We start from the raw sequence: 144179 nt of genomic DNA, 5'->3' as shown, positions 1-144179 counted from the left end.
CTTGTGCATCAAGGGACAATCATTTACTGTGTGACACTCCTGTGGGTTGATTTAAAGTCATGATTTATCATGCTTTCTATGGACCCTTACATTTAGGGCCTGTGTTGTGTGTAGGTTACATATGCTACATTAACACTGTACCCTGAGCCACCATAATGGCAGGGATCCTGGGGGTTAATTGGTGACAATTTGAGGCAAGACATGGATTGACCAGTTTTAATATTTTAATACAACAAGGAGATATATGCTGACAGTGTATACTGTGGTCATCCATGACAGACTGCATGGGCACAGGTGTAGTCATTGCACCTGAACTATGTCACTCATTGCCCTGTGTACCCATAATGGGTTTTGGAAATCAGTTAGCCACATTCATCATCTTACATTTGCCAAGTTGGGAGATAAGCGGGTATACAGCAAACTGACACTGTCATATTAGTAACACATGGTTTAGCAGATGTACCACTGTGTCAATCATGATGATGTAGGTTTCAATTTGTATGTACCTTCGGAATGGCAGCAGTCACAGGAATGCTGGTCTTCTGATCTTAGCATACACCCATGTCTGTGATAGCCTCCATACTGGGAAGTTAGTTATTGTACATATGCTGCACTAGATCAGCAGGGGTGTACCAGACAAAACTAGCAAAGTATTAGGGAACTTTATATGTATGATGGAATTGGTCAGGGGTCCCTTGCACAAAATCATGCATGTAATACATTGTGACCATGCATTCCCCAACGTCAGGTATCCCATGATGATCCCATAACTTATGAGGAGTGCATGGCTATAGAGTAACACAGATGGGAAATGCATTAGCTCTTATCCAGCTATTGTGCCCAAGACCAATTTAAAACACACAGGTACAATGAACAGAGGGCCATGGATAGTCATTATCCCTCAATTTGTATCATTTGCTTCATTTTATATGCTACAGCTATGGAAAGTAGCACCAAACATTCCTAATTTAATTGTGGCACAACCAAGTCAAACTATTAGCCTAAGATATTACCTGAGGTTAGAAATAAATTGGTACGTATGGGCCAGAATACAGTTCAGACATGTATTCAAAATAATTGGGGAACACATTAATTCTTGGAATTGTCTGGTGAAAAACATCTCTTTCCTGGTACACTCACAGACCATGGCTAAAATATATGTTAGAGCCACATTTGCATCATCTATTGACGTGAAGGCAGCACTAATTTACAGGCTCCAGTTGTGTTTTGTAACATAGTGCAACTGTTGCATCAACAAATGACGGTAATGTGTAGCAATTATTGTATAACTCATGGCCACTGCGTGTTTAACTTACATTCCACATGTCCAAAAACATTGCCTGCAGCATATCCACAAATCTGCTACTGTCACTACAGAGCATTTAAATGCGCACATTACTCTGAAATGCACTCACCAATAGGGCCAACAATCACAATACCCAGGTGGTCCAGCAGGTCTTACTCTCTGGCAACAAGGTCAGCCCAGCGGTGCTTTAGTTGGTGGTCATTGCGCGGTGTGTTGTAGACGCATCGCAGATGGTACAAGACCTTTGACCACCAAAGCCTCCTCGCCTCTGTGTGATACCCCTGTATCACGCTGCCACCTGCTTCGATCATCAAGGGGAGGAAGTGGCACACCAGCCAAATGAATTCCCCCAGCTCCTCATCAACAATTCTCCCCACACGTGGCCTACCCAATATGACTGAAATAATAAGAAAATTAAGGGGTACAGAGGATAATAAATGGAAAGGAGAGAGGAAAATTAAATAAAAGTAACCCTAAAACAGCCCAACTATCCCCAAAATAACAATACCCACAACATATTCCCCACAATACAAAGACAAAATAAGACACCAAAAATGACAAAAATACACTTACACAGGATACCACAGACACTTACAAAACACCAAAAGACAATATAAAGAGCACACAGGAGACAAATTCACAATATTCACAGAGACAACCAAACACAGCCACATAGTCAAGAAAAATCACAGACTGCAAAGTGAAAGTACACCCACTGTACCAATTCTGTAAACAGGATACCTATTACATCACTTCCTGCCTCAAATGCGGTGCGTTTTTATTATGATGCATAGTCTGTGCGTCATTTTTTTTTTTTTTTACGCACATGCTTAAAAATTACCCTGCATCCATAGTTGCAAATATTTTGCATTGGTAACCAATTTCATGGGGTACAGTGTGGGAATTACCGCTCAGGGCCAATGGATGTATCATGGCTGTGAGCGTCATTTTTCTATGCATATGCGTCTTTTTTTTACGTATATGCGTATTTTTTACGCATATGCGTCAAAATTTGTGTCTTTTACTGGGTTTGGGTCATTTTTCATATTTTTATAGTACTTGACAGCGGTAACTATACAGAGATAGGCTGTTTACACCTACATTGTGCATTCCAGTGTTTGGGCACATGTGGCAGATCACACTACTGCGGACCATGATCCCCTAGGTGTTGTACTGGATTTGCACTCTTGACTGACGAAATAGATACCCAAACTTTTGGAATACAAATTGGTATTACCCAGTTTGAACAGGTTGTGCGTCAATAGAGGATAGCAAGGCTATGCAACTTAATACAGTAACTCATTGCCTGTGTGTCAATGTCTGTGAATTGGCTATTTCAATTTTAGTTGGCCCTCTGTGTGAACATCACAAGACGTGTTTTCATAAATGTGCTTGTATGCATGTGTTGTAAATGTGGATAACCATCAGATGCTATTCAGTGTGGAAATAAGTCAGGAAATGTGTTTGTCATACACATAGCAACAAATGCTGTGTGAACTTCCCTGAATTTTAGGACAAAAGCATCTCCCATGACAAACCATGCACAGGATAGATAGAGGATGGTTTATTATGGCAATGTTACAAGTCTAAGCCATCACATGTACTGGAATGTTGGATAACACTTTCTGGTCAATTGTTTGTATACTACCCATGAGTCAGGCATTTGAAAATGCTATGTATGTACAGTGTTTGTGACACAGAGCCCCAAAACCAATCCAAAAATGTAATGTCACTCCACAGTTTGACTCATATTAATGACTTATATTTCTCTTGTGGCAGTGGAGGACCAGCAGACCAAGCAGCATGTGTTCACATATTTCCAGTGGTTAATTGCACAAAGGTGTCCAGTTCACGTGTGTGGCCATGTGTACCCTGTGTCATTATTGGGGTTCATGTTGTCACAACTAAGTGCAGGTCTAGTCATGAATCCGTGGAGCCATTCCCTGTATTAACAAAGTATCCTTCACAGCAGAATTGAACGAAAGCCAAAGAGGAATTGAGAACACACATAGGGATAGTCCAGCTATGGCACTGCAAAAGTTTTATGAGACTGACAACAGGGCAACCTTGGTGTGCTCACAAAGTTGATGAATCAGTAATTGTAAACCGGCAGGTTTCCTCACATTTGTACACAGGGTGGCCTCTAAAACTCCCACTGCAACCGGGAACATCAGTGCCTCTGTGCTGATTAATCTCACAGCTATTCACCTTGCAAGCCCCATCAATAGGTTGGGGCCGATGTGAATCAGTGTGCGGACCGTCAGGGTACAAACATGTTTTGACATTTCATGCACATTAGCAAACGGTTGTTTGTTGTGCTGGAGGCACCATACCCAATCCATGCATACAGACATGGTACTCTGTCACTATTTGTCACTCATGCAAACATGAAACCCAGACAAGGGATGGGCCGTGATTAGGCTATTTGAAGAGATGTCCCACCCCATGATACGATAAGTAAACTGATTACGCTATACAATGCATTTGAGTATTCATTGTAGACCTACCAGACACAATACTTCAGGAGGAAAGTGAGGGCAAGGAAAGCAACTATGAGACAAAAGTAGCCACATGGAACCTTTATGGTAACGGAAAGGCAGGGACCAGTCAGGCTAACAGGTTGGAGGCTCTGTCAGGAACTAACATGAACAAGGCAAATACACAGTGAGCAGACTGAGACTGGTCAAAGCTGGAACAACACTGTGGAAAATGAAAACTGTATTTGTCCTGTGTGCTGCAACGTTACACAATAACCCGTGTTACACAAGTGATTTATACGGCAATGCATAACAGGGATATACATATAATGGAAGCCTCTAAGCCATTCCAGGCAGCAGCAAGGGCAAAGCAGGTTCAAACGGCTGGTCTGCATGGAATTGGTCACAGGTGTCTGTAGCTTCAGTCTCTCACAAGTCCTGTAGGTGAGAATCAAGTTCAAAGGGCCAACAGGACCTTTCACATGGGAAGCAATAGACAGGTGATTACAGGTCCTACAGACTACCAGGCAGTACATTATCTGACCAGAAGTCCATGCAGACAGATGAACTATGACTATGGCATGCCATACTAAAGAGGGAAGCACACTGGAGTCAGAATGCGAGTCTGGGTGTGTGTGGATGAAGGATTATCTGGGTACAAACAGTCCATTTCCAGGGCCCCCTAGAGAAGGGTGGGGAGAGACTGAAAACATGGCAGTGGCAGGACTTATGACCTGGTATGGCATGTGCAGGGCATGTCTTGTGAGCAATGCTAGCCATACCTGGGGCACTCGTGCTATCCATTTGCAGCTTACATGGACTTCTTGTCACACATACTCCTTGCAGAGATAGCTGATGTCACACTTACTGCTGTAAAGGGTCTGGTCATACATTCCTGTTACCAATGCAATAGCACATCCACTGCCTCATGTATGAGGCAGTTTCTTACCTTATGAATGATGGTGTCTTAGTTGTGTGCCATATGCTGCAATGAACCATGTTGCCAACATGTATGTGTGCCATAGCTGTGGTCCTCTGATATTGACCTTCAAATGTGAAATGGACAGGATATATGTAATTTACAGTGTGTGTGAAGTTGGGTGTACATTCATACCCATCAAATGTGATGTGGATTTTTCAGTATCCTAATCTGTATATCTGCAATGCTTCATGATGCTAAACTATGATTATGAATCCTAGGGATAATGTGATGCATAAATGATTACCCATACCATGATATAGTGATTAGAATAGGTGTTTAATGACATATGGTAAGACAGTGGTGATGGTGACTGTAGGAGGCTGGACTGGCTTGTAGTGAGTACCAAGGGGTACTTGCACCTTGCACCAGGCCCAGTTATCCCTTATTAGTGTATAGGGTGTCTAGCAGCTTAGGCTGATAGATAATGGTAGCTTAGCAAAGCAGCTCAGGCTGAACTAGGAGACGTGTGAAGCTACTACAGTACCACTTAGTGTCATATGCACAATATCATAAGAAAACACAATACACAGTTATACTAAAAATAAAGGTACTTTATTTTTATGACAATATGCCAAAGTATCTTAGAGTGTACCCTCAGTGAGAGGATAGGAAATATACACAAGATATATATACACAATAGCAAAAATATGCAGTATAGTCTTAGAAAACAGTGCAAACAATGTATAGTTACAATAGGATGCAATGGGGAAACATAGGGATAGGGGCAACACAAACCATATACTCCAGAAGTGGAATGCGAACCACGAATGGACCCCAAACCTATGTGACCTTGTAGAGGGTCGCTGGGACTATTAGAAAATAGTGAGAGTTAGCAGAATAACCCTCCCCAAGACCCTGAAAAGTGAGTGCAAAGTGCACTAAAGTTCCCCTAAGGACAAAATAGTCGTGTTAGAGGGAAAATGCAAGGAAAACACAAATCAGCAATGCAACAACGATGGATTCCTGACTGAGGGTACCTGTGGAACAAGGGGACCAAGTCCAAAAGTCACAAGCAGCTCGGAGATGGGCAGATGCCCAAGAAATGCCAGCGGTTGGTGCAAAGAAGCTCTTACTAGGCTGAAGAACTGTGAATACTGCAGGAACGACAAGGGCTAGAGACTTCCCCTTTGGAGGATGGATCCCCCACGCCTTGGAGAGTCGTGCAGAAGTGTTTTCCCGCCGGATGGACGCCAACAAGCCTTGCTACACGCAAATCGTGCGTTTGGCGTTTTTGGACGCTGCTGGGGCCCAGGAGGGACCAGGAGGTCGCAGATTGGACCTGCAGAGAGAGGGGACGTCGAGCAAGACAAAGAGCCCTCACTGAAGCAGGTAGCACCCGGAGAAGTGCCAGAAACAGGCACTACGAGGATGCGTGAAACGGTGCTCGCCGAAGTTGCACAAAGGAGTCCCACGTCGCCGGAGACCAACTTAGAAAGTCGTGCAATGCAGGTTAGAGTGCCGTGGACCCAGGCTTGGCTGTGCACGAAGGATTTCCGCCGGAAGTGCACAGGGGCCGGAGTAGCTTGCAAAGTCGCGGTTCCCAGCAATGCAGCCCAGCGAGGTGAGGCAAGGACTTACCTCCACCAAACTTGGGCTGAAGAGTCACTGGACTGTGGGGGTCACTTGGACGGTGTCGCTGGATTCGAGGGACCTCGCTCGTCGTGCTGAGAGGAGACCCAAGGGACCGGTAATGCAGCTTTTTGGTGCCTGCGGTTGCAGGGGGAAGATTCCGTCGACCCACGGGAGATTTCTTCGGAGCTTCTGGTGCAGAGAGGAGGCAGACTACCCCCACAGCATGCACAAGCAGGAAAACAGTCGAGAAGGCGGCAGGATCAGCGTTACAGAGTTGCAGTAGTCGTCTTTGCTACTATGTTGCAGGTTTGCAGGCTTCCAGCGCGGTCAGCGGTCGATTCCTTATCAGAAGGTGAAGAGGGAGATGCAGAGGAACTCGGCTGAGCTCATGCATTCGTTATCTAAAGTTTCCCCAGAGACAGAGACCCTAAATAGCCAGAAAAGAGGGTTTGGCTACCTAGGAGAGAGGAAAGGCTACTAACACCTGAAGGAGCCTATCACAAGGAGTCTCTGACGTCACCTGGTGGCACTGGCCACTCAGAGCAGTCCAGTGTGCCAGCAGCACCTCTGTTTCCAAGATGGCAGAGGTCTGGAGCACACTGGAGGAGCTCTGGACACCTCCCAGGGGAGGTGCAGGTCAGGGGAGTGGTCACTCCCCTTTCCTTTGTCCAGTTTCGCACCAGAGCAGGGGCTAAGGGGTCCCTGAACCGGTGTAGACTGGCTTATGCAGAATTGGGCACATCTGTGCCCAACAAAGCATTTCCAGAGGCTGGGGGAGGCTACTCCTCCCCTGCCTTCACACCATTTTCCAAAGGGAGAGGGTGTCACACCCTCTCTCAGAGGAAGTTCTTTGTTCTGCCATCCTGGGCCAGGCCTGGCTGGACCCCAGGAGGGCAGCTGCCTGTCTGAGGGGTTGGCAGCAGCAGCAGCTGCAGAGAAACCCCAGGAAGGGCAGTCTGGCAGTACCAGGGTCTGTGCTACAGACCACTGGGATCATGGAATTGTACCAACAATGCCAGGATGGCATAGAGGGGGCAATTCCATGATCATAGACATGTTACATGGCCATATTCGGAGTTACCATGGTGAAGCTACATATAGGTAGTGACCTATATGTAGTGCACGCGTGTAATGGTGTCCCCGCACTCACAAAGTTCAGTGAATTGGCTCTGAACAATGTGGGGGCACCTTGGCTAGTGCCAGGGTGCCCTCACACTAAGTAACTTTGCACCTAACCTTTACCAGGTAAAGGTTAGACATATAGGTGACTTATAAGTTACTTAAGTGCAGTGTAAAATGGCTGTGAAATAACGTGGACGTTATTTCACTCAGGCTGCAGTGGCAGGCCTGTGTAAGAATTGTCAGAGCTCCCTATGGGTGGCAAAAGAAATGCTGCAGCCCATAGGGATCTCCTGGAACCCCAATACCCTGGGTACCTCAGTACCATATACTAGGGAATTATAAGGGTGTTCCAGTAAGCCAATGTAAATTGGTAAAAATGGTCACTAGCCTGTCAGTGACAATTTGGAAAGAAATGAGAGAGCATAACCACTGAGGTTCTGATTAGCAGAGCCTCAGTGAGACAGTTAGTCACTACACAGGTAACACATTCAGGCACACTTATGAGCACTGGGGCCCTGGGTTACCAGGGTCCCAGTGACACATACAACTAAAACAACATATATACAGTGAAAAATGGGGGTAACATGCCAGGCAAGATGGTACTTTCCTACAGTGACTATAGTTAAAAGAAGTTTTGTACAATGTGTTGTCTCTGACGCAATCCTGCTGCAGTGTTTGGATGGTCCCCCTTATGTTGATGGACAACATCCTCCTCTTCAGGCATTTGTGGGTCTGGTTCATAGAGGGGAATGTTCCTCCTTACACAAATGTTGTGCAGGATGGCACAGGTCAAAATTATCTTGCAGACCACTTCAGGTGACTATGGGAGGCTGCCGACGGTGATGTTGAGGCACCTGAATCTTGACATCTGATAGAGACTTCTAGCTGCAGCTTCCTTACCTTAGAATTCCCTGGCGTCAGCTTCAAATCCGGAGTTTTTTCTGAGCAGTACCCTGCGCGCGTGCCGTCGGGCAGAGTCGTTTGGATCCGCGTGCGTCGACCAGCTCTGCGTGCGTCGTCAGCGTCATTTAAGCCGTCTATGACGTCACGGTTGTCTATACAGACGCCGTCTCGGCGCGCGTACGTCAGTTCTTTTCCTTCAGCGCCGGTTAAGCGCAGTTCCGGAAAGAGCTACCCTGCTTCGACCGTTTGTAGACGCTTTTTTGACAGTTTGAAGTCATGTCTTCGAGGAAGGACATATGGACAGCATTCATCACATGGATTTCCAATTTAGCTGCTGTCAAATTTCAGACAGACTTGTCATGTGTGTTGCTATGTAAAATGTATGATCAACTGGTAATGCATACATTACTTCCGCACGTTCCTTAATCAGTGCATTATGAGTAGTTATTTGGCCTTCCTGAGTAAGGGACCACTTGATTTTTAACTGTTGTGTCCTAGTCTTGCTTTCTGAGATATGGGTCAGTTCTTGTTGTATTTGAATGTGACAAATACTCCAAGACAAAAGTGTGATCAAGTGATTTATTTACAAATTAGTGCACAGTAAAGAATCAATTACAATGTTTATGCAAAAAAGTTTTGCAGATTATGTGCCTGTCTGCGTCTCCCAGCAGCAATATTTTGTGTTTCCCCATCCTGTGGTGGGTCATCATTGTCCTCATCCTCCTCCCTGGGGACCTCCACCTGTTCGTCCCAGGGGACATTAGTCTGAACACAAATGTTGTGCAATATTTCACACTACTAGGGTTATTTTGCACAAAATGGGTGATGAATATAGAAGTCTCCCCCCTGCTGCATCAAGACATCGGAAACTGGACTTCACGATGCCGAATGTCCTCAACAACAATTCTGGTCCTTATGTGTGCCTCATTGTATGCCTTCTCTGCATCACTCTGTGGGGTCGCATATAGTGTCATCACCAACAGCTGGATGCTGTAATCCTTGGTCCACTGCAATGGAAGAGGAGAGAACAGTATTTGTCTATAAAGTGAAGATAACGACTTACATCTGGCGTTGTGTGGGTTCTTGTTTGCATGAATGACTGTATTGGTGTGTTATGCACCTTCCAGTCAAGAGTACAGCCTCAAGATCATGGTGATTGCGTGATTTTTGTGGCATGACAGTTCATCTATGTCTGATGTTGCAGGTTATCATACATTTGCTCTGTAACATATGACCTGCCAATAAGCCACGTTGTGTGAGTTCGAACCTAGTTTGTGTGGTGTATGCCATGAGATGGGTGTTGTACCCTGTGTGTTGCATGTGAACCGCCCCCCCCTCCTCCCCAGCCCCGGTGGACATGATAAAAATTCTAGCCAGACTGAAAAAATTGGAGGAGGAATCAGCAGAGAACCGGAGGATGTTGCGATACATTAAGAAGAAGATTAAGAAAAGCAGAAAGTGCACACAGCTGTTATCCATATTTTCTGGTTCGCATACGTGTGTGTAGACATGCAAAGTGTGGCTTGGGATGTGTTGCCATGTATGTGGCTAATTCACATGCCCCTGTGGCACAAGATAGGGCAGGAAGTGTCTTGCTGCACTGCCCGCACCATCAGGAATGTCCAGCAACGTGCCATGACTATTAGGTTAGGTGCATTTCTGTCCTCACCCACTGTGCCGGCACTAAGGCAGCTGCCAAGCTCCAATGTAGCCACCCTTGCACCATGATGCAAATATGCCTGCATTGCTTATGTGCAGGAAGGTGTTCTTTCCTGCACATATTCAAAGATGGTGACTTCATCTTTCTATGTCTGCTGCAGACTGCAGCACACATAGGATTAGTACACACCATGAGAGATTCAAGTCTTTCTCCTGGTTACACCATGCTAATACCACCCCTAGTGTGGCATTATATTTTGGAGCTGCCGCACCTTTACAGATTGTCATAGATGTGGTGCAGCATCAATATGTAATGTGTGTTGTGGTAACATGCCCACAATAACACCCATTGCACGCCCCTTCCACACTAAGTGATGCATGTGAAGAGGCTGTAATAAGAATGCAGGGTTGAGATACAAAATGTGTCTTAACGCGGTCTTGTGAATGAAGAGTGGGCATTGCTCCTCTGGTGCATCAGTAAAAGTGACACTCCAGTAATGCTAGAGGCTTGTACATGGGGCCCTATGTGATGGTGATGTGCATTGGATGTGTGGAGTGTTGTATGTTACATATGTGTTGCTCAGCAGTCATCCATGGGTTCCTGTCCATGAGTGTGGTGTGTGTGTATTGTTTGCCTCATGTGTCTGGTTTGTTGTATGTGTTTTGTTGTTGCTGCTTGCATACCTACGAGTAGGCCATTGCCATATTGTCCATCCTGGAAGCATTTGTTGATAATGGAGTGCCAGAAAATATACAAATAATGTGCGCTACCAGGATATTTCGCCAGCATATTTGAACATAGCCCCCAGTGGTCCACAATGGCCTGCACATCAATGGAATGGGAGTGCTTCCTGTTGCGATTAAGATGTTCTGTTGCAGCAGGAGGGACAAGTTGCATATTTGTGCAATCCATGGCACCCACGTGGAACCCAGCAATTTTATAAAATCCTTGTTTTGGCTCCTGCTGAAGTTGCTGGGTGTTGGGGGAACAGGATGTGTAGGGGAGTGAGGCGGATGAGGGCACCAAGGACAGTAGGCAGGAAGACAGAGAAGGATGCTGGGATATTTCACCCCCTCTCGTGCTGCAGTTGTCTGAAAGGAGCCAGAGGCCAGCATGTGCAGCACAGCCAGGAGCTTTGTCATGGGTGGTATATTTGTTGGCCTGTCAACTCTGTGCTTGATTGTGGGTGTGATCTGGTGTTGCAGCTGGACAATTGACTCCCTTTTTAGAGGATAGTATCCGATGACCTCTTCTTCTCTTTGCCAAGGATGGATGTCAGTTGACAATAGATTTGCTCTATCCTCCTGTGCTGCCTATGTGGTTGCTGTTGTGGTGATGGAGGGTGCTGTGGTGGTCCTGGCAGTGCTTGGCGGCGGCACTACCATCATCATGTGCCTAGGTGGAGCAGCAGCAGGTCCATTTTGCCCTGTAGGATGCCAGTGTGCCTTGTGTGTGTTTTCCTAGATACATGTGCCTGAGTGCCATTTTGACGCCATTTAGAGTAAGTGTCATTTTTCCTAGGCATGCATCTTTTCGGGAGGGTTGTAAATATCATGCCAGCGGGCTAGCATCCTTTTTTTTTTTTTTTTTTAAAGGAAGAACTGCCTACGTTGCATATCATTATCGGTAGACGGCACAGGTTAAATCAGTGCTCCTAAAAAAATTACTCAAGCCTGGGAAAAGTGGCATTAGACAGGTCTCGATCACTTTGTAAATATGGCGCTGCGTTATAGCCGCCGTAGCACCCAAAAAAAAAAAAATCTGCAATAGCGGCACTAACTCCTTGTAAATATGCCACTGGATGTATCATTTCATGTAGATAGCTCAGATGTTCAAGCTATCTGTAATTCTGCCCAGTACACCTACAGGAGGAGAGAGTAATTGAAGGATTGTTGCATGTCTTCGCTAACTTGACATGAAAGTACAAAAACGCGACAGCCTTGAGTGGATGCGTTTACACACTTAGGCCCATATTTATACTTTTTGACGCAAAACTGCGCCAACACAGTTTTGCATAAAAAAATTTACCGCCGGCTGACACCATTTCTTTGCGCCGCTCGGGCGTCAAATTTATACTTTGACGCACGGCAGCGCAAACCACTGGTGTGAGTCATTTTTTTTTACTCAAACCAATGCGTCACGTCGTAAAGAAAAACTACAACGCGGCGAAAACGACTGTGAGTCGGTTTACACTGCAGGTTTATAAGTGCATTTTATTGACGCAATAGCGTCACAAAGCGGCACAAACACTGCAAAATGTGCAAAGGAGAGCCAAAATGGATCCCAGATGCTTGGACAGACCCCAGGAAGATGACAACAGACCAGGAACCAGCCAGGAGGACCCACACAAGATCCAGGAGAGGGAGAAGAAGAAGAAAAGAAAGTGTCGGTTCAGTGCAGAGGAGCATTAATTACTGGTGAAAGAGGTGACGGAACACCAGCACCAACTTTTTGTCACCTCAAAAATGCCATTTAGTAGGAAAGAGGCAATATGACAACAAATTGTTGACAAGATAAACAGTGTGGCAGAAGTACGAAGATCAGTCATCGAGTGCAAGAAACGCTGGCATGACTGCAAGCGCAGGACAAAGGAAAAGATGGCCAGGAACAGGAAGGCAGCACTGCAGACTGAAGGTGGGAGTCCTGCACTGCAGGAGGCCCTGGACCACATGGAGGAGATGGTGGCAGCCGTCATCCCTGAGGAGATCGTCACAGGGATTCAAGGACAGGACAGCGCAGACTTCAAGGAGACAGCACAGATGCAGGGTAAGTGGCATGGGGAATTAAAATGCACAAATGTTAACTGTAAGCAAGGGGGGGTGGACATACCTACTACACAATGCATGTAAGTCATGATATTCGGGGAGTGGAATGGATAAAGGGGCACGGCACGGGGGCATGGGCTGTTCAGAGGAAACCTGGGGCACAGTACTACACTACACTACACCAACAACCTTCGCATGTGGGTATGCTGCCATGCCAAGGATGTTGGAAAGGTAAAGCCAGTCCAGGAGGATACGGTACAACATAAAACTGGCCTGCTGTCACACGACAGCTGGTATTCTCCCTACATGAACTAGGGCTTAATTAACAGTCTCCGGCCATATCCGCAAGTGGAATGTAATATTAACAACAGTTGCCACTACCACTCCTGCTGTGTGTGCAGGTCAAGTAGCTAATGGCAGTTACGTGCCCATGGATCAAACACACCCAAATTAGAGGGTTCAGGATGACAACTTTATCAATCCCCTTTAATCAATACAGTTGAGCTAATCCTTTCAAATGTGAATGTCCATAGTTGCTACAAACATCAGCCATTGTTATAAACATTATGAGGTACACAGCACTAATGTCATACCCATGCTGAATATGTCAGGGTCCACCCTGTGCCTGGGTCACAATAGCTCCAATGCCACCATGCAACATCCCAACTGTTATACTGCTCAGACAACAGCATTGAGTGGGAGGACATATGTCACCGGCTAGTGAAATACAACCACACAGTCAGAAGAGGAAATGGAACACTGCTAGGACCATCAGTGCAATCCTATGTAGCGCACATTCCTCAACATCAACATTTCACACTACCAATGCTGACATATGTAGTATGCCATGCCAATGCTATATGTAAATGTAAATTAGCACTTGTATAGCGCACTACTCACCCGTTAGGGTCTCAAGGCGCTGTACTCATACCGCTATGGAACCCCTCCTGGCTTTTCCCTGTGAGGCGCCCACTCCTGAGCACCCCCAGGGTGAAGCCAGGCATCCAAGCGCTGTTGGGGCCGTTGTGGAGATTAAGCAAGCTATTGCCCAGAGTTGCAGAGTGGGACCCATGAATTAGATTAGGCACCGAGGCGAGAATTATCTGGTCAAGGGGAATTGAGCCCAAGACCTGCCGAAGCGGGACTTGAACCCTGGTCTTGAGCCAGATCTCTGCTTCAGGGTCTGCCGCTCTAACCATTGAGCCACACTTCTCCACTATATATGTTAGGTCTCAGCAACATATAGCTGGATGTGAAATATCAGAGACTGGGGAAGTTCAAGATTGAGGGGGTCATTCTGACTCCCGCCGGGCGCGGTCACCGCGCGCCCGGCGGGATCCGCCAAAATACCGTACCGCGGTCGGAAGACCGCGGCGGGTATTTTGAGTTTTCCCCTGGGCTGGCGGGCGGCCTTCAAAAGGCCGCCCGCCAGCCCAGGGGAAAACGACCTTCCCACCATGATTACGAGCCGGCGGAGTGGGAAGGTGCGACGGGTGCTACTGCACCCGTCGCGTATTTCACTGTCTGCAATGCAGACAGTGAAATACAAGCGGGGCCCTCTTACGGGGGCCCCTGCAGTGCCCATGCCATTGGCATGGGCACTGCAGGGGCCCCCAGGGGCCCCGTGACACCCCCTACCGCCATCCTGTTCCTGGTGGGCGAACCGCCAGGAACAGGATGGCGGTAGGGGGTGTCAGAATCCCCAAGGCGGCGCAGCGAGCTGCGCCGCCTTGGAGGATTCTTAGGGGCAGCAGAAAACCGGCGGGAGACCGCCGGTTTTCCTGCACTGACCGCGGCCAAAGCGCCGCGGTCAGAATGCCCTGCGGGGCACCGCCGGCCTGTCGGCGGTGCTCCCGCCGACCCTGGCCCCGGCGGTCTAAGACCGCCGGGGTCAGAATCACCCCCTAAGTGTGGTGCAAGTGCCATCAGAAAACCCACAGCCAGTGCAAGACCTCACCATGAGAATGGAAGTAGACGGAGGGTTGAGTAGGACAAGAAGGTGGCAATATACAATTTGGGCAGAACCTACACCTAGAGGATGTGATGCTGACAAGTCCCCAAACTGACCACAATACATGTGACATGCAGGTGGGGCAAAGGCCTGGGAGAATGCTAATATTAAAGACAGGAACAATGAACAGGAACCAATATCACAATGTGCAACTAATAGGAAGGCAGGCACGTCACATTACAAATGCCACAACAGAGACACACTAATTGTACAAAATCTCATTGCAGAGGACGATGGCTCTCCTGGGGATATGCCTGTCTTGGACTTCCCTGGTGACATGGATGACAAGCTGACAAACATCAGCCAACAGACTCTCCAAGATGTCCTTGAACCCTCCAGACCCAACCTTCAGTCGCTAGGAGGAGCACAGATAGAGCAGCCATCACAGAGGAGCCACCCACCACCCCAATTGTACGACCTGCCAGCTCCAACCCAGCTGAGGACTCTGATGACACTGGCACCAGCTTTTAGAGAACTGTAGTTGGAGTACAGCGTGAGCTGGCCAAGGAGGTGCCGGTGGAGATGGAAATATAACAGCCAGCCTAGAGGGGGTGCGTTCGTGCATGATGTCAACTGCAGAACAGGCAGCAGCCATGCAAGGGCGAACATCAATCTTGCAAGAACTTGAAAAAAGTGTGAAGGAAATCAGCACAGCTGTAAGACAGTTGACACAACACCTCCAACAACAAATCTTTCAACGCGTGCACTAATGCAATATTGACCCCCTCAGGGCTGACCTGGCTGCCTACCACTGTAATGTGGCTGCTATTCGTAAGAATCAGCAGCTCCTCCTTGCTGCAGTACTGCCCTTAATAGCCCCACAGTTGGCAGCTACCGGGATTTCTGAATCCACATCTTCAAACACTGAGGTGTGTGTTGCCCCTTTACACCCACCACCACCAAGGGCAGAGGAGACAACACACACATCAGAAGATGAAGACGTGGAACAGATCACCTTCACCCGTAAGAGTACCCGGTAGCACTAGTCCCTGCAGCCTGGCCACTTATAACCAAGGTCCTGTGCTTTGTAACCTGCCATTCTTGCAACAGCTGCTCTCAAGCACTGTTCTCCAGCCCACTGTTTACCTTGTCACAGTGTCCTGTGATTGTCTCTCAATACCTCATTGGCAATTCATGTCCCTCTGCACTGTATGACACTTCACCCCAGCATGTCCAATGACATGTCCTTTTGCACTTGTGTAGGATCACAATGGAAGGTGTCACACTAATGGACACACAATCACAGACAATGTAAATATAGCACTACAGCACTTTAAAATAAATAGCACTTACACAACCACTTTGTCTTTGTGTAATGTGACACATCAACCGTGAGGGAGATTAGTGGTTTGCCTCATGTCAATGCCCATAGAATGTCAATACAACTGCCCTGAAAGAATGTGGGCTGATAACAATGCACTGTGGTCTGGATTGAACCATCATCTAGCCTTCCTGAAGGTTAATTCTGAGGTAACTTAAAACTATGCAGTAAAATGCTGTGTTGGACAGAATAATTCTTCAAGGGATGTCGAAGACGAAAAATATTGGCTACAAATTATTGTTCCAGACAATCTTTACGTATGTGACATTTGTCACAATTTTTTCCACACACACCATGCAGCAGGAATGGATGTGTATGAGTGTACGTACAAATAAGTAACCTGGCTGTACAATGTAACAAATGATAGGTGTGAGTTATGTATACTATACTACATGAGATTATACCATCACTCACCTTATCAGGGTTCACTTGAACATGAGGTTGCAGGCAGACGTAACACGGTGTCCTCAATACCAAATCTGGTCCCAAAGTATGTCAGGTTGAAAACATACATCACAAATTAACAACACATTGGGATCCGTAGTAACCTTGAGTGGTGGGTGCAATGGATGGCAGATTCCTAGCAAAGTAGCTCTGGAGTAGCTGCCAATGTGACAGCTCAATTGGGATTTGGTTGCAGGATGGGACACAAATGCAAATACTAAATAGACACTGTTCACCCATGCCAACGCCCTGATCCCCAAGCATATGACACATACTGTAAAGGAGTACCTAAATATTTATTTAACTGTAAAAAAGGATACTAAAACCAGGGGAAACACCTTAACTAACCTAACCTATCCTACACATTACCCACAACTGGCCCTAAGTAATCTATGCTAAACTTACTTATCACATTTAACTAAACACTCTAAACATCAATCCCCCACCCTCTTATAAGACGGGACACATGGAGGACAACATATACTAACCTAAACACATACTATCTTATACTAAACAAATATATATTTTTTTGTATTTTTATATTTTTTTAAACACCAAAACCCCAACATCATCCCCCGTCACCCACCCACCCACACCCACACACATAACAAATACCATGTAAAAATACCATACCCCCACCCCCCAACCCACTACTACTAGCTAAACTAACAGCCTATTCTAACCTAACACTAAGCCCCTAAACCCACTAATTAAAAGAACCAGGAAAGAGGAGGGAGGGGAAGGAATCATGGCAGAGGGTATAATAGTCACAGGTTCGCCCTCCACAGGGTCTTCTGTATGGCACGCACCCTCTTATTGATTTGTGACACCTCCTGCTGCAGCTTGTCCAGTCTCTGCAACATACGTTGCATGTCACGTTGCATTGCTCTAAAATCATCAGGGTCAATGACTGCAGCAGGGGTGGTCAGAGTGTCAGTTGGTGACGTGTGTCCGGTTGGTGGTGCCATGCTTGGAGGGGGAGGTGCAGGTGCTGCTGTCAGTGGTCCTGGAGCAGTGGAAGTTGATGGTCCTGCAGTGGTGGCTGTCATCCTTGGTGCCACCTGGGTTGTAGTGGTGGTGCTGGTGGTGGCAGCTGTTGTGGACACCGAAGGGCTCACTTGGGCAAATGCCCTCCACACTCCTGAGGCTCTTTCATGGCGATAACGCCGTGCCATGTGGCGGAACCCAGACTCCACATCCAGAATGTGGCGGTAATGCATCGCCCGCCGCTGAAACTCACGGATCTGGCTGCCATCCATATTGGCTGCTGTTAAAAAAGATAAAGCCAAACATTAGGTACTTCATTGTGTGATATAGCTACTGATGAGAATCAGACAATACATCTAATGTAGCTGAAACAGGCCATATCACCATACAGATCACAGATTCTCCCTGAGGAAGTACATGCCAACACAGCCTACACATGTCCTATCTAACAGCACAGCAAAGCTGTGTACCAACTTAAATGACCTATACATCATTGTTCAGCCATTAGTCACGTGAAAAATGCTGCAAGTCCTACACACGTGACAGGCCAACTAATGACTATCTTGTGGATGACAATCAAGGGCCACAAGATCTGTGATTTGTAAATGGAATTGCCAGGATGGCATGCAGTTGCTAATCATGAGTGGGTACCCTAGATTTGGACAAGTGATTTACAGATTTACATGTCTGTGTACTAAACTTGGATCATCACACCTAGGTACACATTTCATAAACCTAAGCCTGTGCCTCGGGGGGATGGACAAGCAACACATACTTTCAAACATCAAGGACACCCTGTAAGCTTTGGGCAGCTGTACATGGGTTTAGGCAGTCCACCACAGGTAAGGAGGATGTCCAACTAGGATAGACCCAAACCTTGGACAATCCCATCCACATTTATGTTTGTAAATGTAGACAATGGTCAACATCATTTGATACCACTAATGCCTGTCTTACAACAAGCAGATAGATGCAAGCACACATCTGGCCATGAGCTGCATGCACACCTATGACATTGTACTCAAGTACCACATACACGTAGCAAAACATGTGGAGCTACATGATGCTAGGAAGTCAAACATACAGTCGAACATGTTCATTAGTGAACAGGGAGGCTCAAGTCTGTGGTTAAGACTTTGGCATTCCTATTCTGTGAGATTCAGGGTCTGACTTGATGACTAAATCATGAATATGGGCCTCTGCTAACTTTTCTTTATAAAAATTTCAAAAACAAATGTCACCCTCTTCACATGGCCACGCCTAAAGGGCTGCACTACAATCCCAAAATATGACTATACGCTACTGATTGTCCAACTCAAAGATGGAAAAAAAAAGTGAAACTTCAGTCAAGTTACATATCAGATCATGTACCAGCACATAATACCTTGCTATGTGTCCATCACACAGGAGTCAATCACACAACAGCTGCAAACACAACACAGAACTGAAATATCAACACTTACTGGATATGTCTGGGTCTGCAAATCGAGCCACTTCTCCGATTGTGTAAGGGGCAGGTCCACCAGTAAAGCATGGAAGAGTGAAATGTGCTCAATGTCTGTGCACTGTACAGCACTTTCAAATAAAATTACTATGTGTAACATTAAATCTGAAAGTCCAGCCTCTCAGGCATCATGATACTCCAACATACATACCACTGCAAACATGTATAGACCCTGTCACTCTAGTGAGTGATACACACATATCTGCACAAATGCACTGGCCCTATCATGTGGTGACAAACATTCGCTATCAATTGGTTGCAGACTCATTTATGGAGTGTACTCCTCTCATCATTTGTAGTAATGAGAGACATGCAAAGCCACATTCCTGGAGCACTGCAATACCAGTCACTCAGGTATCGTGGCTTGTGCATCAAGGGACAATCATTTACTGTGTGACACTCCTGTGGGTTGATTTAAAGTCATGATTTATCATGCTTTCTATGGACCCTTACATTTAGGGCCTGTGTTGTGTGTAGGTTACATATGCTACATTAACACTGTACCCTGAGCCACCATAATGGCAGGGATCCTGGGGGTTAATTGGTGACAATTTGAGGCAAGACATGGATTGACCAGTTTTAATATTTTAATACAACAAGGAGATATATGCTGACAGTGTATACTGTGGTCATCCATGACAGACTGCATGGGCACAGGTGTAGTCATTGCACCTGAACTATGTCACTCATTGCCCTGTGTACCCATAATGGGTTTTGGAAATCAGTTAGCCACATTCATCATCTTACATTTGCCAAGTTGGGAGATAAGCGGGTATACAGCAAACTGACACTGTCATATTAGTAACACATGGTTTAGCAGATGTACCACTGTGTCAATCATGATGATGTAGGTTTCAATTTGTATGTACCTTCGGAATGGCAGCAGTCACAGGAATGCTGGTCTTCTGATCTTAGCATACACCCATGTCTGTGATAGCCTCCATACTGGGAAGTTAGTTATTGTACATATGCTGCACTAGATCAGCAGGGGTGTACCAGACAAAACTAGCAAAGTATTAGGGAACTTTATATGTATGATGGAATTGGTCAGGGGTCCCTTGCACAACATCATGCATGTAATACATTGTGACCATGCATTCCCCAACGTCAGGTATCCCATGATGATCCCATAACTTATGAGGAGTGCATGGCTATAGAGTAACACAGATGGGAAATGCATTAGCTCTTATCCAGCTATTGTGCCCAAGACCAATTTAAAACACACAGGTACAATGAACAGAGGGCCATGGATAGTCATTATCCCTCAATTTGTATCATTTGCTTCATTTTATATGCTACAGCTATGGAAAGTAGCACCAAACATTCCTAATTTAATTGTGGCACAACCAAGTCAAACTATTAGCCTAAGATATTACCTGAGGTTAGAAATAAATTGGTACGTATGGGCCAGAATACAGTTCAGACATGTATTCAAAATAATTGGGGAACACATTAATTCTTGGAATTGTCTGGTGAAAAACATCTCTTTCCTGGTACACTCACAGACCATGGCTAAAATATATGTTAGAGCCACATTTGCATCATCTATTGACGTGAAGGCAGCACTAATTTACAGGCTCCAGTTGTGTTTTGTAACATAGTGCAACTGTTGCATCAACAAATGACGGTAATGTGTAGCAATTATTGTATAACTCATGGCCACTGCGTGTTTAACTTACATTCCACATGTCCAAAAACATTGCCTGCAGCATATCAACAAATCTGCTACTGTCACTACAGAGCATTTAAATGCGCACATTACTCTGAAATGCACTCACCAATAGGGCCAACAATCACAATACCCAGGTGGTCCAGCAGGTCTTACTCTCTGGCAACAAGGTCAGCCCAGCGGTGCTTTAGTTGGTGGTCATTGCGCGGTGTGTTGAAGACGCATCGCAGATGGTACAAGACCTTTGACCACCAAAGCCTCCTCGCCTCTGTGTGATACCCCTGTATCACGCTGCCACCTGCTTCGATCATCAAGGGGAGGAAGTGGCACACCAGCCAAATGAATTCCCCCAGCTCCTCATCAACCATTCTCCCCACACGTGGCCTACCCAATATGACTGAAATAATAAGAAAATTAAGGGGTACAGAGGATAATAAATGGAAAGGAGAGAGGAAAATTAAAGAAAAGTAACCCTAAAACAGCCCAACTATCCCCAAAATAACAATACCCACAACATATTCCCCACAATACAAAGACAAAATAAGACACCAAAAATGACAAAAATACACTTACACAGGATACCACAGACACTTACAAAACACCAAAAGACAATATAAAGAGCACACAGGAGACAAATTCACAATATTCACAGAGACAACCAAACACAGCCACATAGTCAAGAAAAATCACAGACTGCAAAGTGAAAGTACACCCACTGTACCAATTCTGTAAACAGGATACCTATTACATCACTTCCTGCCTCAAATGCGGTGCGTTTTTATTATGATGCATAGTCTGTGCGTCATTTTTTTTTTTTTTACGCACATGCTTAAAAATTACCCTGCATCCATAGTTGCAAATATTTTGCATTGGTAACCAATTTCATGGGGTACAGTGTGGGAATTACCGCTCAGGGCCAATGGATGTATCATGGCTGTGAGCGTCATTTTTCTATGCATATGCGTCTTTTTTTTACGTATATGCGTATTTTTTACGCATATGCGTCAAAATTTGTGTCTTTTACTGGGTTTGGGTAATTTTTCATATTTTTATAGTACTTGACAGCGGTAACTATACAGAGATAGGCTGTTTACACCTACATTGTGCATTCCAGTGTTTGGGCACATGTGGCAGATCACACTACTGCGGACCATGATCCCCTAGGTGTTGTACTGGATTTGCACTCTTGACTGACGAAATAGATACCCAAACTTTTGGAATACAAATTGGTATTACCCAGTTTGAACAGGTTGTGCGTCAATAGAGGATAGCAAGGCTATGCAACTTAATACAGTAACTCATTGCCTGTGTGTCAATGTCTGTGAATTGGCTATTTCAATTTTAGTTGGCCCTCTGTGTGAACATCACAAGACGTGTTTTCATAAATGTGCTTGTATGCATGTGTTGTAAATGTGGATAACCATCAGATGCTATTCAGTGTGGAAATAAGTCAGGAAATGTGTTTGTCATACACATAGCAACAAATGCTGTGTGAACTTCCCTGAATTTTAGGACAAAAGCATCTCCCATGACAAACCATGCACAGGATAGATAGAGGATGGTTTATTATGGCAATGTTACAAGTCTAAGCCATCACATGTACTGGAATGTTGGATAACACTTTCTGGTCAATTGTTTGTATACTACCCATGAGTCAGGCATTTGAAAATGCTATGTATGTACAGTGTTTGTGACACAGAGCCCCAAAAACAATCCAAAAATGTAATGTCACTCCACAGTTTGACTCATATTAATGACTTATATTTCTCTTGTGGCAGTGGAGGACCAGCAGACCAAGCAGCATGTGTTCACATATTTCCAGTGGTTAATTGCACAAAGGTGTCCAGTTCACGTGTGTGGCCATGTGTACCCTGTGTCATTATTGGGGTTCATGTTGTCACAACTAAGTGCAGGTCTAGTCATGAATCCGTGGAGCCATTCCCTGTATTAACAAAGTATCCTTCACAGCAGAATTGAACGAAAGCCAAAGAGGAATTGAGAACACACATAGGGATAGTCCAGCTATGGCACTGCAAAAGTTTTATGAGACTGACAACAGGGCAACCTTGGTGTGCTCACAAAGTTGATGAATCAGTAATTGTAAACCGGCAGGTTTCCTCACATTTGTACACAGGGTGGCCTCTAAAACTCCCACTGCAACCGGGAACATCAGTGCCTCTGTGCTGATTAATCTCACAGCTATTCACCTTGCAAGCCCCATCAATAGGTTGGGGCCGATGTGAATCAGTGTGTGGACCGTCAGGGTACAAACATGTTTTGACATTTCATGCACATTAGCAAACGGTTGTTTGTTGTGCTGGAGGCACCATACCCAATCCATGCATACAGCCATGGTACTCTGTCACTATTTGTCACTCATGCAAACATGAAACCCAGACAAGGGATGGGCCGTGATTAGGCTATTTGAAGAGATGTCCCACCCCATGATACGATAAGTAAACTGATTACGCTATACAATGCATTTGAGTATTCATTGTAGACCTACCAGACACAATACTTCAGGAGGAAAGTGAGGGCAAGGAAAGCAACTATGAGACAAAAGTAGCCACATGGAACCTTTATGGTAACGGAAAGGCAGGGACCAGTCAGGCTAACAGGTTGGAGGCTCTGTCAGGAACTAACATGAACAAGGCAAATACACAGTGAGCAGACTGAGACTGGTCAAAGCTGGAACAACACTGTGGAAAATGAAAACTGTATTTGTCCTGTGTGCTGCAACGTTACACAATACCCCGTGTTACACAAGTGATTTATACGGCAATGCATAACAGGGATATACATATAATGGAAGCCTCTAAGCCATTCCAGGCAGCAGCAAGGGCAAAGCAGGTTCAAACGGCTGGTCTGCATGGAATTGGTCACAGGTGTCTGTAGCTTCAGTCTCTCACAAGTCCTGTAGGTGAGAATCAAGTTCAAAGGGCCAACAGGACCTTTCACATGGGAAGCAATAGACAGGTGATTACAGGTCCTACAGACTACCAGGCAGTACATTATCTGACCAGAAGTCCATGCAGACAGATGAACTATGACTATGGCATGCCATACTAAAGAGGGAAGCACACTGGAGTCAGAATGCGAGTCTGGGTGTGTGTGGATGAAGGATTATCTGGGTACAAACAGTCCATTTCCAGGGCCCCCTAGAGAAGGGTGGGGAGAGACTGAAAACATGGCAGTGGCAGGACTTATGACCTGGTATGGCATGTGCAGGGCATGTCTTGTGAGCAATGCTAGCCATACCTGGGGCACTCGTGCTATCCATTTGCAGCTTACATGGACTTCTTGTCACACATACTCCTTGCAGAGATAGCTGATGTCACACTTACTGCTGTAAAGGGTCTGGTCATACATTCCTGTTACCAATGCAATAGCACATCCACTGCCTCATGTATGAGGCAGTTTCTTACCTTATGAATGATGGTGTCTTAGTTGTGTGCCATATGCTGCAATGAACCATGTTGCCAACATGTATGTGTGCCATAGCTGTGGTCCTCTGATATTGACCTTCAAATGTGAAATGGACAGGATATATGTCATTTACAGTGTGTGTGAAGTTGGGTGTACATTCATACCCATCAAATGTGATGTGGATTTTTCAGTATCCTAATCTGTATATCTGCAATGCTTCATGATGCTAAACTATGATTATGAATCCTAGGGATAATGTGATGCATAAATGATTACCCATACCATGATATAGTGATTAGAATAGGTGTTTAATGACATATGGTAAGACAGTGGTGATGGTGACTATAGTTAAAAGAAGTTTTGTACAATGTGTTGTCTCTGACGCAATCCTGCTGCAGTGTTTGGATGGTCCCCCTCATGTTGATGGACAACATCCTCCTCTTCAGGCATTTGTGGGTCTGGTTCATAGAGGGGAATGTTCCTCCTTACACAAATGTTGTGCAGGATGGCACAGGTCAAAATTATCTTGCAGACCACTTCAGGTGACTATGGGAGGCTGCCGACGGTGATGTTGAGGCACCTGAATCTTGACATCTGATAGAGACTTCTAGCTGCAGCTTCCTTACCTTAGAATTCCCTGGCGTCAGCTTCAAATCCGGAGTTTTTTCTGAGCAGTACCCTGCGCGCGTGCCGTCGGGCAGAGTCATTTGGATCCGCGTGCGTCGACCAGCTCTGCGTGCGTCGTCAGCGTCATTTAAGCCGTCTATGACGTCACGGTTGTCTATACAGACGCCGTCTCGGCGCGCGTACGTCAGTTCTTTTCCTTCAGCGCCGGTTAAGCGCAGTTCCGGAAAGAGCTACCCTGCTTCGACCGTTTGTAGACGCTTTTTTGACAGTTTGAAGTCATGTCTTCGAGGAAGACAGGATTCAAGCCGTGTGGTACGTGTCATTGCACCATGTCAGTGACGGATCCGCACTGTTTGTCTTTGGTGCCTGGAGAAGGACCACGATTCCACCTCGTACTCCGACTGTCAGGCCATGGTGCCCAAGGCCTTGAGGAAGAGATCCCTTAAGCTTCTTGCGGCCCGACATTCGTCTTCGGTCGGCGCGACTCCGCGGAGGTCACGGTCCCGCAGCAGGAGGAGGTTGCAGCACCGCTCCCGGAGCCCCAAGTCCTCTTCCTTGCATTCGAGGTCATCCGAAGGTAAGAGGCACAAGAAGAAGAAGTCCAAGCGGACTTCGTCTTTGCCATGCCCGTCGGCCGATGAGGCGTCTAGGGAACGTCGACGTTCCGAGCGCAGTTCTGCGGAGCCGTCGCCAAGGTCGACTCCGCGTCTTTCCCCCTTTCCGGGGACCGGATCAACCCCCGCTCAAATAAAAGAGTTTTATGAGGCCATGCGTCTCGCTTTTGAGCAGGCTGCACTCTCGGGTGGGTCTTCAGGCCCCGCAGGGGCCCCTTCGGATTCGATGCTGGCGGCTTCGGCCTCTGCGCCGTTGGGGACCCCAGGATCCGATACTGGATCCGGACCAGTGCCGGTCTCTCACAGTCAACCTCCTTCGGCGCCGGGTCCGACGTCGACGATTCCACCACCGGCACCCACCAGTGGCAGCCCCAACCTTATTCTGGATGATCCGGAGCCGGAGCGACATCGTACGAGTTTGACGGAGCCAATTCTGCCCAGATTATTGTCTGAGCATTATTTAGATCTGCCAGATGCAAGAGAGGAATGGGAGGGGTCTGAGGACCCTTTAGAATGTGGATTACAACAGGACTGATATGAGGATCTAGGGGAGGCCAGTGGACTGGACACTTCTCCAGATACTGGTATGCTCTCTCCTCCTAATGTGGCTACGGAGGAGGGTGCTTCTTTGGCTATGGTGGTGCGTAGGGCAGCTGAGGTCTTGGACCTAGATTTGCCTACGATGCCAGTCAGGACGAATATCCTGACAGAAGTGCTTCAGCAGGGGCTGACAACATCAGAGCCGATGTTGCCCTTCAATGAGGCTCTTAAAGATGTCCTTCTGGGTACAACACCCCACTCCTGAGAGCTTGTTTGTCCAAGCCTCTACTTCCCGTGGTGCCTTCCCTTCTGGTCCCCCGGATAGGGAATCCAAGAGGCTGGATCAGCTTGGGAAGAAGATGTTTTCTTCCACCAGCCTGGCATTGAGGTCTGTAAACACCTCTTGCCTATTGGGCCGTTATTCCCATACTTTATGGGATACAGTGGCACAGGTGCTGCCCCAGGTCCCGGAGGGCGTACGGGACACTCTCACCCAGGCTGTCAAGATTACTATCCTGCCAGCCCACAGGCGTTACCTGCGGTTCAAGGTAGGCCACGAGCACTTTCAGTTTACCGTGCTTCCTTTCGGTCTCACCAGTGCCCCTCGGGTGTTCACAAAGGTGATGGCGGTGGTGGCAGCTCATCTGTGCAGGTCAGGGATTTCAGTCTTCCCCTACCTGGACGATTGGCTGTTGAAGGCTTCTACGCCCCAGGCTCTCGTCACCCACCTCCAGATGACGGCGGACCTCCTGCATTCGCTGCGGTTCACTATAAATGTGCCGAAGTCACACCGGACTCCCTCTCAGAAGCTCACTTTCATCAAAGCTGTTCTGGACACAGTGCAGTGTCGGGCTTATCCTCCAGAACAGCGGGTCCAGGATATTCAGGTTATGATACTAATGTTTCGGCCTCTATCCTGGATTTCGGTGAGACAGACTCTGAGGCTGTTGGGACTCATCGCATCCTGCATCCTATTGGTCAAGCATGCCAGATGGCGCATGAGGGCTCTGCAGTGGGACCTGAAGTTCCAATGGGCACAGCATCAGGGAAATCTTACCGACGTGGTTCAGATCTCGGAGGGGACTGCAAAAGATCTGCAGTGGTGGTTAGTGAACTGCGATTGGGTCAAAGGCAGACTCCTCTCCCTTCCCCAACCAGATCTAACGGTAGTGACAGATGCGTCACTTCTGGGATGGGGCGGCCATCTGGGGGAGGTGGAGATCAGAGGTCACTGGTCTCCGGCGGAATCCGGGCTCCACATCAACTTGCTGGAGCTTCGGGCGATCCGGCTAGCAACATCTTCCTGTTGTGAAAGGGAAGGTGGTGCAGGTGTTCACGGACAACACTACCGTAATGTGGTACTGCAACAAGCAGGGCGGTGTGGGGTCGTGGACCCTTTGTCAAGAGGCTTTACGTCTCTGGACATGGCTGGAACAGCAGGGCATGACCCTGGTGGTTCAACACCTGGCAGGTTCTCTGAACGCCAGGGCAGATGAGATCAGCCGTAAATGCTTAGAGGATCACGAATGGTGTCTCCATCCGGAGGTGGCGCAAGGACTCTTTTAGCAGTGCAGAGAGCCTCGGTTAGATCTGTTCGCCTCCGTAGAGAACGCGCAATGTCAGCAGTTTTGCGCGTTGGAGTTTCCAAGGGGGCTATCGCTAGGCAACGCTTTTCGTTGCGAGTGGAGTTCAGGCCTCCTGTATGCCTTTCTACCTATACCACTTCTGCCCAGAGTTCTCAAGAAAATCAAGAACGACCAGGCCCAAGTAATCCTAGTGGCTCCAGATTGGGCACGGAGAGTTTGGTATCCAGAGCTTCTCAAAATGAGCATTGGTCCTCCAATCAGGCTGCCTCTTCGGGAGGATCTTCTGTCGCAGCAGCAGGGGAAGGTTCTCCACCCGAACCTGTCAAATCTGCGCCTTCATGCTTGGAGATTGAGCGGCGACAGTTGATGATTTATGACCTCCCTGCCGAGGTCTGTGACGTCATTCTGGCAGCCAGACGTCCGTCTACTAAGTCGATCTACGCCTGCCGTTGGAAACGCTTTGTTTCATATTGTACAGAGAGGTCTATTGATCCTCTTTCTTCTTCTCTGTCTAACATCCTTTTGTTTATATTGTCTCTTGCCCAGCAGGGTTCCTCCTTGGGGACTGTCAAGGGCTATCTTGCAGCCTTATCGGCTTTTCTTCAGTTGCCCGATCAACCATCTCTGTTTAAATCACCTATAGTATAGAGGATTTTGAAAGGGCTTGTGCATCTGTTCCCGCCTGTGCCTTTCGTTATGCCCCAGTGGGATCTTAATTTGGTTCTTACCTTCCTTATGTGTGCTCCCTTCGAGCCCTTGCATAACTGTCCTCTCCGGCTGCTCACTATTAAAACAGCCTTTTTGGTGGCAATTACATCTGCCAGGAGAGTGAATGAGCTGCAGGCTTTATCTTCAAAGCCACCTTATCTCATGATATATCCTGAAAAGGTAGTGTTAAGACGTCATGCCTCTTTCCTCCCCAAGGTGGCGACCCCTTTCCATGTGGGTCAAAATATCACCCTGCCCACCTTCTTCGCACCACCACATCCCTCTAAGGAAGAGGAGTGTCTCCATCGGCTGGACCCAAAAAGAGCGTTATCGTTCTACCTTGACCGCACTAAAGAGTTCTGGGTGGACAACCAACTCTTTGTTGGGTACGTTGGTGCAAAGAAGGGTCGGGCGGTGCAGAAACAATCCATTTCGCGCTAGGTCGTTCTCTGTATAAAGATCTGCTATGCTTTGGCAAAGAAGCAGCCTCCCGAGGGCTTGAGAGCTCATTCTACTAGGGGGAAAGCTGCTACCACTGCGTTAGCACGTGGCGTACCGGTGGTGGACATCTGTCAGGCTGCAACGTGGGCTTCTTTGCACACGTTTGCAAAACACTACTGCCTGGATAGCCAGGTCAGAAGAGAGGGTCATTTTGCCCGGTCTGTTTTACAGGACTTCCTAGTGTAAAAATCTCCTTCAGGCCCACCGCCAGGGGTTATAGCTTGGGTATCTATTCTAAGGTAAGGAAGCTGCAGCTAGAAGTCTCTATCAGAGACAAGTTACTTACCTTCGGTAACGAGGTATCTGGTAGAGACTCTATCTAGCTGCAGATTCCTTACACCCACCCAAGCCTCCCTGCTCTGCGGATATTTTTTTATACAGATATATATGGAAAATGTCACTTACCCAGTATACATCTGTTCGTGGCATTAGTCGCTGCAGATTCACATGCTGTGCACATCCCGCCATCTGGTGTTGGGCTCGGAGTGTTACAAGTTGTTTTTCTTCGAAGAAGTCTTTTTTCGAGTCACGAGACCGAGGGACTCCTCCCATTTCGACTCCATTGCGCATGGGCGTCGACTCCATCTTAGATTGTTTTCCCCGCAGAAGGTGAGGTAGGAGTTGTGTATGCTAGTAATAGTGCCCATGCAATGGAGTGAATACGTATGTACATAATGAAGTTTAAAGTAATATATTTACAAATTTACAAATGTTCAAGATCAACTTCTAAACGGCTACAGGCTCCTGGGGAGGCGGGTGGGCGCATGTGAATCTGCAGCGACTAATGCCACGAACAGATGTACACTGGGTAAGTGACATTTTCCGTTCAATGGCATGTGTAGCTGCAGATACACATGCTGTGCATAGACTAGTAAGCAGTTATCTCCCCAAAAGCGGTGGTTCAGCCTGTAGAAGTTGAAGTTGTTTGAAATAATGTTCGTAGTACAGCTTGACCTACTGTGGCCTGTTGTGCCGTTAACACATCTACACAGTAGTGTTTGGTAAATGTATGAGGCGTAGACCATGTTGCTGCCTTACATATTTCGTTCATTGGAATATTTCCTAGAAAGGCCATGGTAGCACCTTTTTTTCTGGTTGAGTGTGCCTTTGGTGTAATAGGCAGCTCTCTCTTTGCTTTAAGATAGCAGGTTTGAATACACTTAACTATCCATCTAGCAATGCCTTGTTTAGAAATTGGATTCCCTGTATGAGGTTTTTGGAAAGCAATAAATAGTTGTTTTGTTTTTCGAATTAGTTTTGTTCTGTCAATGTAGTACATTAGTGCTCTTTTGATGTCTAATGTATGCAGTGCCCTTTCAGCTACAGAATCTGGCTGTGGGAAGAACACTGGTAATTCTACTGTTTGATTCAAGTGGAACGGTGAGATCACTTTTGGTAAAAATTTTGGATTTGTCCGTAGAACTACTTTATGCTTGTGTATTTGAATAAATGGTTCTTGTATGGTAAATGCTTGAATTTCACTCACTCTTCTTAGAGATGTGATGGCAATCAAAAATGCAACTTTCCATGTTAAGTATTGCATTTCACAAGAGTGCATGGGCTCAAAAGGTGGACCCATGAGTCGTGTTAAGACAATGTGGAGGTTCCATGAAGGAACTGGTGGTGTTCGTGGTGGTATAATTCTTTTTAGGCCTTCCATAAATGCTTTTATGACTGGTATCCTAAATAATGAAGTTGAGTGCGTAATTTGCAGGTAGGCTGAAATTGCGGTAAGATGTATCTTTATTGAAGGGAAAGCTAGCTTTGACTTTTGCAATTGTAGTAAGTATCCTACTATATCTTTGACAGATGCGTGTAAGGGTTGAATTTGATTATTATGGCAGTAATAAACAAATCTTTTCCACTTATTTGCATAGCAGTGTCTAGTGGTAGGTTTCCTAGCTTGTCTTATGAACTCCATACATTCTTGTGTGAGGTCTAAGGGGGTCATTCTGACCCTGGCGGGCCAACGACCGCGGGAGCACCGCCAACAGGCTGGCGGTGCTCCCATGGGCATTCTGACCGCGGCGGTACAGCCGCGGTCAGAAACGGGAAACCGGCGGTGCCCCGCCGGTTTCCCGCTGCCCTGGGGAATCCTCCATGGCGGCGCTGCAGACAGCGCCGCCATGGGGATTCCGACCCCGTTACCGCCAGCCTGGTTCTGGCGGTTTTAACGGGTGTCGTGGGGCCCCTGGGGGCCCCTGCAGTGCCCATGACAATGGCATGGGCACTGCAGGGGCCCCCTAACAGGGCCCCACCAAGATTTTCAGTGTCTGCCAAGCAGACACTGAAAATCGCGACGGGTCCATTCGGAGCCGGCATCCTCATGGAAGGGGGTTTCCCGCTGGGCTGGCGGGCGGCCTTCTGGCGGTCGCCCGCCAGCCCAGCGGGAAACAAAGAATGGCTGCTGCGGTCATTTGACCGCGGTGCGGTCATTCGGCGGCTCCCGCCGGCCCTGCGGTTACCGCGGCCGGCGGGAGTCAGAATGACCCCCTAAGTGTCCAAATTCTAGGATTTCAGGAGCCAAATTGCTAGATTCAGCGATGCTGGATTTGGATGTCTGGTCTGTTGTTTGTGTTGTGTTAACAGATCTGGTCTGTTTGGTAGTTTGACATGAGGTACTACTGAGAGGTCTAGTAGTGTTGTGTACCAAGGTTGTCTTGCCCATGTCGGTGTTATTAGTATGAGTTTGAGTTTGTTTTGACTCAATTTGTTTACTAGATATGGAAGGAGTGGGAGAGGGGGAAAAGCGTAAGCAAATATCCCTGACCAGCTCATCCATAACGCATTTCCCTGAGACTGATCTTGTGGGTACCTGGATGCAAAGTTTTGGCATTTTGAGTTTTCCTTTGTTGCAAATAGGTCTATTTGTGGTGTTCCCCACATTTGGAAGTAAGTGTTTAGTATTTGGGGGTGAATCTCCCATTCGTGGATCTGTTGGTGATCCTGAGAGAGATTGTCTGCTAACTGGTTCTGAATTCCTGGAATAAATTGTGCTATTAGGCGAATGTGGTTGTGAATCGCCCAATGCCATATTTTCTGTGTTAGGAGACACAACTCTGTCGAGTGTGTGCCTCCCTGTTTGTTTAGGTAATACATTGTTGTCATGTTGTCTGTTTTGACAAGAATGTGTTTGTGGCTTATTATGGGTTGAAATGCTTTGAGCGCTAGAAATACAGCTAACAGTTCTAAGTGATTTATGTGAAACTGTTTTTGCTGTATGTCCCATTGTCCTTGGATGCTGTGTTGATTGAGGTGTGCTCCCCACCCTATCATGGAAGCATCTGTTGTTATTACGTATTGTGGCACTGGGTCTTGGAAAGGCCGCCCTTGGTTTAAATTTATACTGTTCCACCATTGAAGCGAGATGTATGTTTGGCGGTCTATCAACACCAGATCTAGAAGCTGACCCTGTGCTTGTGACCATTGTGATGCTAGGCACTGTTGTAAGGGCCGCATGTGCAACCTTGCGTTTGGGACAATGGCTATTCATGAAGACATCATGCCTAGTAGTTTCATCACCAGTTTGACTTGTATCTTTTGATTTGGATACATGGTCTGTATTACATTGTGAAATGTGTGAACTCTTTGTGGACTTGGAGTGGCAATCCCTTTTGCTGTGTTGATTGTTGCTCCTAAGTATTGCTGTGTTTGACATGGCAGAAGGTGTGACTTTGTGTAGTTGATTGAGAAACCTAGTTTGTGGAGGATTTCTATGACATATTTTGTGTGTTGTAAACACCGTCTTAGCGTGTTGGTTTTGATTAACCAATCGCCTAGGTACGGGAACACATGTATTTGCTGCCTTCTGATATGTGCAGCTACTACTGCTAGGCATTTTGTAAAAACTCTTGGTGCAGTTGTTATTCCGAATGGCAACACTTTGAATTTGTAATGTATCCCTTGGAATACAAACCTTAGGTACTTTCTGTGTGAAGGATGTATTGGTATATGGAAATATGCATCCTTTAGGTCTAGTGTTGTCATGTAGTCTTGTTGTTTGAGCAGTGGGATTACGTCTTGTAATGTAACCATGTGAAAGTGATCTGATTTGATGCAGGTATTTAATGTTCTGAGATCTAGTATAGGTCTCAGACTCTTGTCTTTTTTGGGTATCAGAAAGTACAGGGAGTAAACTCCTGTGTTTATTTGTTGTGTTGGTACTAACTCTATTGCTTCTTTCTGTAGCAATGCCTGAACTTCTAGTCCTAGAAGATCTATATGTTGTTTTGACATATTGTGTGTTTTCGGTGGGATGTTTGGAGGGAATTTGAGAAATTCTATGCAATAACCATGCTGGATAATTGCTAAGACCCAAGTGTCTGTTGTTATTTCCTCCCAATGTTTGTAAAACTTGGTTAGTCTCCCCCCCACAGGTGTTATGTGTTGGGGATTTGTGACCTTGAAGTCACTGCTTGTTTGGAGGAGTTTTGGGACTTTGGAACTTTCCTCTATTCCTTTGAAATTGTCCCCCTCTATATTGTCCCCGAAAACCTCCCCGCTGATACTGGCTCTGGTAAGTGGGCTTTGTTTGTGAGGTTGTGGCTTCTGTGGTTTGTCCTCGAAACCCCCCTCGAAATTGTGTCTTTCGAAATGTGCCTCTGCTCTGTGGGGAGTAGAGTGCGCCCATGGCTTTGGCCGTGTCAGTGTCTTTCTTAAGTTTTTCGATCGCAGTGTCCACCTCCGGCCCAAACAACTGCTGTCCGTTGAATGGCATATTTAGCACAGCTTGCTGTATCTCTGGTTTAAATCCTGATGTACGCAGACATGCATGTCTCCTTATTGTTACTGTTGTGTTGACAGTTCTAGCAGCTGTGTCTGCAGCATCCATTGCTGACCGTATCTGATTATTGGAGATACTCTGTCCTTCTTCTACTACTTGCTGCGCTCTTTTTTAGAACTCCTTGGGTAAATGTTCAATAAGGTGTTGCATCTCATCCCAATGGGCCCTATCATATCTGGCTAGCAAAGCTTGCGAATTTGCAATACGCCACTGGTTTGCTGCCTGTGCCGCCACCCTTTTGCCTGCAGCATCGAATTTTAGACTTTCTTTATCTGGAGGTGGTGCATCTCCTGAAGTATGAGAGTTGGCTCTTTTGCGCACTGCTCCCACTACAACAGAGTCTGGTGTTAGCTGTTGTGTAATGTACACTGGGTCTGTTGGTGGCGGTTTATATTTTTTATCTACTCTTGGAGTAATGGCTCTCCCTTTAACAGGCTCCTCAAACACTTGTTTGGAGTGTTTTAGCATTCCGGGTAGCATAGGAAGACTTTGATATTGGCTGTGTGTGGACGACAGTGTATTAAAAAGAAAGTCGTCTTCAATGGGCTCTGAATGAAGGCTGACATTATGAAATGCCGCTGCTCTTGACACCACCTGTGCGTAGCCTGTACTATCCTCTGGTGGCGATGGTTTAGCTGGATAGCATTCTGGACTATTATCTGACACTGGTCCCATGCGTCAGGGTCATCTTGACTCATTCCTGTATGAGTTGGGGATTGCATCATTGGTGGAGTGGCTACCGGTGATGGTTGCAGAGAGTGATGTGGGGATGGTGGCGGTGTTACTTGTTTAGCCACCTTTGCGTGTGGCTGTTTGTCCTTGTCTTGGAAGGCAAGCTTGCATTTCATTTTGACTGGAGGAAGAGTGCTGATCTTCCCTGTATCTTTTTGAATAAAGAGCCGTCTTTGTGTGTGATCTGGCTCTATTGTCTGTAATTCCTGTCCAAATCTATGTGTCTTCATTTGTGTGGACAGTCCTTGTTCCTCAGTGTAGGAACTTGTTTTCGGTTCCGAGGCCGGATATTTCGGCACCGAAACCTTTTCGGCTGCTTTTTTCGGCTCCGACGAAACCTTTACTTTCGGCGTCGTGCTGTCTCGGTGCCGACCCGTTTCGGTGCCGCTGTCTCGTGCCGAATCTTCTCTGAGCCACTATCTCGGGCCTGAGATTGCTGTGTGCCGGTATCTCGACCGGAGTCGGATGACTTCGACACCAGCTCGCCCTTTTTCGGTGACGATGAACGGTCACCTATTTTTCGGGTTAAGCCATGGCCTGTTGGCGGTGGCGTCCCCTGGGCTTTAGCGCTTTGATCGTGAGTTCTTGGTTTCGACGTCTTACTCACGGTTTTCAGCGTTTCCTCGGGATCAATCTCCTCAGAGTCTGAATCCTGGGTGGAGAATGTTTCTTCCTCCTCCTCGAAACGCTCTTGTCCTGTCGGCGCCGACGCCATTTGCAGTCTTCTTGCTCTTCGGTCCCTGAGTGTCTTCCTGGACCGAAACGCTCGACAGGCCTCACAAGTATCCTCCTTGTGTTCTGGTGACAAACACAAGTTACAGACCAGATGTTGATCTGTATATGGATACTTGTTATGGCATTTTGGACAGAAGCGGAATGGGGTCCGTTCCATCAGCCTTGAAGAGACACGTGGCCGGGCCGACCAGGCCCCGACGGGGATGGAAAAAAAACCCGAAGGGCCACTGGAGCTCTTCTTAATTCGGTGTCGATCTGTTGTAACTAACCCGATACCGAACGCAAACAATACCGACGATTTTTCCGAGATTCTAACTAACTTTCCGACCCGAAACACGGAGCGAAAAGGAACACGTCCGAACCCGATGGCGGAAAAAAAACAATCTAAGATGGAGTCGACGCCCATGCGCAATGGAGTCGAAATGGGAGGAGTCCCTCGGTCTCGTGACTCGAAAAAAGACTTCTTCGAAGAAAAACAGCTTGTAACACTCCGAGCCCAACACCAGATGGCGGGATGTGCACAGCATGTGTATCTGCAGCTACACATGCCATCGAACATATATATATATATATATATATACATACATACATATGTATATATATAATTTTGGCATTTTTGCCTTTCTTAAAGGCATGAAAGAATTTTTACTTCAAACAGTCAAAGAGGTAAAATCCATAATTGTTGGTTCTTCCATGACTCTGCGCTTCTGGCGTGGGAAGTTGTGGAAAAGAACTGACGTACGCGCGCCGAGACGGCATCTATATAGACAACCGTGACGTCATAGACGGCTCCAACGACGCTGACGACTCACGCGGAGCTGGTCGACGCACGCGGATCCGAACGACGCAGCCCAACGGCGCGCGCGCAGGGTACTGCTCAGAAAAAACTCCGGATTCGAAGCTGATGCCAGGAAATTCTAAGGTAAGGAATCTGCAGCTAGATAGAGTCTCTACCAGATACCTCGTTACCGAAGGTAAGTAACTTGTTCTTCAAGATGCCAAAGGTCCTCTCTACTATGGTGCATGTCCTCCGATGTGCCTCATTATAGGCACGCTCTGATGCTGTGCTTGGGTTTGCAAATGGGGTCATGATCCATGGCTGGATCCCATACCCCTGATTAGCTGAAAGAGAAAATGAGTGAAAATTTTTGAGGGAGCTTGCACCATGATTATCATTTTGCATGGCAGTTGTTCTCTTGTGTTGTCTGTGACTCATCTGTGTTTGTGTTATTGTGTGGAATCCTAGGCTTCTAGGATGTACCATCTGCATTGGGATGTTTCATTATCTGAACTGGAGTTTGGCTGATTGACCGGATGTCAGCGGTATTTTTGTAGACTTGAAGTACATTGTGTACTCCCATGCATTATGTCATGTGAAAGAGGTGTCCATATGTCTTAACTGGGGGTGACATGATACTTCCATACACAGAATCAATTCCACAGTGGTGGTAACACGGTTGCATCTATATGGCCTGGACATCCCATTCAATTTAACATATGCAATAGAATTAGTTAAACATCAGTGAGGCCCTTCGATTTGGCTAGGTGACATTGTACAACACATCTCCATAAGTCGGCAGCACTGACTTGTTGACAATTGACAATGCACAAATATCCCATGTGTGACAAGTTCTCTGCAGACCTATTTATCTGCCCTTACCAAGTTGACTCATGTTCAAACATGTACCTACACTACTGAACCTGGTCCAGTTCAGCTGGCTAACTTGGTTGTGAGAGTTGACAGTTTAAGTGTCAGAAGGTCCATATGCCTGTACATCTGTTATATATATGTGTAATTGTCTCAAACCGTATGTGTAGGAATGTGCACTTTGCAATATTGTCACATCAATATGTGTTGTTAGCACAGTCAACTTGCTTATTGGTAGTAGGCAATATCAGACCAGGAGTGATGTGAGATATTGGTACAGCCTCAATGATTCCATGTCCCCTTCATTAGAGGCATCATCATCATGTTATGTGTGTCATGGTATTATGCCTGCAGCGAAACACATTGCATACCCCTTACACTGTACATATTGTTTGGAAGTGTGTGTGATTGAGTGTTATTGATGTCATATTGTAAGATTCATCTTCCGAGTTGTACTGGCAGGTAAGGCCATGTCATTGTCACTGTGTGGTTTTAGATTGTTCCCTTGTGTCTGGGGCCTGGCATCTGATGTTATTTGCATCTGTCATTTGTCCCTAGGTGTGTATCCAATTAGGTAAGGATATCAAACATGCCTAGCAGTGTCACACCTCAGTGTCTTCCTGGCCACGTGTCAATGTAGTGGTGTATGTGTTGTGTGTCCTACAGGGTTGCTGTGGTGTGTGTGTGTATATAAGTAGGTTTCTGTACTTACCAACAAGTAGGCCATTGCCATATCGTCCATCCTGGAAGTTTTGATTGATGGTGCAGTGGCGGAAGATGAATGAATCATGTACACTCTCAGGATACTTTGCCGCAATGTTGGTGATCAATCCCCAGTGATCGACAAAGGCCTGCACGTTGATGGAGTGTGTGTGCTTCCTGTTGTGGTTTAGATGCTCGATTGCAGCAGGTGGCACAATGCGTACATGTGTGCAATCAATGGCACCAAGCATGTGTGGGGAGCCACTGATTTGGTAGAAGCCCTGTTTGGTCTCCTCCTGCTGCTTCTGCTGTGTGTTGGGGAAGCTGATGTGGTGGGGTGCGAGGGAGATGATGGCATCCAATACCTTTGGTAGGAAGGCAGAGAATGCGGGCTGTGAGATCCCGATAACCAGGGCACCAGTGGTTTGAAACAAACCACTTGCCAACATGTGGAGGACAGCTAGCAGCTTGGTGTCTGGTGGAATGATGTGGGGTGTCTGCAAGCTGGGTGCCAACTGCGGCTCAATGTTGCGCAGCAGCTGCTAAATGGCTTGCCAGTTTAGTCTGTACCTCTGGATGATGTCTTGTTGCCTGAGTCCCAGAAGGGTTGTCCTGGTCCTGAATATCCTCTTCTGCCTTCTGCGTTGCCTTTGGGGTCCCTGCTGGTGTGGTGGAAGCTGCTGGTGATGGGCCTGTGCTCTGCGTCTTCGTGCATGCTGGGTGAATAGCACCTCCATGTATTCCTTTTGATGCTCTGCTGTTGCTTCTGTGTGTTTTCCTTAAGTAGTGGTGTGTTTGCCCCATTTTAACACCTGCCCTGACCCAGGCGTTATTTTTTTACACAAATCGGGCTGTATGTCATTTTCCGACTCCCGGCCGTGCGGGATTTTTGCGCAGTAGGATAAATACGGCGCACGGGTGTTTAAGTAATTTTTTGGACGGGAACACCTACCTTGCATGCCATTAACGCAAGCCGGTTTCACACATCCAGAAAATGATGCACACAGCGGAATTTTGGCATTTGTGGGGTCGGCGTCAAAGTATAAATATGGTGTAGGGTTTGCGCCAAATTTGCGTCAAAATTTGACACAAATTCGGCGCAGGCAGAGTATAAATATGCCCCTAATAACCAGTGAGGGCATCCTAGCAGTCTGTAGCAGGTAAGTGAGGCGAGCCCTGGGGCTTAATCGATAATCCAGGTCTTCACCTTCTTGCAAAAGTCAAGAAAGGAAGAGGCTCTGATGTGTTGTGGGAGCTCGTTGCAGGTTTTAGAGGCCAGTTACAAAAAGGCATGACTCTGCCTTCTGTGTATGCATGGTGATGTGTGCTCATGAGAGACTGGCAGAGCAGAGGTGTCTAGAAGGTTGGTAGAAGTGAATGTGGCTGTTTAGGAAGGCAGTGCAGCTTTTGTGGAGAGCTTTGTAAATTTCAAATATATTTACAGAGTGTGATCTAATCACTTTGGATGATGAACCTTCACCCACCTAATGTGGGCTCTTTCATCACTGGGATACCCCATTTAGCAGGAGGCAGCATTCCTGTGAGTGGCTGTCTTGTAACGGTGTCTTGATTAAGATTCCACTAAGCTGAAGTGAGAATATGTTCTGTGAATGGATTCAACGGCCCCTAAATGAAAATGGTGGTCTAATCAGGATTTAACTGGTGCCCTACAGAAAACACAGACGGGCCAAGAAATGAACCCTTCATTTAGTCAACATGTCTGTGTTCATTAAATGCCCATGTAGGGTCTGGTTCCCCCCACAGGACAGAAAGCCCTGCCACCTCGCACTAAATATGTAGTGTGTTAGGTCATCCTGTAAGGATTCTTGAAATGCTCGTTTTCTTGCATTTCTTAAGCATCTGTAGCCTGCGTCCCCAGATGCCAGTGCCTACAGGAATGGTTCAAAACACTGCACAACGTATACATCAATGGCAACAATTCCATACATACGGCCACTCCACTTATTGTGCTTATAAGTGCGTGCACATTCTGTTTACCTACTGGCAAACATTATTTGTTTATTCTAGAATCTCTGCCATGCATACTTGCCATGTTATTACAACAGAAAACACGTGAAAGCATTTCTCCAGTCCATCTTTTTGGCCTTGTGTGCACAGGTACAAAGGCAGTCGCGTATTAAGCCTCGGAAATGATGACACTATGTAAGTAAACACAACAGTCCATCGTACTTTGTTAATATCAATGTGTGCTTGCTGTGTACCTTCAACAACAGGGCAGCGTGCGCTGTTGGGCCTCCCACCTTTGCAGATATGATGGGAACGGCAGCAATCCTCGAGCAACTCCGAATTAGGGGGGAAATATGGTAGGGTAAACGTACAATTAATTAATGACTGGCACCCTTTTATCTTGGGACATATGAGGGGAATACACATCAACAAACTGCACAGAAACACCCACGTTTGTTGAAATGGGCACTCAGCTACTTTATCGGGGTACTTGGGCTAGAGTGCCCAGCATGCTTCGTTGCACATTCTGCGTGTTATTGTAGGAGGGTGTTAGCCAGAGGTACAAATACTGAGCACAATGCCAGGGCCTGCGGACCACCAACAGGTTTAATATTCTGTAAGCATAAGTACGTGTAGCGACCCAAAGAGGCCTGTACAATGGATGTCTTACTGGTGACGGGCCACAGGCAGCGGTTATGGAGGTTTGCCACGTATACTGCTGCTTTGTACAGGAGGTGAATGTGGCAAAGTGCAGGAGGATATTGTCCTGAGTTAAACCATAAGAGGATTTTAATAAATAATGAAAATGCTGTTTTCATGCTTGTGCAATCCTTTTGTAGGCATATTCTCTTTAGAGACCAGAGTGGCAGAGGGGCCTCCAATACTGGATGCCTCTACGCTTGTACAGTACATGAATAAAAGTTACTCAGTTTTTGGAGTGATTTCCCTTCGGTTGATAAATGTCACTATGCAGGGGACGACTGTCATTACGATGAGAGGGCAGATGGCATTTCTTAAGAAGTTTAGGCCGTAGAACAGCGGGCTAAAGTCTGCGGGCAGAGGGATGACGTCCAAGGCATGCAGTATCCCTAAAGCCAGCACCACACCACAAAGACGTTCTCTGCCTTTAAAGACCTGCTGATTTGTGTTGCTGAAGAGGAGTGAATGCACGGTAAGCCCCAGCCCTAAGGCACTGCCAGCGCTGCGGGTCACCGAGGCGAAGGGCCGGGTATCCAAGCGGACCCACTTGGGATTTGAACACCACTTACTTGCAAGCTGTATGGACCTGGAAATGTAAACAGAAAACATATATTAACTAAGTATGGTGCCAATCGTATGAAAATTTATTTTTAAGAATATTTAGCAATGGCTAGATGTAGAACACTATAAGGATCTAGCGTGGCCTTAATTACGCCAAAAGTAGCACACAATAAGAATCCATCCTGGATTTATGCCAAAAGTAAACATATTACTTTGTTGAAAAGATTATTTATTTATTTTTGGCACACTTGCTCTTGTGTTTTTCTTTACGTACTGCCATCGTCATTGATGGTTTACTACTCTTCTCCCAAACCGGACATATTTTATTTGCACCAAAATTGACATTATAGAGGGCGTGGCCATGACGCAAATGGAGGCAGCCACGAACGCAGACGTCGGCAACCCACTGCCGCTATTCTCTTTGACCCTCTGATGGGATGGGAATTGGAAGAAGAGGAGGGGCATGACACAAGCCCGATTCCGGCTGGATTCGGGGACAAGGCTGGTCTGGAGACCCTAAGAAGCCTTGGCATATTTTCTCGGACCAGCCCCCATAAGGTTCATAGCGAGCGAGTCTGACCACCAACTACAGTGAGGCTTGGCAGGGAAGTTGGCCCCGCCCCCAAGAAAATAGGGGGGAGGGCAAAAACGGTGCATTCTACAGCTCATTTTTCATTATATATTCAATTATTTTCGTTTATAAAGCTGTGATGCTATTAATTGTGTTTGACCAATGACTCTGTTGACACTGCCATATTAGTTGCGCAATGTTCAAAGTAGCACATTCAGTTTAGCTGCCTATTGGCTTTAACATGGCATTAGACATTACATTTGGTATTTAGGTTAGCTGCCTTTTGGCTTTAACGTGGAGTTAGACATTGCAGTTGAGAAATTGCAGATGAGCTGTGTTTTTCCAAGCTGTGTTTTTCCACATGATAGACCAAGCTGTGTTTTTCACACCAGACCCTAGCTGATAAGAGCGCGTAGATTTTGTGTTTACCTCTCAATCCAGTCTGAGAACGAGGAAAGTTTGGAGAATTGGCCACTCTCCAGGTTTATTCGGTTCTTACACTGAGTTTGCTTTTAACGATGGCTCTGGGCGACAGCGAGGGAGAATTATCTTGACTTCAGACAGGAACGGACGTCAGTTGCCTCTCCCCGTTTGGGTAGAAAATCTCTTTCTCGCAGTTGAACCGGAGTCATCAACTTGAAGCCCCAGAAAGATGAAGCAGAGGGATAGGCCCTACAGCCCTACGGTGATGCAATTTTGACTTTTATGCTTTGCTTTGAAGTTATGCTATAATATAATCACAGGTATTTGCTGTGTACATTGCAACTGAGAAGTACTTTGATATAGTTTGCTTTCATTGCTGCGACTACTTTTGAACGTGTGCTTCCAACCTACTAATTTTGTCTCTCAGGAACCTCGATGTGAAGTAATAATGTATGTATGTATGTATTGAGTATTTATAAAGCGCATTCTGGCCCAAGGGCATCGAAGCGATAACTGGGTGAGGCAGGGTCTACTAACAAGGAGACTCCAAACCTTATTGCGGGAAGAGCCAAGTCTTGACCAGTCTCCTAAATGTTCGATGATTGTGTTCTTGCCTTAGATCCAATGGGAGTGAGTTCCAAATTTTAGCAGCCGCAATGGTGAACACTTTATCTCCCCACTTCGCCTTCTTGATGCAGGAAGTTTGGATTCGATAGGCAGAGGCAGATCGCAACAGCCTATTAGGTCTATACCATTGCAGCTTGGTGGTTAGTGCCTTAGGCCCAATCCCATGGACGGCCTTGTGAGTAATGCAGAGAGCCTTAAAAGAGATCCGCTGGGCTAACGGAAGCCAGTGTAAATTTCTGAGGCACCTCTTAGCAGAGGCCCCGCGGGGCAGTTTCAGTAAAAGCCTAGCAGCAGTGTTCTGCATCAACTGTAGCTTATTCAGTGATCCTTTATCCAAGTTGAGCAGAAGCGCATTCCCGTAATCCAATCTGGAAATGACTAGAGCTAGAGTAGCAGTAGTTCTGCAAGATTGTGGAATAAAAGGAAATACTTTCTTTAATTTCTTCAGAGTCCACATGCAGGTCTTGATTATCTGATTGACCTGAGGTTTGAATGACAATTGATCGTCAAACAGTAATCCTAAATTCCTCGAGGTAGATCCTGGCACAGGGAGAGTGCCACACTCTTTAGGCCACCAGATGGAAGACCAGTGTTCCCTCTTGATCCCAAAGCACAGAATCTCAGTTTTTTCGCAGTTAAGTTTTAGCCAATTGGCCTTCATTCAGTTGTTCACTGCTGTCATGCAGGCGTTGAAGCGGGTGGCCACTTCCTCCATATCTTTGTTAATCGGGATGATAATCTGAGTGTAGTCTGCATAAGAAGTTGGGATAAAGCCGAAAGAGCGGATTAGCTCTGCCAGCGGTGCCACGTACACATTGAATAGCGTAGGGCTGAGGGAGGAGCCCTGAGGAACCCCACACGGCAAGAGGTAGGCCGGGGATCTAAAATCACCGCTGCTGACTGTGGCCCACCTATCTGATAGAAAGGATTCAATCAGCTTGAGAGCCTGATCTCTAATGCCTACCTGATGTAGACGGTCTAGCAGAATGTGAGGGGCAATGGTGTCAAATGCTGCCGACAGGTCCAGTAGAACCAGAAAGACCCCCTGCCCCTCATCAACCAACCTGCGTATGGTATCGGATGATGCAATGAGAGCTGATTCAGTGCTATGGGATTTCCGAAAACCATGTTGCGAGCCGTCTAGGCCCTTTGAGGCTGACAGGAAATCAACCAATTCTTTATTAAGGTGTTTTTCCAGAATTTTGGCCGCATAGGGAAGAAGGGCTATTGGGCGTAGATTAGTCAAAAAAGAAGGAAACAGGCAAACCCGATGATCTAAGGGAATAATAGTGGTTTCTTTCCATACCTTAGGATACAAACCGGTTATAAGGACTTCCTGAACAATAGGGGCCAGCATAGATGCCGCTAGCTCTGGTACTAATTGAAGGATGGCAGGGATCCATAGGGGAACCCGATTTACATTCCAGAAGCAGCTTGCACATGACCTCTTGAGATGGCATTTTAAACCTAGAGAGTAAAAATGGCTTATCTGGCAACCCATTGGGTGTCAGCACAGGGCGCAGTGGCACAGCTATCCAGGGAGGGGAGGTTACTTGTTCCTTGTCTGACATAAAGCTCGAGTAGATGTCAAGAATTTTACATTTGAAGAATTTGGCTATTTTGTTGCAAAAGTCTTGGGAGTTTTCTACTTTAGAAGTACCTAAGGGAGTGGTAAGAACATTGATAGTTCTAAATAGCTCTCTAGAAGAGTTGGCTGCCTCGCTAATTTTAAGTGTGAAATAGTCCGATTTGGCTACCAGACAGGCTTCTTTGTAAGTGTTTAGGGCAAGTTTTAGCTCCGCTCTCTCATCTTCCCAGGGGCTGTTTCCAGCAGCGCTCCTTCTGCCGGTATTTCCTCTGTAAAATTTTGAGGTCTTGAGAGAACCATGGTTGGTTGGGTTTTTTCCTGATGCGAGGGACAGAGACCCTCGCCGGTGCTAGTAAGTCCATTGCCTGCGTAATGCCCTGATTGAACCTGGCAAGCGGTGACAGAGTGGACGCCTTCAGATCATTCCAGTTATGTATTAATGCCATTTCCAACGGTTCTGCTTTAATGTTTTTCCAGGGTCTTAGCAGTTTTTTCGGGGGAATGAGTGTCAAAGGCTGCTGCTTGACCATAAATTTAAATGTCAGGAGCGCGTGGTCCGTCCACTCTAACGGGGTCGTTAAAAGATTAAGTTCTTCCTCGGAGTGGGTAAAAATCTCATCAAGGGTATGGCCTGCTCTATGAGTGGCCAGCCCATCCTTTAGGACCCAGTCCAGAGCCGCCATGAGATTGAAAAATTCCATGACCAACGAATCACTCGTATCATCGAAGTGAATGTTAAAATCTCCTAAGATAATTGCTTTAGGGGCCATGATTAAGGGTTCCAATAGCGAGGTCCATATCGAAAGGAATTTAGAGAGGGGGCCGGTAAATTAGCAAGCCTTCAAAGACCAGGGATTTGCCAAGGAAAAGTTTAAAGGCCATAGTTTCACAGACCTCTGGCATGTGGCTAGCGCAATTCCAAATGCAGGTGAACTCAGACCTGCAGATAATAGCCAGGCCTCCTCCTCTCCCTGTATTCCGGTCTACCCTATAAAAAGAGAAGCCGGTGGGGGCTGCCTCAATAAAATCAGGGTCCGAATCTGGCCTCGCCCAAGTTTCTGTTAGGAAGAGACAATCTATAATAACAATAAATGTCTTCTCTAAACTAAGAAGTGCATTCCAGAGAGGTTTTGCAAGATCCGTCATCAGATAAGAGAAGGAAAGCAGAACATTTTGTCGTTAATCGGCAGTCGGAGTTGGAGATTGGAAGTGCACTATTTAAAAGTGTAATTGTTTTTTGTTGTTTAGAGAGTTAAAGAAGCATGGCAGACCATGTTTGAAAGTGCATGTGAAGTTAAACTGCCTTATGGTGCTGTGAGAAACATGTTTTCTTGTTTATCAGGACTGTGTGAGTCTTGGGATGAGTAATGTGATAAAGCAGATTTAGAAAATGTGCCTTTTGAAAGAAATGATGTTCCTTTTGTTCTTGACAGAAGGGTTTGGATACTTTTATCTGCTTACAGAAAAATGCAGGAGAGATGTAGGCAGTTAGAACATGAAAATAAGAATTTACGTGAGCAAATTAGCCAGAACACATTATTGCAAGATAATGCTGAAATCTATGAAACTGCTGTTTTAGAATAATCTGGCTTTTCCCATTCCAGTAATGAGGAGGTTAAAACAGCTGTGGGCCAGTCTGAGCCTCAGTGTGAGCAGAGCGTAGCGCAGAGAAGCCCACAGTTTTTGGCAGTTGAAGTGCATTCCTTAACAGATAACACTAAGAACAGAGCTAAGAATGTGATTTACAGACCGCTTTTGCAAAGTACGATGTTTAAAATTAATTCAGACAAGGCAGAAGTACTGTCGCAAAATGTGCAGTTACTGGGAATTCAGTGGAATCCAGAAAATAGACAGATGCGGTCACAAGTAAAACAAAAGATTTTCTTACTATTTGCACTAAGCAAGAGACACCGAGTTTCACGAGCTTGTTTGATTTTTGGCCCTCATCTGAGTGAAATCTTAACACTCTGGTACAAAGTAACTAGGAAAAAACATGAGCAGCTGCGCGCTTTTGGTTTGGCAAATGAAATAATTCAGACTTTAGGTTTCTGCGCAGTGCAAGAGGGAAACACTGATTTACATGTAAATCAGGAACAGGGGAGGACAAGAGTGCCCCTGGAACTTTGGAGTAAGCTTTTGACTTGTTATTGGGCTCTAGCGAATACTGAGCAAATGACATTAAATGATAATGTAATTCTGAAACCTGAAATATCAAGCATGCAGTGGGTGATGAGTTCACCTAACTCTCACAGTTTAGGACAGGCACAGGAGGCTAGTATCATACACTGGATCTGGTACATGCAAGACAGGGCTAGAGTCACTGCAGCCCTACATGAACAGGTGTCACAAGCCCCTTTTCAGGATGAGAAGAGGGTGCAGGGAGTACCACAGGTAAAAGAGTCAACAATGAAATTGGGAGCACCATTTGAATTCGTGTCCCCTGAGGATAAAAAGTAAGTTTGTTTGACTATTGATTCAGAATTGTACAATGTGTGTCAGACTTTAAAGCAAGAGCTGCTTGAGATGTGTCATTTTTACACTGATTCTTGGTTCACTGCCAATGGTTTCGCCGTTTGGTTTTCCACATGGCTTGCACATAACTGGTTCAATTCCCTTTCAGATGTTAAAGAGAAAAATTCAGAGTCTGAAGTGTCCTTCCAGAATTCTGACTTAGTGGGGATGGCTAAGTGGGTGCACCAAAATGTGGACATCTGGGAGAAAAAGCCACTTACAGGTGGGCAGAGATTAGAGAGATGCACATTCCCCTAGATTTGATAAAAACTGTGATTTTGCAATGTCCTATTTGTCAGCACGCACAACAGAGATCTGTCCCACAAACAGTCAAAGATCAGTTGGGGAGAGTAAAGTTACCAGGACAGATAAGGCAAATTGATCAGGTTTTAGGGGGATTGATTGCTGCAGATTACCAAGGAGAAATCAAAATGATGCTGATAACTAGAAGAGTATCTGATTTATTCATACAGATTGGAGACAGAATTGCCCAACTTGTCACAAGTGCAGTGAATGGAGGTTTGGTAAAGGAGTCTGCCCCAGCCCTTCTGACAGTGCATGGAAAGGGAAGCTGTGTTGCAGCAGATAAAAACCTCAGTGCTAAGGTTTGGGTTGAATCCCCAAATGACCCTCCAGAACCTGCAGAAATTATAACAAAGGGCCCCAAAAACATCCAGCTGATTATAAAACAGGGAAAGGAAGAAGAAGGGCACATTTCAGATGACAAATGTTATTTGCAAGAAAAGTCATACTTTTTTCTTTTGCAGATCCTACCACGCCTCGCCACTGACCATGAGTGTGCTGTGTGGTCTCCCTTCGGGTGTGTGCGTGTGGGGTTGGGGGAGGGACCGAACCCCCAACCTGAACCTGATTGATTAAAGTACAAACCCCATGGATCCATTTTGAGCAACTGGCGCCTTCAGTTAAAGTTCAACTTGTTTGATTACATTCTTCCACTGGAACTAAGCAATCTTACCAGTTAACTGTCTATGGTTTTTCGTACGGAACTCTGACTTTCACTTACATTCCAACAAACGTTTCAGGTGGACCGTGTACCTTTACATGAGTAGTACTCATGCTACATCAACTATGAGATCAATCCACGTCCATTGCTTTACATTGATTGCTTTTATCATTCAAATCTGATTTGCTTATAATGTTTTTTTGTTGTTGATGTTTTGTTTTTTGTTTTTGTTTGAAATAAGAGTTATGTAAACAAATATTCATTGGTCATAGGGTGGAGTGTGATGCTATTAATTGTGTTTGACCAATGACTTTGTGTTTCACCACTGCGCATATTAGTTGCGCAATGTTCACCAGTAGCACATTCAGTTTAGCTGCCTATTGGCTTTAACATGGCAACAGACATTACATTTGTTATTTAGGTTAGCTGCCTATTGGCTTTAACATGGAGTTAGACATTGCAGATGAGCTGTGTTTTTCCACATGATAGACCAAGCTGTGTTTTTGACACCAGACCCTAGCTGATAAGAGCACGTAGATTTTGTGTTTACCTCTCAATCCAGTCTGAGAACGAGTGAAGTTTGGAGAATTGGCACTCTCCAGGTTTATTTGGTTCCCACACTGAGTTTGCTTTTAACGATGGCTCTGGGCGACAGCAAGGGAGAAATATTTTGACTTCAGACAGGAACGGACGTCAGTTGCCTGTCCCCGTTTGGGTAGAAAATCTCTTTCTTGCAGTTGAACCACAGTCATCAACTTGAAGCCCCAGAAAGATGAAGCAGAGGGATAGGCCCTGCAGCCCTACGGTGATGCAATTTTGACTTTTATGCTTTGCTTTGAAGTTATGCTATAATATAATCACATGTATTTGCTATGTACATTGCAACTGAGAAGTACTTTGATATATTTTGCTTTCATTGCTGCGACTACTTTTGAACGTGTTCTTCCAACCTACTAATTTCGTCTCTCAGGAACCTCGTCGTGAAGTAATAATAACAATAAATGTCTTCTCTAAACTAAGAGGTGCATTCCAGCGAGGTTTTGTAAGCTTGGTCATAAGATAAGAGAAGGAAAGCAGAACAAAAGCATAGTAAATGATTACCTTGCAGTGCACCAGGATACAGCAATCTTAATTGGGGCTCTTCAGTGATTCCTTTACCATCACCCTCTAACAATGCCTCTCGTCTCTCTAGAGCATCGTCTCAAACATGTATTTAATTTGTTTTATAGAGCTTCTTTTACCAATGTAAGATGTTGGAGCACTTTACATCTCACAAGCACATAAAGAGACAATGAATCATACATGTGTAAATCAATGCACAAGAAACGTGACATAAGACAAAGAGGACTAAAAGGTGTAGGATTCACATGTCACCCATTCTGGTAGGCATTTTTTAAGAGTCTTTGGTCTGGGGAAGCATTAACTCAGGATTCAGACAGTAGGAGTGGTTAGGGTTGACTTTACTAATAATTTATTTCTACCCAAACAAACCCTGCTTGCTTCAAGCCATGCCCACACCTCTGAAGGCATGAAAAACAATGAGACAGTCCTTGGACAACTGTCCTGAGTTTCACCAGGAAGAAGAGTACGTATTTGATGTTTAGATGTTGTTTAACTTCAAGGAAGGATCCCCACTGTCTTTGTACTGCTGTGATGTAATCAGGGTAAATGTGTACATTCTTGCCGGCTAATCACCAGGGCCTGCAAGTCAGTGCCTTCTGTAGGATATTATCCATGTCCCGGAAGTTTAGTAATCAGGCACTATCACCCACGGTGGCGCCCCATTGCCAATGGGGACTCTATGGACCTGTTCACCCCCGCATCTCCCAACACCACCTACAAAACAAAACTCCAGGATGCAATTTGGGGGATGGAAATGTAAGTGAGTGCCTTATTGCAACAGCGTTATAATTGTAATATGTTCAAAATCTATTGAAGAGATTTTTTTTATATTTGGTTTTTGAAGCCGAATGACTGCAGCTTTTGCATCAGCGCTCTAAGAACAACTATTTACATATACATTTTATTTTCAGACATGTCACTGTTTTCTAAATTTTGACTGGATATGGTGTCAATACACAGTAACAAAGCAGACGGGGTGGGACGGTAAGAGATATATGTTTAAGTGAGGTTTTCCTTTAAAGGTAAGGGATATAGGGCCAGACGTACCAAAGGATTTTACCCATTCTGTGTCTATGGGAAAATGCATTAGTACATATGGCCCTAAAACCCTTATTATACGATACTGTCATAGTGAGAAAACAGAGTATGTGCCCAATTCCCATATTCAGGATTGTGCAGAATTTATGTTCATCCAAGAATTTCCTCTGTGCAGGATTCTGCACGTTATTCGTGCCTCATTAACTGAAAATAGGGTGTTAATTTTATTCTGGAATAGAACCACAAGATGCTGTATAGGATATTGTGAGGATGAAAGTGAAGGCCAGTAAAGACAAATAATAAGGGTCTTACTGCCCAATTACATTAGGACAAAGCTCAGATGAGAGTTATAGTAGTTCATAGCACAAGCTGCATCAAAAATAGCATTGTGCTCTGGGCAAAGAAGTGTGGCTTTATCATAGAAAAAAACAATATAATAAGGAGCAGGAAACTGAGGGCATCTGTGCCATCTTTTGCTAAAACGCAAAGAAACTATTTAAAACTTTACTGATTCTGAGACTCTGGAGAGATCTGATGGGGTGGTTCTTGCAACAACAAGCCATGCAAAATGGTTTGGATATATATTTTCCATTGGAGAGCTACTGGGCCCGCTGTAAACAAGAGAGGCATGTATTGGAAGACTGTTGCAATAGGCTTGAAGTTGGAACTCCCTAACTTTAGCTTCCTGGATAATTGATAATTAGCGAGAGGGGTAGGGAGAAAGAACCCTAATTGAATGGAGTCATGAGTAGTGTGAAATGTGATTGGGGAGAGAGATTACACCTGTCCACCAAACTCCCGACAGGGTGGCTGCCGCCGCAGTGGCTACTAAGCCGCCAGACCTATTACAAGATTCCCGCTAGGCTGACCAGCGGAAACAGAGGTTTCTGCCCGTCAGCCTAGCAGGAAACTGGTGGCAGCATTGTCTCCGGCTCGAAATTGAGCCGACTTTTCCTGGTGGTAATACCGTCATGAAGTGGCTGGTGGAGAACAAGGTCTTAATCAGCAGGGCGGCGCAGCATGCCGCACAGCAGTGGCTGATTGCGACCTCCATCTGCCGTCAACACCGATCCCAGCAGAGCCGGCAGTACACTGGCGGTCTGACCGCCATCGCGAGGCTGGCGGTCTCAAGACCACAAACATCGTAATGAGTCCCTAGGTGTTGAGTATGAAATCTCACCAGGAGGGATCTATTCCCAACCCAATCATACTCCAGTACAAAAGGGTGGCTCCCAGAAGCAGAGCAAGAGAGGTAATCATGTAAAATCGAAACTCCTTCTCATCTGGGATGTTTTTGCTCAACAAATGGCCGAGAACACCACCTAGAATACAATGAGAAAAAAATAATCACATAACATCTTTAGGCACAAAGCAGCATCTAATGAGTAACCATACCAGAGAAGGAGGTATGCTCAGGTGTACTCACCAGTCACAATCCCAGCCAGGACCTGATGTGGAAAATGAGCCAAGATGAAGATACGAGAGACTCCCACTGCTAACATTAGACTGCCGTAAACAGCACACGGAAGAAATCTGACCAGGCGGCTGCAGAGAGCAAAGAAAGGGTGAACATCTTCAATACAAAAGAAGCTATGCACAGAAGTGCAAAGATATTATCTGCCATTGATGATTTAAATCCTGGGAGACAGATGGATACATCATTCCTCAAACTTTTAATAATTTAGAAACTATATAAATTCTGTAAGGGTATTGCACTGTGTGGTTTGCGCACAGAGCATATTTATCACTGTAAACAAACCATCAACGTGTGGTATACTGTGTCATCTTACACAATGTATAGAAAAATGTCAACATTATTAGTGAGATAATTTGTAACCACTTGTCAGCTTCAAGATTAATTAATACATTTTTAAGACATTAACAGAAAAAAACAGGTCCCTCTCTCACTGTGAATCACTACTGAATGACATCTGTGATTTGTCATGCAGTTCTCACAGCACTAGCTTCGCTAACAATACCTGAATTCTTCCAGCTCACGAGCATCCATGTTCATCCTCATGGCACCGACTACACACATTCACCCTAACTGTATTAACAATTAAAAGTGGTCCTTTTGGGTCCTCTGCAACCAAGTCCTCATTTATCATAGATGTTTTTCTCAGGTCCTGCTTGCTAATTTTCCACAACTATTGAGAATAATTATGTTTACATTTTGTGTAGTAGTAAAAACAAGTTTATTAGTTAATTAAAACCATAAAACTTTTCCTTCCACGTAAACATTTAACAGAACAATTTTAGTGCAAAAAGACCATTACAGTTCTTTGGCTTAGGGTGAAATGGTAACTAAAATTTCCTTCCACATAATTTTTTTTAGAAAAAAACATACTAGTGCTATAAGGCATTAATAATAGGGCAACAGAACAAACTTATTGAAGGTAAGAAAAATACAACGCAAAACAAAATCTTGTGTTTAAAATGAAATGGTATATAAAGTTTCCTTCCACAAAGAAATATAAAGAAAACAGTGACAGCCCAAGTAGGTATTGGTAAAAATGGGACAAAGTGGGAGGAGGCCTTCTATCGATTTTATTTACCCCTACTTAAGTCTGGTTGTTGGTACCAGACTTTATTATGACACAAGCTAAACAACCCAATGGACTACCTAGGAGCCTTCCCTTCTTTAAGATGTTCAAAGTGGGTTATAGGGATTTCGCTATCGTTTACGCCCTCCCTTTGAGTTGGTTATTTCGAGAGGCTGTGGTTTTTAGAGTGAAAATTTCCAAAAATTGAACCAGCCTAATGTTCAATATTGTATTTCGAGGGTTAAAGGCTGCAATTAATGCTTGTCTGCATGATCTAATTGTTAAACCGTTAAATTCTTTTTTTAGTAGGAGTCTCCTTTCGGCCGCCAGGGCTGGGCAAATGCAGACCACATGCATCAAGTTTTTATCTGCTAGATGACTGAGACGGCACTCCCGGGAGCCTACTTGCCGCTCCTTCTTCCATTTTGGCATGAGGTCTAAAGTTTTTGTGTAGATTCTGGTGTTTTCCGCTGCTTTTCTAACTTTGAAAATCAATGTTAATAAGTTTTATACAATTGCTTCACTAAAAACCACATACAAATTGAGATTTTCTTCTATTTACAAAAAAATGCTTTTTATTAGAGCCCCTAAATAATTAAACAAAAGATGAAGAAACAAAAAATGAATACATAGTTTAATGACATTTCTGAACATCAAGCAAGCAGGCTAATATTAGACTATTCTTCCTTGCTGCTGACTTCAATACCAAAGCCATATTTTATTGGCCCCTTCAGTGAAAAATTGGCTCATTCTTTCTCACTTCAATTTCTGTAGCATTTTATTTTGTGGGAATCCTTTTATGAGCGTTTATATTTTTATACAATGATTAAGTTAATTCTCCTCTAGCTGGGGTTTTAGCAGTGATGTTCTATATAAGAGGCAAACATATTACACTAATTTCCTCACTTGATTACTCTGGCCCGCATATCCCACCCCTAGCAGCTCGGCACAGTACACAGACAGGGAAAGGGACAACAGATCCAAAAAAAGGTCACATTGCTTCCCAACTCCATCCTCTGGTCAGCCAGCTCCCGGCAATGGCCACAGCCAAAACGCTGCTTGGAGCACTTGTCCACTGACCGGTAAAAATGTCAGATTTGCACTCAGAAATTTGTCCTCATTTGAATATGTCCAAACTCCTGTGCGGCTCAATGACTGTAAAGCAGAACGTTAGCCGTACAAAACAAACCCACATCAAATCAAACACCCAATGAAATTAAAACCATCAGCAAAGCGGTGGGTCTAATGGCTGGTGTCAATGGAAGGACAAAACACGGTTTAAAGATAGTAATTAAGTCACAAAAATGTAAAGGTTAGTGGAAGTGACCCCCCACTTACCCTAACCTATGCTGACATTGCAGGTTTCACCCGTTGAACTACTTTAATCCTTCAACAGTCAGAGGTGTAGCTTCAGGGATGTTACACGCCCCCAATAAACATTTTCTGCAAAATAGTTGGGTACAGGTGTTGTCAGTCAGGTATGGTGGTGGTGTCGGATTTCAACAGGATTATTATTTTTTTTTTTTACAAACATTAGGACAGAAACGTGTACACGCTTTCTTTCTGTCTCTGTTTTGAAAGTCTTCAACAATGTTGGTTATTTTACAAAATACTGTGCTTTCTCCTACTTAGTACCCCCATACCAATCTGCATTCATCTCACACTGCCCCGCTCATGCACCCTACTTGTCATATAATGTATTTTAACATTATACCACCAGTGCATTGTTGGAAAATCTGACACACCCCCAATCTTTTTTTTGTTTGCTTGTTTCAATTTTTTTATTAACATTTTCAAAAGCAAAACAAAACCAATATCATACATGAAAATAGCATACGAGCTCCATAAATCAAAAGTGTACAGATCAGAAATGACAATAATCCTTTCGGAATAAGAAAATAATGATAATAAGAAATAAACAGGTAAGAGAAATATAGAAAAATAATTTCCACAAAAATATAACATAACCAGAATAGACTTTTAATCAGTCATCAAATTTGTTTACGTTCTCAATTGAAACAAGTAGTCGTCAAAATATTAAATTTGAATTCCAAAAGATTTGTATAATAGGATATGTAGAAAATAAATTTTACACTTCCCCCAAAAATAAAAAAAATAGCATCAAATTGATATAAAATTATCATTCAGTTTATATATCATCTTCTCAAAGTGCGCTACTTCGAACATATATTTCAGCCAAGATTGAATCACTGGTGTATTATTGGACTTCAAGTAACGTAAAATATTAATTTTAGCCAGACCAAATGCTGTGGACAACCATCTATATACATGAGTAGAGATATTTTCCAGAGTAGTGATATCATGCAATAGAGATAAGTGGGGTGTAAAAGAAACAAATACAGATGAAAACTTTGTTAAATCATTTTCAATTTGTAACCAGAACAGACGAATTTTGGAACATTCCCATAAAATATTAACAATATCACAATCTGATTCATGACATCTACAACAGTCAGAATTAGGGCTTAAACTAGCAGAACTAAGTTTTGAGGGTGACCAATGTCACTGATGTAGTATTTTAAAGTCATTTCATTTTAAACAAGAGTCGCAATGGCCTTTATTATAATTTTCTAGAAGCGCAATCCATTCTTTATCTGGAAAGGTAATATTAAGTCACGAAGACCTCCACACCCTTAAATTATTGGATGTATCAATAGAAAAGGATCTATGAATTAGTTTAGAATATATACCACAGACTGTTTCTTTAAAGTTCTTCGATATATGAATACAATGAACAAGAGGTGAGTGTGTAATTAAGTCTTGTGAAGCATCTATTAAGGAGTTTAAAATAGAGGATAACAGAATAACATTTTCGATGTGTGAGTTTAGGAGGTTTTACTCTTCTCATACTTGTAAAAATGAATTTAAAGTATTATGTCATGTAAACAAATCCGATAGAATATTTATTTTATGATTACTCCATACAGCCCAGTTACGTTCTTTAATTGCAGTATTATTCCAAATTACAGCCTAAAAGTGTAAATATGTATGAGATTTTGTAGTTCTATGAGCTTTACGCCAGGCTAATTGAAAGGAGAATATAACTGGATTAAAAGATTTTGCATATTTTTGATTTTTGGTATAGTAAATGGCCAAGGGAGTAGTCGTGTTTAATAGAAATTGCTAAATATTAACCCACAATGTGGTGTTTCGATATATAGGAAGTATATATATATATATATATATATATATATATATATATAACTATTTGTTGCGCAATCCAATAATTTTCCAAATGGGCAAGGTGTAAGTCTCCTTTTAAATAGGACAAATGCAATTTTGAACTACTTATACATAGTCTACTTTCTCCCCATATAAAGCGAGATATCATGGCAGATGTATTTTATTATTAAAAGAGGTTGCTGCAGGTAACAAAAACATACTAAATACATAGTTGAATTTAGGGATTGTGTTAATTTTGATAATCCAAACTCCACCCCATTATGACAAAATTAACTGGGACCAAAAATGAACATCCAATTTTAGTTTTTCAATAAGGTTCAAGTTGTCCATCATCATATTCTTTAATCCTGGATTAAGTAAAATCCCAAGATATCAAAGGTGAGAAGATTTCCATGTAAACAGTAAATTGCCCAGAGAAGCTATAGTGGTGTTAACGTTTGTTGGTAAAGCTTTGCATTTAGAGCAATTCATTTTATATCCCAAAATAGTTGAAAAAGTATTCAAAAGAAAAATTAAAGATGTAGTCGAAGATTCAGGGTGAGAAAGAGTCAATAAAATATTGTCAGCATAATAAAATGCTTTCACTTCACCAATAGGACATACTACACCCGTAATGCTAGCATTTTTTCTAACGGCAATAGCCAATGGTTCCAAAGCAAAGAGAAACAACAAGGGAGAAAGGGGGCATACTTTTCTTGTGCCACAATGAACCTTAAAATAAGAAGAGGGAAATCCATTACACGTAATTACTGCTGTTGGAAAATGATACATTTCTCTGGTTAGAGTAATAACATTTTTCCCAAATCCCATTCTGCCCATTGTTCTAAACAAATATCGCCATTCCACTCTATCAAAAGCTTTTTTTTTTTGCATCTAAGGATAACAAAACACTTTCTTCTTTTTTTATTCTGTTGATGCTACAATAAATGTAAAATTGTACGAAGATGATTTGAAGAAGAACGGGATGGGACAAAACCAACTTGAGACGGATGAATAAGCGACATAATAAGTGAAGTCAGTTGACTAATACTTTAGCCAGGATTTTAACATCAGAGTTTATTAATGAAATGGGTCTGTAACTGGAACATTCAAGTGGACCTTTACCCCGTTTAGGAATAACAGTAACACAGGCACGTAGAAAATCATTGGGAAGATTACCTAATTTCAGAGCTTTGTTAAAGAAAGAATGCAACAGGGGGAGTGTGTGAGTCTTGGTAATTTTATAAACTTCAATAGGAAAACCATCTTCCCTGGGGCTTTACCAGTAGCGGAACAATCAATAGCTTTCATAATTTCAGCTGTTGTAATTTTCCCTTCCAAGCTCTCTCTCTCTTCTCAAGATTATTTTAGAACAGCTATATTCCAAAGAAAGCATTGTCCTCTTTAGTATCTAAACTTTAGTGAGGAGTAGAGTGTCTCATAATGATTTTGAAATTGTGGCAATATCTCAGAAGGGAGAGTAAGTAAAATACCATTGGAGTTTCTAATGGCAGGAATAGTTCTGGAGGACTCATGCTGATGTAACTGATATGCGAAAAGTCATCCGGTGGGCGGCGGAGCTTGCTGGATGAAGAAAATGGCTGAATAGACCAAGTGCTCCTCCTCGAGGAACTGATCCTACATAATCCTGGTGTCCCAGACGCTATGCATACTAGCAACAGCTCCCAGAATATCTCCTAGCACCATGGGCCCTGCGGGTGGAGCGGACGGCAAGACCGGAGCTGTACGGCGGGTCCTGGAAGAGACGCAGCTGCTGCGTAGAGAGGAGGGCCAGCTGGGCACCGTCAGCCCCCAGAGCTACCGGGGCCCGGGCCGCTGGTGCTGTGCCGGTCGCAGACTTGATCTGCCGTGGTGGATACCCGGGCTGGCACCCGCATGTATTGGGGTAACATACTCCCCATCGGTCTGGAAGTGGCGAGCAGTTGATCGAGGCCTGCAGGTGGGGCTCGGCTAAGCCAGAGGAGCGCCTGACAGGCGCCGTGGAGGGCCTGTTTGTAATGTTGGAGAGTAACGGAGAAGAGGGATGTGCCTGCTCAAACAACGAACGGCCAATGGGAGCTGGAGAGAGCACGGTGCGGCCTGCTCCTTCTATGGCCTCACAGCACTTTTGAAGCTGGATATGAGGAAGCCCCCCATTCTGGGATAGTGGGAACTGTGAAAACGCACACATGATGCTGCCATGAACTGAAGCAGGGACCAGTACTGCGCTATTGGGGGGCACCAATGCATAACCTTTGTGAGGCGCACAGTCGTGACGGGACTGGTGACTATGAGCGCTGGGATAGTCGCAAATATGGGGAAAGCGGACAGGGTCTAGACCAAACTGCAGTTTAACTAGCCAAATACACCAAATGCCCACGTTGAAGGATTGCTGGCCCCAGAGGAGACACTGGTGGGAGCTGCTGAGGGGTCAGAGATAGACTTAAGCTGTGCTGCATTGCGACCAATATTTGCTTTAATAAAAATAGACGTGAAGATAGACGCAAAGATAGACGCTCTCACGTACAGGATGGACCGCATATCTGAGAGGATGGACAAGAAGGGGGAAAGACTCAATATAGTACAACGAAGGGAGTCGGAGGCCAAAGGTGAGCTGAATACGCTGGCGGCAGCACAGAAAAAGGCAGACACATTACTTGCGCTACAGTCTAAAACAGAGGATTTGGAAGTGTGCTCCGGTAGGAACAATGTGAGAATCGTAGGGGTGGCAGAGTCTACCTGCATCGACAACATGGAGTGATTTGTGGAACAATTGCTGACTGACTTGTTGGTCAGAAACACCTTTTCAACGATAGTTGTGGTGAAACGTGCACATCTTTCCCAGGTGCAGCTCCCAGTCCCTGTGCCCCCTCTGCGTCCCTTAGTTGCAAGATTGCTTAATTACAGGGACAGAGATGCAGCCCTTCGGAGGGCACAAGAGCTGGAGACTCTGAGGCATGAGGGAGCAAAGATCCCACTATTCCCACACTTTACCCAACAGGTACAGGAGGCACCAGTTTTTGCACGGCAAACAACTCAGGGACTTACATATTGAATATATAATAATATGCTGTGACCAGCTCACCTAAAGGTACCGATAGACTGTAAAGCTTTGATATTTGTGGACCCGAAGAGACTGCAGCAAATCCTCGGGGAAAAAAAATAGGGGTGCAGGGGCGGTGTGGCAGCCGGGGAGGGAGGAGATGAACAGGATACAGCCATGGATGGTATGGAATAAGGCTGCTGATGCACACTGGAGGGGGCGCTGTCTTCTTCTACACCCAGTGGTGGGAGGAAGTTAACAGATCCATCTCAATGTTGTTGGACTTTGGTGGAGGGGACTAGTTCCCTAATCCATGACTCGGCTATGTTTAGACTCCGATAGTCGTGGGGTCCGAACGGCCCTTTAGCAGACAGCGGCGCTTATGGAATTTCCAGTGGAACCATCTCAGTGTACAACAACAGGATAGTACTGAAGGAATCGTATTGGCCTAAGAGCCATTGCATAATTTTGAACTGTTCTAGAAGCTGGTTAGGATGCAATAAAAGTGTATATATGTTCTTCAGGCCATTGTAACACCTTTGAAAGGTATGGAACGCTTGGCATCTTGGCCCCAACGTGTGAACCATTTGTTTGCATATGAGGTTATTGTGGGTGTTCAGGGTAGGCTGGGAGGGGGTTCTAAGCAGCGCAAGTTGTGGGTAGCTTGGTGTGGGTGAAGGGGAAGGCTGTCTGGGCTTCGGGATTTCAGCAGCATGTCCAACTGCAATATTTGCATAGAGTGAACTGGCCTCTGTTTGTTATGCGATGCACATCACATGACTCACAATATAACCCAGGATAGGTACACATGAGTGGGCTGGGTAAGGCCACGAAGGTACATCTGATTATGTGGAATGTCAGGGGGCTTACCAATGGCTGGAGGCTAAGAGGAGTGATGGCCTATATGTGAAGGCATATGTTAGATGTGGCCATATAAGAGGAGGCCCACCTTGCTCCTGACCACAAGGAACGGCTGCAACGTAGAGTGCAGGGGCAAATATGTATGGCAGGGTTCATCTTGCATGCCAGGGGGTGCTTACCTGGGCAAGAAAGGGGGTGGGAATCTGTTTGCAGGAGTTATGTGTGGATTCCAATGGACGCTATGTTGTTGCTGAGCGCTACATCGACGGACAGGCGATACTATTAGTGGGAATATATGGCCCTAATTATGACTATCCAAGTTTTTACTTTGCACTAAATGCTAAACTTTGTTAATGGAGCAATTTGATTGTGTTCTTAATCCTGAACGGGACAGATCAAAAGGCCTTCCAAAACAGCTTTCAGCAGCGGCTCGTGCTGTTACTGATATTATACAGTGCAAGGGTATGATAGATGTTTGGCATCACAGGTCGCCATAGAAATCAGGCTATACACATAATTCAACCGTTCACGGTGTACACACCTGCATTGACTACTGGCTAACATCTCTAGGGTTGCCCTGCACAACAGGGAATGTGAGGTGCTTCCCTGTACATACACAGACCACTCCCCTATTCTTATGGGACTGGATTGCGCCGTTTTCCCTCCTCCTGCCTTCTCTTGGTGGTTCCCTCCGAATTCACTTCTATATGAGAACTTCCGGGTTGAGCTGGGCCGGGACACTGAGGAAGTCTTCACACTAAATGTGGGTACAGTAGCAAAACTTGCCACAGTCTGGGAAGTCTTTAAAGTCTATATACAGGGTCTCACAATGGCAAAACATGCTGGAGTGTTACGGTCACTGCTTGCCCGGTTTAGCAATTGGAGGCCGAAATAGCAGATTTAGAGTCTAGACTGGAGGGAGGGAAGACACTGTATTAAGCTCTCTCCAAAGCAAGTTAGTAGAATTCCAGGAGACAGCTCAGAATGAGGTAACACATATGAGAAAATATGTGGTGGCACAGGTTTATAGAGAGGGGGCACAGCCAGAGGCTACACTTGTGGCATTGTTGCGTCCCAAAAGGGAGGACGATGTAATTTTGCAGGTACAAGACGATACTGGTCAGGTTCTGAGAGGCACAGATGAGGTGGTGGAGCGATTTTGCAGCTATTATGTAGACCTATATGTCACGATTACAGTTTGATGAAGCAGCGGTTACAGATGACCTTGTGCACATAGTGATGCCTTGGCTCTCTAAAGACGAAAGGGAGCGTTTATTGGCCCCTTTTAATCCCCTTGAGATCATACATGTGCTAAAAGACATGCCATCCAGGCAGGGTTATTCCCTGTCCCCGGTCCTTTATGCTCTGGTTGCCGAGCCCCTGGCCTGCGCACTGCGTGAATATCACTCACATTGCAGCTTGCACTTTCCTTTATATACACTTATGGTGTCAGCCTATACAGACGACATGCTGCTGTATATGAAAGACGGGAGCACAATTTGGCTCCGGGTCATTTGGAGTAAATCGATAACGTTCCCCCTCATTCCCGCTACTAAGCCAATGCAAATGGACTATGCACTAAAGAGGACTGACGCCATTCCTTATCTGGGCATACTAATTCATATGAACCCAGAAATAGTATTGCAGGATAATTATGGAAAAGCGATACAGCGCCTCACCAAAGTCATGGAACATTGGAATTAAATTGCCTCTTTCTCTCACGGGGCCAGTAGCTATCATGAAGGTGGTTGTGCTGCCTCGTTTTTTTTTTTCTCATTTCAGAACATCCCGATAATTCTCCCACAGCAGTATTTGACAGTCTGCGTACTCTTGTGTAGGTTGGCATGGGCGGGTGGACAACAGAGAAGGAAGTGGCAGACCTGAACTCTCCCACATGACTTGGGAGGCTTTAGTGCACCTGATCTGGAACTATATTATTTGGTGGCACAAGCAAGAGCTTCCACATGTCAGGATGGAAGGCGGCGCCGTGCAAGCTGCTGACACTCCTCTTTGAGCAACCGATCCGGAAATATGGGCGCTGGACTTCCTGAATGTGACACTGTGCGCATGGAACAGACTTTGAGAGAGGCAGGCAGGTTCTTCGCTATATTCTCCAGAGATGCCCCTGGCCTGGTGTGCATGGCTCTCATTGTCTAAAGAGCAGGGAGCCATACTGGCGCTGAGAGAACTGGGAATCCATGTATTAGAGGATATGTTTATGGATGAACATATGTGCAGTTGGGAGGAAATACAGATACAGGCGCTTAATACTACTCCGCTGATGCAATTCTACTACCACAGGGTATGGGCTGGGATGCGCGCCCTTCTGGATAAAGATTTGCTAGAGCCCCCTGCTATGCTATGCTATGCTATGCTTCACTTCACTTCACAACATTATGGGCACGAGCAGACGGATGGGGGGCAGGGAGTGCCACGCGCTAGACTGGCATGGCAGAGCAAGCTGCAAGGGCTAAGATATGATAGCAAATGGATGTACTGCTGTTCAGTGACCAGGACTATTTCTTTAAATAGCAGACACAGGTTAATCCATTTTAAGTATATTAAACGGGTGTATTACACCCCAGTCTGCTTGCACAGGTTTGGACTTAGAGCACGACGTGCAGTAGATACTCGGTGGAGGGAGCGGACTTCCTTCATTTGTACAAAGCTTTTGGCAAAGAATATTCAGGGAGCTAAGCACTATCGTAGGTGAATCACTGGAACCCGATCCACAGGTGGCGCTGCAAGGCTATGATAGAGACGCCTGCTGGTGAAGCGTAGGGTAGTGATGCAATGGGGTTGGGGCCCCCTGCCAACACTTAAAGATTGGGTAAGAGATATGACATACTGCAATGTACAATCTGATACTTTTGGCAAACTCCTCCCCAGTTGCAGCCACCCCATGATCTTTGGGTTCCATTCCAAGCTTATCTCCTAAAGAGGGGGGTGGACATGCAGGAGAGTAAAGTGAATGACCTGGAGGCTGGGGTAATGAGGGATTAAGGTTTAGGGAAATACCAGCAGGGACGTGTCTTACAGGGATTTATGGCCATTAGTCAAAACGAAACCACCTGTACTCCTGTAACGGATTGTCTGTTGACCCTAGCATGGCTCTATTGGTGATGTGAACACTGTGGATACTGCAACGCTGTCTAAATGATTGGTTATCTGATTATCTGCTGTCTGATTAAGTTTGTATAACTTGTTTATGCTGAAAACCAAGTAATTAAATACATTAAAAAAAAAAAAAAGTCATCCGCTTTCTCCCCTCTTTCATAATGATGCTGGCAAATAATAAAAAGACATTTTCAGCATAAGAGGTATAGAGGTTATTAAGTTTGAATTTGACAGAGTAACTTCTTTGATACCTCTGGAGACTGTTCGACTATAACGTTCAGTAAGGAGCGAGACTTCCTTTTCCAAGGCTATCTTATCGATATAGACTACTGGTGGCCCACCGCCCTAGGCCCCGCACCCAACCCCACAAACCTTGCACGCAACCTCGGCATCATCCTCGACCACTCCCTCGCCATGACACAGCAAATCAATGCTCTAACCTCCTCCTGCTTCCACACACTCCGCACTCTAAAAAAATCCTTCAAATGGATTCCCCCAGAAACCAGAAAGACAGTCACCCACGCACTCATCAGCAGCAGACTGGACTATGGTAAGGCCCTCTACGCCGGCACCACACTCAAACTCAAACGCAAACTCCAGATAATCCAGAACACAACCGCACGCCTCGTCTTGGCCTCCCCCGTCTCGAACGAATCTCACCACACCTCAAATCCCTTCACTGGCTCCCCTTAGACAAGAGAATCATATTCAAGATCCTCATCCACGCACACAAATCCCTCCACAACACCAGCCCAACCTACCTCAATGAAAGAGTTAACTTCCACACTCCCACACGCAACCTCCGATCAGCCGACCTCGCCCTAGCCACAGTCCCCCGCATCCAATGCACCACCACAGGAGGCAGGTCTTTCTCCTACCTCGCCCCCAAAACCTGGAACTCCCTCCCCACCGACCTTCGCAAAACCAAAGACCTACTGGTCTTCAGAAAGAACCTCAAGACATGGTTGTTCAATCAGTGACCCTCCCTGCCCCCGCCAGTTTCCCCTCCCCCAGCGCCTTGAGACCCTCACGGGTGAGTAGCTCGCTCTACAAATTTTTTGACTGATTGATTGATCGATGTTTACTTATTTATTTAGAAGAAACTTTCATAATCATACCCCTAATGACAGCTTTGCCAGCACCCCATAACGTAATAGCTGCAGTTACTGAATTCTCATTTTCTTTAAGAAATTGTTCAACATGATGGCATAGATTATGTTCTCTTGAGGAGTTTTGTATAAAGAGATATTAAATCTCCAAATGGGTTTTGGGGTATGCTATAGACCTACATTTACGTGAATATCTAATAAATGATGATCAGAAAGTCTACAAGGAGCAATTCCAGTTTCTGATACTATTTGTAAAGGTGAAGGAGAGGGCAAAAAGTAATTATTCTTGAGAGAATTAAATGTGAGCATGATATAATGGTGTATTCCCTTTTGTCTGGCTGTAATAATCTCCACAGCTCTTGTAATGGAATGTCTTTAATGAGATCTTTTAAAATATGTCTATCACTGGTATGATGACTGTCTGGTTTACCTGATCTGTCTATGTGTGGCTCAATAGTCACATTCTAGTCTCCCCCTATTATCAATTGAGTAGGACCTAAAGAAGACAACAATCTACTAATGTGAGAGAGAAATTTAGTTTTGGAGTCAGTGGGTGCATAAATAGAACCAACAATCAAAACAGAATTTTGTATACGAATTTTGGCAAAGATATATTTACCATTGGTGTCCACCCATGTCTGAATAATTTTATATGGTAAATTCTAATGAAAAAGTATAGCAACACCACATTTAAGGGTAGGTTTAGTATCAATAGATGGTTTGTTGGAAGTAACAATCACATGTATAACATGACCAATCCAATCTCTTTTCAGTTTTTCACTTTCTAGTGCAGCAAGAGGAGTTTCCTGCAACAGTGCAATATCAGGCTTATGCTGTCCAAGAAAATTAAGTATTTTCATTCTCTTGATAAAATGTGTTAAACCATTAACATTCAATGAAATAATCTTCAGAGGTTTCATCATAGAGTGTTGCATAAGGAAGAGAGTAAGAAGAAGAAAAACCCAGTAAGAAATTAAAAAAGCTGAATAAAAAAATTAAAAAAATCAAAAGGAGAAAGAAAAGAAGAAATAAAGTACCAGAAGGAAAAATCACAGCACACCAAGACACAAGAAAAGAAAAAAGAAAGAAAACAAGAAAAGTAAATGTCATAAGCTAAAGAAAAAAGGTAAGTAGGAAGGGGGTAGATGAAATTAGAAAAACAAACAAAAAAGAATAAACGTATTATAAAGAAAATGCTGAATATGAGGACATTAGAAACTCAAGTTGGGGTAAAAACTAAAGAACAGTATAAAAAGGACATGAAATTTAGTCCCCTCCTCCCTCTATCCACCCTCCTCTCTAGTGTACATGGGTAGAAGGAAGGTTAACATGTATTAGAAAAAAAAAAAAAAGTGGAGTAGAAAAAAGACCAATTGAAAAAAGTAGAGATCAATGAGAGAAGTAAATAAGAAATGATTTTAAATGACAAACGATACCATGTAAGTTGTCCAACACAAAGCGATAAGACAGCGATGTACATTTAACAAATTCAATCTTTAGACTGAGGGAGTAGACAATAGGCAACACAGAGTGAGAGGCAGATGAAGACAGCGGCGCCAATTATAAACCAAAAAAATCTTAAATAGAATATCCGACATCTCACAAGAATAAAAGCATGAGGTATTAAAAAATGTTATACAGGAATAATTATAAATATGAAACAGTGAGGCAGAGTGTAAGAAAAAAAGGGATACATAAAAGAAAGAAAAAGGGGGCAAGGAGAGACGAAGATAACCAAATTGTCCCCCCCAACACAAGATATTTATTAAATCGCACGTTTTCACAAGAGGATAAAAAGTTGTCAATGAGATTTTTTTTTTTAAAACAGTTATCAATCATAATCAAGATTTCAAGGGTGATCTAGATTTGTCCCTAGGTTGATATTTCTTCCATGCTTTTAATTTACCACCATGATACCAGGTTTGTTGAACTGTCTCCCATTCTCCACGATCATCAGCATCAGAAGGAGAATTAGTTGAACGACCCGGTATTGGTGGGAGGGAAGAATATTTATGTTCCAGCTCAGAGTCATTTTTGTCTACGTCGTTCAAAAATTATTCCAAGTCATAAGAACAGAAGTACTCTTTGGTTTTCCCTTGAAAAGTCACCATCATGGTTGCCGGTTCCGGAAGACCATTTTTAATGTCTATCTTCTTCAGCCTAAGTCGGAGGGCAAGAAATGGTTTCCTTTTAAGACTGGGGTGTGTTGAAAAGCCAGCAGTAATAATAACTTGTGATTTGTCATTCGTATATGGATCATGTTTCCTTACATACTTAATGATTTGATGAGCATGTTGATGTTGTAAGCAACAGGCTAAGGTATGACGAGGTTGTGAAGAACTGGCTGAGGTCCAAGAGCGAACACGATCGGCACGGTGTAATTCAAGCGGTGGAGTGAAGATGATGATCAAAAAGGTAAGAATTAAAATGGTCAGGAAAGTTAACATATCGTCTTTTTCTAATTGTTCTTGAATACCTAGAAGTCTTATGTTATTCCTCCTAATACAGTCCACCAAATCACTCATTTTTTGTTGTAGATACCAGATATCATGACTTGTACCAGGAGCCTTATCAAGATGAGTTTCAATTTCAGTAATATTCATTGTATGCATACGAGACTGGAATTCATTAACTTCACTTCTTAAACCTTGAACTTCCATAAAGGCAGAAACTGTGTTATTTACAGATGTAAGTGAAAATGTAATATCCAACAGTTCTTTTAATAAGATATCCAAAGCGGAGGAGGGTAGTTCTGGAGACACTGCCATCGTACACTTTGAATTGTCAAAGAGGAGTTGTAGGAAGTTGGCTCTGTATGTACTATTTCAAAGTAGGAAATAGCATGCACAGAGTCCAAGGGTTCCCCTTAGAGGTAAGATAGTGGCAAAAAGAGATAATTCTAATGCTCTATTTTGTGGTAGTGTGGTCGAGCAGTAGGCTTATCAGAGGGTAGTGTTAAGCATTTGTTGTACACACACAGGCAATACATGAGGAACACACACTCAGAGACAATTCCAGGCCAATAGGTTTTTGTATAGAAAAATATATTTTCTTAGTTTATTTTAAGAACCACAGGTTCAAGATTTACAATCAATACTTCAAATGAAAGGTACTTCACTTAGGTATCAAGGGAACTTTGAATCAGTAAAATAGCATGTACAGTTTTGGCAAAAATGGCAATAAGCTATTTTAAAACTAGACCGTGCAATTTTCAACAGTTCCTGGGGGAGGTAAGTTTGTTAGTTTTGCAGGTAAGTAAACCACCTACAGGGTTCAAAGTTGGGTCCAAGGTAGCCCACCGTTGGGGGTTCAGGGTAACCCCAAAGTTACCACACCAGCAGCTCAGGGCCGGTCAGGTGCAGAGGTCAAATTGGTGCCCAAAACACATAGGCTTCAATGGAGAAGGGGGTGCCCCGGTTCCAGTCTGCCAGCAGGTAGGTACCCGCGTCTTCGGAGGGCAGACCAGGGGGGTTTTGTAGGGCACCGGGGGGACACAAGTCAGCACAAAAAGTACACCCTCAGCAGCACGGGGGCGGCCGGGTGCAGAGTGCAAACAGGCGTCAGGTTTTCAATGGGAGACCCAGGGGTCTCTTCAGCGAAGCAGGCAGGCAAGGGGGGGCTCCTCGGGGTAGCCACCACCTGGGCAAGGGAGAGGGCCACCTGGGGGTCGCTTCTGCACTGGAGGTCGGATCCTTCAGGTCCTGCGGGCTGCGGGTACAGTGTCTTTACCAGGTGTCGGGTTCTTAGAAGCAGGCAGTCGCGGTCAGGGGGAGCCTCTGGATTAACTCTGCAGGCGTCGCTGCGGGGGCTCAGGGGGGTCAACTCTGGCTACTCACAGGGTCGCAGTCGCCAGGGAGTCCTCCCTGTAGTGTTGGTTCTCCGCAGGTCGAGCCGGGGGCGTCAGGTGCAGAGTGGAAATTCTCACGCTTCCGGCGGGAAACGTGCAGTCCTTTAAAGTTTGTTTCTTTGTTGCAAAGTTGTTTTTTCTTTGGAGCAGAGCCGCTGTCCTCTGGAGTTCTTGGTCCTTTTAGATGCAGGGTAGTCTTCTGAGGCTTCAGAGGTCGCTGGACACTGGGGGACGCGTCGCTGTTGCAGTTTTTCTTGAAGTGGGGAGACAGGCCGGTAGGGCTGGGGCCAAAGCAGTTGGTGTCTCTGTCTTCTCTGCAGGGCTTTCAGGTCAGCAGTCCTTCTTCGTCTTCAGGTTGCAGGAATCTATCTTGCTTGGTTCTGGGGGCCCCTAGATACTGAATTTAGGGGTGTGTTTAGGTCTGGGGGGTTAGTAGCCAATGGCTACTAGCCCCGAGGGTGGCTACACCCTCTTTGTGCCTTCTACCTGAGGGAAGGGGGGCACATCCCTAATCCTATCGGGGGAATCCTCCATCTGCAAGATGGAGGATTTTTAAAAGTCAGAGTCACCTCAGCTCAGGACACCTTAGGGGCTGTCCCGACTGGCCAGTGACTCCTCCTTGTTTTTCTCATTATCTCCTCTGGCCTTGCCGCCAAAAGTGGGGCCGTGGCCGGAGGGGGCGGGCATCTCCACTAGCTGGAGTGCCCTGGGGCGCTGTAACAAAGGGGGTGAGCCTTTGAGGCTCACCGCCAGGTGTTACAGTTCCTGCAGGGGGAGGTGAGAAGCACCTCCACCCAGTACAGGCTTTGTTACTAGCCACAGAGTGACAAAGGCACTCTACCCATGTGGCCAGCAACATGTCTGGTGTGTGGCAGGCTGGCAAAACTAGTCAGCCCACACTGGAAGTCGGGTATGTTTTCAGGGGGCATCTCTAAGATGCCCTCTGGGGTGTATTTCACAATAAAATGCACACTGGCATCAGTGTGCATTTATTGTGCTGAGAAGTTTAGGATATCCTGCCACTTGTAACGATTCCTTTGTGCTGCAAAACGTGCTGGAATTCATACATTCAACTTAAACTTAACAAGTGTGCTTAGCGGTCATCTTTATCTGTTTGGAAATCTCCATGGAAACCACGGATTACTAGCTGCATTTGGACTTTTCCTCATAATATTATTTTTTTATTTTTTTGGTTTTCAATTTAAGATTGAAAGTAGTTATTTATAATGGCAACGCAGAATTTCAGCATTTCTCCACCACAAGCATTTTGGCCAACAGGTTCTGAACCATCTATTAAGTGGTTAGAGTGGAAGGAGTACTTTATAAATTACATTGATGCAGTGGGTGATTCTGGCAACATGTCAGCAGACCAAAATAAACGTATTTTGTTACATTCTTTGGGTCCTTATGGGTTAAGAGTGTACAACCAAATGTTAAAAGCTCCAGTAGTTGGGGATCAGAACGTTTTTGAGGCAGCATTGAAAGATCTTGACACTTATTGTGCACCGAAGGTTTGTATAGGTATTACTAGATATAAATTTTTCCAACGTAAGCAAAATGAGAATGAGTCAGTAGATAATTATGTCGCTGAACTTAAAAAATTAGCTATTGATTGCAAATTTGGAGCATTACAAACTGAGTTAATTAGGGACCAATTAGTTATGCATGTTCATAATCAGAGTATTCAAGAACGTTTGTGGGTGAATGGTGATTCATCACTTGAGGAGGTTCTGAACATTGTGCGTAAAGCAGAGATGTCTGGTAGATGTGCCAAGGAATTATTGTCAAAAGTTAAGGAGTCTGAGTTTGTCTGTAAAATAAACTCCAAACCTGCCAGTAAGTCTTACAAAGCCACCCAAACTTCCAGTAAGTCTTTCAATGCCCAATCAAAATAGTTTTCTAAAGAGAAAAATAGATGCTATAGGTGTGGTAGTAAGGATCACCTAGCATATAGCAAGACATGTCCAGCTATCCAAAGAAAGTGTGGAAAATGTGGTTTAATTGGTCATTTTGCGAAGGTTTGCAGGAAAAAAGATAACGTCAAGTGTGTGTTGGAAAATTCTGAACAGGATGATGAAGAGGATGGAAAGGGTCATGGGTTTGGTAACGATAGTGTCATATGCTCTACAACGAATTTGATTCTGAATGTCAATGGGGAGCCAGGGAAAAACAAGCCTGAGTGTCAAATAAGCATTGGTGGAGTTATAATGAAAATTTTTGCTGATTCTGGATCACCTTATACCATTGTGAATGAAGAGGTATGGAGAGATAAATTCATAGGGAAATTTTGTATGGAGTTATGTGAACCTGATATACAACCACAAGGGTACAGTGGTGATAAAATTGATATGTTAGCTTATAGATGGTTAACCTTTAGATTTAAAAACAGATCCACTCGAGCTAAGCTGTATATAAGTAAGAAAGGACCACCAGTTCTTGGCTGGATTGATCAGGGTAAATTGCACATTGTCCTGGATCCAAACAGTGAAGAACAAGTGAAGGTGGTGGATGAAGAGTTGGACTTTGCAAGGGATCTGTTACGAAAATTTCCTTCAGTGTTTGACACAAACCTGGAAATTTTAAGGGGTTTTGAACACCGCATAATTTTTAAAGCTAATGCAGTCCCGAAGGTACACAAGGTTAGGAATGTTCCTATATTGATTAGAGACGAAGTTTCAAAGGAACTGGAAAGATTGGTGACCTTAGGAGTAATACAACCTATCGAAGCGTCAGAATGGATTTCTCCATTGGTGGCTACCAGACGCAGAAATGGAAAGATTCGGTTATGTGTGGACCTACGCCATTTGAACGATAATATTGTTATTGATCGTTCTCCTTTACCTAGGATTAATGAAATGGTTCTCTCTTTAAAGGATGCAAAAATATTCTCCACTATAGATTTATCTGCTGCGTATCATCAGATTTCCCTTACGACTGATTCCAGAAAGTACACAGCATTTATTACACCTTTTTGCTGTTTCCAATTTAACAGGATGCCTTTTGGCTTAGCGTCTGCTGCTGCAGTGTTCCAAAGACTTATGTTTCAGTTATTTGGAAATAAATCTGGTGTAAAATTCTTCCAGGATGACATTCTAATCTATGGGAAGAACAACATTGAACATGATTCAAGACTGAAGGAGGTAATGAACATATTGGAGAAAAGTGGTTTAACTGTGGAACTTTCAAAATGTAAATTTGCAAGGGACAGCGTCACTTATTTGGGTCATGACATTGGAGCCCAAGGTGTCAGACCAAAAGAGTCTCTTGTGAATGCTATCAAAGATGCTTCGCTTCCAAGTTCTAAGGATGATGTTAGATCTTTTTTAGGTCTAGTTGAATACTGTGCTAAATTTATTCCACGATTTGCTGACAAAAGTTTCCATTTGAGACAGCTATTGAAAAACAAAGTCAAATTTGAATGGTCTAAGGAATGCCAGGAAGAATTCAATCGCATCACTTCTGAAATTGATAAAGTCCAAAGCTTACACTGTTTTGATCCTAACCTGGATAACTGTATCACAACGGATGCCAGTGGTAAAGGTTTGGGTGCGGTATTAAGCCAGAAGGACAAGAATGGGAAGGAATTTATAATATCCTTTGCCTCTAGAGCCATGTCGCCAACATGAGGAAAAGTATCCCACAATTGAGAGGGAAGCTTTGGCATGTGCGTGGGCTCTGGATCACTTCAGGGTTTTTGTGTGGGGAAAACCTGTAACAATTTTATGTGATCACAAGCCGTTGGTGAAATTATTGACAACGGGGGGAACTGTTAATGCTTCTGCGAGGATTGCAAGATTGTCAATAAGAATGCAGGATTATGTTTATAAATTTATATATTTACCGGGCAAGGATAATCTAGTAGCGGACTTCTTATCAAGAATGCCTACTAAATTGGAAGAGTGTGTGGATGAATGTTGGCATAATTTCCAAGTAGCTTTTGTTCATGCAGATGGTAGTCATGCTGTGTGCAGGGAAGAGTGGATATCTGAATATGATAAGGATACAGTACTAGTTGATGTAAATACATTTTTGCAAGGAAATTGGCCTGATAAAAACAAATTGCAGGAAGAGGTTAGGCCTTTTTGGGAAGTGAGATCGCAGTTGTCCATGGAGAATGGTACAATCATGAGGGGTGAGCGGATTATTCCTCCCAAGAGCTTGAGGGAAGTAATTGTGGATCTATGTCACGAAGGACATTTTGGCATTGTAAAAACAAAGGGTGTGGTAAGAAGTTTATTTTGGTGGCCTAATGTGGATGTTGAGGTTGAAAGATTTGTGAGGAATTGTTCCAAGTGTTCAAATGCCGACAAGACGTTACAAACATTCAGTCCGCCAATGAATGAACATTTTTTGCCGAAACAACCATGGGAATGTGTGGCGATTGACTTTGCGGGACCGTTTGGTGATGAACAAAAATACGTAATAGTGTTGATGGATCTGTTTTCTAGGTGGCCTGTTGTAGAAATTGTTGAGAGGGTAGACACGAGATGTATTTTGTAATTTTTAGTAAAGTTTTTGTGTCTGAAGGTTTACCTACGGTGGTGCTAAGCGACAATGGTGTTCAGTTCTTGTCCAAGGCATCGAAAGATTACTTCAAAAGAATTGGCGTACAACATAAAACTACTTCTCTTTATAATCCTAGTTGCAATGGCATGGTGGAAAGGTTCAACAGGGTGGTTAAGGGAGTTATTCAATCAGCCTGTGCTTGTGGTACGGATTGGGAGGTACAGTTACACAAGGCTGTTTGGGCATACAGAGTGATGAAGAATGAGGTAACAGAATTATCGCCTTTTGTAATAATGAGAGGGCGGGAGCCTAGGACCAAATACAGTTTAAACTGGTTGCATCAGCGTAATGTGGTACAATGGTCTTTAGAATCAGTTCAGAATAGGATGAAGGAAAAACATGCGGTTATGAAAAAACGTTACGATGAGCAGCATGGTACAAAACCAGTTGACATTGTGGTTGGCGATTGGGTTCGTGTTAAGAAACCGGTTAAGGTCAGGAAAGGACATAGTCAGTTTTATGAACCAGAAGAAGTTGTAGAGGTTTTGAACAATGCAGTCAGGTTGAGCAATGGAAAGGTATGGAATCTTAAACGGGTGGCCAAGGTGCGTAGGGAAGTTAGGAGTCACAATTCCTCTACGTCTAATTTTAGATGGTTGGAAGGGGAAGAAGGTGATACTGTAAGTAGTGAAGGACTATGTATGGAGAGTGTTGAATGTGAGAATAATGCAGAGGTTTGTACGGGTGAAAGTGAGAATAGTGCTGAGGTGAATGAGGAGATTGGTGGATATGAAGTTAGTGCTGAAGCGAACAAGGATGTAGAAGGCGTGGTTAGTGAGGCTTTGGATGGAGGGAAAGGAAGAGTGAGGAAACCACCCGATTGGCTTAAGGACTTTGTGTGGGGGGAGAAGGTTGTTGAGTTCATTAAGTAACTTATAGGAATTGTATGTACTCATAGGAGTTGTATGTATATAGTATATTTTTAGTACAGCTGCTAGAACTTCTTTAGCACTTCTGTTAAATTTCAATGTTTGGTTTATGTTCATTTCAATCATTTATTTTCTTATTTGTATTCATTATTTAATTTTTTCTCTGTATTGAAAGGAAGGGGATGTGTTATGCTTATTATTGAACGAGTTCCACAGTTGCTATGCGCTGTGTGGAACGCGTGGGTGAAAAATGAACGGGAAAACAGTTGAAGGAGAGGCTTTCCCCAGTGGCTCCAGGCAATAAAGTGCTTTACACCAAATACCTTGTGGTGTTTTCACTACAGAAAGGAAGACTCCTAAAACTAATGGTTATGTAGTGGGAGCTTTGAGCCCTTGCACTTAGTATTTTATTTACTTAATTTATAAATTAAGCACTGCAGTGACTCCAGAGCCACTGCATCTGCTGCAGTACTGAAATGAGCGCCCCAAGGCATTTCATTGGTTCACTCCACTGTCTGTGAAAAATCTTAAGTGCTCAGGAACCATGATGGGGCTCTACAGTTTCTTGTAATTAGGCCCGTACAGTGTTTCAGAATATTTCTGTAATACTGCCTCAAGGACTTCTGAAAACACATCAGCATGGGTAGGGCAGATATTTTGACTAACTAAAGCACTGAGGCCCCTCATAACGTGGTCGCTATTTAATGTCAGTGACCAAGATTGTTGGGGAACACCAGGGTGATACTGGGGCATTTTAAACTAAAGTGTAGACAATGTTAAAGCTCCAGGGCAGTTCCAGGGTCTTCTCTTCTTTTGAATGTGGACCCTAGATTAAAGGTTATTGCTTCAAGTAGTTTTCCAGAACTGCACAACTACTAACACAGAAGTAGCTAGACAGGGTTACCATAAGTCACAGGCCTCAGATATAACACAATAGGCTTCCTGCTGATATGAATACCAGCTGGTCACAGCCTCTGCATGGGCTAATTCAGAATTTCGTCCAGGCGAGGTTGATAAAAAGGTGGCCCACTGGGTAGGTAGTAGTAGTGTTCGGCTTGAACATTGTGCCATATAAACTGTTATTATTTTTGTAATTGTTAGCGATATTACCTATATTTTTTATGGTTCAAACCTTTTTATTGCAATTTAAGATTTAACAAAGGTGTTCACATATATCCCAGAGGCCAGTGAGCAGGGAAGAATAGGGGAGACAGGGAATGGGCTGGGAGGGCAGTAGAGAAGAGAAAGACAGGGGAGAGGGGAAGAGCTGAAGAAGATGGGCAGTGCCTTGAGTCACAGGTTACTTTATTTGGTCGCAGCTCAACTCGATGTGGAAGTCATAAGCCGCGTTACCCATAAATATAAGGGACATGTGAGTTCTATGAATTAATTCACTAGCCAGCGAATGCAGGGCTCCCAGTTCTTATTGAACTGTGGGAGTTTGTTCTCTAGAGATGCTGTTAACTTCTCTATTGCCACTAAGTCCCACAATTTATGGAGCCACTCTGGGTAGGTGAGTATTCTATCCAAGCCCCTGGCAGACTTGTCTGGCCACACTTTTCACCACCCTGGGGGTATAGTACCAATAGTAAGTGATCCTAAGGAGGATCTACTGGCTAGCTGCAATACAGGTGGAGATCCATCTCTGATCCCCAACTTTTGTGTCATTGACTTAGTCAGGGTCAGGACCAAGTTCAGGAAGCTGTAGATGTCAGATAAGAACTGCTTATCGTCCGAGCGGGTTATAATCATTTGTCACAGGGGTTCAGCTGCCTACTGCCATGGAGGCAGACGCCATGGTCGGTGTCCCAGTGCACAATGGTGGAGTAACACCACACCTCACAGTCTGGGAGACCATACGAAGTTTGCTCCATACAAAGCTACTGAAGACCATCATGGTCTAATAGGTCACCTAGTCTTTTGCAGTGCGCCTCCTGCTATGCCTGGTATTCTCTGCCCATGCAGGCTGGAGGGAAGGCAGATTTGCCCACGATCGGCATGGAGGAGACAGCTGCAAGGATAGGTGTTTGTTTAAGACTGTGTCCAAGGCATCCACTGTCACTCTCACCTCTGGGGATCTCTTCACTCCTGGGGAGGAATAAGAGGAGGGGGCTGTGTTTAAGAAGCCACAGAAATTTGCTAGGTCAATGAAGCACCAATGCTTCTCCGAGAGGGTTCTCAATCACTCCACCATATAACGTAGCTGCACCACTATGTATAAGTTGTTGAGATGAGGAAAGCCCAGACCACCCTCTGCTATGGATAGGTAGGCTCTGTCCTTCCCATTCTGTAGCCTCCAGCAGCTGTTTCAATTTGGCCAAGGCATTAGGGGGCAGCCATAGTGGCAATGTTTGCATTATATTTAACATTTGAGGGAAGAGTGTCATTTTGACGGCCGCTATTTTCCCCAGCCAGAAGAGGCCATAGGTTCACCAGGATTGTAATTCTGCCTACACCGTGGCAAGGAGGTCTTCATAGTGGCGTTCAACCATTCTTTTTAAAGAGGGTCAGATCTTGAGTTTGAGGTAGAACACCATCGAAAGGGAAAATGATTGCTTCAGGTGCACCTTTCGTCTGATGGCGTGGAAAGATTCAGGACCTGGGACTTTTGGATGCTGTCCCTGAAACCAGAGACCAGTCTGAATGCGCCCAACTCCTTAAGGAGAGCAGGGACTGATCTTCAGGGCATCGTAACCATAACATCATCTGCATACAGAGAAAGCTTATGTTGTCGTCCACCTATCTGGATGGCAGTGATATGTTGGTGTTTCCGAAACCTTTCTGCCAGAGATTTCATATAGAGGTTGCAAAGGAGCGGGGACAAGGGACAAACCCGTTTCATTCCCCTAAGGATTGCAAATGGGCTAGAGGTGGTGTTGTTGACCCACACGTGGGCATTTGGCTGGCGATGGTTGCTTTCTATCCACTTCTTGTAGCAGGGACCAAAGCCCACTCTATCCAGGACTCGAAAGAGGAAAGGCCAGTGGACCTGATCAAAGGCTTTCTTCGCATCTATCGAACCCAAATGGCAGGTGTGCACATGCGTGAGTATTTATTGATAACGTGGTGTTCCTTTTAATATCTGCAAGTCCGCCCAGGTGTGAATCCTGTTTGATCCGGGTTGTAAAGGTCCAGAGCATAGGGGTGGAGTCAAGCAGCCAGTATACCAGTAAAAAGCTTGCTGTCCACGTTGAGCAGGGAGGTTTGGGCAGTATGAAGCGTTCTGGGTCAGGACCTTGCCTGGTTGAGGGACAACAATGATGACAGCCTACAATATCATGATAGGCAGCGTTCCGGAGTCCCCAATATCGTTGTACACTCAGGTTGGGGGCTAGTTGGGTGCCAAAGGTTTTCTAAAATAGTGGGGCTAAAACCTTCTAGGCCTGGGGCTTTGCCAGAGAGAAGGCATGCCATGGCGGCCAGCACCACAGTCTGTTATGTTAGAATCCAGAGTATAAACTGCCAGGGTCGGTAGAGTGCCTGATAGGTAGTCAGCAGCCCATAAAGGGTCCGTCTTTTCTGCCATATAAGGGGTCCTACTTGAATCCTAGGAACCGTATAACAGCAGTAGTTCGGTGTGTTCCTGATGACTTTCGCTGATGAGAGTATTTGGATTTCAACTTTTCAAGACCTGGCTGTTCAAGCAGTAGCAGCACCCCTCTCTATCCCCCTCCTCCCCACTTCTCCACCCTTCCCCTCCTCAGCGCCTTGAGACCCTCACGGGTGAGTAGTGAGCTTTACAAATTCCTGATTGATTAATTGGTGCCTCAGTGAGAATGCAATTTAGGAACCCTATGTATGGAAGATGCGGAGGGAGGTGGGCCACCCTCATTACCGGGGAGGAGCAATCCCAATTTGGAACGGACTTCCTCCACCTTACAGGTAATGTGTATTTATTTGCTCCACACAAAGGCAAGGCACAAGGGGTGACCCTTCTATACTTGACCTCTTTTCTTTTAGGAAGGTGGTAACATTTCGAAAGGCGTGTCGTCTTTGAAGCATGATGGGGGAAGGTCTTGAAAAAGCCCCACTTTGACAACTTTGAACAATATGGGACTTTGGTTGGGTGCAGCCGCCACAGGGCCTCCTTCTGTTTATAGTAATGAAGGCAGGTCAGTATATCTTGGGGCATACCTGGGGTGCTGGTAGGGGGGCCCGCTCTACATGTTCAGTTCAGAATATTGGGGCATCTGCCAGGCTGGGGAGTACATGCCTAAAGAGGCAGGTAAGATGGCCCTCCAAGTGTCCATATTCAGCATCGAGAGGAACGCCCTTGATCCGAATATTGGATCGACATGATCTGTTGTCCAGGTCTTCCAGCTACATGCTGAGGTCAGAGTTTTGTTCCTGGAGGTCCAGGAGGGCCTGCCAGTGATTGCCCAGTTCCTCTTCTCTGGCATCGGTCCTGTCTTCCAGCACCGCCACTCGTTGCCTCAGGTCTGTCAGCTCTCACATGACTTTCTTAAATTCAACTACCGCTTCTGCCCTCAGGAAAGCAAAATCATTCTGCAGTGTATGGGAAAGTCCCCCCATGAAGGAACTTTATGTTTTGAGTCGTGTGAGGTGGTCAAGGATGGCGGGGTATCCCCTATCCCAGAGTAAGTCCACCTTTTTGGTAGTGGCCTTGGAGAGCATATCTTTCAGTGTAGAGTCCTTTCTCCCTCTATGCACCACCATGAGCAGAAGATTACTGCGTTGTGGCCTCTCTCAGCGGACACCCTGGGTGATGCAGCAGAACGATAGGAGAGTCCAACGGGGGAGGGCCGACGCAAGTGTGCAACTGCTGTTGCTCCCCTCTTAGGGTCTGTGTAGCACTCGTAGCCCCTTAGTGCCTACCTTTAGTAGGGTCAGCAACCTGCTGACTTGCCCTGATATGCACACGTATTTAATACTTGTGAGTTTTCAATCTTTCGCCAGTTAGTAAACTGAAAATACAGATATTTGCAATTCATATTTGCCCATATCCTGGGTGAGGCCTCCGTCTGCTGAGGGGCAGCGAGAACGCACACTTTTCTAAAATAAGCCCCACCCCCCTTTGTTTAAACACGCAGATACGGTTTCTGTATTTATGAAAGACAATTTATGTCAAGGGGGTGTTATTAATCAATTATTAAACACCGTAAACAAAGTGTTTATAACAACGCATTGAGACACGCCATTAATCAGAACAAATCAGAGCTAGTTTCAGCGTGAGGGTTTTTTAAATGTGATTTAAGTTTGATAACTTTTATTTGGTATGAATAAAATTCATCCATTACAATAAATAATCTCCAATACATTTGTTAAAATTACCAATAAAACCATAAATAATAAGAACACCCATCAGGAATAAAAACATATATACCCACATGCATAGAAACAATAAAATAGAAAGATTCATTCTAAAAACTCTACATTGTTACGCCAAGTAATAGCTCCCTTCAGGAATGATCCCAGCCCCTTCCACACCAATACATCTGAGGCCATCTGCAGCCACATAAAAGCAGGACGATATTGCACAAAACCCTTGGGCCTTAGGAGAGGTAATAAAAAACAAGTTCTGAATGGTGCATAAAAAACACAAAACAAAGTAAAATGGGGCAAAGTCTGTTGGGACGCCCCATCACAGGGGCAGGGTCTAATACATTTGTCCCCATACTGACCTAACGGGAAACACAGATTACTTCTGATGATCCCCAAACGGAAACGGGCTATGAGAGACCTTTCCCTCACATCCTTTATCTCTAAGAGATAGTGCTCAGGACCTACCGACATCTTTAACATAATGAAATCCCTGATCGATTTTTTCCCTAAAGCCTCCCCCTCCCTCCTGTTCTTCTGGATTCTTAAAAAATTCTCCTTAACCCATTTCTTATCACACCTGGTCAGGCCTTCAGGATAATCAACCAAATCAGGCCGCCCCAAATCACGAGCCATCTTCCTTATGTGCATCAACCAGGGAATGTTCTTTACATTGTCACAAGCCAGACAATCCTTTAAGATATCCCTATTCAAAGTAGCATGTTCGTTAGTCCAAATTGAGATCCATAGCAGAAGGGGAGCCAACTGAATAGTGTCCTGGACAAACTCAAGCTCCAGCTCCAAATGAAGGCTAAAACCAGGGATATTTTGTCCAACTCCCAATAGCCTTCTACAGAACCGATTTTCTTCCACCGTAAGGGCTCGGGAGTCCCCATACCCCCAAAGTGCAGCACCATACAGCAGGACGGGGAGGCATTTCCGCCTATAAATGTAAAGCAAAGGCTTGATGGGTTTACTACCTACCCTTACAGCAAAGTCAAAAGTTGCGCCAACTGCTGCATGAAAAAGCGCACCCCTTCTGGCAATACAAGGTTTCCAAGATCCTTTCTCATAAAAAATAATCCCTAGGTATGGAAACTCATGGATCCTACTAATAATTTGATCCTCCACCCTTAGCTCCCCCACCCTACTCAGCGGTCTTCCACACACCATAAAATGAGATTTCTTAAAATTGACCTCTAAACCCAAAGCCGACATAAAGGAGGCATAAGCTCTAACTATTTCCCGGAGACCATTCATAGTATGGGCCATGAGGACTGCGTCATCCGCGTATGTTAGCACAGGGATATCAGTACCATTCACCTTTGGAACATCCCTACAATGTTTCATCAGAAAATCAGACAATCCATTTGTATATAGAAGGAACAAAGTAGGAGCCAGAACACACCCCTGGCGCACACCCCTTGAAAACTTAAAGGCCTCTGAGCATTCCCCATTCGACCCCACCTTCACATTTGCAACCGTCCCAGAATGTAGATATCGGAGCAACTCTACAATATTAGGGTCCAGCCCTGATTTAATCTTTCCCATAATATAGACCAGTTCACCTTATCAAAGGCACAGCTAAGATCCATAAAAGCAAGATAAAGCGTACCTTTCCTGGCCTGCGTGTATTTGCCGATCAGCATCAGTAGGTTGAGACATTGATCTCGCGTGCCAAGGCCTTCCCTAAAACCATACTGGTCCCGGCTTAAGATATCATTCCCTATCATCCAGGACTCCAGATGCCTTAAAATAATCCGTCCCAGAATCTTCACCGAAGAGTCCAGTAGAGAAATAGGGCGGTAGGACTTAGGATCATTTCGGTCGCCCTTTTTAAACACTGGGACAATACATGCCAGTCTCCAAGAGGCAGGGGTGATTTAAGTTCTCCGAGTTAAGGTTTGGGAATTCTGCATGTAAGGTGGTCTTGGCGTGAGGTAGCCTTTGAGTTCATTTGAAGTATTTTCTCTGAAGTGCACGTGTCACTCTGTAGAGGAGGTGTCTCTTGTGATACTTGGTCTTTCAGTAATAACCACTTTTGCAAAATAGTTTGTTGATAAGTAGCGTGCACAAAACACTGCACATCAGAATAGCTTATGGGGAAATCATGAGCACAGGCCACTGCTTGGAGGAAGTGGACTATCCTTTGTGCACGATTTAGAAAAGCTATTTTATGTACACTTCGACTAGTCACTGGTCCGTGAAGGGACATATTGCTATGAAATGGCTTTCTGTGTACGCCATTGTTCAACCCACTATTTTGTTACATTTTGCTTACTCTCTTGCATTGTGTACGATATTGTTGCTGCCAACCAAATTGCCTTGCAGACACTCGATACCCTCAATTAAGTTCCCCGAAAGGCTTCCATTTGCAGATAAGAGAGTTTACTGCAAGATAATCTGTGTAATCATCGTTCATCTGTTGAATTCGGTATCTGAATTTGATCGACGGTGACGTGAAGGCAGCAATAAAACACTGAGCGCTCTTGTGCCCAAAAGGAAGGAGCCGTCTCGTATATAATGCCACAGTTTTCGCCGCCAGAGTGCAGTGTTGTTTGGCCACTTGAAAGTGACACTTGCAGGGCATGCAAAGATGATGGGAATTGCATTTTCCGTTTTTAGTGTAAAAGGCAACAGCGTCAAAAGCGATAGCTACATGTGCGCTTACAAAAGGACACTTCTTTTATCTATCAATAAAAATAGCCCCAATGAGCCGTTTTAAAATGGAGAGCAAAAGCGCGTAAAAAAAGATAAAAATAATGGATGCGTGTGTTGAGAAGGCGCCGGGGCGAATCGACCAGGGAGACTGGTGTAGGGAAGAAGGTACAAGAAGGAGAGAAAATGGAAAGGGAAACCGCTGGTGGGGTCCAGAAGCACTGGCGAGAAAGAGCAATATGAGGGGGTGAGGGGGAGTGAAGTACGCAAGGGAGACAGCTGGAAAACATGTGCACTATCATGAAGCGTGTAAACAAAAAGAAAGAAGTAAAAACATGCCAGAGTAGGCATCGAAGCCAGCCAGTGGAAAAGATAGGTAAAGAGGCGATGCTTCTTGGGACGGAAAAACACAAGGCTGACAAAAACGTATCACATTAGAAGCATCCGAACAAGAGTGACAGAAAACCCAAACAGTGGTCAGCAATGGACAGGCTCCAAGCCTCTGAGTGTTCTTGGTAAACCCACAATATATCTAGGGCCACTGGGATTATATGATTCTGCAGCACTGTTTGCATATTTAAGGATTTGGGGCACTTGTCACATAATCCACAATCTGCTATATTTGATTCTAGCTCAAACTGATCAAAAGTTATTAAAAATGTGGTGATATGTGTTCGAACACGTTGGACTACCCATCGAAAATGTTAACTGTTCCTCTTTCAGCTGCTTATTTATGTATTTGGTTGTCAAACAGGTATTAACAAGATGAAATCTTTGTCTGAACAGTGTTAAGATGTATAAAGATTTCAAAATAATGAAGTAATGCTATCAAAAATTATGCTACATTATGCCGCATAATTTGGTCAACCTTGTCACACAAATTGGTGCTCACCTACAGCATAATTCCAGAGATCTATTGTTTTTGTCAGTTCTTTCTATTTTTTGTTCCTCCCACTACTTTCTTGACTACTGGAACAAGAGGTAGCAAGGGCAGAGCAAGTCAACTAACTGCAACCTCTGAATACCCTCTAATTTATGTTGAGGCCTCTAAACCGGGGGTGTCCAACTTTAGTACAGAATCCATGACATATTTTCATGATAGCAACATAAAATATATGTTAACACAATGGACCTAAACAGAACACAATTGCGTAATTAGTGGTTATCCTGGAACCATGTACCTGGTCATCCCGATTCTACATTTAACATCTCTGCAAAGTTTAAACAGTCTGCCAAACATGGTTGCTAGGGGCGAAACAGTGTCAACTTGCCCCACCTTCATTGAAGTTCACTTTGATAATGTGCGCCCCACACACAATGACCTCAGAAGTGGTGGGTCTGGGTTTCACATTCGGACAAGGCACGATCATCTAAACACTGACAAACCTTTATAGGGCTTATACTACATTTTCAGTTCAAGGAGTAAAGACAAATGCTCATGATGTTCGGCCAAGCAGAGCTTTTGTTAAAAGTTATAAATAACAAAATATTTTTTACACCAAAAACAATATAGCAAAGAGAAGGTGTCAACTGTTGGTATTATGGTTAGATCAGTATATTTTATGAGTCATGACAGGAATGGTATCTTTATCTGTTTTGCATGGAAAGGAAACATAAATTGGAAAATATTATTTCTCTCAATAGTCAAGGTGTATAGATACTGCTTTAAATAACTACGCACCTGAGAAGGTGTATTGGCACAGCTTGAGAAACACAAACACATGCTAAGGAGGTTCAGGCCGACGAAGCCTCAGATATGACTTTTTTGAGAGTGAGATTTCCATCTCCTATTAGTTACCAGAGAGCGCCAAAATTATATAACCAAGCATTGGCAAAGCCAACAGGACTGAACTTTGGGACCTATTGGTTTTGCAAATGGTTTGGCCACTTGGCACAACGTCCCTGATGCTGTGAAGCATGGCAAATCTTTTGATGCGGCTGGCTGTAACATTATATAGGTGCCCACACCACGCATGCATGCATGTACCTACAAACTGGCGCAGCATTTTTTTTATTTTTAGTTACTGGTCTAAGATTATATATATATATATGTATGGAAAATGTCACTTACCCAGTGTACATCTGTTCGTGGCATGAGACGCTGCAGATTCACATGCTGTGCATATCCCGCCATCTAGTGTTGGGCTCGGAGTGTTACAAGTTGTTTTTCTTCGAAGAAGTCTTTTCGAGTCACGAGATCGAGGGACTCCTCCCATTTCGGCTCCATTGCGCATGGGCGTCGACTCCATCTTAGATTGTTTTCCCCGCAGAGGTAGGAGTTGTTTATATAGTAATTGTGCCCATGCAATGGAGTAAGTATGTATGTACATAATGTGACTAAAAGTATTATATTTACAAATGTACAAGTTTAATTTTAATCAACTTATAACGGCTACAGGCTCCCGGGGACGTGGGAGGGTGCATGTGAATCTGCAGCGTCTCATGCCACGAACAGATGTACACTGGGTAAGTGACATTTTCCGTTTGATGGCATGTGTAGCTGCAGATACACATGCTGTGCATAGACTAGTAAGCAGTTATCTCCCCAAAAGTGGTGGTTTAGCCTTAGGAGGTGAAGTTGTTTGAAATAATGTTCTTAGTACTGCTTGTCCTACTGTGGCTTGTTGTGTTGTTAACACATCCACGCAGTAATGTTTAGTGAATGTATGAGGCGTAGACCATGTGGCTGCCTTACAGATTTCTGTCATTGGTATATTTCCTAGAAAGGCCATTGTGGCGCCTTTCTTACTAGTGGAGTGTGCCTTTGGTGTAATAGGCAGTTCTCTCTTAGCTTTAACATAACAGGTTTGAATACATTTCACTATCCATCTGGCAATGCCTTGTTTGGATATTGGATTTCCTGTATGAGGTTTTTGGTAAGCTACAAACAATTGTTTTGTTTTGCGAAACTGTTTGGTTCAATCAATGTAGTACATTAGGTCTAATGTATGTAATGCTCTTTCAGCTACAGAGTCTGGTTGTGGAAAAAACACTGGGAGTTCCACAGTTTGGTTTAAGTGGAACGGTGATATAACTTTTGGCAAAAATTTGGGATTTGTGCTTAGAACCACTTTATGTTTGTGTATTTGTATAAAGGGTTCCTGTATGGTAAAGGCTTGTATTTTACTTACTCTTCTGAGAGATGTGATAGCTATTAGGAAGGCTACTTTCCAAGTTAAGCATTGTATTTCACAAGAGTGCATGGGTTCGAATGGTGGACCCATGAGTCGCGTTAATACAATATTGAGGTTCCATGTAGGAACTCGTGGTGTTCTCGGTGGAATGATCCTTTTTAGACCCTCCATAAATGCTTTTATGACTGGGATTCTAAATAGTGAAGTTGAATTTGTAATTTGCAGATAAGCAGAAATTGCTGTGAGATGTATTTTAATGGATGAAAAAGCTAACTTAGATTTTTGTAAGTGTAGTAAGTAGCTTTCAATGTCTTTAGCGGACGCGTGTAACGGTTGAATTTGATTATTATGACAGTAATAAACAAATAGTTTCCATGTATTTGCGTAGCAATGTCTTGTAGTAGGTTTTCTAGCCTGTTTGATGACCTCCATACATTCTTGTGTAAGGTCTAGGTGTCCGAATTCTAAGATTTCAGGAGCCAGATTGCTAGATTGAGCGATGCTGGATTCGGATGTCTGATCTGCTGTTTGTGTTGAGTTAACAGATCTGGTCTGTTTGGTAGTTTGATATGAGGCACTACTGACAGGTCTAGTAGTGTTGTGTACCAAGGTTGTCGTGCCCAAGTTGGTGCTATTAGTATTAGTTTGAGTTTGTTTTGACTCAATTTGTTTACTAGATGCGGAATGAGTGGGAGAGGGGGAAAAGCGTAAGCAAATATCCCTGACCAACTCATCCATAACGCATTGCCCTTGGAGTGAGGCTGTGGGTACCTGGATGCGAAGTTTTGGCATTTTGCGTTTTCTTTTGTTGCGAATAGGTCTATTTGCGGTGTTCCCCAGTTTTGGAAGAAGGTTTGTAGTATCTGGGGATGAATCTCCCATTCGTGGATCTGTTGGTGATCTCGACTGAGATTGTCTGCTAACTGGTTTTGAATTCCTGGGATGTATTGCGCTATTAGGCGAATGTGATTGTGAATCGCCCAATGCCAAATCTTCTGTGCTAAGAGACACAGTTGTGATGAGTGTGCCCCTCCCTGTTTGTTTAAGTAATACATTGTTGTCATATTGTCTGTTTTGACAAGAATGTGTTTGTGGGCTATTAGCGGTTGAAATGCTTTTAACGCTAGAAACACTGCTAGTAGTTCTAGCTGATTTATATGAAGTTGTTTCTGCTGAATGTCCCATTGTCCCTGAATGCTGTGTTGGTTGAGGTGTGCACCCCACCCTACCATGGAAGCATCTGTTGTGATTACGTATTGAGGCACTGGGTCCTGGAAAGGCCGCCCTTGATTTAAATGTACATGATTCCACCATTGTAGCGAGGTGTGTGTTTGGCGGTCTATCAACACTAGATCTTGAAGTTGACCCTGTGTTGTGTCCATTGTGTTGCTAGGCACTGTTGTAAGGGTCGCATGTGTAATCTTGCGTTTGGGACAATGGCTATGCATGAGGACATCATGCCTAGTAGTTTCATCACTAATTTTACTTGATACTTCTGGTTTGGGTGCATGCTTCGTATTACGTTTTGGAATGCTTGTACCCTTTGTGGACTTGGAGTGGCAATCCCTTTTTTGTGTTGATTGTTGCTCCTAAGTATTGTTGTATTTGACACGGCTGTAGGTGTGATTTTTGGTAGTTTAGTGCGAAACCCAGTTTGTGAAGGGTTTCTATGACGTATTTTGTGTGTTAAAGACACTGTTCCTGAGTGTTGGTTTTGATTAATCAATCGTCTAGATACGGGAATACATGTATGTGCTGTCTTCTGATATGTGCAGCTACTACTGCAAGGCATTTTGTAAATACCCTCGGTGCTGTTGTTATCCCGAATGGTAACACTTTGAACTGGTAATGTACTCCTTGGATTACAAACCTTAAGTATTTCCTGTGTGAAGGATGTATGGGTATATGGAAGTACGCATCTTTGAGATCTAAAGTTGACATGTAGTCTTTTGTTTGAGCAAGGGGATTACGTCTTGAAGTGTCACCATGTGAAAGTGATCTGATTTGATGTAAAGATTAAGGGGGTCATTCAGACCCCGGCGGGCGGCAGGAGCCGCCCGCCTGGAGGGAACCGCCATATGGCCGCTCCGCGGTCGAAAGACCACGGAGGCCATTCTGGCTTTCCCGCTGGGCTGGCGGGCGACCGCCAGCAGGCCGCCCGCCAGCCCAGCGGGAAACCCCTTCCCACGAGGAAGCCGGCTCCGAATGCAGCCGGCGGAGTGGGAAGGTGCGACGGGTGCAGTTGCACCCGTCGCGAATTCACAGTGGGGCCCTCTTACGGGGGCCCCTGCAGTGCCCATGCCATTGGCATTGGCATGGGCACTGCAGGGGCCCCCAGGGGCCCCACGACACCCCTCACCGCCATCCTGTTCCTGGTCGGAACCGCCAGGAACAGGATGGCGGTGAGGGGGTCGGAATCCCCCTTGCTGCGCCGCCATGGGGGATTCCCAGGGCAGCGGAAAACCGGCGGTTTTCCTGGTCTGACCGCGGCCAAACCGCCGCGGTCAGAATGCCCTGCGGGGCACCGCCAGCCTGTTGGCGGTGCTCCCGCATCCCCGGCCCCAATGAGCCCCTTAGTGTTCTGAGATCTAAGATGGGTCTCAGAGTTTTGTCCTTTTTGGGTATTAGAAAATACAGGGAATAAACACCTGTTCCTTTCTGATGGTTGGGTACTAGTTCTATTGCGTCTTTTTGTAACAACGCTTGGACTTCTATTTGTAATAGATCTAAGTGCTGTTTGGACATGTTGTGTGTTCTTGGAGGCACATTTGGTGGTAATTGTAGGAATTCTATGCAATAACCATGCTGGATAATGGCTAGGACCCACAAATCTGTTGTTATTTCCTCCCAAATCTGGTAATAATCTGTGAGTCCCCCCCCCCACTGGTGTTATGTGACACTGAAGTCACTGTTTAGTTTGAGGGGTCTTTGGGCTTTGGAACTTTCCCCTAGTTTTAGGGAACTGTCCGCCATTGTATTGTCCCCGAAAGCCTCCTCTTTGATATTGGCCCTGGTATGTTGGTCTGGTTTGTGAGGTTGAGGGTTATGTGCTTTGGGCCCGAAACCCCCCTCTAAATTGTGTCTTCCTAAATGTGCCTCTGCTCTGTGGGGAGTAGAGCGCGCCCATGGCCTTGGCCGTATCAGTGTCCTTTTTCACCTTCTCTATAGCTGTGTCCACCTCTGGCCCAAACAACTGCTGTCCATTAAAAGGCATATTAAGCACAGCCTGTTGGATCTCTGGTTTAAACCGGGAGGTGCGTAGCCATGCGTGTCTCCGAATAGTGACCGCTGTATTCACAGTTCTTGCGGCTGTGTCCGCTGCATCCATTGCCGATCGTATCTGGTTGTTCGAGATACTTTGGCCCTCTTCCACCACTTGTTGTGCACGCTTTTGGAACTCCTTGGGCAGATGTTCTATAAAATGCTGCATTTCATCCCAATGAGCTCTGTCATATCTCGACAATAAAGCTTGTGAATTGGCAATGCGCCATTGATTGGCCGCTTGTGCTGCAACTCTTTTTCCCGCTGCATCAAACTTTCGACTTTTTTTGTTGGGTGGTGGCGCATTTCCAGAGGTGTGTGAATTAGCCCTTTTACGTGCTGCGCCCACTACTACTGAGTCAGGTGTCAGTTGTTGTGTGATGTACACAGGGTCTGTAGGGGGAGGCTTGTACTTTTTCTCCACCCTAGGTGTGATGGCTCTGCCTTTGACGGGTTCTTGAAATACTTGTTTTGCGTGTTTCAACATCCCTGGTAACATTGGGAGACTTTGGTACTGACTGTGTGTCGACGACAAAGTATTAAATAAAAAGTCATCCTCGATGGGTTCAGCGTGCAGTGCCGCATTGTGAAAAGCCGCTGCTCTGGACACCACCTGCGTGTAGGCAGTACTGTCTTCAGGTGGTGATGATCTTGCTGGGTAGCAGTCTGGACTATTGTCTGATACAGGCGTATCATAGAGATCCCATGCATCTGGGTCATCCTGGCTCATCCCGGTGTGCGTTGGAGATTGCATCATAGGGGGTGTTGCAATTGGTGACGGTTGCGGTGTGGTGATGGTTGTGGCGAAGAGTGAGGTGGAGTTACTGCTTTTGCCACTTTTGCTTGTGGTTGTTTTTCTTTGTCTTGGAAAGCAAGTTTCCTTTTCATTCTTATAGGAGGGAGAGTTCTTATTTTCCCTGTATCCTTTTGAATATGGAGCCTTCTTTGTGTATAATCTGGCTCCCCTGCTTCTAGCTCTTGTCCAAATTTATGGCCTTGCAGTTGTGCTGAAAGGCCTTGTTCTTTGGAGTAGGAGCTTGTTTTCGGCTCCGAAGCTGGATGTTTCAGCACCAAAACTTTTCTACCGTCTTTTTTGGCTCAGAAGCCACTTTTTTGGGTTTCGGTGTTCCGATCTCTCGGTGCCGACTTATCTCTGAGACGTATCTCAGTGTCGAGTCTGGTCGGATCCAGGTTCTCGGTGTAGAGTATGTTCTGTGCCGGTATCTTGACCGGAGTCGGATAACTTCGACACGTGTGTGCCCTTTTTCGGTGCCGATGGACGGTCACCGATTTTACGGGTTAAGCATTGGCCTGCCGGCAGTGGTGTCCCCTGGGCCTTCATGAATTTGGCGTAAGTTTTGGCCGGGCTGGTTTACTCACGGTTTTTGGCATCTGCTCTATTTCGGGCTCGTCCGAGTCAGCAATGGAGAAAGTTTCTTCTTCCTCAACGTCGTGGTGTCCTGGTGGTGCTGATGCCATTTAAAGCCTTCGAGCTCTTCGGTCCCGTAGCGTTTTCTTCCACCAAAATGCCCGACAGGCCTCGCAAGTATCCTCTTTGTGTTCAGGGGACAAACACAAATTACAGACCAGATGTTGGTCTGTGTATGGATACTTGTTATGGCATTCGGGGCAGAAGCGAAATAGGGTCCGTTCCATGAGCCTTGAAGACGCACGCGGTCAGGCCGACCAGGCCCCGCCGGGGTGTAGAAGCCCCGAAGGGCTACCGGAGCTCTTCTTTAATTCGGTGTCGATCTGCGTTAACTAACCCGATACCGAACGCAAACAATACCGTCTAATTTTCCGAGATGTAACTAACTTTCCGAACCGATAAACGTTGCGAAGAGGAACACGTCCGAACCCGATGGCGGAAAGAAAACAATCTAAGATGGAGTTGATGCCCATGCGCAATGGAGCCGAAATGGGAGGAGTCCCTCGATCTCTTGACTCGAAAAGACTTCTTCGAAGAAAAACAACTTGTAACACTCCGAGCCCAACACTAGATGGCGGGATATGCACAGCATGTGTATCTGCAGCTACACATGCCATCGAACATATATATATATATAACACACACACACAAACACATACATACATACATTCACCCCCACACATACACGGGAAAGTGTTTTTTTTTTTTTTTTAAAGAGGCTGGATAAAGCAACACAGGAGTGGCAGTAACAAGGGAGGTGTGGGCCGGAGGAACTCTAGCAAAAGCAACACAGCGGCAGAGGTGGGTTTTTTAAAGTGGATAGGGGAGGCAACATAGGGGTGGAAGAAACATGCAGGGTGAGGATAGTGGAATCATATGACAGCAACTTAAAGTTGGTGGGAAGAAAGCACACAGGTGAGAGAGAAACACAGCGCGGAGGAGAAGGAAAACCCATGCATTCCTGTTGAGTACTTAAAGAAAAAGAAACATGTGCCAGTGGAAGGACATAGCGATGTGCTCATATTCCAGGGGTAGGACAAACAAGCAGGAGGCAGGAAAGGCCACACAGCTAACGAAGAAGCAAGCAAGCAAATGAGAGTGACAAGGAAACAATGGAAGGCTCTAAGCCGCCCACTGTAACACACCCCAATGTCGTGCAACAGATAGTGCATGGGCGGTCTTAGGCAACACTTAAAAATGGGAAACTGGCTTTCAGAGATCAACAACATCCATATGAGTAGCACCGTGCTATAGTGACTGGAAAGGAGAAGCTAGAGGGTGAATTATAGTAAACATAAGAAGAGGACAAGTGCAGTACAATGTATTTGTCTCACTGGTCAAAACAATATTTTCCTGGGAGCCTAGAGTTGTTTACACAGAAGAGCAAGCTTATCAAAGATGGGGGATAGGGTTGTCACTGCTACACTAAAGGCTTGTGAAGTACGTACCTCTGTGAGAGCTGTGAAACATATTTTGATGCAGCAATGAGAAGGGGCCACAGGGCTGCTCCAGTGATCATGCAATGTCCAGAGGGGCTACCTGCAACAGGACACAAAGTTGGAATGTCACGAGTGACAACATCTGGCATCTGACAAAATAACACACAGGTAGAACTGGATGGATATTCACTCTAATACTCCTCTCTTCCTTAAAGTCTTCTTTTAAGCAGGAAGCCCAAAGCAACATGCGAGAATGTGTATTCCCAACATTGAGATTCTTCTTCTTGTGTAGAACGCCTCCGCACTGTGGGACTCTCCCGAACTAGATCGTACAGGTTCTGGGGAAGTGCGTGGCTCCATCTTCTGCGGAAGCCACGGGCCTCTAAGATTGTGTGGAGGACGGACAGATGGTGGCCTGAGCCATCAGGCCACGGGCCCTCTTTCAAGAAGGCTGAAACTGAGAGGGTAGGCTTTGAACAGCACATACTCCCAATTTCACAAAGGATCGTAAAATTTGCTTTACCTCGCTGGAATGTAAAAATACATTTTGTTAAGCAAGGCTAATAAGGCACGTGAGCCGTTCCACACCAGAGCAAAACAGCATGCCAGAGACAGGATTGCCCTTGTGGTGCGCACATATGCTTGTAAATACAAGACATGAAAGCGTACAATTGTGGCGTTCCCTACATCCTGGCCCTATTTTAGTTCAATGTGTAAACCAGACCAGTTAATAGTAGCGATTACACATTTCAGGATGCACTTGCACACGTGTTCTAGTGAATCACCATGGATTTGTGCAGGCTTCAGTTGTGCACGTACAAGGATTGTTTGCACATTTTCAAATGTGTTTTCAATCTGCGCTTAGATGAACAGTGATTAAGTCTATCACTAACCTGGTCCCGACTCACACGTGGAAGGAAACTGGCGGAGTGTGCCATTTTCACGCACCCACCAGTAGGGTCGCTCTCCAAACAAAAACCTAAGGAAAGATTAAAAAAAAATCTGAAACTTGCAAGCAATCAGTAATTACCTTCCTGCACAAGATAATCCCTCCTGAGATTCATATCCATGCACCACTGACAAGCAGCTCACTTCTCTGCGACCACGAGGAGAGGGAGGGAACGGAGCAACTCACAGGCCAGTCACCCCAGCTATCAACAGCATCAGCCAGTCCCTCCGAGGAAGACACATCCCCACCAATCAGTTGCCTACTTGCAAGCACAGAGATTGACAAAATGAGGGACTCTAAAACCCTGTCCCATATCTGAGCCATTCCTACAGAAAGAATTCCCAACACAAACATCAGATAGCCCAACTCAGAATAGGTTCAAATAGAGATGGCGACGAGCACCAGCAATTCCATCTCTCACCCAGAGCCAACCTAGCCTTAAAGGAAATGACATAACCTCTGTCACCACTAACCACCCAACCTCCTGCCCCCTCACTAAGATCAGTCCCTGCCTGCTAAGCAATCAGCAAAGCTGCAAACCAGCAAAAAACTGGGCCACTCTCACTCCATCCTCACCTCACCCTATTCACTGCAATGCCCTCATTTCCTGTGTTCTTCCTAATTCCAGCAGGTGGTATCTAAAACTGTGCGACACTTCCAAAAAAACTACCCCAGTACTACAGCCTGACGGGAGCCATACTCTTGAGTTAAACTCTGCATTTGTTATTTCACTTCTTTCTTAGGCCTTATGCTCACACGCATCAACCCATAATTACAAGCTGCTGGGCCCCATCAGTGGGGTCTACTGACGTCCACATCTTACCATTTAAACACCAAATTCAACCATTCTGAAATTAAGGCTATCCATAACACTGCCACTCCGACTTTCCGGTCCAAAAAGTATGCGATGGGGAAGAACACAATGAAGACTGATTTAGGATCACCTAGGTGTGTAGCCCACAGCCAGAACTTCTCCAGTCCCAAGAGCCTGTCCTGGAGCACCTCGGCCATGACAATGCCGTTTTCATGCAGCACCTCCATCTAAATGCAAACAGAGACGTCAAGGAGATGTTAGAATCCAGCACAAGCAAACTCCTCATTCATCGGCCCTATCTGGGGTTTTCTATGGTGCCACCCAAAACTTTTAACCGTGTGAAGTCGGGCACGCTCCAGAGGGAAGGGCTGATGGAGCTATGTGGCTTGCTTACAATATTCCTTCCCCTGTGCAATGTTGATTGACAACTGAAACAGCACTAAACACGGCCTGTACTGTAGTCAGGTTCATGCTTAATAAATAGTACACATGCTGATGCTCAGAGCGCAATATGCGGTTTATTTCCATTGAGGACTGCGGCAGCGGCCATGACTTACGGGTGACAACCCCTCGACCAGCTCACGCCACCTCTTGCCACCCTCCACAATGGTAACGTACAGCACTCAACACTATACACTTCTGCATATGTGTCTATGAGGCACTGCTCTACTATGTGCATTCATTCTAAACACAGGTATTTAAGAGAACCAGTGCTCAATCTCATAACATAAGCCCAGAATCTGTTGCAGTGAAGGTCAAGAGTACAATTAGTGATATTGATGAGAAGTCTCCATCTTGCATCTTGGTTTTTTTTTTTTAAGGGGGGGGGGTTATTGCAACAGTTCTGAAATAAGCATTCTAAGCGGTATTACCTTATGTTTTGTGTACATCATCCGTTGGCATCTAAACTGTTTTATAATATTCGGTATTGCAGTACAAGTGATTCGCCTGCATACAGAGCAAGGTTAATCAAAAACAATTTTAAAAATAGGTAGCCATCTTGCCTCTGCTATGGTAATAGCATGTGGTTTGTAGTAGTAGATGTTTGAATCTACTATTGGTCCATATTTATTTTCACAGCCCTGGTAAAAATACCAGTACAGACATAACATATCAGATACACGCAAACCAAATTACTTCCAGATCACCTGCTCATTAATGGTGGGGAGGTGGGGGAATATGTACTACAGATATGGTTTCTTCCGCCATAGTCACCCGTTTCATGTATGGTCTAAACACTCCATTACCAGTGCTATCAGTATCAAGTGTTCATATTTCTGATTGATCCCGGTGATGAAGCAAGAACAACAATCTTTAACTTGGGCGACATGGCGACGAGGAGGGAACAACAAAGGCAACACAGCATCTAAAGACTAAAGCTGCCCAACCGGCCTGAAACTTTTCTTAAAAAAAAAAAAAACACTTATCTTAGTTACTCGTCTGAGTCTGGTTACCATAATGAACTCTGAATCCCTTTTCTTGGAGTAACTGAAGGGTCAGATTGTATGTTTGGAAAGCCAGTTTACCAGTTACTTCAACAAGGTGAACAAGTATTGCTAGTCAGATGTCCCTTGAACAATGCGAAATTTCAGAGCTAAAGTACTCCTCCTTGGGGACCCGTTTCATCGCCTGCTGGGCTAGGACTCACAAACTACAGAACTGCTGTGTTTGGCGCTAGACCCGCGGATCACAGAAAGTTTCACTGGCACGTGGATGTGGTACCCGCTGGGACGCAGCATCTCTGCCCCTTCCCAAACGCAGCGCCTATCGCGCTCCTCAGTTGCCACACGAGAGCCAGGATGTTACCTTCGTGGAACCCTTTATTACGGTCCAGGACAGTTATCAACTTCCCCTCATTTCTGACATTATACCGATACAAGGAGCTATGGAATTACTAAATCAATGTAACAGGGGCTTACCGTTTACTCAGAAATAGACCTGAAGAGGGATTCTCCTAACAGGAAACCCTTCCTCTTCTAATCTGGTGTTGAATATTCCTCTTGTCCAATGAAACAAATACCTCCGTTTTTGCTGCGGTCCCTTAATTTTAGAATGTTTGGATTTAGTGGCCTTAAAGCACTCGGCACGCTACTGCTGCTCAACAGCAGTAAAGTACATGTGCTTCTCCTCTAAAACGTGCTCTACACTGGAACCCCATATTTGGCCCAGCTAACGTCCCTCTAAATCCATTGTGAATGGTATCTTAAGTGTACCTAAATGCCCTGTGTGTGTTCACACCACCCACATGTATGACAGTTGTGGGGGGTAAAGGAGAGTGTCATCTAGTGGAGTGTTGTAAAGTACTAGAGTGAAGTGTTATGGAGTAGCGAAGAGTTGAGTGGCATGGAGCAGAGTGAAGTGGAATGTGGTGGAGGCAGTAGAGTGTCGTAGAGTGGAAAGGAGTAGAGTTGAGTGGTTAGAGTGTCAAAGAGGAGTATAGTGTCGTGGAGCAGAATGTCAAGGAGTGGTTGGGAGTGATGTAGAGTGGAGTGGCATAGAGGGTGTTGCAGAGAGTGAAGTACAGTGTTGTAGAGTTGCGTAAAGAAGAGTAAATTGATGTGGAGTGGCACAGAATGGAGTATGTAGAGTAGAGTGGAGTGGAGAACAGTGGAGTGGAGGGCCATAGAGCAGAGTGGCGTACACTGGAGTGGAGTGGCATAGATTAAAATGGGAGAGCGATAACAGCACAAAACAGCTGATGTAGAGTGGACTGGGTAGACTGGAGTGGCAGAGTAGAGTGGTGTAGAGGGGCATACAGTAGAGTGGCAGAATGGAGTAGAGTGTTGTAGAGTTGAGTAGTGTGTCAGGGTGGAATAGAGTTTAATAGAGTAGAGCATCATAGAGGGGAGTGTCAGAGTGGCCTGAAGTGGTGTAAAATACAGTGTGCGTAGTAGATTGGCGTAAAGTGCAGTAGAGTGCATTGCGTAGTGCATAGAGTGTAGTGTCGTACAGCTGAGTGGTGCAGAGTGCAGCAGCATAGAGTAGACTGGTGCCGAGTAGAGTGGTGCAGAGAGAAGTTGTGTAGAGTAGAACAGAGTGGTGCAGAGTGCAGTGGCATACAGCTCAATGGTGTAGAGTGCAGTGGTGTTGAGTTCAGTGGAGAAGAGTGCAGTCTTGCACAATAGAGTGTCAGTTTAGTGGTGCAGTGTAGAGTGGTGCAGAGTGGCATAATTTGCCATGGCCAAGAGTGCAGATTAGCAGTGTAATGTGGCACAGAATGCAGTGGCGTAGAGTGGTGCAGAGTAGAGTACAGTGGTGTAGAATACAATGGCATAGAATAGATTGCTTCAGAGTAGAGTGAAGTGGTGTAGAATGCAGTTGTTCAGGGTAGAGTGGAATGGTGAAAGAGTGCAGAGGTGTAGAGTAGAGTGCAGTGGTGCAGTTTAGAGTGACAGTGTGCAGAATAGAGTGGCATGGAGCGATGTAGAATGTAGTGGCACAGAGTGCAGTAGAATGGTTTAGAGTTGAGTGGTGCAGAGTAGGGTGCAGTGGCATGGAGTAGAGTGCTGCAGAGTAGAGTGGTCCAGTGTAGAGTACAGAGGTCAGTGGTGCAGAGTAGAATAAAGCCACATAGAGTGTAGTGACGTAGAGCACAATGGTGTAGAGTGCAGTGATGCACAGTAGAGAGGTATTCAGTTCAGTGGCAGAGAGTGCAGTCTTGCAGAGTAGAGTGTTGCAAAGTGCAGTGGCACAGAGTAGAGTGGTGCAATGTAGAGTGGCACTTACAGTGGTGCAGAGTAGAATAGAGGGGCAAAGAGTGCAGCTGCAGAGTGCAAAGGTGTACAGTGGCATAGAGTGCTGTGGCTGAGAGTGCAGTCTTTCAGAGTAGAGTGGCGTAGAGTATAATAGAGTGGCATAGTGTGCACAGGCATACAGAGTATTGGTTTTGATTAAAGTAGTGTTGAGTGCACTGGCATAGAGTGCAGTGGTTTAGAGTAGAGTGGTGCTGAGTAAAGAGGCACAGAGTAGAGTGCAGTGGTGTGAAATACCACAGAGTGGAGTAGTGTGGTGTAGAGTGCAGTGTCGTGGAGTAGAGTGTTTCAGAGCAGAGTGAAGTGGTGTAGAGTGGAGTGATGCAGGGAAGAGTGGAGTGATGCAGGGTAGAGTGCAATAGCATAGAGTAGTGGCATAAAGCGCAATGGTGCAGAATAGAGTGCGGTACAGTGGAGTATAGTGGAATACAGTGCTGTGCCCGGGAGTGGATTGTTTTAGAGTAGGGTGAAGAGTGGAGTAGTGCAGGATAGAGTGTTGTGGCATAGAGTAGTGGCCCTGAGTGCACTGGTATAGGCAGCAGTGGCATAGAGTGCAATGTTGCAGAGTAGAGTGGCAGTGAGTGGACTGACATAGGGTGGAGTGGTGCAGAGTGGAGTCATGCAGATTAGAGTGGAGTGGCCTAGACTGGACTGTTGTATAGTGCAGTGGCAAAGAGTGTAGAGGTGCTTAGTACAGTGGGGAAGAATGCACTTGCATACAGTAGAGTGGTGCAGAGTAGAAGAGAGGCATAGAGTGAAGTGGTGTAGTGTGTCACACCAGTCACCAGCAGTGCTAAAGATGACCCTGGCGTTAGGCCATTGTTGTTTCATTTTTGACAACACACATATCCACCAAATAGTATAAAAAGTATGTTTTAACATAGGCAGGATGTTTAACCTGTTAAGTGCGTGTGACGGCCAATGGCCATCACACGCACAACCCTCCCTGGTGCGTCTGACGGCCATTATCCGTCACCAGGGAGGGCGCTTAGAAGAATTCTCCGGTTCTATCCCCTTGCACCCCAGGGGGATGCGGAATCTCTTCTGCCGCCCAACCCCACCCCCTCTGTGATGTCAGCGTGCCACGAAGCATGCTGATGTCAATTTTCCCCACCAGTAGGTGAGCTCTCCCCCATCCCGGTGGGGAACGAAAGGCCAAAATGGCTTCCTCAGGTGAGAGGGAGGCATTGATGGAAAGGGGAAGAGTCTTCCTTTTCCATGGGTGCCTTCCTGGCACATTTTCCTTGTTATAGATCACCACACGGCCATGATCCATGGAGAGGAAACAGCACTAGGCCATCAGGGATTGTGTATTGGGAGGGGGGTGTTGGGGGCAGTTCAGCCCTTGGGTTGGCCTTCCCTAAGGGCATTTTATTTTTATTAAATAATTAAACGGTTTTCCTCTGGTGTGTGTATATATATATATATATATATATATATCTATATATATATATATATAGATATATATATATATATATATATATATATATATATATATATATACACACACACACAAACACATATATACACACACATACATACATATTACACAAACACACACATTTTACCTACTGGCAGTCGCCAGTGGGTAGTTATGGTTAGGACCTAGTTTCCATTGATAAAGCGTTTTTTGGCTTGCCAATATCTTTGTCAAATCTTCATGAAATTTCCCCTAAAAAAGTGTGCAAAAGAATCTTGTTGTATATGGGAAGTTTCAGGGTGATCCGTCAAGCGGGGGCCCAAGAAAAAGGGAGTCAAAAAAGTGTATTTACTACCTTGATTTCCAGAGGAGCTTTGAACACGACGACAGCCCGAACCACTGGACGTAATTACACCACATTTGGGAGAAAAGTAGCTTTCGGTACACAGATTACACTTTTTGTTGTTTTGGTGTAAATCAGTTCAATAGTTTAAGAGAAATTAAAGAAAAGCCAAATTTGTATATCTCGAGGTGCGAAGGGTTGGATGGCACATGGCTCCTCTCCGCCCAAAAAATAATAGGATATCCTCACAAAACAAAGAATCAACTACGTTTTATAGATAAGAGGAAGGACCTTGGTTTGGTGGAGATGTACGTCTTTGTAGTCTCATTAGCCTCTCTATAGGAGGAATCATGTCATCACATATTTCTGGATAAAGACGCTCCAGGAACAATCATATTGCCAAAACGCACACAAGGTTTCCTTGTGGTCCATTACACAGCTGTTGTGTAGAATACACACTGAACATTTACCCAAGGAGTCAGAAAGAACTCCACTTGGGTAGATATTTTGGGCAAAACTGTGGACTCTTCTTGGATAAAAGGGTAGGAAAGGTTCCTTTGTGGCCAAGTCACTCAAAGAGCTACTGACACACTTTACTAAAAACATACAGAAATTCACCTAAAAAACCCAAAGAGCTACAGGGACATTATAGTTAGGTTGTGAATTTACTTGCAGAAATTTAGCAGTTAGAGTTATTTCACGTAACTATAACTCACACCCTATTGTAACTATAACTCACGCCCTCGCCATGCACTGCTAATTACCCCAGATATTACAGCACTCATGACAACTTTTATAACGTCAATAAAAAGATCAATGAACCATCAGCAGTCAAATATTATTGAAAAACATTTTGCAGGTCAGGGGCACGAGTTATACTTACCTTAGGGTGTGAGTTATAGTTACTTGAAATAACTCTAACTGCTGAATTTCTACGGTTTTGTGCGAGTAAATTCAGAACCTAACTATAACGTCCCTGTAGCCTTTGGTATTTTAAGTGGAAAAAAAAATATATATATATATATATATATATATATATATATATACACACACACACACACACACACACACACACACACACACACCATTTTCAGAGGCAGTGGGCGGGTCTACCCCAACCCTTTCAAAAGGGAACCCCAACCACTAGTAGTGGAATTAGTGAGGGGGGTGCTTTGGAGTGTCCCCTGTCTTGCCACTAGCTTGACAGGTGACACAGGAGCGACTAAACTCCTTTGTATCTTCAGACTTGTGGGGCCAGTGAAAGTATGGGACAAGCATGTCCCAAGCCTTGCTTTGCCGCAAGTGACCTGCCAGGGGAGTGTCATGTGTAAGTTTCAACAAAAACTCTACTGCAGAGGTACTACCAACCTTCTGGTGGCACCATGTTTGAGTTCCCTTGCTTCTGAGTATAAGAGGTTGTCCTCCCAATACACCTTGTGGGAGCCACTGACATCCCCTGCTTCTTGAAGGATATTTTGCTGTCTTAACCCTTCCAGTGTGGGACAGGTGTGCTGTGCCCCACTGAACTCCTCCATGGCAGCCACCCTGGCACCTTCAAGTTCAGCTGTATCAGCTTTCAACTCTTCAGGTGTAGGTTCTACCAAGGGAGTGGATTCCTCCTCTTCAAAGGGGGAATCCTCACAGGAGGGCGGGGTATGGGGGCAACTTTTTGCCTTTCCTACCCTTAGCTTTGAGAGCATCTTGGGCCATTGTTCCAGGCTCCAAGATCCCTTTTTCATTTTGCTTTTTGGCCTGAGCCCTGGTCAAAGAAAAAATATGTTCTGGGATGCCCAGCATGGCTGCATGGGCCTTCAACTCCACTTCAGCCCAAGCTGAAGTCTCCAAGTCATTCCCCAAGAGAAACTCTACAGGTAAGTCTGTGGACATTACAACTGTCTTTCCCCCCCCCCCCTCAGCTGAAAATCAACAACTGCCATGGGTGGCATACAGTGTTGTTGTGGGCGTCAGTCACGTGATACTGATGACCAAGTAGGTATTGCTCAGGAGACACCAGTTTTTCAGTCTCCATAGTGACACTGGCACCTGTGTCCCTGTAGGCCTCTGTCTGAATCCCATTTAAAAGGCAGCTGCCTGTACTTCCTCACATTAAGGGAGCAGGCAGCAAGGGTGGCAAAATCAATGCCCCCACCTGAGACTAAAACAGCCTCAGTAGTTTCCCTAACTAAGCCAGCCCCCACCACACTTCCTAAAGTGAGCCTAGCTACAACCTTAGAATGGCTATTACTGCCTGACCCCACTGCTACTGCTGTAACTAGGGGCACTGTTGGTAGAGATAGGGGTTGTAATGGTTGGTGGTTTGGTGCTTTTCTTAGAGCAGGAGCTGTCTCCTGGCCTATGGTCCTTGTTCCTACAGACATAGCACCAAGGCATTTTGTTATGGGGAGAGGAAGAGGAATTGAACCCACCATACTAGCATGGCTACCTTTGCCACTACCTGTAGTGTTCCCAGCTACACGAGAGGGCTTACTAGGGACCCTGTGATCCTCTGAGGGACCTCTGAGGGACCCTCCTCTGCATCTAGATCTTTCCTCTCTAATACTGGGGGATTACAGTCTACCTCCTGCCCCCCCCTCCTCCTGACTAGCAGACTGATTCTGGTCATCCTGGAGGAGAAGTCCCTAGAGTATACTATTACTACGGTTCCTCCCGGTCTTCAGTTTCCTACTCTTACACACTTCACTCAGTTCCTGAAAGGTAAGGTCCTCATAGTGAGAACCCATGTTCTCACAGGAGCTAGGTACTGAAGACATGTTAGAGTGCTGTAGGATGTGCCTAACCTCCCTAACTTCTAGTCTCTCTTACCAAAGTTTGGAGCAAGGGCTATGCCTAGACCCTTCTTTTACCCAAACTCTAGAGACTATGTCCTGATACTAGGTGTCTGTGTATATCACTAGCTAGTAAGTGGTCTTTCCAGTAGAAAGTACCAAGTGACAGAGTGGTGAGATAATTGCAAGTGCTTATTCCACCGCTGCACCACCAATGCAGGAAGCTGGCCTGGTGTGTGTGGTGGGTACCTATGGTACTTACACCTTATACCAGGTTCACGGATCCCCTCTTAGTGAAGTGTAGGCAGTGTCTAGAAGCCGGGCTCTCTAGAGGTAGCTGTGGATGAGCAGCCAAGGCATATCTAGGAGACATGCAAAGCTCATGCAATACCACTGTAGTCACACAGCACTTACACACATGCAAAAAACACTCAGTTGTACAAAAATAAAGGAACTTTGGTTGGCACAAATCACCACAAAATACTAAACAGGTGACCCACCCATAGGAGGTAATTAATACACTAAATATATACACTAGCAATCAGAAATAGGCATAGCAAAGGTTAGAAAACAGTGCAAACAGTAATGACCAGTAGTGACCGTGTGGGGAGCACAAACCATATACTAAAAAAATGGAATGCGAATAAGGCACCCCCTCCCAGGTAATTAAAATGTGTAGAGGGGAGCTGGGAGTACTAGAGAACCACCAAGCGCCCACAGCGACCAGGAATGCAGGAGTAATACGCTCAATTTTCCCCAAACCAACCAAAAGGAGGAAAAGAAGACACCCAGAGAAGACTGGCAGAAAACCAACAATGGATTCCCGAAGAAAGAAGGCCTGTGGAGAGAGGGGACCAAGTCCAACAGTCACAGTGGAGTCCAGGAGGAGTAGGAGGTACTACCCACCCAGCTGTGGATGCAGGAGTTGGTCGATGGTACTGAAGAACAGGTTAGCACTGCAGCCCAGGAGCCGGAGAAGAGTTCCAGATGGATGTAGAAGATATCCCACACCAGATGGAAGATTGAGGACGGGTGTTGGTGCACGATTTCCACCAACAAACCTTGGTAAAGGCAAACTCACGGTTAGTGGAAAAGAGGTGCTGCTGGGGGCCAGGAAGGCCCAGGAGGACTCATCCAAGGAGGGGGGAGTCACAGGGGACCCTCAGCGTCACAGAGAGTCCACAGGAGCAAAGGCAGCACCCACAGGACAGGAACACAGGAGTCGCAGAAGGAGCCCAAGCAGTAGGCTGTGCTTTGCAGGATGGAGTGCTGGGGGCTGAAGCTACACGTCACCTGAAGATCCCTTGCAAGAGATGCACACAAGCCTTGGCAGCTGCAAGAGACGTGGTGCATAGGGGTGCTGTCCTGCGTGGGAAGGCAAAGGCTTAACTCCACCAAAGTTGGACAGCTGGCAGCGAGGACTGCTCCAGACCACCATCCGTGATACAGGATCCACTCAGCTCAGCAGGAGAGGGGATCCACACAGCCTGTCATCGCTTGTTGTAAGTGTCTGTGGTTGCAGGGGAGTGACTCCTTCACTCTAAGGGAGATTCCTTCTTCAGGCTGAAGAGCTGCAGTCTTCGGAGGATGCACACGAGGGAACTGTTGCAAAGCTGGCAAGAGCCCTGAAAACAATGTTGCTGAAGAGTCCTTTCTTCTTGGAAGCAGCTTGTCGGGTCCTGGACGTTCCAGCCGTGGTCCTGGTGGCCAGAAGTCAAAGCAGAGGTTGCAGAGGAGTCCTGCTGGAATCTTTCAAACCGAATCAGAAGACCCACCCAAGAGAGAGACCCTAAATAGCCGTGAAAGGGAGGGGATTGGTCACCAAACCAGGTAAGCATCTACCAGGAGGGGGCTCAGACGTAAATTGCCTGGCCTGGCCATTCAGATGCTCCCAGAGTTCCCTGCCAACCTTAGAAACAAGATGTCAGAACCGAAGGAATCAGTATGCCAAATGTGGTAAGAAAAAGGTATAATTTAGGGGAGAGAGCAAAACTACTGGGGTTCTGGTTAGCAGGAACCCAGCAGACACAGTCAAACATACTGACAACAGGCAGAAAATGGGGGTAACCATGCCAAGAAAGAGGGCACTTTTCTACAATTACCTACTGGTGGTTGCCAGTAGCTGGTTAGAGTTAGGACCTAGTTTCCGGGAGGAGTGGGCAGCCCTCCATGCCTCGGGGACCACCCTCTCCCTAGGGCTCCAACGCCTTAATGTAGGGTGGCCCATTGCAGACTCCCAGCCCGGGTGACAGCTCACACCAAGCCAAAGCAAACAACCGCTTTCAGCAAGCGGGTGCTGCCAAATAGTGACAGCCGAGTTTTCATCTCTTTCCGTGCACGTTAATGTGCGTGTAGGGAAAGGGATGCAAACATTGCTCCCGCAAGCAGGGAGCTGCTATTTAAAGCAGCCCCTTGATGTGGGAGCAATGCCGGCTCCTGCAGAATGCAGGGAGCCGGCTAGGACCACAGGGGCCTTTACGCTCCCACTGCGGTCTTGTCACAAACATCTTGCCTGTGTACTACTTTGAAGTCATTCTATGGAGAGACCACTGCAATAACAATAGCAAGGGTCTCGCCATAGAGTGACTTCACAGCGGCAAACAAGCAGGATGTTTGGTTCGAATGTTATACTTAGGTTATGATGCACAGCAGAATGGACGCACCTCTGGGCTATTGGTAAAGCTCTTGGACTGTCACTCAGGAGGTTGAAGGTTCAAATCCTGGTATCTCATGGCAGTGTGTCTGTTTATTTACTCACGTTTTGAATGTTAAACATTTCTTGTGAAGAAACATTGAAGTCTGTTTTCTCCGGCAAAATATTGAATGTCGTAGTCTGGACACGGCATAGTCAGTAATGGCCTGTGGTGTAGTGGTTAAGGTCTTAGAGATACACACTGAAAGTTAAGGGTCGTAGTAGAGGTGTGTCTGGTAATTTCCCTGCTTGAATTTCTTTTCAACAAATGGAAGAGAGAGACGGATTGGTATTGCAATGGTCTCTATAAACAATGACTTTAAAGTGTCACACTATCAAAATGTTTGCTTTGAATGTTATAGCTATGTTCGGATGCACAGGATAGCAGTCACTTGTGGCCTACTTGTAAAGCTCTTGGACTGACACTCAGTAGGTTGAGGGTTCAAATCCTCCTATCTCATGGTGATGTGTCCGTTTATTTACTAGCATTTTGAATGTTAAACATTCTTTTTGATGGAGCATTGAAGTATTTTTATCAGCAAAATCTTTGGGTTGTGGCCAACCTCCTATAACCACCCAACCAGAGGCCAGCCCCTGCAGCCAACCTCTGTTGCACACAACCTAAGGCTGTGTGTGGCGCGTAGTTGGATGGGTATATGGAGTTGGCTGCAAGGCCTGGCAGCAGGCCAATGCCAAAGGGTATGCGCAACAGTGGTTAAATTGAATAGTAAATCAAATTACTTTACATTAAGAAAAACATAGAAATTCACTGAAAAAAATTAAGGTTACAGGGACGTTATAGTTAGGCTCACATTTTAAACGATAGAAATTCACCTATTATGGTTAGAGTTATCTCAAGAAACTATAACTCATGCCGTAAGGTAACTAGAACTCACGCACTCGTCATGCACTGCTAATTACCCCAAAATTACAGCTCTCATGACATCTTTGATAACATCATTGATAATATCAATGTAATATGTGTTTTTGATTTAACTGTGAATGGGGAGGGACAGGAGTTACAGTTACCTTAGGCCACGAGTTATAGTTACTTGACATAAATCTACAGGTGAATTTCTATCGTTTAAAATGTGAGCGCCCTGTAACCTTTGGTTTTTTAAAGTAAATTTCTATGGCTTTTTTAATTCTATTGTCTAACTAACTATAATATTCCTTTTGTTACTTTGAACCACAAAAATAGGAAAAATAGGTTACTTCTTAGAAAAAGCACTGGTAAATACATCAGATTTCACCTATGGGACTAATAATAATATTTTTTGTGTGGCAAGCACACAAACTAGTGAAAAGCAAGGGCTGGATGTAATACCCTTTCAAGATGTATATTAAATACAACAGATGTCACAAGCACAATGCAAGCACTGTGCGGGCAAAACCTAAAAAGCAGTGATGACCTAACATGCAATGGTTCAGGGATCCACAAAAAGAAAAGACTATGGCCCTCATTACGACCCTGACGGTCGGTGATAAAGTGGTGGTAATACCGCCAACAGGCTGACGGGGGACTACCGCCAAATTATGACCATGGCGGAAAGATCTCTGAAAGACAGCCAATGTACCACACTGACCGCCAGGGCAGAACACAACAGCCACCATGGCGGTAGCCGCCAACATCCAGGCGGAAGCCAATGTTCCGCCCACCATATTAAGACACAGGAAACCGCCACCTTTTCTGGGGCGGTACCAACGACATCAAAAGCCTGGCAGAATCTGAGCTCAGAAGGGAAAGGACTCACCATTGGAGACACAGGGAAGAACCACGCCACCATGGAACCAGAACTGCATGTCTTTCCGATGATATTCTACGTTCCGCTCCACCACGAACACCAATGCCGGAGAAGACGACGACGGTGAATACAGCCGCCTAGCACACAAGGGAGGGGGGAGGAAAAAGAGAATGACACACACATGCACAACACACACCATACACACAACCAGATGTACACATGAAACAATTTGACCCCGTAACTCGGCTGAATAATGAAAGGACAAAACGATTTAGCCAAAGTGTATGTAATAAGATTAACACAGTAGACATAATAAGTTAGGCAAGATAATAGATATATACATATTTACAGAAAAAGGGACACAGCCCAGTCCTCAATTTGCGTGGGCCACATGGCCACAGGCCAAATTCCAAGGTCACACTTATCACCTGCTTCAACAAAGAGAGAACAATGCAGGGGAATAATTTGGTAAACAGGCAGGCACCTCAGGGGGACAGGGGGGGCACCTCAGCTGGGAGATAAAACAAGACCACTGGTTCTGGATGGGGTAACATATCCTGTGCTTGGTCCTGGGGAGTCATGGGCCACAGTCTCTCAGGTAGGTGTCTTGCCCACTGGCTCTGGAGGGGGCCGGCCGCACCTCAGCCCATGGAGGCAGGATCACATAGCATCCGCTGGATGTGACGGCTGCACAGTGGTGGTGCTGCTGGTGGGGGGAGGCTCCTGCACATCCCCTGCACCCTCGGACGGATGCACAGTGGTGGTGCTGCTGGTGGGGGGAGGCTCCTGTACATCCCCTGCACCCTCGGACGGATGCACAACCATGGTTGGTGGTGGGGCTCCGTCACAGTTCCTGGTCTCCGCTCTGGACCATTGGTCTTTATGTTCCTAGGAAGCTCGTTCTCTAATTTAGGACGGGCGACAGTTAGGAATTATCGGTTCCGCATTTATGTAAGTGACTGTTACTTCTCCCAGGTATTCTCTGGTCTTCAGTTACTTGTACACTTTTTAAGGAAGCATATGTGGCCCTTATAAATTAGGAGATACACATAGTCATCTAGGTCCTGATGAAGCATCACTGGATCCGTATGGACCACCAGGATGCGAAACATGTTGACCCATGAGAGGGTAGTCTTTGGAAAATCCCCAGACTTCTCCCTTTGATATTTTTTTCTATAGAGTGATTGATCTTAATTTCTTAATTCACTCTTGTGACTACACTTTTTAACCTTGGCCTTGACCGTCCATCTGGTCTAATAAAACTATTGTCTCAGTGGCGGTTTTGAGAGTCAATTTTAACCACGCTTTCTTTTCATCTCCTCTGACACTTCTTTCCCCTTTGGGGTCACGGCACCACCATAAAAAAAGATCTCCGGCAAAGAGCCCCCCCCACCAGGGGTGGTGCCCGTCAGACATTGCAGTGCCGGTCTGACGAGGAGCAGTGCCGATGATGAAGCATGACATCCTATGGATGTGTGAGGCCTCTTGCTCCTAGAATTTAGGACCCCTGCCACCAGTTTCCGTTCTTTATGGTTGGAACAGTGTATCACTTATATTTTGACGTTTCCATTAGGAGGATATACACTGGACCAGAATTCCTCCTGATCCCTCTTTTTTGAGTACATGGTAGGTTCCATACACAGGTCACAGCAGCACATGCAGTGAAGGTCCTCTCCTATGGAAGGTGAGGTAGCAAGTGAGGAATATGATAGAAAATGGCGGTCACGTCTGCGGCGGTGCATACCGTCACCGCCAGCGTAGATCACCATTGGCCACTGTACCCCATAGGGCCCAATGTTAGCCATTGCAGAGTTGCACGGCGGTTTCCGACTGCCTCCCGCAACTGCACACAGCGTCAGCGGAATTACCTCACTTCCACCTGTCCCTCCACATAGGACAGGTGGACGCCATTTCAGTGATGGGGGCAGGTCTTGGAATAATGCTGCTTCACAGGAGATATTCGCACATACTGGACAAACCACACTGACCCCTTACATGTTTACAGGATGCAAACTACTGTTGTAGTTCCATTGTTCAGTTTGTGCCCGGCTCCTCACTCTTTTGTCCCTTAGATTCCTACCGCTGCGGATGAATAGGAGATGGAGACATACTCCTGTGTACAGACCCCTGGTGGACTTTGCAACACTGGAGGACAGGCATATTATCCTCGTCTATAGACTTGACAGGGCCACAACCACAGAGCTGTGTGCCCAGTTGGAGCCTGACCTGATATTTGCTATCCGTCATCCCACTGGCATCCCCACTCTTGTTCAAGTGCTATCAGTTCTCCATTTCCTGGCAACTGGATCTTTCCAAGTGACAGTGGGCTTGGCAGCAGGAATGTCACCAGCCAGTGTTCTCAATAGTGCTGACCAGTGTTGTCTGCCCTGATAAAACACATGTGCAGCTACATTGTTTTCCCCCAGGTTGAAGATTTTGCCACAGTGAACACAGAGTTTTATGCAATGGAACATATTTGGGCGATTGATGGAACACATATTGCATTTGTCCCACCCCAGCAGAATTAACTGGTGTTCAGGTATCGTAAGAGTTTCCACTCCATGAATGTTCAGATGGTGTGGTTGGGGGCCCAGTACATCTCCCACGTCAATGCTAAGTATCCTGGGTCGGTGCATGATGCCTTTGTCCTAAGGAATAGCAGCATCCCAAATGTGATGGGCCAACTACAGAGGCACAGGGTGTGGCCAATAGGTGAGCCCTGGTTCCCATCCATGAGATGTTGGTGTATGGGTATGGTGTGGGCCATATAGGATATTGTGCGGCTACATGTTGTCCCTCAATATCTGCACGTGACTCTGGTTACCCAACCCTATCATGGCTGCTGACCCCTGTGAGGAATGCCAGGACAAGGGCAGAAGAACATTATAATGAGGCACATGGGACGAACCAGAAGGATCATAGAAAGGACCTTTGGCCTCCTGAAGGCCAGGTTCCGGTGCCTCCATCTAACAGGTGGATCCCTGTGCTACTCACCCAAGAAGGTCTGCCAGATAGTGGTGGCATGCTGCATGTTGTATAACCTGGCCCTCAGACGCCATGTCCCATTCCTGTGGGAGGAGGAGGCTGGAGATGCGTGTGTGGCAGCAGTAGACCATGTGGACAGTGAGGATGAAGAGGCAGAGGATGCGGACAACAGAAGATATGTCATCTGACAATACTTCCAATGACACACAAGTAGGACAGTGTTACTTTACATTTCAATTACTTTTGTTTTAATTTGTGTGGCATTCGCATGCTGATATTTTCAACTTCTAGGCCCACTTACTGTTCACTCTGGCAATTCATTTGGCAGATGTTGGTGACCTGACATACACTCCTGGTGTGGTCACTACAGCCAGCTACAGGTCATTAATCTATGCTCATTCTCTGTACAGTTGATTTGCAATGTTTGTACCTGTTACAATGAATACATATTTGATATAAACATTTTTTCTCAAAGGGTGTTTACTGAAGTGCAAATATATGGAGGGGCAAGTGCAATGGGATGGGGTGATGATGGAGCAAAGTCCAGGGTATTGTTCAAGTTATTTGTAGCACAGGTGCATTGTCCAAGGGAGAAGGGGAGCAAAGGCAGTTCAAGGTGACTGAGTGGGACACAAGGATGACAATCAGAAGAGTCACTTCCTGGCAGGGGTCTGGCAGGTTTCTCTGGCTTCTGTCTGGATCGCAGGGAACGTTTGCGGGATGGTTCACCTTCTGTAGGGGGAGAGGTGCTGATGGCCTGTGAGTCCTGTGGCGGGGCCTCCTAGCCACTAGCAGCAGCAGAGGTGGAAGGCTGTGCAGATGAATGGATAGTGCCAGGGGCCCGTTGCTGTGAGACTGCCTCCCTCATAATGTTGGCTAAGTCTGCCAGCATGCCGGTTAATGGCCTGCAAGTAATCCCTGATCCCCTGGTACTGCCCCTCCTGCAGCCGCCTGTTCTCCTGCACGTTGTCCAGGATCTGGCCCATCGTGTCCTGGGAGTATTGGTAGGCTCCCAGGATCTCTGCGAGTGTCTCCTGTAGATTTGGTTCACTGGGTCTGTCCCCCCCCCGGCACACACATTCTCCAGATTAATTATGTTTAAATCTTCTACTGTCCTCTTGGAAAATGTTGCCATGTACGTAACTCCATGCAGGCAGGAGGAACAGACTCAAAGAAAACGGCATCGTGGGCTGAGGGGCGTGGTCAGGGAAGAACAGATCGGAGTAAGTAGGTGAAGAAATCTCCAGGGAACGAGGGGAGCGGCAGCAGTTCAGGGCGGGCTGTAAATGCAGGGGTCAGTGTTCTAAATCACAATAAACTGCTGCCGTGGGAAGTTTAGAAATACAGGTTCGATGACAAAATGTATAGTGCACATGCATACAATGACACACGAGTGCACATAAAATCACAAAACACTGCTGCCAATGGGAGCTTGAAATACATGTACAATGACAAAATGCGCAGACATACAATGACAAGCATGCACAAAGGAGAGAGTGTATTGGAATGCACATGTCAGAGATCTTCAAAGAGAGACTAGAGCACAGTGTGGCTAGGCACATGTTTGTGTGAAGCCTAACTGAATAAGGAGCCTGACATTTGACCTTTGTGTTTAAATTCACAGCAAATGTGTCAAGATAAGAACAAAATTTACAGGCCTGTTTACAGAAAGTGAGATCTCAGGATGAACTCAAGTTGTACATCCTAAAACATAGCAAACAGAAAGCAATTAAATTGAGTTACATAACACAAAGCCAATGGTAAGCAATGAGAAGAATGCATTCCTGGGGAAGCTTTCTGAATGTCTCCCCAAGATGTTGTTAGCAAACCAGACACCTGTGCTGTCTTTTAGGCTTCGATCTAAAAATAGGGCACACATTATATGGGGCGTAGTGGGCCCTGATGGCAGCTGGGTCTGGCCTTCTTGCAACAGGTGCTCCCGAGTAATTTTATTGCAAGGAAACGAGAAAGCACTGCATAAGGAGCTGAGAGACTGCAAGAAAATTAATGACATTAGGCAGAAGAATTCCTCTTATCACTTGTCAGTGCTCAAGATAAACCTGGGATCTCCACCAGCACCTCCTCAGAACATTCCTGGACCTAGTAAGATCCCATCTGCTCGAAGAGGACTCACAGGGGTACCCAATGACACCTGAACCTTGTTGGCACCCAGGGACTGCTCTCCAACAGTCAAGTAGTGGCCCCCTTGTTTACCTTCTTCGAGGACACACTTCAGACTCCAAGGCCCAGCTTGACTAAAGGGGATTAGAACAGGCTGAGTACTGGTGCCAAAAATCATGCTCTGGGGAGCTAGAGACTGCAGGAATGATATAAAGAACATTTCCCAGCAGTTGGAGACTAATTCTGAAGGTAAAACTTTAATCAGGACAACCTGCTTGGCGGATCTGACCTCTGCTCAATTGTAATCAGCCTGAAACTGCACCTAAGTCCCAGTTTACTCTGGGCTATAATTTGTTTGCACAGTGCTTGAGTTTTCTAGGCATGTTTTGCCATAAACTTTAGAAATATACATATCTCTGGTACCAATAAACCGATTTTGATGATCTAGAAGTTGTATTGCCCATTAAAGTGTTCTCCATTTTCCCAAATTGGTGTGGGAATTTTATTGTGTTGCGTGTTTTACTTTGAAATTGTTAGTATTGCTTACACTTAGCACGTGCTTCTTTGGGGACTGCCTGCTGCTTGTGCCATAATTACAGGATGTTGAACAGAGATGTACTCAGAACTCTCTTTTGGCCTAACTACAGTGAGGTTATTGAATTGGTAACGGTGCCACTGCTTCCAAATGAATAAGCCAATTTCTGACATCCAATATCTCGTCCATTCTAGTTTTTGGGATTCCCCTTTTCAGTCAGGAATAAACATTTTCCTTTCTACTTTTTCTTTTAGGGTTTGGAACCAGAAATGTTTATACTCATCCTTAATTCAGTTTATCAATGCTGCAACTATGTGCTTTTCACTATATCTCCAAACCACTGCACTCAGTAGAGTTCATATTCTGGCCTCCTTGTTTTGGCTTCAACAATAAAGCACATTTTCCTTCATCTGACAAACTGTGAGCTCCATCTACAAAAACAGGTTGCATGTGCTGGGTAAAAAAGATAGACCTTATGTTGCAATAGTTTTGTGTACGCTGGCTTGAGGTAATCCACATGGAGTATTTGTACATTTTACACAAATTTAGTTTGAGCGACACAAAGGATTGGCTGAGGACAATATTAAAATATGGGCATTCCCTTGTTTTAATGCAGGACAGAATTATCAATCGTTAGTGAATGACATAAGGTTCGACATTAATTTTTGTCTAGACTAGTTCACCGGGTAAGGATGACGAAAAATCACACTACTTGATTTGTCACTGTACTGGTCTAACACAGAAATAGACTAAAAGGATGTGTAGAGGTCACGCAGACTATTCAGAAACCTAGATATACTCGTGTTTTGTCCACATTGAGTGCCTCCTCCCCATGTTAACTGCCACCTAGGCAGAGGAAAGATCATGTCCCCAGTGGAATTTTATGCACGCCATCCAGCCATACCCTTTAGATCTATTGGTACAGCTAGATGACCCTCTCACCCATAGTAACTGCCTCTTCCCAATAAGCTGTTCAGTGAATGGATCTGCCGCAGGGTAAATCTATTGTCAACAGGCCTTTGATTTATCTTCAAAATGCAGATTTAATTTAGAAACATACTTTTTCATAAAAATTCAAGAAGACCGCTTTAGCACACAATAGTCTCTATATGATGCACACCAAAATGCAATGTCATGATAATAGATGTTAGCATCAATAAGCATGGACCTTTTTCATTCTTGTGAGCATAAAATAACTATGTTGGACTATGAGTATATTCAGCCTGTGAAACCGGCTTGGTTTGAGCAAATATCTGTGGTAAGTACAGTAATAATGACATAGGCTAGCAAAATCTGTTTTTAAAGAGTGACTTTTGGGACACAAAGGCTTCTACATGGTCTGGAGAGTGTGATTTCCTGCTCTATACTGATCTCCCGGCAATGCAAAAGCAATATGCTATAGGTTTTCTTGAGCTCTACCACACACTGAACATGATAACCCACCATGTCCACTGAGGGTCTCCCAGCTTATGTGGATGGAAGCCCTAGAGCTTGGTGGAGGTTGTAGGGCATGCATTGTGCACTCCTCTTTTACCAAGAGAAGCTACTGCCCTCTCTACCAAGTCTGTGGTAGACTGACAGTGGTGGCAGCATAAATCTATACTCATGAAACCCAATACACCCTAGGAGAAGTTACCTACCAGCTCCCCTGCTTGGGTTCTTTTTGACTCTCATGTCTGGGATGTGTGTTTTGAGAGCCGGTGGGTTTACTAGGTCAGCCATTGTGTTTAATGTACGCTAACATGTGTCTCTGTTCTGCTGGAAATTTTTGATCCGCCATGCCAATCCCTTATAGAAACTTGGTGGGTTTGGTCAGGCACTAGCTCATATATGTGTTTATCTACGACTCCCACTGCCGGCACAACCACCACCCTTTCTGCTGAGTGATGGTCAGGGCCTCCAGGTCTGAAGTTAATTAAAAGTCCCCACTAAGGCATAGCCCAGACAGGTACCAAGAGACAGGGAAGGAGGGCATGCTGCCTTTCTCATGCATTGACCAATTTGTAAACATGCAGAAAACATGCCACGGTATTAATGGAGCACCCAATATTCAAAAGTAGCAGACCTCCCCAGTCCCCACTCTTCTGAATGGATTGTTCTGTCCCTCAGAGAATGTTAAAAATCTGGCCTCCTCTGTCAGTATTTATTCAACTATATTCTCCTTTTCTGACCAGGCATTCATCGGGTGGCAATGTCTGCCGAGATCCAGGAGTGGAATGAAAGAGGTAGATGGCTGTTATCCCCGCCATACTAGGGAACAGGCTGTGGACTTGACAAAGTGTTACAACTCTGTCGTCCCATTTCTAGGGGGCGCTGAAGGGGGACTCTTGGTAGCCTGGGAATCACCTTGAACACTTATCTAGAGTCCCTTGCTGACTCCTGTTTGTTTCTCTTTTCGCCATGGTATACTTGTGTAGTACTACATTTGCTTCCTGGGACTGCAAATCCCAAAATGCACAGCCTGGTAGTCAGGAAAGCCTGGATTCTGTTTCCCATTGTTTTATATGGGAGCAGTCCAGTTGCTTCATTTCACCGGATCCTCTCCTCCAGGACTTGCAAGTGTCTGAAACTACACACACCTGAGACCTCTCCTGTGCAGCCCAGCTTGAAACTGCTTATAAGCAGCCATTTCCTCAAGATCCCCATCGTGCATTGGAGTTCGATTCCTTTGTGTTACAGATCCCTTATCGGACGGTGTTCCAGTTTTGTTCCTGTTCTGTTCCAGCTTTATCCTGTTTCCCTGCCCTGCTCCTGATTGTTCCAGCCAGAGTCTGCTACCTATCTCGTAGCCTTGTACCAGTTTGTTTCTTCCAGAGCCTCCTCAGTTTATCTGTCCTGCTCCTGCCTTGTTTCACCTTGAAACTGCTCTATGTTTCCCAGTTCTGTTTTCTGCTTATTCCTACACCCTGTATTCCAGCCCTGTCCTTGCCTATTCCAGCCAGAGCCTGCTATCAGTTTCCCAGTCCTATCTCTGTTTGTTCCAGCCAGAAGTTTGCGCTCAGTTTTCAAGTCCTAGTCCTGCCTTTGCTTCAGCCTGAGCCTGTTAACAGTTCTTGCCTCTGCCTCTGCCTCTTAGTTTGTTCCCTTGTGTTTCCATTTCTTCTTGGTTATTTGTGTCTGGCAAGTGTTCTATCAATCTTCACCAGTGTATGAGTGTCCTCCTTTGTACTGGGGTTGGCTCCTGGTTTCTATGAGGCAATTCCAGCCCCCATCCTTGTCTAGTGTTATACGTTGTCTTTCGTGCCTAACAGTGACAGTGTGCAATTTCTGTTTTTACAGGAACCGCCACTGTGTTTCCAGCTGGACCCACAAGAGTGTGTCTTGTGTATGTAAGTACTATCCTTGTTTGAGTTCTAGGGTCCAGAGACAGAATCACTTCTGCTGCCTCATTTCTATGGGGCTGGCAGGGTGACTATCTGTAAGAGCAAACTGCACAGAGGCATTGACATTCCCTGTAACTGTGGGAGGTTCTATGCCCTACTCTGTGTACAACCCCAGCATGTTTGTCCATTAGTAATCCGTTTCCTGTTTGTTCACACAAGGGTTGCTCTGCTTTTACTTTCCTATTTCCTGTGCCTGTCTATAGCTGTCCTTTCCTGTGTATGCCTTTAGCTGCTCTTCTGCCCCAGTACACTACCTCTTCGGTGACCTCAAGGGGTGTCCCAACCAGAGTCCTGATCAGACCCGCCCGAAACCGTGACACAAAGTGTCTTTGTGACTTACTACTCATGAAAGGAATTTGCACGTCTGACAGAATAAGTTGGGTTTCAGCTCCTCAGGTAGGATCCCAATGGAGAATGAGCCATATGGGATGCTTGTGGAGGTAATCAGCGCTTTGAAGCACAAGGAGATTTCAGACAGCTGTTCTAGATAAGGAAATGTGTGACACATCAACATCAAGGGAGACAGGGGAAGCTCCATACTGTTATTGAAGGTGAAACTGAATTGCCCATGACCAGATTCCTGTGCTGTGGGTGCTTCCAGTTAACATCTGTACCTGGGAAAGAGTACCTTATTGAAGAACTTAGCATGTGAGCCCTTGGTCCTTGCCCCCAGACTTGCAGAGTTTCAAGCTTTGTCCTTGCTTGCCCTGGACTAGTAACAGTCAGTACTGACTCAGTGACAGCTCTGCCATTAAAAACTCTAGACAGCAAGCACTCTTTGGTGCAGGCCACCATCCATTTTTGTGTCACCTGAGTATCAGGATGGACTAGTAATCTGGCCAAACGCTACCCTCCTACAGCTAACCCACTGGCTACTGGGACGCCAGTAACTGTGCCAAGACACTAGCAACTCCTAACTAGACCCCTGACACCACCACATTGGTGTCTTTGCTAAGGATGGGTGGGCACTTCTGTTGCTTTGGGGACAGTGGGCAGACCAGGAACATTTGACTTCATATCAACTGCTGGAACCACATCACTGCAATACTAATATTGGTATCATTGCTCTAGCTTTGACAAGTTACGAAGAGCAACAGTCTATATAACGCAATGTTAAATATGTTTTATAGTGCTTAGCATCCAGGCGCTATAATACTTTTTGAGGTCAGAACTCTGGCCTAGAGGCTCTGTCAGAGACTTATGGTTTTCACTACATATCTTAATAATTGTATTAATATTTTTTTTTGCAAATTAAAGTACTTTTCTTTTATAAACTAAAATACTGACTGCATATTGATCTTATTATCGGTATTCTAATTTAAACTGTATTCTGAATGGCTAACCCACCTCACTTCCCTGATTAAGCTTTGAACTACTAGGTCTTGCTTCACTGAGACAGTACTGGGAGGAGTACTTGATTTTCGAGTTTGGGGTCCAAGAATACTGAGGCTCCTGGACACCAGTGTTGAACAAATCAATCTGATGCCACTGGAGCCCATTAACCCCGACCGCTCCAGTGGCCACAGAAACTGCTCATCACAGAGACACTATTCCCTGTCGAGTGGGTGTCTGTTGAAAAGAGGAGAGGAAAGTCAAAAGGGACAAAAGGAAGAAAGGGATGGGTAGTGAGAAAGACAGGCCAGGAGAGCAATGAGAAAGTACTCTGTGTAACTGAAACTGAGTTTTTCTGAACAGGTTCTCATCTGTATTGGTTCACGTGTGACCTCTCTCTCTACACTGATCATTCATGAGGCAATTCACTGCAGCCAAAAATAGGTCATGAACCTGTGCTCCTCTAATAAAACTGCACTCTAGTAATGTATTTTGTAGTACCACCTAAATGCATACAGTTTTCTTAGCCAAAGAGGAAGTTTGTGTTGTCTAAGGCACAAAGTACTCTTGTGAATCAAATTAAAAGGTGATAATAGTTCAATAACAGTTTCACATAGTGTTCCGTGAACGTTATCTTTACTAAAGTATTTTTCTGTCTTCTATTTCAGTCAACCTTGAGAAGAATTTGGTCTTAGCTTACTTTACAATATAAATAACGCTACATTAGATGGATGAATATCACTGTAGTGCAACATACATGCTGGGCACTGATGGTAGATCGTATTTGTATATCAAAGGAGGGGTACCATTTTGACGTACAATGATGAAACACTTTAATTGACTTTTGAAGTACAAGGGTAATTCTCTGTTATAACATGAGATACTGTAATCCCTGTATAAACATCTGTTAGACCTGGCATTCTTGGGGTAGTTTCCCCTGTCTTTTTGCCTCTGCTTCCTGTATTTTTGACTGTATGCTGGACTTAATTTTAGCAGGTTTTAGTACTCCGGACACTTTACCACTGCTGACCAGTGCTAAAATGCAAGTGCTCCCTGTATAAATGGTGAATATGATTGGGTATCCCTGATTGGCATATTTGATTTACTAGTAAATCCCTAGTAAGGTGCACTAGAGGTGCCCAGGGCCTCTAAATCAAATGCTAGTAGTGGGCCTGCAGCACTGATCATGCCACCCACATGAATAGCCCTGTAAACATGTCACTACAGTGTCTGTATGTGCAGTTGTGCACTGCCAATTCGACCAGGCAAGTGTACCCACTTGCCAGGCCCAAACTGTCCCTTTTACTACACGTAAGGCACCCCTAAGTTAGGCCCTATCTAGCCCCATGGGCAGGGTGCAGAGTATTTAAGAGGTAGGGCATGTACTGGTGTGTTTTACATGCCCAGATAGTGAAATACTGCCAAATTCGTTTTTCACTATTGCAAGGTCTATCTCTTCTATAGATTAACATGGGGACTGCCTTTAAATGTCTTTTAAGTGCAGTTTGCGATGGGGAGCAGATAGAGATATGGAGTTTGGGGCATCTGAGCTCACAATTTAAAAATACAACTTTTCATAGAGTTGGTTTTTAGATTGTCTGTGTTGAAAATGCCACTTTTAGAAAGTGGGCATCTTCTTGCTTAACAATTCTGTGCCTCTGCCTGCCTGTGATATCCAGGTCAGGGTCAGACTGACAGTTGGACTGTTTGTGAATTCCGTCTGGGCAGTGACACAAAGGGAGATGAGGTGTCCTGCATATCTCGATGAGTCTCTTAGGCTAGAGTGGGGTGGGAGGAGCTGACACCTACACCTGAAAGGGCTGTGGCTGTCCTCACAATGCAGTCTCCAACCCCTTGGAGTACATCTGGAGCCAGGCCTGGGCAAGGCAGGATCTTGTGAACAACAGAGACTTTCCAGAAATGAGTACAAGTAGTGTAACCAAAGCCCCAGATTTTTAGCATACATCTGAATCAAGAGAAATCTCTGCTAAGGAGAGGAGCTGAAGAGCTGGAGGAGGAGTACTGCCCCTTTGCTGTGTGTGCTTTGCTGGGTTGGCCTGCAGTTGTTCCTTCTGCCTTAAAGAGCACAAAGACTGGACTTTGCTGTGTATCCTGCGTGTGAAAATTATCCAAGGGCTTGGAATGAGCTTTCCCACTGTTCTGAAGTCTCAGGGTCATCAAACACTACATCGGCCAGCACCTGGGCTCTTTAGCGGACACCCATACCCTGCCAAGTGGTGCCACATCCAGTCCCCGGACCCCTGAAAAAAGAAGCTGGTGAACCCAAGGGGAAACTCTATGCACTAGAGCCGAGCAGCAGGAATAGCGATGCAGCGCCTGAACAATCGACGCATCACTGGCTTAAAAGAAGAAAAAAAAGGGAAAAAAAAAATGCATCGCCAGCTTAGCACGAATTCAACACTGCTGTGCGTCCGGATTTTCCACATATTGTCCCGGTGCATCAAAGTCCTCAACATCACCGCCCAGACCCAAGACTGCTAGTCCAGAAACCAACAACACTTGCCCAGCGGAGAAAGAATCAATGCACAGCCTCGCTTGCAAGTAAGGAATTGATTCATAGCTTGCTTTTCCAACGCACGCTTGCCCGTACGTCTCTATTTTTCACGCATACCATGAACTCTGTGCTAAAACAACACATCCATTGATTTCTATGGACTAGGACTCTTTACTTTAATAAGTCATACCTTTGCTTGTGTATGTTGGATTTGTGTCATTTTGGTCTTGTTTTATTTAGAAAAATATTGGTCATTCTTCTAAACTGGTGTGGAGTCCTTTTGTGGTGTTTTCACTGTATTACTGTGTGTGCTGGTACAACTACTTTACACATTGCCTCTAAGATAAACCCGACTGCTTGTGCCAACCTACCAAGGGGGTGAGCTGGGGTTATCTGAGCTGTGCAACTCCCTTATCCTGACTAGAGTGAGGGTCCCTGCTTGGACAGAGTGCAAACTGACTGCCAACCAGAGAACCCATTTCTAACAACATTAGCCTCTAAAGTATTTATAATCATCGACTTGTGACACATCCAGTTGCCAATTACCGAGCTACCTGCCTTGAAAAATAAAATAAAAAATAAAAACACAATTGACTTGTATTGAACTGCTTCTAATATCTGTTTGCAACATATCTAACAGGTTTCTTAAGTGCTTAATTTTGCACTTGATCTTTTTTCTATTCTTCACGTTTGCAAATATGCTTGCTCTTTCATGTGAAAGAGCTACGCACCAAGGTTTTAAGTGGTTTACGGGAAAGGTGATGGTGTAATCATATATTATATGGGATAAAGTACCCCCCGACATACATAAGAATATCATGAGTCACCTTGGAGTTCCATAACCTTATAAAGAAACTCATTCCTATATATGGTTATGAACTCCTTGGTAACCTGCAATATAGTACAGCAGGGGACAACTGGTGTTTTTTAATGCATGATGAAGAAAAATGGTGAGGATAAAAGAAAACTGTATATGCTCCTCTAAGTTGTAAAATTTACTTATTTATAAAAACAAATGTATCCTGGAGTGTACAAGAATGCAATCTGGGGTTGTAAATGAATGTTATTTGGCAGTAAAATGAAGTACATTTTTAGCTGTAATGAGCATTTGGGTATATCACTGATTTGCTTTGTTGTATATGAGTGAGTGGCATTTGTGAACGGTTTGTACATCAATTATAAGTTGCCTTTACACGACGGGCACATGCATGAATAAGGGGTGGTTGCTGACAATTAGAGGTGTAAATGAAAAGCATATTCCTGTATAAATGAAGCATAGTTTGTGATATGGCTGACGAGCATTTTAAGGGAGCAATGTTGTGTTGTGCTATTCTGTGGGAGTGACTGTCGGAAAGTACTCTTTTTTTGGCATGTTACCCCCCCCAATTTCTGCCTGATGTCAGTGTGTTTGAGTGTGTCACTGGGATCCTGCTAACCAGGACCCCAGTTCTTATGCTCTCTCTCCTCTCAAATTTGTCACTACATACTGGTAACCCAGTACTTCATCCCATATTGGCATACTGGTCACCCCTTATAAGTCCCTAGGGCATTGAGGGTCCAGTGGATCCCTATGGGTTGCAGCATTACTATTTCCAACGATTGAGAGCCTATGCAAAGGCTTCTGCAGGACTGCCATTGCAGCCTGCGTGAAATGGTGCATGGACCATTTCACAGCCATTTACACTGCACCAGGTCACTTATAAGTCACCTATATGTCAGGCCTTCCAACCCTGAAGGCTGGGGGCAAAGTACCTGTGTGTGAGGGCACCCCTGCACTAGCAGAGGTGCCCCCTGTCGTCCAAGACCATTTTCCCAGACTTCGTGAGTGCGGGGATGCCATTTTACGCGTGCACTGGACATAGGTCAATACCTATGTCCAGCTTCACAATGGTAACTCCGAATATGGCCATGTAAGGTGCCTAACACCTGGGAATTGTATCCCAATACTGATTCTAGTATTGGTTTTACAATTCCATACACTCTGGGGGCTTCACAGTGGACTCCCAGTACTGCCATACCAGCCTTCTGAGGTTTTCCAGGTAGCCCCAGCTGCTGCTACCTCACAGACAGGTTTCTGTCCTCCTGTTGCTTGAGCAGCATGGGAGGGGTGGCCTCCCATAGCCTCTGGAAATGCTCTGAAGGGCACAGATGGTGATCTCCTTGATTAATCCAGTCTACACCGGTTCAGGCACCCCCAGTCCCTGCTCTGGCGTGAAACTGGACAAAGGAAAGGGGAGTGGCCACTACCCTGTCCACTACCCTGTCCATCACCACCCCAGGGGTGGTGCCCAGAGCTCCTTCAGAGTGTCCCTGGGTTTTACCATTTTGGATTCCAAGGTGGTGGGACACTCTGGAAGCATCTGAGGGGCCAGTGCCAGCTGGTGATGTCAGAGCCCTCCCCTGATAGGTGCTTACCTGTGTAGCTAGCCAATCCCCCTTTCAGGGCTATTTAGGGTCTCTCCTCTCTCTGGGTGTTTCCTCAGATTTGGGTTGCAAGACTCTAGCAGGAATCCTCTGCATCCTTTACTTCATCTTCTACCGACGGAACCGCAGCTGAACCCTCCAGGAACTCTACAAACTGCAACAAAGAAGCCAAGACGACTTCTGCAACATTATATCTCCAGCTCCTGCCAGAAACTGCAACTGTTTCCAGGTCGTGCATCCTCCAAGTACTGCCTGTCTTCAGCCTGCCCCAGAAGAACCAAAGGTATCTCCCGTGGAGTGACTGAGTCCCTTCCCTGCTTCAGCAGGCACCCCCCCTCTGCAGCGACGACTGGTGATGTGGATCCTCTCTCCTGACGATGAGCGTGGATCAAGCAACACAGGCAGCGGACTAAAGTGACCCCGACTGTCCCATGGTCCAGCTATCCAACTATGGTAGAGGTAAGAGCTTGCCTCCCCACGCAAGACAGTACCCCCATGCACAGCATGACTTGCAGTTGACACAGCTTGTTGGCATCCTTCCACGAAGTTCTTCCTGCACTGTGCAGCTCTGGCCCCCAGCACTCCTTCCTGAGAAGCACATCCTACTGCATGGTTCTCTGGCGGCGTGCGAGTCCTTTGTGTAGTGCTGCGTGGGCCTTCTTTTGCACCTTCCTTGTTACCATGCTGTGGGACTCCTGTGGGTGCTGCCTGGTCTTCTGAGGGCTCTCCGGGTTGCTGAGAGCCCCCTCTGACTCCTCCTCCTGGGTAGAGTCCACCAGGTCCCGAGCAGCACCATTTTCCTCCAACCGCGAGCTTTGCGTGTGCCAAGGCTTGTTGGCGGAATCCAGTGTCGCAAACCAGTCTGCCATCATCCATCCGGCTTGGGACATCTTCTGCACTAACCAGGAACCCCCAGGGGGGCCGAAATCCACTAGACACCAGGGAAATTATTTTTGGCATGTATTTTAGGGAGCGACCCCTTGGGCAAGGGTCGGTCCCATTGGGGGTAAAAAATGTTCCGTATTTTGTCCCCCCTGGGGGCAGATCAGCCGATTTTTTTGGCCGATCTGCCCCCAGGGGGGGCCGAAATCCACTAGACACCAGGGAAATTATGTTGGGCATGTATTTTAGGGAGCGACCCCTTTGGCAAGGGTCGCTCCCATTGGGGGCTATTTTTTTTTTCTTATCCCTCCCCCCCCCCAGGGGCAGATCGGCCGAGAACCACTAGACACCAGGGTAATTATTTTCTTTGTTTTAGGGCAGCGACAATAATTTGTTTATATGTTTCGGCCCCCCTGTGGCTAGATAGGCCATGTTTTTGGCTGATCTGGCCCCTGGAGGGGGGGGGGGGGGGGCGGTCGAAACCCACTAGGCGCCAGGGATTGTGAAGTGTGTGTGTGTTTTGTGTGTTTGGGGGCACCCCTTGGGCAAGGGTCGCCCCCCCAAAGGGGGGAAATTTCGTATTGGCCATCTCTGCCCCCCTTGGGGGCAGATGGGCCTATTTTTGTAGGCCCATCTGCCCCCAGGGAGGGCAGAAACCACCAATACCGCAGGGATTTTCTTTTTTGGTTCCCCTTTTTTGTTTAGTGCTGGGGGTGCGCCCCGTTTGTCCCCTTTGACAAGGGTCGCTCCCTAAAGGGGGCACAGAGCTGTTGGCCATTTCTAACCTCCTTGGGGGCAGATCGGCCAATTTTTTTTAGGTCCATCTGCCTCCTAGTGGGGCAAAAGCCACTTAGGCACCAGGGACAATTTCTAAGTTCTTGGTGGCCGGGTGTTTGTCAACTGGCAAAGTATTTGTATATGTGATTTATTTCTTCTTCTTTTTGTTCTAGTTCAAAGCTTTTGCTTCCTTTGCTGTGGATCCTTGCGGTTTTGGCAGTAGTTGTCCTGCGGTTTGCATAGTTGCATGTTTTAGGTAAGTGAAAGCAATTTCCTCCAAAGGGGTATTGTTGACATGCATGAATGACATGTTTGTAGGTGGTATACTAAATGCAGTATTGTGTGTGAAATTGTCCTTAGATTTGAGCACAATGATATTTGTGTTGTCATAGGTCTAATTTTCTTTTTTCTTTTTAGTGGGATATCATTGGTGATTGCTGTGTCTGTGCAGAGTAGTTGCTGGTGAGTAGCTTGTTCAGGCAAGTGAGTGGTACAGTTTTTTAGTACATAACTCTTTGTGATAACGCTACACTTTGTTTATTACTTATTTTAGTGCTAGTTGTTGTTGGCAATCCATTTGTTGTTAGTGAGGATCATGGGTAGCTGCAGAGTGACCGCTCAGCAGGTTGTTGTCATGCTCTTTGAGTCGTCTTCAGACCATGATTACGAGACTGACTCTGCATCTGAGGCAGAGGAGGAAGTGAGAGATTCTGGCAGTGAGTTTTCTGTCCGAGAGTATTCTTCTGATGAGGAAGCTACTCTCAGTGCAGATGAAGGGCCTGTTTTAGAGGACATTGATGTGCCAAGAGTGCAGCAGCCTGGGGCTGAAGGGTTTCCCATTAGAAGACCTGACACCTGGATTGCCCCAAACATGGAGCAGCCACAGTTACCTGCACTTACTGGTCTCCCAGGGTGTAGAGTCAATACGGAAAACTTTTTGCCTGTCCATTTCTTTCACTTGTTTATGGATGATGTATTTTTGGAAGAGATTGTGGAGCAGACTAATTTGTATGCAGAGCAATATTTGAGGGACAACGCTGCCAGACTTAGGCCTCAGTCTAGAGCTACTCAGTGGGTTCCTACATATCTGGAAGAGATGAAAAAGTTTTTAGGTTTGACTTTTTTGATGGGGTTGATCAGGAAGCAGTCACTGGCTTCTTATTGGTCTACTAGTCCCTTGATGGCAACGGCTATATTTCCTGCAACTATGACACGTAATCGATATTTGCTTCTTCTTCGTATGCTGCATTTTGTAGACAATGCTTTAGCCTTGCCACAAGATCACCCTGATTGTGACCGTCTTTTTAAGATTAGGCCTGTCCTTGATCATTTTGTAGATCGGTTTTCAGAGGTCTATGTTCCAGGCAAAGAGATAAGTGTGGACGAGTCTTTGGTCCTTTTCAAAGGGAGTTTACTTTTTAAGCAGTACATTCTTAGTAAGAGGGCACGGTATGGGATTAAATTGTATATGCTGTCAGAAAGCAGTATAGGATATGTGTATAATTTCCGGGTCTACACTGGTAGGGATTCCAGTACTGACCCTCCTGGTTGTCCGGCCACTTTTGGAGTTAGCGAAAAAATTGTGTGGGAACTTGGTAGACGACTGTTTAACAAAGGTCACCATTTGTACGTAGATAATTTCTACACTGGAGGCAGTTGTTCAAGGAGTTGTTTAGAGTGGACACTGTTGCTTGTGGCACAATCGGTTCTAACCAGAAAGGCTATCCAAGGGAGCTTGTCTGTAAAAAAAAAAAACTTGAGAGGGGACAGTGTAGTGCCTTGCGGAATAATGAGCTGCTAGCTCTGTAATTTTCAGACAGGAGGGATGTGTACATGCTATCTACCATCCATGATGAGAGTACTTCCCCTGTGACTGTTTGGGGTCCGATTGCGGAAGTGCGCAAACCTGCGTGCATTTTGGACTACAATAGGCACATGGGTGGTGTTGATAGAGTAGATCAGAGGTTGGAACCTTACACTGCTCTTCGTAAGTCTTACGTGTGGTATAAAAAGTTGGCCCTACATTTATTTCATTTGGCAACTTTTAATGCTTTTATTGTGTTCAAGGATTGTTCACTTGAGTCAAGGATGACATCTGTTAAATTTCAGGAGTCAGTGATAGAGAGCCTTATTGTGGTGGAACGGGCAAGAGTTCCTGGAGTAGAAGTGGTGGAGGAAGTGGCTAGATTGAAAGATTGCCAATTTCCAGATCACATTCCTCCCACTCCCAAAAAAGACTTGCCCACAAAGAAATGTAGAGTATGTGCCCGGAGATCAATCCGGAGGGAGAGCCGGATGTACTGCCCCGAATGCCTTTCAAAGCCTGGGCTGTGTGTGCCCGGCTGTTTTGGAAGTTACCACACTAGGAAAAGTTTTGGGGAAATACAGTGAGCGTAAACTGCCTGTTTTATATTTTCATATGTTCAGTTTCACGGTTGGCATTACTGTCATGTATTTAGTTAGAGCTTTTGTGTTTGTAGTTTTGTACTTATTTTATAATTAGTTAGTGGTTTGTTTGTTGTTTATAAACAAACAAAAAAAGTGATGGCACTGTGCGTGGGGTGGCGCTTGGCTGGCAGTGCGCTTGGGGTGGCGCTTGGCTGGCAGTGCACTTGGGGTGGCGCTTGGCTGGCAGTGCACTTGGGGTGGCGCTTGGCTGGCGGTGTGCGTGGGGTGGCGCTTGGCTAGCCCAGCCAAACGCCAGTCCACACACTCATCAGCTGGTGTGATTGCTGTATCAGGCATGTGGGCGTATGAAAGTGATGGGCCCTTGACTGGCGCTGTCTGTCGATGCAAGTGTTGTAATGTGCTGGGCCCGTGGCTGGCGGCGTGAATGGTCTTGTGCATGTCATGTATGAAAGGTGTGTGAATGGACTGTAAAGCGGTTGGTGCCTTGCTGTGGCTTTACAGCTCACGAGCTGTGAGTCATTGGTTCAGTTTTTTGGCCTTTCAGTTATTACCAGTGCATTTCACTTTTGTGAAATCTCTTGTTAATAAAATTTGATCTACTGAACCAACACTCACCCTCGTGCCAAATCCAACCAGTATGTGTGGTAAAATGTAAAAACCTGCTCCGCTGTAACCAGGCGTCGCAGCACACTTGTGACACGCTAGGTGTCTCAGGTACGCTAGGTGTCTCGGGTGGGACCCCGTTGATGAAGCATGCCACCAACTTGGTTGGTGGGTGAGGGGTCTTTTTCACATAACCCAAGTGTGTTTCTTTTCACAATTTTAGTGTTTGGCACATCACAGACTTATGTGGACACATCAAAATGATATATTACAAAACTACCTGTGTTTGTGGGGATGGGGGCACCTATATTTTTGGTCCTGGGTGCGGCCTTCATCTAGGGAAACCTACCAAACCCAGACATTTTTTAAAACTAGACACCCCAAGGAGTCCAGGCTTGCGTGGATCTCCCAACATTTTCTTACCCAGACTCCTCTGCAAACCTCAACATTTGCTTAAAAAAGCATATTTTCCTTACTTTCGTTTGTACGATCACCGATCCAGCACAAAATTCCTACTCCCCAGCGTTCCCCTCGGTCTCCCAAGTAAAATGACACCTCACTTGTGTGGGTCCCCAAAGCAGAGTCAGCCTAAAGATGTATAAAAGAAGAATCTGTGCTTATCAACTTGCTGTGCTATCTCCATAATCTCTACAAGTTTGTGGCCTTTTTCTGTTGCAGGCACCTGGCCCACCCACCCAAGTGAGGTATTATTTTTTAATCGGGAGACTTGGGGGAACGCTGGGTGGAAGGAAATTTGTGGCTCCTCTCAGATTCCAGAACTTTCTGTCACCGAAATGTGAGGAAAATTTGTTTTTTTTTTAGCCAAATTTTGAGGTTTGCAAAGGATTCTGGGTAACAGAACCTGGTCAGAGCCCCACAAGTCACACCATCTTGGATTCCCCTAGGTCTCTAGTTTTCAAAAATGCACAGGTTTGGTAGGTTTCCCTAGGTGCCGGCTGAGCTAGAGGCCAAAATCTACAGGTAGGCACTTTGCAAAAAACACCTCTGTTTTCTGTCAAAAAATGGGATGTGTCCACGTTGTGTTTTGGGGCATTTCCTGTTGCGGGCGCTAGGCCTACCCACACAAGTGAGGTATCATTTTTATCGGGAGACTTGGGGGAACATAGAATAGCAAAACAAGTGTTATTGCCCCTTGTCTTTCTCTACATTTTTTTTTTCCAAATATAAGAGTGTGTGTAAAAAAGACGTCTATTTGAGAAATGCCCTGTAATTCACATGCTAGTATGGGCACCCCGGAATTCAGAGATGTGCAAATAACCACTGCTCCTCAACACCTTATCTTGTGCCCATTTTGGAAATACAAAAGGTTTTCTTGATAGCTATTTTTCACTCTTTATATTTCAGCAAATGAATTGCTGTATACCCGGTATAGAATGAAAACCCACTGCAGGGTGCAGCCCATTTATTGGCTCTGGGTACCTAGGGTTCTTGATGAACCTACAAGCCCTATATATCCCTGCAACCAGAAGAGTCCAGCAGACGTAACGGTATATTGCTATAAAAAATCTGACATTGCAGGAAAAAGTTACAGAGTAAAACGTAGAGAAAAATTGCTGTTTTTTTCACCTCAATTTCAATATTTTTTTTTTTCAGTTGTTATTTTCTGTAGAAAACCCTGGTAGGATCTACACAAATTACCCCTTGCTGAATTCAGAATGTTGTCTACTTTTCAGAAATGTTTAGGTTTCTGGGTTCAAGCATTGGTTTCACGCCCATTCCTGTCACTGACTGGAAGGAGGCTGAAAGCACAAATAATCGTAAAAACGGGGTATATTACAGTAAAATTACAAAATTGTGTTGAAAAATGTGGTTTTCTGAAAGCTGGTGATTTTAGCACCGCAAACTCTTTGTTGATGCCTGTTAGACCTGACAGCCTTAGGGTGGTCACCCCTAACTTTTTGCCTGCCTCCCTCCACTTTTTGGACACTGTTTTTGCTGGCTTTTAGACCCTGCGCACTTTACCACTGCTAACCAGTGCTAAAGTGCATATGCTCTCTCCCTTAAAACATGGTAACCTTGAATCATACCTGATTGGACTATTTAATTTACTTATAAGTCCCTAGTAATGTGCGCTCTATGTGCCTAGGGTCTGTAGATTAAATGCTACTAGTGGGCCTGCAGCACTGGTTGTGCCAACCACTTAAGTAGCCCCTTTTCCTTGTCTCAGGCCTGCCATTGCAAGGCCTGTGTGTACAGTTTCACTGTCACCTCGACCTGGCATTTAAAAGTACTTGCCAAGCCTAAACCTCCCCTTTCTCCACATATAAGTCACCTCTAATGTGTGCTCTAGGTAACCCCTAGAGCAGGGTGCTGTGTGGGTGAAAGGCAGGATATGTACCAGTGTAGTTTACATGTCCTGGTAGTGTAAAACTCCTAAATACGTTTTTGCACTACTGAGAGGCCTGCTCCCTTCATAGGCTAACATTGGGGCTGCCCTCATACAGTATTGAAGTGGTAGCTGCTGATCTGAAAGGAGTAGGAAGGTCATATTTAGTATGGCCAGAATGGTAATATTAAATCCTGCTGACTGGTGAAGTTGGATTTAATATTACTATTCTAGAAATGCCACTTTTAGAAAGTGAGCATTTCTTTGCACTTAAATCTTTCTGTCTTACAATCCACGTCTGGCTGGGCTTAGTTGACAGCTCCTTGTGCATTCACTCAGACACACCCCAAACACAGGGTACTCCGCCTCACTTGCATACATCTACATTTTGAATGGGTCTTCCTGGGCTGGGAGGGTGGAGGGCCTGCTCTCACACAAAGGACTGCCACACCCCCTACTGAGACCCTGGCAGACAGGATTGAACTGAAAGGGGACCTGGTACACTTCTTAGCCACTCTTTGAAGTCTCCCCCACTTCAAAGGCACATTTGGGTATAAAACAGGGCCTCTGCCCTACCTCATCAGACACTTGCTGGAGAAGAAACCTGAACCAGAACCTGCATCCTGCCAAGAAGAACTGCCTGGCTGCCTAAAGGACTCACCTGGCTGCTTTCTACAAAGGACTGCTGCCTTGCTGTTGCCCTGCCGCCTTGCTGAACTCTTGTCTGGCTGTGAAAGTGCTCTCCAAGGGCTTGGATAGAGCTTGCCTCCTGTTCCCTGAAGTCTCAGGACCAAAAAGACTTCTCTTTTTCACTTGGACACTTCGTGCGCCGAAATGTTCGACGCACAGCTTGTTCAGCGGCAAGAAAAACGCTGCACACCGACGCAGATCGACGCAACGCCTTCGGGACACCCGGAACATCGACGCACGGCCTCGCAAGGACAACGGCGCCCGACTTCCAGAGGAGAAATCGATGAGACGCCTGCCGTGAGAGCGAAACTTCGACGCGCAGCCCCGCAGAACGACGCGCAGCCGGAAAACAAGCAGGAGAATCCACGCACAGACCCAGGACATCTGGTAATCCCTGCGATCCACAGAAAGAGACTGTTCACGCGCCGGAAAAAGACGCACGACTTCCCCGCGTGAAAAATAACGACGCAAGTCCGTGTGTGCTGGGGAGAAATCAACGCACACACCATTTTTCCACGTATTTCTTCTTCTGTGGCCCTCTGAGGAGATTTTCCACTCCAAACCAGGTACTTTGTGCTTGAAAGAGACTTTGTTTACTTTTTAAAGACTTAAGACACTTTATATCACTTTTCAGTGATATCTCTACAAATTCACATTGCAACTTTATTCGTTTTGACCTACAATTATCCTGATAAATATTATATATTTTTCTAAACACTGCGTGGTGTATTTTTGTGGTGCTATATGGTGGTATTGTATGATTTATTGCACAAATACTTTACACATTGCCTTCTAACTTAAGCCTGACTGCTCGTGCCAAGCTACCGCCTCCTCCACAATTTCCCAACATGGCCACCGCTCGAATTAAGTCTGGAATTAATTGCTACAAAATCATCTACCCTCCTAACCTGACCAAAACTGCAGCAAAACGTTTCAAGCATAACACCATTGAATGTTTCCCTGATTCCCTTTTTGTCGATCAGTTTTACAATGGTCGGTATGGGGGGCTCAAAAACGATCTAATTTTCTTCACGCACGACATACCCTCTTGGTCTACCAGCTTTTACAATTCCTTTAAAGTCACCTCCTCCTCCTCTATCCCTCATGGGAAACAGCTAAAAATTTCCCCCTCTGCGGGCTTTAACGGCTCCCTCACTATCTCACTCTATAACAACGGCACTGTTATGATACAAGCCAAAGACACCTATCTCTCTCTCTTTGACCGCCTCTTCCCTTCCCTACTCCCCTCCCCTGCGACCGGGCTATCCCTTGACTCTCCATCCAGCTCCACCAATTACTCCCTTTCTCCTCCCTTGACCCCCCCCCCCACTCTCCAACAGGCTGCACCCTAGGGAGGCACAGACCGACCCTCTTCTCTCCCCTCGGACCTCCCCTCCTATTCTTCCCCCCTCACAGTTTGCCTCCCCTCCTATTCTTCCCCCCTCACAGTTTGCCCCTCCCCTCTTCATTTCAGCATTACCTCTAGCTAACACGCTCCTCGTCCATTCTGCACCGTCCCGGCACTCCATTCTCATCTCCTCCCCCCTATCCCTTTCGGCCACCCCCCTCCATAGACCACCTCTCCTCCAGCCCTCTCCCCTTGTCTATGTTCCCTACGTTCCCCTTGTTCCCTCCTCCTCTCTGCTTTTCCACCCACTCCTCCCCTCACTTTGTTCCCCGATTTCCCCACAACTACATTCCATCTCTCTCCCTCCCCACTCTCCTTCAGCAATGCTGTACTACCCGCTTTCCTCCCCGGGTAACCCCTTCCCTCCCTCGGTCCGAGCAGAATCACCTCCTTTCTTCAACTTCCCTTTCTCCCAGTCCCCCTCACTCTGCCTGATACCCGCTCCCTCACAGCCACCTCACTTAGCGACCAGGACCTATCCAACCCCCTCCCCTCCCTTCCTTCCAAACCTCCCAAATCCCTATGACTCCTCCCCTCTCCTTCCGCCCCACCGCCCCACTCCTCTCCTTCCGCCCCACCGCCCCACTCCTCTCCTATCGCCCCCTAATTTTGCCCTTAAGTCCTATCCTTCTTGCAATGCCAACAACGACAACTCTCCTCTCACCCCTGATGCACCAACTCCTGCTCTCTTCCAAAACCTTTCCCCACCTCTGAACCCTATACCCCTACTCCCCTCCCGTTCCCCCACCTCTCCCTGCCGTACACTGCCTAGTGCACCCCCTCCTGTTTCCTTCGAGCCACCCAACATGCCGTGCTCTCCCTCACTCTCTCTGGAAAATAAGCTAGGCTCTCTAATCACCGCCATCTCCCAACTTGAAGCAACCATTTTAGTTTTAAGCTCCAAGATCTCGACTTTCCCACACACCTCAATTCCTTTGACAACCACTCACCCTTCCACGAGATGCACCTCACCCCCACATCCCATTATAGCTAAGCATAGCCTGTCGTCTGCAAATCCACACAAGCACTCGAATGCCACCCTTCCTTCACTTTCACTTCCCAGTAACCCTGTTATCTACTCCATTCCGACCATCTCCTCTGTCAGAACCACTCGCCCACCTAAATCCCGAGCGCCCTCATATAAGTACAATATCCCTATCACCCCTCATAGCCCAAGTGCCCCCATCACCAAAACAGTTGTGTCAGAGCTGCGCTGTTTGCTCCACAACTGCAGATCTGCAATAAAACACAAACTTGAAATCTCCGATACCATCAACTTGCACAATATTGACATGCTCTTCCTCACAGAGACCTGGTTCAACGATACCTCTCACTCTATGTTTGATCTCCTGGTACCCACAGGCTATTCTATACTTAGAAATGACAGAATTGACAAAGTTGGGGGAGGTGTTGCAGTCATCTTTAGAAACTCCCTTCAACTTAAGGCTCTTCCTATCAGCTCCTTCCACACTTTTGAATGCCTATCTCTTGAGCTTCAATTGCACCACCGCGCACCTCTCAGATTCCATGTTATTTACCACCCACCTGGTAGCAGCCCTTTGTTTATGGAGGAACTCACGGACTGCATCAGCGACCAATACACGCAAAGTGACAATCAGATCTTCGTGGGTGACTTCAATGTCCATTGGGGCTCGCCTCAAGACACCTATGCGAATCTGCTGGCCACCTTCCTCTCTGCAAACGATCTTAGCCAACACTGCACAGAAACAACACACTCTAAAGGCTCAATCCTGGACCTTGTTATTTCTAAAGCAGGCTTGCTGACTATCGCTACCCCTATCCATGTAGACTGGTCAGACCACCTCCTCATCCCATTCTCTATTCACCTATCACACTCTATAACTCTTGGCCAGCCCAAGAGGGCTACTTCCTGGTTCCGTGACACTAAAAATATTGACCTCAGCACCCTCTGTGACTCTGCTTTGCTATCACTTCCAAGGCTAGACCCGGACCTAGATGTTAACGAACTCACCTCCCAATGCCTCACAGTCCTTGCAGTCGAAATCAATAATGTCGCTCCGCTCCAAAGCAAAAAGAAAAGGCCCACTCCCTCGGCACCTTGGTTCAACAAATCCCTCTATCAAGAAAGGAAGTTCCTAAGAGCCCTTGAGAAACAATGGAGACAAGCGCCCTCCACTGAAAATTTGGCCACTCTTCGTTTAGCAAGATCCAAGTACCACAAGCTCATCTTCCTTGGAAAAGTGTTGCACTACAAATCCCTCCTTGACTCAGCCAAAAATAGACCCAAAAAACTATTCGACCTCATCAAGAACCCAAACAGCTCTCACCCAACCTCCAAATTGGAAGATTCCACAAAGAAAGCAGCGGAATTCGCTGTATTCTTTGACGAAAAAGTAAAATCACTTGTAGATCAGGTCATTCATCCTACCCCTACAGAGGAGCGCAAATCCTTAACCATTTGGCAAAACTTTGACCCCATCTCTGATGATGCTCTCCTTAAATGCATCCTCGATACAAAGCCCTCTAACCACTCTCTTGACCCCATCCCTAGTGCCATTGCCATTGACTTCTATACTAATTCTCTTTCCTATTGGACCACTCTGGTCAACCTCTCCCTCAGTCAAGGCTCCCTTCCTGTTTCCTTCAAAACTGGGCAGGTCACCCCTCTGCTTAAAAAACCCACTGCTGATGCGAACGACCTCAACAATTACCGTCCCATCACTAACCTACCCTTTCTTGCAAAAATCACAGAAAAATGTGTAGCCATACAGCTCTCTCGCCATATCAAGGAAAATGATCTTCTTGACAATTTCCAGTCCGGCTTCATTCAAAACTGCAGCACTGAAACAGCCCTGCTGCTAGTGATTGATGACGCGCTGCGGATACTCGATTCAGGGGAGTCGTGTCTTCTAATTCTTCTCGACCTTTCTGCAGCCCTTGACACTGTCAATCACAACACTCTCCTTAACACTCTTCAACAGAGAATGGGCATGGAGGGCACTGTGCTCAAATGGTTTGCCTCCTTCCTCTCTGATAGATCCCAAATGATCAAAATAGCGAACAGTCTTTCAGCTCCTTTAGCGGTCAGTCAAGGTGTTCCTCAAGGCTCCATACTTGCACCCACACTGTTCAATCTCTATTTAGAACCGTTGGGAAATCTCCTGAGTAAATCCGGGATCCACTATCATCTATATGCGGATGACACTCAGATCTACCTCAAGGTGGCCTCCACTCACGATCTCTCCTTCCTTAGCTCTACTCTCGACTCCATTCAAAACTGGATGGTAACTCATCAACTGATCCTGAATCCCTCCAAAACAGAATTCCTCCTCACTTTCTCATCTCCCAGTGCAAACATGGATGGATCAGATCAATCTAATGAACAATAAGCCCATCATTGTCGAGAGCGCAAAATCCCTTGGTGTCACTCTCGACAAAAAACTCAATCTACTCTCCCACATCGACTCCATTGCAAAGTCTGCTCGACACCAACTGCGCCTTCTTTGGGGGATTCGTCGCTTCTTCCCGGAGCATGACCTTAAAACCCTGGTCCAATCGCTGGTTCTCTCCAGATTGGACTACTGCAACTCTCTTCTTACTGGCCTTCCCAAATCCCACCTTTCCCCCCTGAAGTCTATTCTCCATTCAGCAGCTCGTTTCATATATGGGGCCAAAAGAAGCGACCACATCACACCCATTTTATCCACCCTCCGTTGGCTTCCCATAGAGGCAAGATCTATCTACAAAACTGCATGTATCACCCACAAAGCCTTGCACTCCTCCTCCCCTCGCTACCTGGTGAATAAACTGAAACTCTCTGGGGGCTCCAGACCATCACGTAATGCAGAAAAGTTACTGCTTGAACCTCCCATTTTCAAGAAGGAAAGATCGATGGCCCAATCCTTTTCAGGCAACGCGGTGAGAATCTGGAACTCACTTCCGCCTCAGCTTCGGACCACCACCTCTTCCCAGGCCTTCAAAACTGACCTCAAAGCTCTCCTCCTTCAAAGACACTTCCAAATTTAATTCTAGTTCTCCGTTTCCTGAAGGAAGTCCTTCCATTATAGGAAATTCTGTTCTCCACGCCTATAGAAGTGCCTTCCCAGGGTGTTTTTGTGTTTTGAGTGGCTGCCATTTAGTGCAGTTTTATACCTCTACCTGTATTTTGTACTCTTTTGTATCTTGCACACGGCACCCTTCCTTTTACAACGTATCATTTGCTACCTCTTATATCCTGTTTACTTTTGATACATGCACAACGGCCACCACTGCCTCATGTAACAGAACTATTGTTTGAGTGTTTTGAGTGTCTACCATTTATTGCAATTTTTTACCTTTACTCGTACTTTATGTGCTCTTGTAACCTGCACACGTCACTTTTTCCTTTCGTAACGTATCGTTTGCTACCTCGTGGACTTTTTTGCTCTTGATACTTGCACAATTTTCACTATTGCCTCATGTAATGTAACGTTTGTTTTTATAACAGGCTCACTTGTAATTCTTCTCCTCTTGTATCTCTACTTTGCCTATTGTGAAGCGCTCTGACACCCTCGGGTATAGTCCGCGCTATATAAAAACGCATTAAATAAATAAATAAAATAAATACCAGAGGGTGGGCACAGGATAAGCTTGGATTGTGTGTGACTTACCCTGACTAGAGTGAGGGTTTTTGCTTGGACAGAGGGTAACCTGACTGCCAACCAAAAACCCCATTTCTAACAATGCCATTTTCCGGGAAAAAAACACAAGCCTTCTTCTGCAGCCCCTTTTTCCCATTTTTTTTTTTTTTTTTTAAACTACATTTTTACTGAATTTTGGCTAACTTCTTGGCATCCTTCAGGGGAACCCACAAAGTCTGGGTACCTCAGGATGTTGGGAAAAAAGGACGCAAATTTGGCGTGGGTAGCTTATGTGGACAAAAAGTTATGAGGGCCTAAGCGAGAACTATTCCAAATAGACAAAAAAAGGCCTGGCACAGGAGGGGGAAAAGGCCTGGCACAGGAGGGGGAAAAGGCCTGGCAGCGAAGGGGTTAAAGCACTGGGTATAAACGAAGGACCGCTTGAGCTACAAACCTAAGTAATGGAATGCACTAACGGGCAAGCTTTCAAGCAGCACACCGGTCCGTCCCGAATTAGGCGAGAGCACCCAAACGCTGTCTTACCTCCCGCCAAAGAAGGAGATCATAAAAACGCGATTACTTCTGCTTGTCAACGACTTCTGTAAATTGTACTGGCAGGGAGAGCCAATCAGCCAGTTTTATGCTAATTAACACAGGATACGATACGGTATTGGAAGGCTGACTGTTCGTTTCGTGGCAATACTGACGCATACACCTTGTGATTGGATATAACATGACGACCCGCCCAGGAAATAGCCTCACCCTTGGCGACACCGCCCTGGAAATGATCGCCCAGCTGCTTGTGGACCGGTGTTGGGGTGTTACTGCTAGTTGTTAGATGTTTTCCTTTAAACAGACGTCACATTTTACCAAGAGTGTGCGGGTCTTCAAAGTGCGCCGGGCGAGCCACAGATACCCTTGGGTCAGCTTATTGTTCTGGTTTTGAGTTTCCTGCATGAGTTTAACGGGGGCTCGGGGGAACTATTCAACTGAAAGCCAATACTTTTGTTAGAGATATGGTAGACTCTGGGGATGGGGGGGCTCGTTACATGTTCGGTAGAGGGACTCTATCTTTTTGCTTTACTCCAATGGTGTACTCTTCAGTCGAGACACGAGTGTTCAGGGGCAGGTGCGAGGCACAGATCTACAGAAGCCAATATAACAGTAAGGAGATAGAGTTATGGGTATGCGGAGAGAGACCGAGGTTTTATTGGTTGAGACCCTGCTGGAAATGGTAAACAAGCATGTGCAAAGCCAGTAGGTCTTGCTTATGCAAGAACTATTGGCTTTGCCAAAGCGCTTTAGCAATGTAATACACCAGCGTGGCGGATGTTCAACATTTCTAAACGTTAGTGAAGGGGTGTAGAGTATCCTAGAGTGTAGTGGCGTACAATGGAGTGCTGTGGACTGGAGTAGTGTGTTGTGGAATGCAATAGGGTGGTGCAGAATGGAGTAAAGTGGTGTAGCGGGAGTTGTGTACAGCAGCGGTTTTAGTTTAGATTTAGTGTAATTACACATATAGACAAATGCATCTGGCATTCTTTACACTGCCTGCATATCTCCTACATTTAGAGCTTGGAAAAGTGAAAAACTTGCCGTCAGATAGTTTTCTATTAGGTACTTATAGCATGACAAGAGGGGTCTTTAGTTCTTTGATGGCACTGTCATCTAGGTGTTAGGTTCAAGCAAGCCTCCGGCCAGGATGAAACTCGAACAAAATGAGTGTTGATGAGCCATTAAGAGAGTTATTTTTGCGGAGACCAGACGTAAAAGACAATAATCCCTGGAGGTAGCTGCTGTGAACTTAAAGTATGCAATGTCCAGGCAGTGCTGACTGTGCCCTGGTGTCAACAAATTGCACAGGGAAAAAGTTAGCACACATTTCAAACATACTAAAATGCATAATAATGACATGTCCCATGACATTCAGCCTGAGCATGACATAAGAAAATAACCTGATGTGACCTAAAGCGGATCATAAGGGAAGACTTTGATACAGAGGACATTGGCATGGGGATGCGGCCTCTAGGTTAAAGTAATTGATATATCTTACAGTGCCCAAGTGAAAGCAAATGATGATGGTTGTGGCCATATTATGCACACCACACGTGGTCTCCAGATTTGGCTTTACCTTATACTTTTCACACCGTGCATTTTAGGATCATCCAGTGTTATCATTTCCAACCTTTTCACTACTCTTATACTTGGTCTCTAGCTTCAACCCTCATCACCTAAGTATTGTAGTTGTATTGTAATTTTCTTGTGCATTTAGAAGTAAAGTTTGGACAGAGAAAGAAGTAATAGGAGAGGAGAATGGGGAGAAAGGAGGCAGGATGGGAAAGTGTTTATAGGAATAAGGAGAATCGAAGCAGAAGAAGAGAGAGAAGGAAATGTATTAAGGAAAAGGGAGAGAGAGAGTAAGAATGAGGAGCCAGGACGAAGGCGAAATAATGGAAAAGGAGAGAGAATTAGACAAGCCGGAAGGAGGGAAGAGAGGGATCCAAGAAAAGATGAAGGGGAGAGAAAAGTAGTAAAGGGAGGGAGGACGTTGGAAATGAGAATGGGGTGAAGGAGAGAGCAGTAGTAAGAAGGAGGGAGCAGAAGAAAGGAGAGGTTATGGGAAGTCAGATGATATGTTTGGAGAAAGCAGCAGTGGGCATTAGTGTTTGGATATGAAAGCAGAACAAAGAAGGAATTAGGAAAAAGGTAGGAAATGAAAAGCACAGCAATGAGGAGTTTGAAATAAAAGTAGAAAAGGTTATACTGAAGGAAGGTAAGAACAGTGGAAGATGGAAGAATGAGGGTGAATGTTTGGAGGGAAAAGAAAAAGAAGATGAATGTGTGGAGGGGTACTGTGGAGGAGAGAGTAAAACATGACATAAAGAAAGTGAAGAAAACAGATGAGAGAAAGGAGATGGAAGAGTGAAAAAGATGATATGAGACAGAAAGAGAGGAAGATTAGGGCAGAGGCACAATGCCGTACTGACTACCTTAATACTTAAAACACTGTGTCACAGTAGGTTGGTGAACATCATAATACAACTGGCATACACACAGCAGATTTATTTTCTTCGGTGTCGAGTGACATTTTATTACATCAGCTGAAGAATGCCAGGAGAGTTGGCACTGTTTAGAAATGGTTAAAATCTTTCCTTGCCAACTAAAAGCAAGCAGTACACCTGCCCCCTTTCACTTCAGATTACAAAGAGGTCAATTGTGGAGTACCGCAGGCCCTATTCTCTTTAACATTTATATGCCCCCTCCCTGCCATTGTACAATCTTGGGGCTTCAATGTGGTGTCTTATGCCGATGACACCCGGTTGATGTATGCATTCGAACACTTGGGTGTTTCAATCACAGCTAACTTTCAGGGCTGCTTATCAGCAGTTGCAGAGTAGATGCACAAAAGCTGTTTCTGTTTGAATTTGGAAAAGTCTGCGATTCTAATATTTGGTACATCCTGTATATTGGATCTGTCCTATCTTTGGCCTACAGAACTGGGCCAACCTCTGGCACCTTTCACCACTGCCAAAATCTGGGGGTAAAACTAGACAGTGCACTAACCTTTAAGCCACGTGTCCAAACCATCGCCGAAGGTTGCTTTTCTCTGTTGAAATCTCTAAGAAAGACTTAATTTCTGGCTGAATATAATTGAAAAACTATCACCCATGCTCTAATTACATCTAGGCTTGATTATGTTAATGTGGTGTTTCTCGATCTCCTCAAGTCCTGATTAACATTTTACAGCAGGTTCAGAACACAGCAGTCAGCCTGGTTTTCAACATCCAAAAAGCCAATCAATACAGAATGGCCTGAAAACCTTCCATTGACTTCTTATCAAGTAAAGAATAAAACGTAATAATCTCATGGTCACTTTTAGGGCTACTCAAATGAGAGGCCATGCATACATCTGTGACAAGATTAAAATATATCATCTTCGCAAAGTACTTTGTTCGGCCATCCATAGTGCTATGCATCCCTAAGATCACTAAAGCAAGAGCAGCTGGTTGTCCCTTTTCTATTTGTGGCCCCAAAACTTTGGAGTCTTCTTCCTGAACATATTAGGAGTATACAACAACAGAGGCTACTTTAACTTTTAAGACCCCTCTGAATTCTCATTTTTCTAGAGAGTTAATATAGACCTGATTCTTATATTCTGATCCCCGGTGAGTGCAGTCACTCACTGCACTTGCCTGCAAGGGGATCTCTCTTCCCTCTTCAAAGTGCATATGGGTTTGCACTGCATAGAGAAATACAGAGCAGTTTTGAAGCAGCCACTCTGTATTTCACTGAACACTATGCCCTGAGGGCAGCACATGTTCACGGCTGCTCTAAGGCCAGTGCATTCATTGTAATAATGTGATGCCATCCTTGTTTACATGAGGCACACTTTTTGAAAGGTGTGCCGTGGCACAAACAAGTGAAGCGTGCCCTATTTGTAATTGTCCCACAATACAAAGCAAAAATCTGGACTGTGTGAGCTACTTATGCATGGAATTGCGAAACTTGACAGCTCTTCAAGAGTATCGAGAGGTGCAACAAAAGTTTGCAAAGCACTTATATTTCACAGGTCCAATGCTTAGTAGGTCATCCAGCGGAGTACTTGCAAACCTGTTTTTTTTCTAGAATCAGTATAGGGCTTTGAGTGGGATGGTTCCTGTCTGATCTCCAGTCTGTCAGTAATGAACCGCTGACTTTGACACATGTCCCTATTTATCTCTATTTTCATGCCCTTACACATGCAAAAAGAATGTTCACATTTTCAACATTGCCTGTAAAAACCCTTAATCTACCTATGCCCGCGGTGCAGTCCCTGTTTCCATTTCACGTTTTCCTTTTCTTTGTATTCCATAAGAGTATTTATTTTTTCCAGATGTTGTTTCTGTAGTTTTTTTCATGCAACCTATGACTGCAATCTGTAATTAGGATTAATCAGGGTTAATCAGGTTTTCCAGTTTGAGGTTATAAAATGATTCAAAAAGGGCAGTAAGCTAGACTGATGAGCCCTGCCCAGACATCATAACCTCGGCACAACCCCCCCTCAACCTACTTATTCCTTATTATATCTAAAAATCTACTGATTGCATAATAGAATGGCCATTATTACATTTTATAATGTATACTAGTAGGTCAGATAAATGATGAATGGTCATTTCTCGGAATCTTGCCAATAACAATATATTTCTCTCACTATGGAGGGAGCACAAAAATGTTTAAAAAGTAGTATCAAATCACCACTAAAACAAAAGGGACAAATATTCTTTCCTTTATCCTTGTTGTGCATTATCTGTTGAAAAAGAACTGCCATTTGGCTCAGTCTCAGTTTTAACATCCTACTTCGAACCTTACTTGCTTTAATATCATTTAAATACATTTGGAAGAGCCCTCTAAAATCCCAATCTGTCAGGCGAACTAGCTGAAATCGACCCTGACAGTCCTTTAGATCTGTTTCAATAAATTTATCTTTAACAACCTTTTTAACATGTTTTTCCTGAATTCTATGGAAATGTCCTCCATATTGACAAGCTGAACTATGTCAAAACCTTTAATTGTGTTGGCCAGCGAGACTGGCCAAGGAGCACAAGTATCAAGCTGCAAATGTCCTTTTAGCCAAAACCTGAATGTCCCTTCCTTAGCTTTTAACACACTGATCCAATAATTTATAATCCTTGGCAGGCCCTCAAATTTAACTTTGTACCTTTTTGGTAGACCCAACCATCTTTTCTAAATTTTTGTTTCAGTAGTCTGGAGTGAAACTAATTCCTTCCCAGAAAATTATTCACAACCATAGAGTAACAGGCTGGATATTTTAAAATTATATGTGACTCTCAGGACGTCTACTGATTTGTGCCCCAACTTTGAATCAAGCCCGAATAAAGATCCCGCAACAGCATTGGCTTTGATTGCCTGTTGTGCTATACGGTGTTTAAAGTTAAAATTTGTTTGAAATAGAAGGCCAAGATACGTGTACTCCTTTACCATCTCCACCTAAACCCCATTTAGCCATTACTTTGCCCTGCGGATCTGACTATGTCAATGTATTGCAGGCATCAGAGCCAAGCTCATCCATTTGGAGGGGGAACCTCCCTCTGGGCATATGAGCTGCGTGTTTTAGGCCAATACGACATGTTATATGCTCACTTGGTCAAAGGACGGGACATCACACAGATAAATATGAAAAAACATTTAAACATAATTTAGCAATTCTAACTATATGCATATATTAAAACTACTAATAGGTATTTGAACTTATAATTTACTCTAAGTGGAAGTAAGTTTATCTGGAACATCTAAAAAGGAACGTTTTCCATGTGATAATGTTTTGTGCAGACACTCTGATAAGAGTGAAAGCTGGCTTGCAGTTATAGCCATTTACTCAACCCAGACTCTCCCAGAAGCATTTATCCGTGCTAATCACACTCTTTGACACTATTAGACAGTCTGTCAGAAAGCAGATGCCTGGTGATATCTTAAAGATCTTAGAGATAAAGTGGTTTTCTCACATCTTCTGCAGTCACACCTTGTGTCAGTTTTCTATTGGTTTTCTTGGCTCGCAGGACAAGGGACATCATTGGCAAACAGGGCAGGGCGCAAAAAGTAATGTGAAATATCTTGGTTTAATATTTATTTCCTAACAGGAATTATTGATAGGGTCCATGTGTCAAGCGGGGATTTTCTGAGTGACCCTGGGCAGTGTCTGCAGAAATGGCACTTTATCTCCAGAGGCAGGGACAGACGCCAGAGTGTAACAAGCTGTCTGGCAATGCTCCAGAAAATAAACACAGCAAGAAGGACAATAAACAGTCTAGCTGACCAGGCCAAGCACAAGGAAAGCAGCAGAGACCGAAGAAATTGGAGAATGCACGAATTTAAGTGAGCAAGCAATGATACAGGGACAATTGTGATGCAACTTGAACTCACAGGTGACCTTTTTTAGTAGGAAGCAGGACATGATGTCATCAAGGAAGGTTCAGCCGTCTTGGATTTCGGAATAATTGTAACAAAATATATATTTGTAATTAATAACATTTTTGTAATGGATTATTAAATATGATCAGACCCAGAAGATTTCTTGAGCAACCATTGTAGGGAGCTTGTTTAGTCAAGGTCTCCTATGAGCGGCGTTGTTGTGAAGTCAACTCGCCCATTAATTCCAGTGTGGCCTGAGACCAGACTCCCACTGAAGAAACAAGATGGCGCTGAATGAGGACGCATTTAGCATCCTCATCCCAAGAAAAAGGCTCTGTGATGGGAGCTACAACAGGACGACGATGACGCAGCACAGCACACAAGCGGTGATAAGTAAGGAGTAATTCCTTGTAGTCTGCCTCCTCTTGGGAGCTTCTGGTTTATAGGGGTTCTTTGAAGAAGAAAAAAAATCCTTGATCAGACTGGGGTGTGAATCTGGTTTGCTGGCTCACAGGAACGATCACAGGGGTTATTACCTTCAGAATCAATAAGATACTGAAGTTTCCTCGTAAAATACCTGAAATCACATATCTCTTTAACTTCATACTCAGATTGTCCACAAACAAGTTTGGGGCCTGGGCCCCTGTTTTTATTGATAAGCAAACTATGGGGGTCATTCTGACCCTGGCGGTCGGTGATAAAGCGGCGGCCAACCCGCAAACAGGCCGGCGGTCAAAAAAATGGAATTCTAACCCTGGCGGGAACCGCCAACACAGGCCGCCACTTTAACACTCCGACCGCCACGGCGGGACCGACAAACAGCGCAGCGGTCACCGCCAACAGGCAGGCGGCAGACAATGTACCGCCCACCCTATCACAACTCACCAATCCGCCACCTTTTCCGGGGCGGGAGCCCCGCCGATAAAAACACGGCGGAAACAGACTACGAACGGGAAAACGCTCACCTATACACACTCCACGAGGAAGGAGGACAGCATGGAACCCGAATTACACATCCTACCAGCTATTGTCTACCTGCTCATCTACCAGGAGTACGAACGCCGGCGCAGACGACAACGGTGAGTACTGCACCTACGACACAGGCGAGGGGGGAGGAGGAAAGCTTACGGGCACACACATGCGCCATACACCCACCCCCCCACCACAAATACCTACACCCCAATGCCGAGTAACAAGTCAGAGTGACACCACACAAACCCCCCGGAATAATGCAAAGACACAATTTAAATGATCTATAAAATATATGTATAAATAGCTCCATTGAAGGAATGGCAAATATGCCATATAAAAGATACAAAAATAAGGAATGAACATAGTCAACAATATATACATAGGCAAAAAGTCCTGCACATTCCGTCAAAGTTCCATAGTCCGTGGGCCAATGTGCACAAACACATGGGCAAAGCCCACACAGGAGACCAGATACCATTGGAGAGAACACTGCAGGGGCATCAGATGATAAAACTACAGGCACCTCAGGGGGAAGGGAAGGGGGGGCACCTCAGCCACATGAGTCCACGACGCCAGATCCACGAGGGGCCTCCATGCCCACTGTCCCATCCTGGGGAGTGCAAAGCCACAGTCTCACAAGTCCCTACAGTGGGTGGCTTGCCCACTGTACCATCCTGGGGAGTGCAACGCCACAGTCTCTCAAATCTCTACAGTGGGTGGCTTGCCCACTGGACCATCCTGGGAAGTGCCAAGCCACAGTCCATCAGATGGATTACCGACTCCACTGTTATTGGAGGAGGCATGGTGCCCAGAGTGCTTCCTGAAGCCCTGCTCGACACAGAACCGGCACTGTCAATGGGCCAGTGGTGCTTGAGATGAAGGGCCCAGCGGAGCGGTGCTTGAGATGAAGGGCCCAGCGGTGCAGTGCTTGACAGGAAGGGCCCAGCGGAGCGGTGCTTGAGACGGCGGGGCCCAGCAGAGCGGTGCTTGAGATGAATGGCCCAGCGGAGCGGTGCTTGAGATGAAGGGCCCAGCGGAGCGGTGCTTGAGACGGCGGGTCCCAGCGGAGCGGTGCTTGAGATGAAGGGCCCAGAGGAGCGGTGCTTGAGACGGCGGGGCCCAGCGGAGCGGTGCTTGAGATGAAGGGCCCAGCGGAGCGGTGCTTGACAGGAAGGGCCCAGCGGAGCGGTGCTTGAGATGAAGGGCCCAGCGGAGCGGTGCTTTAGATGAAGGGCCCAGCGGAGCGGTGCTTGAGATGAAGGGCCCAGCGGAGCGGTGCTTGACAGGAAGGGCCCAGCGGAGCGGTGCTTTAGATGAAGGGCCCAGCGGAGCGGTGCTTGAGATGAAGGGCCCAGCGGAGCGGTGCTTGAGATGAAGGGCCCAGCGGAGCGGTGCTTTACAGGAAGGGCCCAGCGGAGCGGTGCATGAGACGGCAGGGCCCAGCGGAGCGGTGCTTGACAGGAAGGGCCCAGCGGAGCGGTGCTTGAGATGAAGAACCCAGCGGAGCGGTTCTTGTCCCGGTGGGGCCCTGTTCAGCGGTGCTCCTTCTGGCGGGGCCCTGTTCAGCGGTTCTTGTCCCGGCGGGGCCCTGTTCAGCAGTGCTCCTCCCGGCGGGGCCCATTCAGCGGTTCTTGTCCCGGCGGGGCCCTGTTCAGCGGTGCTCCTCCCGGCGGGGCCCGTTCAGCGGTTCTTGTCCCAGCGGGCCCTGTTCAGCGGTGCTCCTCCCGGCGGGGCCCGTTCAGCAGGTCTTGTCCCGGCGGGGCCCTGTTCAGCGGTGCTCCTCCCGGCGGGGCCCGTTCAGCGGTGCTTGTCCTGTGTGTCTAGGGAGCCAGACCTGGGCAAGACTTCCCGCTCATTCACCATCCGAACTTGCGGTCGCGGCGCCCTCCTGTGATGGAGTCCTGGGCCCGTGGGTGTCGTCCGTCACACCCGGAATGGGGCTGGGGGGGCCCTCCTGGGCAGCTCGCCTGCTGCCTGACTTCTCCGCCCTGCTGCCCTTGCCCTCCTTCGCTGAAGCTCTGTGGCCCTTGCCTCCCTTGGATGATGTGGCAGGTGACGGGGCAAGGCTACTGTCCTTGTGGCAGCCGTCTCAGGCTTGTCGCGCCGGGCCTTTTTCTTTTTTGTCCTCTTCCCAGGGGGGGGGGGGCTGGCTGTCCCCTTGCTGCTGGCCGATGTTCCTGCCCTAGGATCTGGTGGACTCCAATAGCCCTGCACTATGGTCACAGTAGATGCAGGGCTGGTGGTGGCGGAGGTGCTTTTTTTACTCTTACCAGATGGAGGGGGTGGGACAGTGATTGGAACGAGCTCAAGGTTGGAAAGGAAAAGGACTTTGGAAGGACAGGGACGGGTAGGTGTAGTGGGTTTGGGAGTGGAGGAAGAGGATGTGGTTGTAGGAGAGTCAAGTGTGCTGTCTTTGGGTGCAGGTGCTTGTGACGGAGGCTGTCGTGAGGTGGATGGCTGTTGGGTGGGTGGCTGCCTGCGTTTGTGTGCTTTGGAAGAGGGGGTGACAGACACACTGGGAGAGGACACGGGACGTGTAAATGGCAGTGGGGGTGGTGACTGCACGTGTGCGGACTGTAATGGAGGGTGTGCTGGTGATGGAAGTACTGGCTGATGGTGGTGTGCATGCAGGTGTGAGTGGAGACGTCACAGGGAGGGAGGAGGGAGATGAGGAGGTGGGGGACACAGAGGTGGTAGTGACTGTTGGGGTGTGGAATTTATTAAAATATCTACCTGTCCAGGGGACAGGTTGCTTCTCAAATCTACTTGTCCTGTAAAAAGATCTACTTGTCCCTTTGGTGCCATGTAGTGTGGCAACAAATTATAGCAGCAATCTCATTATGTAAGAGCTCGGATAATAGCCTCTCTGATTATGCCAGGGCTACTACCATAGTAGGGCTTGAATACTTGCAGTTTCAATCCCTACTGTAGCAATTTCCTTATTTTGCCACCTTTCTGCAGATCTGCATACTGGGGCTGGAGGAAGCAGTAAGCAATAGTTCCAGGACTGGAATGCCTTTGAGTCCGCAAACCTACTAACCTGCATGTT

The 144179-nt window shown here is 45.5% G+C and overlaps 1 protein-coding gene across 2 annotated transcripts; it reads right to left on the bottom strand.

The window, feature by feature from the left end:
- Positions 1–39296: 39296 nt before the first annotated feature.
- Positions 39297–133864, bottom strand: G6PC3 (glucose-6-phosphatase catalytic subunit 3). 2 transcript variants are annotated; one of them, XM_069237848.1, is made up of 7 exons: positions 133793–133864; positions 91509–91726; positions 90630–90715; positions 89746–89836; positions 50824–50942; positions 50578–50719; positions 39297–40578 (listed from the first exon to the last, which is right to left on the bottom strand). In XM_069237848.1, the coding sequence occupies exons 2-7, from the start codon at positions 91724–91726 to the stop codon at positions 40215–40217; spliced, it is 1020 nt and encodes a 339-aa protein (XP_069093949.1). In that variant the 5' UTR covers positions 133793–133864; the 3' UTR covers positions 39297–40214. The 2 variants fall into 2 exon arrangements, with proteins under 2 accessions (XP_069093949.1, XP_069093950.1); XM_069237849.1 differs by having other exon boundaries at positions 133704–133831.
- Positions 133865–144179: the final 10315 nt, after the last annotated feature.

The sequence above is a fragment of the Pleurodeles waltl genome, chromosome 6 (genome assembly GCF_031143425.1).
Source record: "Pleurodeles waltl isolate 20211129_DDA chromosome 6, aPleWal1.hap1.20221129, whole genome shotgun sequence".
Taxonomy (NCBI): domain Eukaryota; kingdom Metazoa; phylum Chordata; class Amphibia; order Caudata; family Salamandridae; genus Pleurodeles; species Pleurodeles waltl.
The sequence above is the reverse complement of the archived record's forward strand: the minus strand, read 5'-3'. Positions and strand labels throughout refer to the sequence as shown.

What these genes read in the sequence shown, in the direction of transcription:
- G6PC3 (XM_069237848.1), bottom strand. Translation starts at nt 91,726, where the DNA reads ATGGAGGTGCTGCATGAAAACGGCATTGTCATGGCCGAGGTGCTCCAG. An exon ending in TTGAATTTGGTGTTTAAATG is followed by an intron (nt 90,716 to 91,508) that starts GTAAGATGTGGA and finishes ATCTTTCCTTAG; the next exon opens with GTTTTTGTTTGGAGAGCGAC. An exon ending in TTGGGAATAGATCCCTCCTG is followed by an intron (nt 40,579 to 50,577) that starts GTGAGATTTCAT and finishes TTACATTTCCAG; the next exon opens with GTCCATACAGCTTGCAAGTA.